Genomic DNA, 144179 nt, shown 5'->3' on the forward strand with positions numbered 1-144179 from the left:
TTATCTATAACTTTTTTAAAAATAAAAATGTAAAACTCACTTTTGAAACTATCAAATTAGGTCCTACATATAACGAGTAAAATGAACCATATGAAGAGACAACAAGAAGAAACACAATAGTCCTACATTTGTTTTACGTAATTATTGTTAATTATGACAGCTGCAAGGCCATTATAAAATACAAGAGAGAGAGAGAGAGAGAGAGAGAGAGAGAGTAAAATAAATGTGTCATTGGATAAAGTAATGTATTATAAAGTATAAGGTCTAATGAAAACTCTAATGTTAAAACTATTTTACACTGTGACATACTATCCAATACTTCTTTATCAATCCAATGCTCCTACACTTACTAACTCACACGCCATTTTGACGGACCAGCACTCATAGTTAGGCCTACTTTTCAACACCAGGCAGAGATAGGATGTAAAAAAGAGCCATAAAAACAAAACTAGAATTTAAATTCCTTGTAAACAAAACTTACCCCTCCTGGCCCGAACAGCCCTATTATCCCTTATAAACAAAGTAAACTCCCTCTTCTACCATCTGTTTTTCACCCCATTTTAAATGCTATTAATTTTCACTAAAACGTTATTAACAAAAGAGAGAATGGGGGGGGGGGAGAAATAAAAATTGTAAAATGCTGATTATCTTAGTGAGGGAGATATTTCTAATTATCCTCTGTGTGTGTGTGTGTGTGCGCGCGCGCGCGCGCGTGTGTGTGTGTGTGTGAATGTCTTATCCATATGTTGAGAAAGAAAATACATCAAGACATAGAGACACGTATGTACTTTGTGTGGCATAATCTTGTGAATAAGAATCACAATGCTTGCAACAATGCTTTGTAAATTTTAACTTTTACCTTCCCCATATATGGCCGCTCCGGTGACCTAGCGGTTAGAGCATCCGCCTCGGATGCGGGAGGTCGTGGGTTCGAACCTCGGTCGAGTTATACCAAAGACTTACAAAAATAGTACTAACAGCTGCCTCACTAGGCTCTTTGCATTAAGAGGCATGATGCCCCAATGTCTGTGGCATGATGCCCCAATGTTAGACATCACTATAAACTGTCTCACTGCAGACATCGTAGCGATATGACTGAAAAATTGTTAAAGCTACGTTAACATTCCTTATCACACACACACACACACACACACACACACACACACACACACAAACACACACACACATTCCCCATATGGACAAACTTAGGCCAATGTCCCGTATCGATCAGATAAGAAAAAATAAAATTTGTTGAATAGGTCAACCTTTCATCATTCTCCAGATTATTAGCAAAAGACCTATCCCCCAACAATGACATTTTTGTCTAATTGAATACTATAAAAAACCCTGTTTGGTATCATTCCAGAAAATGCTACCCTTTACGTTAGAGTTAACCCTAACCATAAGCCTAACCCTATAAGCAACTTCTACGTACATTACTGGGTCTGTTTGGCGGGAACTTTAACACTGTAACACTTTTTTTTCGGCCTCTAATGTCAGTTTATCATTGAGGCCATACTATTTGGTTTCAATTATGGCACTCTGGATCGCTGAATATAGCCCAACATTATTTGACCCACCAACCTGTCTAGAATGCTGTATCCATTTGTCTTGAGTTTCACAAATGTCATGTAACCAAAACAAAATTTTGGCTGAATACTGATTGATAAAAACTTGATTGAATTTACTTCATATAATGGCTATTGAAAGAAAGAAAAAGTACTATATTAATAAAGTAAATTACATTAGCATCAGTGTATCTTGCAAAATTGTTTGAATACAAATGATTTTTGTCTAGAAGCTTTGTATTCTTCGATCGCGCGCTCTAAAATCACGCAAGGACATATTATGATGAAAGGGAACAACTACACTAAATTGTAAATAGGGTCTATTTTGTCAAGCTTCATGACTCTAACTTGAACAGATGCCAAGAAATAAACTTATAAACAAATTTTAACAAAATCGATCGAGTGTGATATATGGGTGAGAAAGATTTATATTGTAAAACAAGTAGAGTACATACCAAAATATAACTCTACGTAGGTTTCACTTTTCTAGGTAAAATAGATCGTATATAGCAGCAAAATGAAAATTCCATGTTATCAAACCAGGAAGGGGTAGATTTATGTGAATAATACCGGGCAACTTGCTATTGTTTCTTTCTTTATCCTCCGCAAAAAAGTGAGTCTAAAAGCAATTTCAAAGCTTAGAGCGGGTTTGCTTATCCAACAATACAAATCCGAATAACAAAACGTAAATGACTTAGAACTCAAGATGACAGAATAAAGATTGACATTTGTTTGCTAAAGTCATGCTGACGTGTTTGTGAGAAAACTGACTCAAGGTCCGATATTGACAAAGACCAAATACTTTGTAGTTTCATTAGTTCATAGGTTTAACAACATCGGCCTCTCTTGGATAAATATCAATTTACCATGGGTATGTTGGGGCCCTGTTACAACAAAGGGAAATTAATATTACGCTGCATTTTAATACCGAGGGACAACGTGAAATGCAATACTAAAAATGTCCATCGGTTTAGTATTATGAGCCTATACAACTTCTGACGGGAATTTAAGAAAGAGGGTATCAGTTTTGGTTTTATGGGTCTCCATGGCCATTAACAATCTACGTAACGTTAAAAATACCACAGGTGAAATATGTGTAGGCTTCTATAGGACACACGGTACTAATGATATGGAAAAAATGGGAACCAGTCTGGAAATGGGTGAACCTAAAATAGAGTATATATCAGTTTAGCTGACCAGGATTGGTTAATAATGTAAGTTATGTTGTAGGAAAAAGAATCTTTTGAGAGCTTATCGTAGTTGTAAGTGAAAACAAATAGAGACATTGTTTTATTGATGGAATTTTAGTCCTTTAATAGCCTTGAGTTTGGAACACTCATTACTAAATTTAGAACCTGACTCTTTGGTGTGTAATTGAAAGCACACGTTTCAAACACATACAGGTCCAGAAAATGCCGCGACTCATATCCTTTCCTCTACGCAGGAGCTGACATCCAGGTTTCATCTATACTGATAAATATAGGTTTGATCATGACCACTCAAAAATGTTAAGTTATTGAATTTTTAATATCATGGTGTTTGTATAGCTTTACTACGGGAACTGAATTAGTACCGTGAGTACTATATGATCAGACGGGAAGTTAATCTTACGCCACCATGTTGAAAAAATGTATAAGGTCAAAAGAAAAATGTAATGTCATAAATGTCATAGGTTCAACGTTTGGTCATCTATATATGCTCCGGTCGGTAGTGCAATATTAAAACTGCAACTAGTACTGAACACTCGAGGATCGACTATCCAAGACCTCGTGTGTTTCTATCCAGCTCTCAGTTATCTACATTCCAACTCTCAGTTATCTAATATTCAACAATCCATTTGGAGTGACCGTGGCCAACTTATTTACTATTCAAACTCACAGTATACTATCAATATACCGCCGTTTGAGTGGCCAGCTACCAGCGATATGGCTTCTAGCATATAGTCATATACTATCCAAGAACCAGTTATCCACTATCCAATACTCCACATATACTGTACAATATGCCATTTAGATTGACCGAAACCCATTCGTATACTGACTATGAGATATATGATGTTAAAGAAGGAGTGTAAAGAAAAATGTAAATCTTTAAGAAATGAAGCAAACTGTCATATTACCCTACAACTACCATATACTTCATTTTATCGGCACAGTAAAATATGTTTGGATATCAATTTAGTCATATTTGAAAATAATCAAGACACATAATATATTTTGGTATATTCTCATAAATAAAAATTACAATAAAATTTTAAAGACACGACAAAATGTCATTTTTCCTTTCTTCCACTGTTGTTGTTGTTGTAGGGTTTAACGCCATTTTTCAGCACACGATAGGCTATACATGGCGGCCAGTATTAATGGTGGAGGAAGAACCCGGGAAATCCCCGGAAAGAACCACCGACCCTCGAGAAGCTACTGGCAAGCTTTCTCACATATCCACATTGGCTGAATCTGAGACTCGAACCCATGCAGACAGAGGTGAGATGGCAGTGATCCGTAACGGAGAGCGCTTTAGACCACTCGGCCACTCGGGGCCCCCTTTCTTCCACTCTAATTTGTTTCATAAATTTCTTTACAAGTATGGGTTGTCTGCTATTTAATCCGATGGATCACTTCATACTCCTTGGTTGAAATGGTTCGTTTTGTGTTTCGTCTTATTCGTCCTCTGCTGTAGACGTTTCATCCTTTTTCTCTTTCGTTCGATTTGCTGGTGCATTCTGTAGATCAACGTGATTTTCCTTGGCAATGGAAACAGGTATCTCTACGTTTGTCACTTTTTGCTCCTGTCTTAGAGGTTCCTTTCCTTTGAAGTTGTGGACAATCTGGGATTCAGTGACTATTCTCTTGACATGAATAACAGGTATCTTCACTTTTATTCTGAGAGGAGTAGTCCGGAGGTTCTCCATAGGTCTTTTGGGGGTGAACCTTCGAATGACTCTCTGTGTCTGGGACGAGGAGTGTGACCTGTTGTGGCTCTTCCACATCTATTTAACCTAAATTAAATTAAAAACAACCTGACGGTTACTGTTGCTGTAGCACACAATTTAGTGACGCAGCTGCCTTTATCAATATCATACTTAAACGAAGACTCCCAAACAATTTCAGCCTGTAGATACGAAAGAGCAACAACAGAGATTTACATTGACTCATTCGAAAGCACACTTCTCACAAGATCTGCGGAGTAACTCGAGACTACTACTCTCGAAATAAAAGTAAAGATACCTCTTATGTAATACAACACAAATGTGTGAAAATCTGAGCTTACCTATTGTAATACTACAAAGCTTAGTAAAACAACCGACTTTAGCTAATGTAGCACAACACAATTTAGTGACACAAAATGACTTCGGTATTGTAAAACAACACAATTCAGCAAACAAACTGACATGTGCTATTGTAACACAACACAATTCAATTCAGTTAGTTTAATGGAAACAAATGACTCAACTATTGTTACACAATACAATTTTACGAAAAACTGACCATAGCTATAGTAATACAACACAGTATAATGATCAAACCTTTAGTATTTAGTATCTCTATGTTAAACTCTATTATGTCTAATAGTCACTAGCAGTGTTCAAGTTCCAAAAGTTCGTTAGTGACCTAAACGCTATAGGGATGAAAATAGTGCAATACATACATCTTATATTACATAGAAAATAGTTTTTCTCTTTGGCCAAGCGGAATTCAAATAATTAGCAGCCGATTTACATTTGAACCCCGACACACAATTTTTCAAGTCCCGATTTCAACCTCAAGATAGATTCCGTTTTGTGTTTCGGTTCCGACACCAGAACACACAATGCTAATCTGAACGAGAATAGCTGACCTTCGATTATATATTATATTCAAAGAATATGCCTCGAGAAAGCAAATTGTCCGTAGTACAAATTTTAGCCGGGAAAAATCTTTTACAACTGCAGTGCAGAGACCCCTTTCCCAAAGAGAATGCACTCATACAATTTCAATCATTAGATATGAGAAGAGTCACAACAGATAACGCTTCTCGTCAGAGATGTACAGAGAGTCGTTCGAAACTCTAGACTACACCTCTCGAATTAAAAGTGACGATACCTGTTATTTCGGTAACCAGAAATATCATTGGACCCCATGATGTCATCAACATCAAAGGAAAGGAATCTCTAAGGCAGGTTGAAAAGAGCGACAAACATAGAGATACCCGTTACCATTGCCAAGACAAAGGACGTTGATCTACAGAGTGCCCCAAAGAGAAAACAGAGAAATGTCAAAAGCAGAGGAGGAAGGAGAACAAGAAGAAATAGGACTCATTACTGCAAAGAATTTTAAAGCAACACCAAGAAAAGAAACAGTAGAAGATTCCACTGAAGAAAAAAGTTTTTAAAAAATCCAGAAATACATTGAAAGAAGAAGAGAATGAAATTTTGCCCTATGTTTCATTTTTTTTAATTCTTATTCATGAGAATATACCAAAATATATTAAGTGTCTCTATGTTTTCCTTTATTTTTTAAATGTGCGTAACATGATATTCGAATAAATTTTACTCTGTCTGTAAATGATGATAGGATAGATATAGGGTGATAAAGAAACTGGTTATATTTATTACTGATTTACATTTTATGCTACATCCCTTCATTTACATCCTATTATGTGTAGTTAGCAGATGAGTGGAATTCGCCATTCCAAATAGCGTATTGAATAGTAAATGTCGAAAATTGGAGAGTAGATAACTGGTTATCGGATATCAGATCACTGGGTGATGGCCACTCCAAAATGTTTGATTGTAGTTGTAGTTTCAGCGTTATATTTCCCTTTTGATCCTATACATTGTCAACATGGTGGCATAAGGTTAAATTCCCGATTGACACTATAACAGCTGATGTAATTTTCATTTAAGCTATGGAATTAATTATGAATGGGGTGAAAGTTTCAAAGCATCTGTTATTTAGAAATGGCATTGACAAAGGCAAGTCTCTTTTAAGGATGATGAATCACCTCTAAATTTCTTTCATTTACTAACAAGTTTGCCTGGTAGATTTAAATAAATCTTTATAGTTCTGTGTCATTGAATGTTTTCAATCTTCTTAAATTCTACAAGATAAATATAATTTATGTGAATTCGACATGTTCTGAACGTGAAATGTTTCGATTCACTAGTCGTACACACACACACACACACACACACACACACACACACACACACACATATATATATATTATTTTTCATCTGAATTGTTTGTTTGTTAGTCATTTTATTTTATTTTCAAATTTCAGTATATGCTATAGATAAACATATTTTCTACCTGACCTGAATTATTGATTTTTCAATTCTGTAAACAATTAATACATAACTGATATTTTCTCTATGAGTATGGATTAATTATTAGGATTGTTATCTTTGCATGAGACAAGGACGTTATGTTTACTATGTTATTTATTATAATTTTAGTAATAAACCTGCTAACTATAACTATTTTATCTTGTAAATATTTGGAACCTTCTAGAATGAAATTTTCTATTAGGATGTGTTTTTTTTTTTTTTTTTTTTTTTTGTTGTTTACAAAATACTAATTGTGATCGAGATCAAGTATAGTAGTATAAAATCGTATTAATTGGAGAAAATATTTATTCGTGCTGTGTTTGATCTCATTTGTATTTTAGATGCGTCCAGTATTTCATTGGGGTGGAATTTATTTAATCAAGTTATTTGATTCAAGTTATTGTTTTCTGTAATTACAAAGTAATCAAAAAATATCAACATTCCCAGCACTGGATTATTTATTTTGAAATATTACTAAAGTTTATTCAGAACATTACATATTAGGACTTGTGCGGAAATTCTATGATTATTTGGGATTTAATTCGCAATAATGTAAATTCTCTTTTACATTTTGTATTGTAAGGAAAAAATTATCTAATAAATTTTACAAAACATATTAGTTTTCGCTATTTTCTATTACCTAATGCCATAGAGTCGATATATATATATATATATATATATATATATATATATATATATATATATATATATATATATAGAGAGAGAGAGAGAGAGAGAGAGAGAGAGAGAGAGAGAGAGATATGTAGGTAGGTAGATAGATATATAGATAGATAAATAAATATATAGATAGATAGATATGTAGGTAGGTAGATAGATATATAGATAGATAGATACATAAATATATAGATAGATAGATATATTGATTTTGTGTGCTAAAACATTTTTTGATAGACACCATATACTATTGGCTGAATAATCAGACAGCTCAAGTAAGTGAATGGAAACAGGGTGATGTGTGAGGGGAAGAAAGGCTTATTATACTAAAATATAACGGAACAGGGACCTAACACCGGATGAATTTCGTTTCGTTGAACTTATCTCCCTTACACACAAACGGTATCGATCGTTTCCAGGAGGCTGGTGCAATTTGCATCCTTGCTGGCGTAGATGTTTGCCAATTTTGCTGGTATGGCGGCGACAAAAGGAGAATTTCGACCAGTAACTGATGCTGATATAGGTAAGAATTTAATCTGAGAAGGAAATAATGTCACATAAGCACGCGGTGAAAGTAGCGACAAGGAATTGTATTATTTGTGCACGATCGTATACTACAGTATATTCACGCTATACTGGTGGAATAGAGCCAAGGTTTGTTGTGTGTGATTGGATTTTTAACGTAGCTTTAACTATTTTTAGTCATATCGCTACGATGTCTGCAGTGTGACAGTTTATGGTGATGTCTAGCACTGGGGCATCATGCAGCAGACATGTAGCATGATGTCACAGCCTGTCACATTATCCTGACACCAGGCCGACCACTCCTAACACTAACCTCTTAATGCTGAGCGCCAAGCAAGGCAGCTTAAGTTCCAAGGTTTTTGATGCTGAGAAATAATTTATTGACGTTTGTAAATCAGTTAATAGCATTTAACTCCATTAGACTTTGCTTATCTCGCATTTTCCTGGTCAATATAGTATTTTACAGCCGTTATATACGCTATGCGTATATTTATAGCGAGTATAGTAGCGCCGGGATAAATTTGTATAAACCGCAGGGGTTTATAATATATATGGTAGATATATAAATCTACAGCAGCTTCGAATTTTTTTTTCTTCTTAACTTTTTGAATATTATTTGTACGAAACGTCACGCCCCAGTTGTGTCAACCATTACTTATTAAAACCATCTAAATTGAAAGTGTTAAGTGTACAGTATTTAGATTATAATAACCTACCAATGATGGGTTTGAAGCGAAAAACAGCAACATCGTCCCCAACAGCAGTCAATGAAATGCGCGCGCGCGCGTGTGTGTGTGTGAAGTCAGCTGGTATAGACAGGGCCGGCGCCAGACTATCTGGCGCCCTAGGCAAGGTTAGATTCTGCCGTCCCCCCCCCCCCCCCCCCGGAAAATATTAATTTCAAAATTTATAAACAATACTTTTTTTAACAAATGCGCCCCCTGAAATCAGCGCCCAAGGCGGCTGCCTAGTTTGCCTATATGGTAGCGCCGGCCCTGGGTATAGATAACCAATGATTTTTTAAAACATAACTTTGACTACTGAAATAAACTTTGTACATTGCAAACTTTCACCAGGTAGAATGCCAGAAATGAAGTATTTTGGGTTTTATGACTTTTGGGTTGATTCTGCCAAGTTTTCACTCTTTTTCATCTATGACAGTTTTCGAAACCATTTAAAATGTTGTGTTCCAAAGTTCTGATCAGTGCTAAATTTTTCCACCTAAAGTCTGTTAATGTGGATTTGTATTCTCTTTTTAAAAACTTATTATCATTCCTTTAAATGACTTCAGTAAAGAAAAATATTCTGAATCGCAATCACAAGATATTTAAAACTTAAATTCCAATCCAAGACCCGAATAACATAGCAAACAAATAACACCTTATTATGTCCTATTTAGCATTAAAGGTCACACAGAGCACGTTACTATTTTCTTTCAGAAAGAGTTTTGATGTCAGTATTATCCTGAGTTTAATTTAAAGCATTAGCTAGATGACCTATAAGTGAAAAGCAAATTTATTAGTTTCTTGGTAAAAACCTTGATCTGAATACCAAGGTAACATAAATGCAGAAAAAATGATACCCATAATATAAACAAGACAGATTAAACACTTTAATTTTTTTAATTTCATGATTTGAATAAAGAACCATTTTTTTAAGAAACAAGAAAAGGTATCAGTGGTTGTAGTTCGTGCATTATATATGTAATTTTTCAAACATTCTTCTATCTCTGGATTAAACTAAATAATAATGATGATATTTCTTAATTTTATTTACTGACAACACATAGATGCTAGGTGACTTAGGTTTGAGACTATTACATTATGTGACAGGCTTTATACTACTACATTATGTGACAGGGTTTAGAGTATTACATTATGTGACAAGCTTTAGACTATTACATTATGTGACAAGCTTTAGACTGTTACATTATGTGACAAGCTTTAGACTATTACATTATGTGACAAGCTTTAGACTATACATTTTTTTATATGCTTTATACTACTACACTATGTGATAGGCTATATCCTACATTATGTGACAGGCTTTATCCTACTACATTATGTGACAGGGTTTAGACTATTACATTATGTGACAGGCTCTATACTACTACATTATGTGACAGGGTTTAGATTATTACATTATGTGACAAGCTTTAGACTATTACATTATGTGACAAGCTTTAGACTATTACATTATGTGACAAGCTTTAGACTTTTACATTATGTGACAAGCTTTAGACTATACATTATTTGATATGCTTTATACTACTGCACTATGTGATAGGCTTTATCCTACTACATTATGTGACAGGCTTTATCCTACTACATTATGTGACAGGGTTTAGACTATTACATTATGTGACAGGCTCTATACTACTACATTATGTGACAGGGTTTAGAGTATTACATTATGTGACAAGCTTTAGACTATTACATTATGTGACAAGCTTTAGACTGTTACATTATGTGACAAGCTTTAGCCTATTACATTATGTGACAAGCTTTAGACTATACATTATTTGATATGCTTTATACTACTACACTATGTGATAGGCTATATCCTACATTATATGACAGGCTTTATCCTACTACATTATGTGACAGGGTTTAGACTATTACATTATGTGACAAGCTCTATACTACTACATTATGTGACAGGGTTTAGATTGTTACATTATGTGACAAGCTTTAGACTGTTACATTATGTGACAAGCTTTAGACTATTACATTATGTGACAAGCTTTAGACTATACATTATTTGATATGCTTTATACTACTGCACTATGTGATAGGCTTTATCCTACTACATTATGTGACAGGGTTTAGACTATTACATTATGTGACAGGCTTTAGACTATAACATGTGACAAGATTTAGACTATTACATTATCTGACAAGAGTTAGACTATTACATTATGTGACTAGAATTAGACTACTACATTATGTGACAGGCTTTATACTATTACATTATGTGACAGTCTTTAGACTATTAAATTATGTGACAAGATTTAGATTTGCATTTTGTGACAGGCTTTATACTATTATGTTATGTGACAGAGGCTTTAGACTAAATTACATTATGTGACATAGGGTTTAGACTATTTCATCATGTCACATAGGCTTTAGACTATTACATTATGTGACTTACGCTTTAGACTATTACATTATATGACATATGTGTTCCGATGATATAATATTGGGTTTATTTTTTTGCAAATTATAAGACAAAAAAAGAAAAGAATATGTCTGTTTCTGGTTGGCCAACCATCCCTGTTTTTCATTGCTGACCCTGGCACTTCCCTCACCCCCACCCCCACCCCCATCCCCTGGTCAATAAAAAAACTACTGAGGTTCATTTGTGTATCTAATTGAGATTGCTTAGCCCAGTACTTGAGACAATTAGTACAAATGATATGTTGGAATAAAATTTTTTTTTAAAGTTCCAGAAATTAACTAATTGAGCTGTTTTAGCCCTGTACTTCAGGTGCTTAGTCGCTTAGTACATTATATATGCTAATCATTATAATATATAATGTTTAAAAGAAAATATGTACCTACCCTAATTTTAAAACCGGTGCAATAGGAAACATATTTTTGGGCCTAAGCATGCTCATAACTGATCATTTATTTAATATTATCAAATAACTGATGTAGCTTTCAGAGATGTACTTCTACTTAACGTGTGGTACAACTGGAAGATGGTGCCATTATGTAGCAATTTTCTGCACAGACAGGAAGAAAGCACATGTATTTGTCTAACTGAACAATATATTTTCAAACTGTATTATAATATTGATGGTTTTAAGAATGGTTACAAGAAATACCTTGTGCAGGAATATATTTAAAGTTCTTCAATATAGATATGTCTTCTGTGTGTGTTTTTACATGTCTTCCGTGTGTGTTGTTATGTGTCTTTTGTGTGTATTGTTATGTATATTTAATTTCTATTGTGTGTTTGACCTTTGTTGATGATTGAGGACAGAGTTTTTGTGTGTACGTGATTTTTTTAACATTTGTAAAATATACATAAATTGCTTACTGATATTTAAGTTCAAGGTCAGGCCTTGTTTACAAACTTAGAATGTTCTGGAAGAAAGCTAGTGACCCACATCCTGATCATTTTATCGTGTCTTAGATTTTTATTTAACGTTGTGGTAAATAAAATTATTATTCCTATTTCAGTTTAAGTGATAAGTCATTTACAGATCTATTTTAGATGAATTATTCACTGGAATTACAAAGTGCTCATTTACTTTTTGGAATATTGTGAATTCATTCAAAGACATTCTGGATAATATCATTATGATTCTTCAAGATTGTTGGTACATCAGCCTGTTAAAATTCATTGGAATTCATTACTATACTTACAGACTTGTGATAGAACTTACAGGATTGTTTTGGATTTAATTCACAATATGTTAAGTTTCTCTTAAATTTTAACTTTGTAACTTAGAGAAATAAATTATTTGTTAATATGACAAAACTTGTTGGTTTGCATCTTTTCTGTTATTTAGTTTAAAACCATAAAATTGTAACTGTATGTGTGCGTGTGTGTGTGTGTCTGTGATAAAAACAGAAAGGGTCAGTGTTTGTGTGTGAGTGTGAGAAAAAGAGAGAGAGAGAGAGAGAAATGTGCAGAAATTAAATAAAAACTTGTATCATTTTTGCTTGTTGGGTGGGGAGGGTTGCATTGGTGAATAATGTTTGTACCTCTAGATAAGCTATGCATTTTAAATAAATTATTGATGGAACAGATTTTCTACTATAACTATTGTACACTTTCCAAATATCTTTTCCTCTTCATCAAAAGTTGGCATGATATGTACCAATCAGCCAATTCAAATATCAAAAGGAAATTATGGACAGAAAAAGGAGACAACTAAATCCTTATAGAAAGTAATGGAGAGAAAAAACACATGTGGATTACATGGATGCAGCCATATTGAAGTATGCACTTTCAGTTTTGTCACTGTATCACCCCATATGCAAGATGCAACTAATTACTAATTTTTCGCTTAAACCAATTCAGTTTTTGTCCAGCGATCTTAATTTTATATAATACACTCATCAAAATAATGTATGATTCATCAATATACCTTGCAGATAGCTATTTTTTAAACTTTTGTAATATTTTGCATTTGTGAGAAAAAAATGCCTCAACCTCAGAATCAAGAATGGAGGAAAGGTATGTTTAGAGTCGTGTCCCTTGTTTCACCAGTTCTTGCTCTCCAATCACAAGTTTTGAGAAGGTTGAAGAGTTTGGGTGTCGATGTATAAATTATACCCTGAAAAATGTTGCCTGGAAATATTTGATACTAAGAGTAGACTCCCCTATTGGGTATTCCTACAGCTGTTGAGTTATTATTTTAAAATTGACTCAATTTAAGCAACTTAGCCTAATACTTAATCTTGAAGTTAAGTCTTGACTTAAGACATTAAATTAGTATTAAGTCCGGTGTTATGTTTTGCAAATCCATGCCAGGATGCCTTTGAAGCTATTACTCTGTAGTAAGAACATGTCAGAACATAAAAAAATGAAGAAAAAAAATACATCTTTGCAGAGTAGTTTTTCATTCTCAGATATTCTGACATTTTAATTCAACAGTGATAGATTCTCAAGGTCTGTCAAGGCTGGAATAGTTTGCAAACTGAACATATGTAGGCTGAAAGATGTGCCATGTATCAAAATTCTATTTTGCTGTGTGAAATTTAGGGTTAATGTTTACTTTTAATATTGCCAATAGTAAATTTTCTTTGAAATATTCAAGTTCCTGAATAACTTTCCTTTTTTTGGTACACTCCATAACTGTAATTGCAAGGAACCATTTTGCCTATTTACAGTATTAAGGACTGACAATTGAATTGGGGGGTGGGTGGGAGGATTTGTTGTTGTTGTCGGCTTTGACACCATTTATCAGCACAAGATAGGATATACATGGCAGCCAGTATAAATGGTGAAGGAAGAATCCTGGAAAACCCTGGGAAGAATCACCGATCCACGAGAAGCTACTGGCAAGCTTTCTTACTAATAACCACATTAGCCGAGCCTCAGACTTGAATACACGTAGAAAGAGGTGAGATGGCAGTGATCCAGAATGGTGAGCGCTTTAGACCACTCAGCCGCCTGGGGCTGGGAGGACTGAGATTTTCAGTTTAGCTAGGATATTATTTTTCTTTAACTCATTATAAAGTTTTTGTTCAACTTGAATGATGAATAGTAGATATTTTCTTTCTGTTAATTAGAGCAGTAGTAGTTTTTCCAAGCTATTTGGTATCCATAAATTTCTTCACAGGCAACCCTACTTAAAATGAAATTGTTGAAGTATTAGACAAATTAGTTGAAAAAAAATTGGTACCCCATGACTTTACACTGAAATCACATGCGAATGTATGTTTTAAATACATGCACATGAACCCATGGTGAGCCTACCCCAGTGTACACTGGTGAAGTTACTACAGAGATACAATAGTCAATCAATGCACTGGCAAACATGCTGGCAAGTTTATCAATATTCACAAGCAAATATCTACTCGATTTTCACTGCCAGTAACTCTGTTACCTGTTTTGGATTGCTAGTGCCCTGGTTTCATACTATGTGGAGACATCAGTGGTTTTCATTTCCACCAGCACCAGTTTGAACTCATCCATGCTAATTATTCTGTCTTCAGAGTTTAGTAATTGTACTGAAAACTACTTTGTACCACTTCAAGAAGTTCTGATTACTGGTAGATACATATATATGAATGTAATCATATCAAACCTATTTTACCAGCACCACTTGAGTCACCAGTATAGTTCTGACAATAATTTTGATTCTTGCATCTATGATGGTTGCTGTGGTCAGAATTTCAGCAATGTCAAGGTCAATGGTTGTTGCTGCAGTGAGTCCACAAATTGCATCAGTGACCATACATATGTGTGTGTTTCACAAGCAGTCAGGTTCTCTTGGTTCTCTTGCAGCTGTTATTCTGCTTCATTTATTTTCTCATGTCGTTTTTTTAATAAGTTTTTGGTGCGACTCAGCTGGGGATCGAACCCACAACCTCCCACATCTGACGTGGACACTCTAACCGCATGTATCTGGTTAACTAATCTGGCAGAACAGATGGCATTCCACTCAAATCATTAACATGTGAGATATATGTAGCACATGTTTTGTCAGATTGTCCCTTCTTTTGATCTAAATAAAAATCTTGTAATACATACAAAATGGCTTACATCTCAAGGTAATTGTTTGAAAAGTTAGTTTCTTTATCTGCCTACCAGAAACTGACCATTTTGAATAAACCGCATACACCCTGAGAGTGTTTAGTATCACCTTGATTAACCATTTACCTCATAGAGCATAGTTACAAAGTGCAGCGTGCTATAAATAGAACACCTGTTACCTATTCAACTCCATACGCATAGGCCTGCCTGTTAACTGTTAAGCAATTTAGTGTATGTTACGTTTAACAGCAATTTTAACCATTTTACATATTTTGGTACACATTTATTATGTGTGGAAAAATTTAAGAGTAAAGTCCGATTTTTATAGCTGTGTAATTATTTTTCACAGAAGAATTATTTTGTGCTTTAAAATCGTGAGAAACTTGATCACTGTCATTCATACCAGTCTGCCTTAGATCTGAGACCAAAAAGTATAAAATCTGGACACAAAATCAGATTCTGACCACGGGCAAATTTGGGTAAAAAAAAAATGAGGTTTTTCTCTCTGTATTTTGTAGTGCAACTGGAACTTCCAGATTATTTGGTATCATTGTAAAGCTACATCTGTCTACCTTTCTATAATGCTGCCCACTTTAGTGTATCATACATGACCTTGACACTACAGAGCTCAACAGTAGGCTACTACCTCCTGCCACAAAAACTCGTCGCCAGGGGTTAATGTGTTAACAAGGATTTTTGAATTCTTTTTCAAATCGTCAAGGAATGGATAAATTTGTAATTTATATGCATTGTTGATGCACAAGTGTTTTGGTGACGGCATCAAAATGCACGCATTAACACATTAACCCCTGGAGGTTTTTGTCGTTTTCGCCTGAATTTCATTTAGGAAACACATTTTGGAAGCTATTCCTGAATACATCCTAATACATCGTCTTGCAGTTGATTTTCCAATAACCTAATGCCTAGTTGTGTTAGAGACATAGTTTTTGTCTGGTTAATTGGCTCATGCATGAGCAGAAGGGTAAATTAGAGTTCTTTTGTTTTTGCTTAACAGATCCATTATTTTCATATCGAGGCCACTTTTTATTCCAAATGTCCATCTTATCCTATTTTTTTGCAAATATTCATCTGTCTGTTTGCAGTTCATATAGGTCTGCTTTAGATCTGAGACCAAAAAGTCTAAAATTCAGACAAAAAATGGGATTTTAACCACAGGCGAATTTTGGGTGGGAAAAAATCGGGTCCAAAAAATGAGGTTTTTCCCTCTGTATTTTGTAGTGCAACTAGATCTTCCAGATTATTTGGTATCATTGTAGAGCTACATCTGTCTACCTTTCTATAATACCACCCACTTCAGTTATTCTTACATGACCTTGACACTACAGAGCTCGGCAGTAGGCTACTACCTCCTGCCACGTAAACTCTTCACCAGGAGTTAATGTGTTAAACAAAACAAATATGTCCAATCGTATTTATCTGAATATTATTAGACATATTCATTTTATTAAAGAAAATGCACAGCTACTTCTAACAACTTTGGCATTGCTTGGCTACATGATAGCATCAAGCAACTGAAGTAGCAGTTTGAGTTTGAAATAAACATTATCATTGTCTGAATTTACTCTGATAAGAAGAAAGGCACCAGTGTAAGTATTGTCCAAGTATTATATGTAACTGCTCTATAGGCTTTGCATCAGTGCCAGTATGGGCGGCCAACAATGTGAGATTAGATGTAAACTTGGGCTCTGTTGATGCTCTCTTAATATAGCTACATAGCAGTGATTATTTTGGCATTTAGGGACTGTCCATTAACTTTTTTGGGAGGAGGGAGAGAAAGTTGTTTTCTTTGGAATACAGCATTCTCTTCTACTGCGAGATAATTCATTTTTTCAGCTAATATAATGGTTCATTTTTTGCAAATAGAGTAAGAATGTTTTTTTTTCAAGCTGTTTAATGGGAGGAATTTTTTTCAAGCTATTTAAGGGGTGGAATTTTTTTCTCCGTAGCTCCCCTTTTATGAACATTAACTGGTTGGTCCCTGAGACATCAACTCTCCCATCATGCACATCAGGGTCAATATCATTCCTTGTAGGACTATAAAATGCATAAGCAGATTTTGATCCAGGTCATTTTGGTCTGGTGATTAAATTGAATGATCAGCATAGAACATTAATGATAGTACATTACACATCATCATTATGATGACTCCAGTTCCTCTTTGTAGTTTCATGCAACAAGCCAGCACTGGATGTGTTTATGGAGATCTTAATTTCGAGTGTACCTTCTTTTGGTAGCAACATTTAAACACTCAGTTCCATTTCAAAACTTGAGAATGTACTGATGGGTAGTTGTATTTTGTGAACATATAACCTGGTTTCAGTTTTCATAATAAAAAAAAAGAAAACAAAAGCAGGAAAAGAACCTTTAAAAACATGTGTTAGAGAAAGATAATATGGTTTTCATTTTTGTGGTTAACACTAGTGAAAAATGTGAAACATTATAGTATTTACTCTTGGCCTGTTGTCTTGTTTATTTACTTTTTATGCCAGGGCTATTTGAGAGGCCCTAACCAGATTATCCCCCTTTCGTTTCTACTTTTACTGTTGACTTTGTTCAGATTTAATAAATACTAGCTTCAACTCTGGCGACCGGTATTTAAATTACACTGGTACAGTGTTGATGCAGGGGGTCATCACTGAAAATCAGGAAAATGTTTAATGAAGCTTGCAAAATTTAATCCATTTGGAAGTGGAATAAAAAGCATTTAGTCGGCTTTACTCATATCCTCTACCATGTCGAAGTAAAAGGCAATCAAAGTATTTTTTTAATGTAAGAAACCTTGCTGATTGTATTTGCAATAGCTATAATTATCTTTATTAACAAATGATAATAATAATAAATAATAATAATAATCATAATAAATAATAATAATAATAATCATAATAAATAATGATAATAATAATCATAATAAATAATAATAATAATAATAATAATAATAATAATAATATGGTAATGATAATGATATCATCTTTAGCCGAGATGTATACATTTAGTTAATTGTAAGTTCTTTTTAATCCATCATATGGTTCATGTTAATTCAGTTTTGCTCAATTTTCTTCAGTTTTGATAACCATCCATGTATACCCCACTTCCAGAATTAATAAAAATTGGCAAAAAGTATATGAAAATAAACCAAAAACTTAACACTTTTAAAAATGCATCCAAAAAATTGAGAGGAAAAGAATGAAAGAAAACTTAATAATTTAGAGTATTACCAGTTAAAAGATACTTTTAATAGCAGAAAATGTTCAGTTTGCAAATTTTTCTTAGTCTGTGATGGATTATAATGAAAGTCATGGTAAACGTAATGGTTTTCACCTTAAGATGTTCAAAACAATCAGCCTCATTTCTCAAGCACTTTTGCTACTGCCGGTTTGTATCATAGCACAGTATTGTTAGCGAGCTAATCCCACAGCTTTTGATGGTTTGGCATGAAACAGTAATATCAGTGGCATCATTTGAAGAAGTTTGTTTCATCAAATCACTTGACTTCCACCATAGTTGTTGGAGTTACTGCCATTTTGTCTATGACAATCTTGGAAACACAACAACCCCCCCCCCCCTTCCAGGATCTTGTCTTGCAGTTAATAATTACAGTTTGCTCTAAACTTAATATTTATTATGGCTATAATTTAAAGATAAACATACTGACAAATCTTTATGTTCTATTAATTTTTTGTAAGAGTTATTGAGCTTTAATGTATGACATAAATTTGTGAATGCAGCGTAACAAGTAACAGTTTTTTTGTCTAGTGCTGTGAAACTAGCTAGAATGTATTATGGACATCAGAAAATATACATGTTGACCTGTGATTGTATTTGTGTATTTGGATTAGAGACTTGTGGGGCAGGGGCAGGGTGTAGGATAGGTGGTGGTATATTTATGTGAGCAAAAGGCTGAAATCCCTCTTGTTAAAATATTTTGAGTGAAAACAGGAGAATCATGACTGGTTTGTACTAAAACTTAAGCAACAAAAAAATTCTGTTGTGGAAAATGTCAGACAAATCTGATGCCAGACCTTGGTTTAACCCTGTTTATTGGCCATTACATGCTTGATATGCCCAATTAAGCTTACATTGTTGTTGTCTGGGTCTGTATGTATTACCCATTATCTCCCAGATGTATTAACAGATAAAATCCATAGTGGCATTGATGCACAGTATTATCATATGTTGTTGCTATGGTAATTTTCTACATATACTGCTGGATTTTGTTGCTGTTTTAACCTTAAGACATTATTTTCCAAAGTTGTCTTGGATCAAAGATTGTCAGTTCACATTTGATCATCCTGCCAGATATTTTGCAAGCTCGCTATTTTTGTTCGTCAGGACGTTAATCTTTCAGCTCGGTCTCATTTAAATGTGGAGAAAGATGGGCCAATTTACCTTATTTCTTGCTCCGGTGGAAAGAAGTAAGTCTTTTATTTGTTATCGTCTCACTTGAAAAGCAAATGTTTGACATGGATACAGGCATGTCACTTTCACAATGATATAAACATTATATGTAACATATGAACATGTTTTCACATGCATCCAGTCATATTTTGAGGTGTTTTTGTTGGTTTAAAAAAAACAGCAAAACACCAATAAAACAATGGCACTTTTAAGACATTATCATCTATATCATGCCAAAGGAAATGAGAGCTAAGTGCCTTTCCAAAGGGAACACAGCTAACCCAGGCCGACATGGATTGGTATTGAATCTATGACCATTGTATTATCAGTTCAACACCCTACCAACTGAGTAAATGTAGCAGCAGAATTTGATTAGACCAACAATTGACCCATTTGTATGGCACAGGCTGCATTTCATGCACTGACCTTTTATATTTTATAAACATTTTTTTTCTGAAAAATGTAATTTAGAATCTTACCACGAAACATTGTTTTCTGCTGTCCTAATTATTTATTTAAAAAATTCAGTTTGCAGTTGTATTCCTCATAACTCTAACAGGATTATTTGGTTGGGTTTGCAGATGAACAACATAAAGAGTACCCTATGGGTTTTAATAAAGGTTAGTTCCATCCTTTTTGTCTGTTCCATTGGTTCTAATTATGGCTTGGACTGCATTTTGTTCTTTTAATGTCGTTAATATACTCCAAACTGCCACACTGCATGGTGTGTCTGGGGCTAATGTTTACATTTAATGTTTCCAATGTCTGGGGCAATCATTTGGTGGTAAGTGTTGGTGATGTGGAACTGGTTTTCCCATCCCACTGTCTTGACCTTTGGGACTGTAGTGTGTTTTAATCATTGGAAAAAATAAAATTAACTGAATAATTCCATGGAGCAATTCTGGGCACGTTATATAAAAAATGTGCCATGCTGGTCATTTTGGCCATTTTCTGGACATGTCCAGCAAAACTGAATGTTTGTTGTTACAGGTACATTTTGAAGTTGTTTTAAAGTATTTCAACATCTTTACCAAGTACCTTTTATCTTATAATACCACATATTTATGTTTATTTGGATATCTATCTTTCCTAGTTGTTATGCATTTTTAATATTATTACAGTTTTTGTTTTAACTTGCAAATAGCACTATAATAGCGATTACTTTGCTGACTTGCATTTAATCCTTTTTAATATGTAATTGCATGCATGTATACATACAAGTTAGAGGTGTGCTGTATTACTGGTGTACTGGTTTACCATGGTGTGTTTTCAGGCCATACTTACCGAGTTACTTTTTCACAGTAGCAGTACTTTGTTAGTTTCCATCAATAAGGAATGTACGGAAACTCCCAAGTAATCATTTTCAGAATTTAATGGTGTTAAAAGTCTGTCATTTTTCATAAAATAATAAGTCCAAAAATTATGAACTTTTTTCTTCTTCACAAAATAGTTATATTTATTGCAAATTAATGTCAGTTGTTACAAAAAAATTATAATTATGAACTTTTATTCCATCCATGACATATTATGTGTACCAACATGGTAGATGAATGGGATGTTTTAAAAGATATTCAGGACAAATGTAACAAATGTAACTTTTGGAATTTCTGATCAAATTTTATTTTAAATGTGATTTTGATTTCTTTACAGGCATATATTAATGTCATAAGTACAATCTAAGACTGATAATCAACCTACAACTTTCAAGAGTGCAGTTGGTTTCTATTCAAATTTTACTTTATTCCTCGAGTCCACTAAATATTGTCTTATTTGTTGAGTCAGTGTGTTTTATGTTTACGTGCCTGCTTCTATAAATATCTTGCCAAGGTGTTGACTAACCATTCAAGGTTTTCCTTCCTCTATCAGTAGTATAGCTAGTAAATTGTTTGCTTCAGTGTCAGTACTTCCAAGTCTGGACCAATTATTTGGAGAATCAGGTGCTCAGGTACCTAAAAGTCGCTCATTTACTGAGCTAGAGAAGGTAATGATTAAGGACTTGGAGGATATGACAGACTTCTTCAAGAAATGGCATCTCCTGCCAAGCGCAACAAAGACAGTCTCCAGCATCTTCCACCTTAATGATGCCAATGTGAACCATGAGCTTTGCATCCTCCTCAATGGGCAGCAAATAAAACACAGCTCAACACCAGCATACCTTGGTGTGACTCTGGATTACACATATTTTGGGTCAACATACATTCATATTCCTGTGGAAGGGTATTTATTTGCATACCCTGACAAATACATATTGCAAAACTCAGCGTTAAAGTACATGGACATTTTTGGATGAAGTCTACCTAAAGATGTAATACGGGACAAATTGGATTCAGTGTTGCATGCTGTGATGTCAACAATACATATGTTGGAGAAAAAAAAATCATAGTTCCCAGTACTGTGAAGATTCAACCCAACATGATCTTTTCTTTACCCAGTTTAGAACCAGTCCACCATTTGTAAAAGTCCATAGTGATCAAAATGTTTCTTGTGGAAGTTTCTTCATGACATTTAAGGTGCATAACATTCAGTTATCAGGATTGAATAATCATTGTTGTTGTGTAGAGTTTAACTCATTCGTCCCCAGAGGTTTTTGTCGTTTTTGCCTGAAATGCGAGTAGGAAAGACATTTTGAGGGCCGTTTCTGAATACATCCACTTTCAACAGATTTTCCATGAGGCTAATGCCTAGTTGTATTAGAAACATTGTTTTCCATTGGTTATTTTGATTGCGCATGAGCAGAAGGGTAAAAGTAGGATATTTTTTCTTTTTTTGCTTAATGGACCCATCATTTTTGTATTGAGACCACTCTTTATTCCAAATGCCCACTTTATCCTGGTTTTTGCAAAGGTTCACCAGTCTGTGTGCAGTTCAGACTGGTCTGCCTTAGATCTGAGGCCAAAAGGTCTAAAGTCCTGACATAAAATTGCATTCCGACCACAAGCGAATTTTGGGTGGAAAAAAAAAATGGGTCAAAAAATTAGGTTTTTCACTCTTTATTTTGTAGTGCAACTAGAACTTCCAGATTTTTTTGGTATCATTGTAGAGCTATATCTGTCTGCTTTTTTGTAATACCACCCACTTTGGTGTATCTTAAATGACCTGATGCTGCAGAACTCAGAAATAGGGTACAGCCTCATCATGCCTACAGGCAGAATAGGGGCCGAAAGCATTAAGCCATTTCTCAGCGCAAGATAGGCTATACATGGAAGTTGGTATAACTGGTTGAGAAAGAACCCAGGAAAATGCCTGTAGGAACCACTGACATACTGGAAGCTAGCTACTGGCAAGTTTTTTCATATACCCATGTTTTACCTGTTATGAGAGACTACCTGTCTTGAGAGACCATTATGTTTTGGCAGAAGGTGTGGTCTTTCAAAAAAGGTTATATTGTGTTAAATTTTTGAACAACCCTTAATATTTAATTTAAGATGAGTAAATGCACATACATCATCATATTGACATACACTATAGATTATGTCTTGGTAGCAGATTTTTTTTGTTTTCCTTGATTAATAATAATAATAATAATGATAATAATAATAATAATAATAATATGAATGTGAATAATGATGTTAATTGTCATACAGATGTTCTTTTTATTATTAATTAACTTATTAAAAGACTGTTATGACTGCGGCTGTAGGCCCATGAGATTATAAAATGAGACAGAAGAAACCTATTGGTATACATTGTATGACTTAACTCTGCTACCTGTACAATGGGAACTATTGCAAGTAATAGGCATGCCATTGATATGTGTGTGTTGTTTGTTTATACTTATTGGAGTTGACACTTGTAATGCATGATCAAATGCAAGCTCTTTGGATTAGCTCATTATTTTATCAAGTCAGCATTCTTTCAGAAAACAAAATCAGTTGGGGGAGGGGGGAGAGGTCAAGAACTTTGAAGCCTGCATCTGTACAGTATGCACATGTATAAACAGACATTTCTTTCTTACTCTTACCTGATTAGAAAACATCATTATCTTTATAATGAAACCAGATTATCATTGATACTCACTTACATGTGGAGTCCAACAGCATAGACCCTGATCTGTCATCATATAAAGCAGCAGAAGATCAGGGTCTGTGTTGTTTGCTACACTGATGGCTTCTAACAAACTGAATAGACCCAGATCTGCCAGTAAATAATGCACTGGCAAGTATGGGTCTGTGCAGTTTGCAGTTGGACTTAACCTACTGGCAGGTATATACATGAATCAGCTTTGTTAATCTGACATGTTGGTGACACTCAAACTATTCTAAATCCTTGATAAAATTAGGTTACATTTTTTTTTTCTTCTGTGTTAAAATGTTTAGTAAACATACTGCTAATCTGTGATCTTCTATCTTAGAGACGGGTCATATTTCACAAATAACTGCATGTGTAATTGTTCTGCTTAGTGCATCAGTTTGATAGAACCATACATTTGCCTGGGTGAATATGAGCAGATGCAGCTGCAATCATTTGAGGGAATGGTTTATGTCAGCTGACATGGCATAGAATCAATGCTCACATACACATTTACAAAATGCGATTGAAGCCTGGTAATTGAGAACATGCAGTTGGATCTTTTTTGCATGAGCTTAATTTTTTATTTGATATGGAGAAAATTGTTTGTAAAACAACGTAAAGTATGCAAATTCAGCAAAATAAAAATCCATAATAACGAAATGCAAAGCAAAGATTGTTTTAGCATTGATCCCTTTACCAAAAGATACCATGTAGGCTAATAGTGCTTAAAGCCTACTTTTACTGATAATAGCAGTGGACGTGGACTCAACCATTATAATTTAAGGGGAAGTATGATATCTCTTTTGGACTCAACCATTTCATTCACAAATGAAGAAATATTTAGTTGATATCTTCATTTGGTTAAAATCTATTTGTATTGTTTTCTTCAGGATGCATGATCATAGATAATGGTGTCAGTGTTTATTGTTGACTCTTCACACAATTATTGACTCCAATGCGTTCTTATTCAATAGCAAGGAGGCTGATTGGCCAGGTCCCCTTCATGGTTCGAAAATACAAACTTGGATGTGCATGTAAATCAGACTTAAGTTGTAAACAAGGAAAACGATTCAGCTATACACATGTAGAATTTTTATATTTAATCAACATAATATAAGTTATGCTTAAAATTAGAGCCCAGAGTGTCCGAGTGGTCCAAAGCTCTCACTGTTTTGGATCACTGCCATCTCACCTCTGTCTGCGTGGTTCAAATCTTAGGCTCGGCCAATGTGGGTACGCGTGAAAGCTACCCAGTAGCTTTCCATGGGTTGTTGGTTCTTTCCGGGGTTTTCCCAGGTTCTTCCTCCACTTGTTATACAGGTCACAATGTATGGCTTATCCAGTGCTGAAAAAATGACATTAAACTCCATGGCAAAAACAACAACACTTCTAATTAAATGGGGAAAATATTGTAGTTGCACCTTTAACTTCCACACTTTTGGATTACAGTTATGGTAATAACAGTAACTGGTAACAATAAAAATCCTGTGCAGGTGGATGGGAATTTGTAGGTTTTTTTCTTCTCAAATAGCCAAAAATGCAGAGAGTACACAATTTGAATTCTACCACAAGTTGAGTGTTAACATAGATGGGGTTCATTGTACTTTTCGTTTAAGCCAACATTATTGAGAAGTCAGACATAGTGGCCATTTTTCTGGCAGCAGTGTTATCACCAATAGTTGGTTAAAATTTTGAGTATAGTTTTTCATTAAATGTGCTTATTGTTCCTAAACCCAATGCTAGTCCCTATGGAAATCTGGTAATGTGCTTTCTGCCTAGGTGGAGTGTTTGACATCAAGCATATACAGAGTTTACTTATCTTTCATATAAAGGGAGATCATCCTTTAAGGCTCTTTTTCAGTGGCTGGTGGTAGACATGGCATAGATGTCATAGTTTGGTGATATGAATACAGTCCAGAACTAATTTTCATGCTATTAAGAACAAAGTAATGTAATTACATGCACATTAATTTAATTTGTAGTTATCATCATTTTTAGCATTTTAAAAATTGTATAATTTTTATGTTCATCTCTGAAAACTGAAACCGCTGAAATTGGCACCCAAAGATTGATAAATGCATTCCTAACAGACTGCTCTGGTGGCCCTGTGGTTAGAGCATCTGTCTTGGATGCAGGAGGTTGTTGGATCGAACCCTGGCCGAGTCATACATTAGGACTCATAAAAATGGTACTAACAGCTGCTTCACTAATCACCCAGCATTAAGAGGTTAGTGTTAGGATTGGTCAGCCAGGTGTCAGGATAATGTGACTGGTTGAGACATCATGCAACATGTCTGTGGCAATTGATGGCCATGTGTGAGACATCACTGTAAACTGCCACACAGCAGACATTGTAGTGTGACATGAAAATTAATATAGCTACACTAAAGTCCAAATCACACACACACACACTCACACATTTAAAATAGGCAGAAAAGGGGGTTACATGAGAATTAATATGGAAGATGTGATCCATACCTGTGTATAATTTTTTCTTTTTATATACTGGTAATTGGTACACATCAAGGTGATGTGTGTGTGTGTAATTTGGATTTTTAATGTAGCTTTAGCAATTTTTCAGTCATATCGCTACGATGTCTGCAATGTGGCAGTTTATAATGATGTTTAGCACTGAGGTATCATGCCACAGACATGTAGCATGATGTCCCACCCAATCATTATCCTGACACCAGGCCAACAAATCTTAACACTAACCTCTTAATTCTGAGTGCCTAACGAGGCAGCTGTTAGTACCATTTTTAAAAGTCTAATTGATATGACTCGGCTGGGGATTGAACCCACAACACCCCACATTGAGGTGCATGCTCTAACCACTAGGCCACCAGAGTGATCCCTGTCACTTAGTAATGCAAAACTTGAATGTCTTTACTTCATCACACTGCAAGTGCTATCACATTGATAAATTGGTAATTCAATACCCAAACCTATATTCATCGATATATGTTCATATGCATACATGCCATGTCTCCTGGATTTTCTGGTAGTCTTTTGATTTTGGCCCTAATCTTTTGATCTACCGATTTGCCAACAAAAACTCCCAGAAATCACAAACCTGCTAAGCGTGGGTATTCCCACCTAAAACATCATCTTCCAGACTGAGTATAGGTATTTCCAGCTAAAACAACATCTGCCAGACTAAGTTCTAAAACAACATTCAGTAGGCTGTTTATGACTGTTTACGACAATCATAATCTATCATTCCAGTTGTGATTAACCTAGCAGCTAATCAAATCGTAACTCATGACATGTGCTGATGCATTTATTGTACATAGCTAAGTTGTTTTACTTGTCATTATTTCAATATTAAGTAATGTGTTGTGTATAACAGTTTGCAGGCCATCTGACAAGTATAAAACGGTTCTTGAACTCTTTGGAAGCATTGTATAATAATTTTGGTACCATGCTGAAACATACACTAATGAATTCAAAAGAAAATATGCCATCAAAAAAAAAAATATGTTTGCAAGTTCAACAGTGCTTGGGTAGGTGAATTTAAATGTGTGAAGCATAGTGAAAATGACATATAAGAAAATGAATAAAGGTTAGTAACTACTATTCATTGTAGAAAATTTACTTTGGTTTGATATGATGTGTACTTTCTTGACTAAATTTATGACTCAAAATGTCATTTATGTTAATCTCCCTGATTTGAACCCAATCTCCAGGATTGTCAACGCTGATCTCCCTCTCAGAAAGTTTGTAATGTATGCATTTGTCGTGATGATTGTGAATTTAAGTGACCATAGAAATCATGAAATGGCATTGATCAAGCCTTGCCATATATTAATTAAAACTGCGACACATTCATAAAAGTCCCAAAGTGAGCATCCATAGGATTCCAACGATTGTCATGTAGGTGTATAAAACTTCAAGTATGTGAAGAAAAAATATTACTGTATTCTACAAAAGACTTCTGTTTCCAAAATTATATTGGTTTGTGCTAACATATAAATGTCCAATTATTGCATTGTGTGTGATTTAGGGATTAATACCATGTGATCATCATGAGCTGTCACCATTGCAGCTCATTAGTACCATCTGCACTCGCTTTTTAATCCAACAAAGATAATGATCTCCTGTAGCATAAGATGCCTGCAGATTCATGTCTGTGTTTGTTTGTTCTGCTGTACTCGTTATAAACTGCACAGACCCAGACCTGCCTGCATATTATGCAACGGCAGATGAGGGTCTGTGTTTGTTCTGCTGTACTCATTACATACTGCACAGACCCAGACCTGCCTGCATATTATGCAACGGCAGATGAGGGTCTGTGTTTGTTCTGCTGTACTCATTACATACTGCACAGACCCAGACCTACCTGCATATTATGCAATGGCAAATGAGGGTCTGTGTTTGTTCTGCTGTACTCGTTACATACTGCAGAGACCCACACCTGCCTGCATATTATGCAACAGCAGATGAGGGTCTGTGCAATTTGCAGTTGGAGTTGTCTTATAAGTGAGTATATACAGTAATGGGATTGGGTTAGTGTGACAGTTACAACATAGGTTATATAAACTTTGTAATAGATAGAGCTCTTAAGTCTACATTAGTTTTTACCAAATCTGTAAACAACAAAATTCATTAGATTCAGATTTGTTCTCTTGCTTACCTAGTACTTACTATAGTACACTTTTCTTAACCTGTTGTACACATATTCAAATAGTGCTCTCACTTTTTTGTTTACCTAGTCATCACTATAAAGTGCACTTTTCAAGTTTCCCCCGTGTATGCTAGGACAGGTTTGGGGGCTGATTTGTTGGACTAAGCAAAGTTAGATAAATCCTATCCTTACTAGAGTTCTTGATAACCCAGCATGTTAATTGACACGTGATAATGATAGAAACTTATGACCTATGTGTTGTTATCATGTGCAGCCAATATCTTCCCAGGCAGTGAATATAAACATGGTGTATTGATATTGCTAGGCAGCTGGTGGGACATCAGGAGTTATTTCCTTCCTGTGATTGACACTAGAGTCTCTAGTGTTGTATAGTGTGAATGTAATTAAAATGGCATCTGCTACGACCTCATCAGGCTTTGGATTTACCAAGTTTAATAATGATTCTATAAGTGAACTTAAAGGTAGATCTTTTTACTATTTATGATCATTTGCATGCTGCTATCATTATAATTGCTTTCTTGTCACTGTCCTCTGTATGATTACTTGTCACTGTCCTCTGTATGATTACTTTTTACTATCCTCTGTATGATTACTTGTCACTGTCCTCTGTATGATTACTTGTCACTGTCCTCTGTATGATTACTTGTCACTGTCCTCTTTATGATTACTAATGTGACTGTCCTTATGATTACTTGTCTCTGTCCTTTATGATTACTTGTTACTGTCCTCTGTATGATTACTTGTCACTGTCCTCTTTATGATTACTTGTCACTGTCCTCTTTATGATTACTTTCACTGTCCTTATGATTACTTGTCACTGTCCTCTGCATGATTACTTGTTACTGTCCTTTATATAATTACTTGTCACTGTCCTCTGTATGATTACTTGTCACTGTCCTCTTTATGGTTACTTGTCACTGTTCTCTGTATGATTACTTGCCACTGTCCTTATGATTACTTGTTACTGTCCTTTATATGATAACTTGTCACTGTCCTCTGTATGATTACTTGTCACTGTCCTCTGTATGATTACTTGTCACTGTTCTCTGTATGATTACTTGTCACTGTCCTTATGATTACTTGTCTCTGTCCTTTATATGATTACTTGTCTCTGTCCTTTATATGATTACTTGTCACTGTCCTTATGATTACTTGTCTCTGTCCTTTATATGATTACTTGTCACTGTCCTCTGTATGATTACTTGTCACTGTCCTCTATATGATTACTTGTCACTGTCCTTATGATTACTTGTCTCTGTCCTTTATATGATTATTTGTCACTGTCCTTATGATTACTTGACACTGTCCACTGTATGATTACTTGTCACTGTCCTCTGCATGATTACTTGTCACTGTCCTCTGTATGATTACTTGTCACTGTCCTCTGTATGATTACTTGGTTGTTGCTGTCACCTTTATCATTACCTGTTTTCACTATGTTAGTGTAAAAATTGGTGTCATCTTCATGATTATTTGCTTGTAGCTATCTTTATGATTACTTCCATGTTCCTGTCATCATTTTGATTATTTTCTTGTTGCAGTCTTTATAATTGGCTTTTCACTTATTGCTATTTTTTTTAATGATTACTTGGTTGTTCCAGTCATTATTATGATTTCTCAGTAATTGTTGTCATCTTTATGATTACTTGCTTGTCACATTCATCTTTATGATTAATTGCTTGTTGGTATCTTTTTTTACAATAACTTGGTTACAGTCATCTTTATAATTTCTTGGTCATTGCTTTCATCTTTATGATTACGTGGTTATTGCTGTCAACTTTATCATTACCTGTTTTCATAATCATTGTAAGAGTAAAAATTTTTGGTGTCGTCTTTATGATTATTTGCTGGTCACTATCTTTATGATTACTTCCTTGTTCCTATCATCATTTTGATTACTTTCTTGTTGCAGTCATCATTTTGATTACTTTCTTGTTACTATCATCATTTTGATTACTTTCTTGTTACTATCACCATTTTGATTACCTTCTTGTTGCAGTCTTTATAATTACTTGTTTGATACCATCTATATGGCTACTTGCTTATTTCTATCTTGTTTATGATTACTTGGTTGTTCCAGTCATCTTTATGATTTCTTGATTGTCACTGTCTTTATGGTGGCTGAGTGGTCTAAAGCGCTCTCCATCACTGATCACTGCCATATATAGATTCTCACCTGTCTGCATGGGTTCGAGTCTCGGGTTCGGCCAATGTGGATATGTGAGAAAGCTTGCTGGTAGCTTCTCGTGTGTCGGTGGTTCTTTCTGGGGTTTTCCTTGGTTCTTCCTCCACCATTAATACTGGCCGCCATGTATAGCCTATCTTGTGCTGAAAAATGGCATTAAATCCTATAATAACAACAACAACAACAACTGTCTTTATGATTACTTCCTTGTTGCGGTCTTCTTGATTACTTGGTTGCTGCAATCTTTATAATTATTTGTTTGTCACTATCTTTTTAATTTTCAAAATAGCAGAAGGAATTTCCAGGTGGGCTAGTGATGGTGGGGGTCATGGCAAACATCAGTCCAGTAAAATTCATTTACTTCTGGTAAATGACATTGTTGTCAGCGATTACACGCTTATTGCAAATGTTTTTAATTTTTTTGTTTCACTGGTCATTAAGAAGGGTATGTTATTTGTTGTCAGTTCACTTATCTGTTATCATCTGAGTTTGTTATTATTACTTCTTCTGAACTCCTTTGAACATTGCCAAGAAATTTAATGCATATATACATATCACAATCTAGTTAGTCCAAAATGAAACTGCTGCCACTTGTAGGTGCAGTATGGTTGTGGCAGTGGCCATGTTAAAAGTCATGTTATTGATACTCCTTTTGAATGGGTGGTCATGTCACTTTAGGGATTTCTCTCAGCAACTTCTTACAATGTTTGATTGATCCCAAATTTAAATAGTGTCTAAATGCTGTTCAGTATGGCTATTGTGATAGCCATTTTGAAAATCTTATTATTGACACTTCTTTTGAAAGGAAAGTTGTTGTTGTTGTTGTAGGGTTAAGCGCCATTTTTCAGCACATGATAGGCTATATGTGGCGGCCAGTATTAATGGTGGAGGAAGAACCTGGGAAAACCCTGGAAAGAACCACCAACCCTTGAGAAGCTAGGAAAGTTGTATTGGCATTGGTTTTATCAGAAGATTTTTGATGTCCAGTTGGACCTAAATAAAAATGGTGTTGATCTGGTCTCCAATATGATTGCCATGGCATCCATGTTTAAAATCTTGTACTTACTACTTTAAAATAGAAGGTCATATCAACATGGAGTTTTCATCTGAAGATTTCTCGGGTACTCTTGAGACTTCAAAAAGTGTGTTTTAAGCGCCCAAGAAGGGTTTGTGTGCATGATTCAGAAAGCCATGTCATCCAACAAAGAATAAACGATCTCTACATATAAACCTATAGAAAATGATTGGAAATTCAAATCTAAAAATAAGAAAATAACGTGTCAGTCTTTTTCAAAGAATTTCATACACTTACAAAGAAAGAAATAGTTGATAGGCTTATTACTGTCAAATATAATCACCATACACATATGCACAAACATTCATATAGTCCCTACCACACTGACATGGAATAAAAACAAGTTTCCATCTTCTAAATCCATTGGATGGCATTTTAAATATATGCTACATTGGATGTAATCTTTGCTATTGGTACTCTCAATAATTGAAAGGAGGATTTGAGTACTGCAAGTGTCACTAATGTTCATCTATGCCTCAGTGCTAGATTCTGGATGGTACTGTTGTTCAAACATCCCTGCTGGATCTGTGAGCAAATCCTGGTTAGAACTGAGTTGTTCTTGATGACCGTAATGTTAGCATTGTCAGAACTGTATTGGATGCAATTTGACCATGAGATATTCTTGTCTCAAGAAAAAATGAGTAACATACTTCCGCATCCAAACAGTCATCATCTTCCTTACATAAATTTTTTCAAGTTTACTGGGGGGCCCCGAGTGGCCGAGTGGTCTAAAGCGCTCTTCGTTACGGATCACTGCCATCTCACCTCTGTCTGCGGCGGTTCGAGTCAAAGATTCAGCCAATGTGGGCATGTGAGAAAGCTTGCCAGTAGCTTCTCGTGGGTCGGTGGTTCTTTCCAGGGTTTTCCGGGTTCTTCCTCCACCATTAATACTGGCCGCCATGTATAGCCTATCGTGCTGAAAAATGGCGTTAAACCCCACAACAACAACAACAACAACAACAACAAGTTTACTGGGGCTAATATAGGCAGTACAGCAGTAATAAATTGTTATGTGTTTAGTCTTAAATAAACAGTAACACAAGAGTGAAAACAAGCTTTGAAAAATATAATCATTTATTTCCCTGGAAAAGTTCTGTAAGAATGAAAAAATATGAACTTATGGTTTTAAAAATCAAATCCAAAAATAATCCAAGAATAATCCATAAATAAAATTTCCTAATAATAAAATGTTCTAATGATTTCAAGTTCAAGTCCCGACAAAGAATCCAAGATGGAAGACGATAATGTATGATGTAAACTCTAGTGTGTTGAAGTATACAGTTCCTTGTAGAAATAAGAAATATCACTCTGGTTTTGGAAATATGAATAAATTTTTTACAAGAGCTGTCTTTGTTCAAGAATTTATGAGCACACATATATTTCCAGGAAAAAAAGAATTAATCCTTTGGAATCCAACTAATTTGAAATAACTCCAAACAACACAACAGTCACTTTCTAGTGTAAGAGTCCAACAGAGAATATTTCTCCAACACAAAGGTTATGTCATATTCTAAAACTCAGTTGCGAAAATCCCCAAGTTGCAAAATTGAAAGGGGGGTCACATGATCATGTCTATATCATATACACCAAACATGACCCTGACAAAACCAATCATTTTACTTTAAGAAATTAAACTAAAAAATTGTTTACATCTTAAACCACGTAGTCCCATCATGACCTCGACAACGACAAATCATTTTAAAATAAACAAATAACTTATTTACGTGGCTGCTACTAATTTTGAATCAAGGTCAAGATCTAGGTCAACATTTGGTGTTCATTAAAATGAACAGTCATGGTCAAACTATTTTCTGGAAAAAGTATGAGTTCCTAGCAAACATTATTTTGACATAATGAAATTTAAAAAAATAAAAAAGATTTTAAAACTTAAAAAAATTAAAACAGATATAATTAAATCATATATACATAACAAAATGTATGCTGAATATGTTACATACATTTTATATGATAAATGCCATACTCTCGAAAATGACTATTGTCAATACATTGTTTTGCAGTATTTGCAGAGCTTAAAACCTAACCCCCTTGCCTATGTGCTTCACACAGTTAAGCTCTGTCACCCTGGAATTGTGAAATTTATTTTTGCTGGCTTCTCTTGCTTTTCTGATAGCTTATTGTTTTTTGAATCACCGTCAGAAATGAATCACACTCGATTGAAATTATCAAATCGTTCATTGCATTTTAAATATGGAGTAAAATCTGACTTTAGAAATGTCACCACTATTCACAAACTTGTCAGTAATCTTTAATATAGATGGCTTAAACATTCACATTCAAGGTTATGAAGTGTAATAACTTTTGTTCTTTTACACCTAGCACCTCTTTCATTTACCTATAACTTAAAATGAATTGGGTTGTACAATTCTGTGAACTTTACCTTAGCAGATTAGCACTGCTGATGTAACCAGCCAGTTAAGTAATACATGGAATAGTGGATGTTTAAACCTGACTTTTTTGCCTTTTAATTGAATCTCTGACAATTTTTTGTATAAGCTGCCCCAAGGATAGTTTTAGATGTTTGCTGTTTGTACATGCTGTATGTTACAGCCATATAACGAAGTGGTGGGGTTTGGGCATTTTTTGTGTGTGAAGACACAGAAAATTGTTTTTTTCCAAACACATTCAATGGGGTTGGGAGTAAAGAATTGTGATGCTTTTGCTTGACACATTGTGCTATACCAGGTATGATAATCCATCCATTCATCTATCCATCCATCCGTCCATCCATCTGTTGTAGCGCCTAATCTGATGTAACTGCACTTAGGGGATTTTGTTCCAAGAGAGGTTTTTTCTTTTCCACATTTAATTTTACCCTATGCTTCCAGTTCTACATATTGACTCCCTGTTCTATGTCTGACCCTATCTTATAAACAATCCTGGTGGACTTTAGATAAAGCATTCCATGAAGACCTTTTCTTGAACTTACGGTCTCGTTTTGTTAGCTTTAGATCCTTTACCTAACACTTCTCAACATGCAGAGTGCACAAAATGTAAATTATTAATTCAGTTAAAGCCATATATTCACTCTACGCACACTCTTTTGTAACCTTTAATGTACAATAGATTTTCCAAAATATTTTATTAAGTGGGAAATACTTGTAAACTTTATCCTTATGAGCTAGTTGATTCCAAATTAAACTGTAACTACCTCTCTATATTAAGCACTTAATATCTACTAGGAGAGCTTCAGATTTCACAATTACTTATTTGTTTGACTGTTAAGAGAAACTTGCTATAATTGATTTATAGTAGATCTACAGATGCAAAATTCCAACACTATAACGACTTCTCTGTTTTCAGTTGCTTCAGCCTGCACTGTAACCTAACACCATTGCCCCGGAGTGACTGCAGATAATACCACATTTAACACATTAACCCCTAGCAACGACTTAATGGGGCAGGAGGTAGTAGCCTACTGCAGAGCTCTGTAGTGTCATGTTCATGCATGATACACTAAAGTGGGTGGTATTATAGAAAGGTAGACTGATGTAGCTCTACAATGATACCAAATAATCTGGAATATCTAGTTGCACTACAAAACCTGATTTTTTGGACCTGACTTTTTTTTACCCAAAATTTGCCCGTGATCGGAATCCGATTTTGTGTCCGGATTTTAGACTTTTTGGTCTCAGATCTAAGTCAAACCGGTATGAACAGCAAACAGACAGATGAGCCTTTGCAAAAAGTAGGATAAGATGGGCATTTGGAATAAAGAGTGGACTGTTATACAAAAATAATGGCTCTGTTTAGAAAAAAATAAAATGAAAAATTCTGCTCATGTGCGAGTCAAATAGCTAGTAAAAAATGATTTTTCTAACACCACTAGGCAGTATGTTATTGACACATTAACTCCTGAAGCTTTTTGTCATTTTTGCCTGAAAATCGAGTAGGAAACACATTTTGAAAGCTATTTCTGAATAGACTCAAAAACACCAAATCCCTGGTCAGCTTTCAATAACATGCTGCCTAGTGGTGTTAGAAACATCATTTTTCGTTGGCTGTTTGACTCACACATGAGCAGAAGGGTAAAAGTTGGTCTTTTTTTTGTTTTTCTTGTCTTTTTTTTTTGTTTTTTTTTTGTTTAACGAAGCCATTATTTTTGTATGGAGACCACTCTTTATTCCAAATGCCCATCTTATCCTACTTTTTGCAAAGGCTCATCTGTCTGTTTGCAGTTCATACTGGTTTGACTTAGATCTGAGACCAAAAAGTCTAAAATCTGGACACAAAATCGGATTCCGACCTGGGGCAAAATTTTATTTTAAAAAATTCGGGTCCAAAAAATGAGGTTTTTCATCTGTATTTTGTAGTGCAACTACATATTCCAGATTATTTGGTATCATTGTAGAGCTACATCAGTCTACCTTTCTATAATACCACCCACTTTAGTGTATCATGCATGAACATGACACTACAGAGCTCTGCAGTAGGTTACTACCTCATGTCCCATTAAGTCGTCACTAGGGGTTAATGTGTCAACAGGAATGACAGTCCCTAAATTTAACAGTAAATAAAGATGTACTCCTCTATCATAGATGTGCAATTATTCAATTTATCAAGAGAGTTTAAAAAATGTATGTACGAATGTATCTTCTCATCTAAGCAATGATAAATACCACACAAAACTAAATTTAACCCTATAATTAATACATACCAAATTGTATTGAAAACATGTAAGTGACTCTTTCAAATCAGATTTAACCTTTTACATCCTAACCACTTTAGATAGAATCATTCATGTGAGACTTTCTTCATCTGCCAAACTGAATAATGTAGTATGAGTATTCATATACCATGGTGATTAATCAAGTTTGCATTTGAGTATGAAGGCAAAGTGTATTTATGAATGCCATAGACAACTATTCTACTATTGTGTGTTAATGGAAATGACATTTACATTAACTTGTACATCTTCCACTCAACTCCACTATCAGTCTTTCTCCTTATGTCATAAACTGCATTGGATACATTATCAGCCCCTAATCTTACCCTGATTAATATCTCCACAAGCTGTGTAATTTGTTTTGCCTGTGGTGACATATCTCTACATTATGTGCAAGAGTCTTGTCTTGATTTCTATCTCCACAAACTATTTTGTCACTGATCATACTTGCTGTTATATATTCGTAAATTGCTGCCATTTCTCTGCAATATTTTCAGAATAACAGATGACATTTGACACAAACATTATATAAGATCTGGCTCAGTTCTCTACAATTTGAGATTTCCATGGCCATTCATTTCCCTTTCTGACCAAAGACAGTAGATCCAATTCTTTTATATCAACAATGACACATTTTCATAAATTCATCAAGAGTGTCAACACACCCTGCACCATGGCATTGTTTTGCCCTCTCAAACAGTAAAACAGGGGTGTAGTTTTATTGTCTCATCTAGGCATATAGATGTATCCCAAATGATGTCATCAGCAGCCATATTTTTGTATGCTGGCAGATTTACCATTGAGTTTATATGGTGTTTTTAAGATGAAATAAATTCATTGAATCGCAAGATACTGTTACAAAACATAAACAGAACACAAATCAGGCTTTCGGTTAGTATCTATATTTATAATTTATAAGCTGATTTTGTCTCAGTTTGCCTAATGGTCAGAATGATCAGTTTTGTTGGCCGCATTTAGTTTATGGTGATGTTCTAGCACTGGGGCATCATGCCGCAAACATCTAATATCATGTCCTACCTAGTCACATTATCCTGACACCAGGCCGACCCATCCTAACATTAACCTTTTAATGCTGAGTGCCTAGCGAGGCAGCTGTTAGTAACATTTTTATAAGTATTTGGTAAGACTTGGCCAGGATTCGAGCCCACGACCTCCCACATCCAAGGCAGATGCTCTAACCACCAGGCCATTGGAGTGGTCCCCCCAGTCTATAGTAACATATCAGTTCATTGGCTAGCAAAGATGCACCTCTGTTGATTGTCCAACAAAGCAACACGATAAGCAGACTAGACATAATTAAGTTCAGTCAGAATTAGGGCATAACCGATTAGCATTTTTCTACTGATTTCCGATTCCAGATTTTGGGCATGAAATTTTTCCGATTCCGGATACGATTCAATTAATCGGAAATGCTAAATTAAAAGGTTTTTCAAATTAACTTTTTAAACCGTGTTACACACGTTTTGCATATCACACCGATGTCACAAGGGGAAGGATATGGCAGGACTATAGCAAAATGCAACGAAGTTCAAAGCCACAAAGAATCCATGAAATTTTTTATTTTTTTGCCAGTTCTGACCCATTCTTTGTTCAACAATTAGTTGATCTTGCCGCCAGGCTTTTATTTTCCCGCCTTAATCATTTATGTCGGCAAGCGGCCAGTTCCATCCTGTACTTTATTCAACAATTAGTTGATCTTGCCGCCATGCTTTAATGTCGCGGTCAAATAAAAATAAAACAGGCTTTTGTTTGGTCCTATAAAGTTGGCCTCTTGCGGAATCATTTTCTTTTAATACCTCATTAGCATGTGTCAATGTTCAATATTATGCCTTCATTATTGAGGATGTTGACATAAACGGGTAGGACTGTATTATATATTTTAATAAATTTAAATCTTTCGGTCTAACTCAAGTATTATCGTTTCACCCCATTGTGTTGACCATATTGGACTTTTCTGACTTCTTATTTAACTTTATTAACGCACTATCGAATGACACGCAGTGTTAGACACGGTGCTATAGAAATTCAACTTTATTATTTTTATTATCCGAATCGGTCGTTCCTGCCTTGTCCGACTCCGATTAATCGGAAGTTCATACTATCCGGTGGAATCCGATTTTCGGATCAAAAGTCGGTTATGCCCTAGTCAGAATACCTGTACTGTTTGTCTGACAAAATAAAATACTACTATAAACTAGACATAAGGACCTTTGAATTTTACTTCTTTCAGGTGTTTATTTGACATTTTCATGGCTAAGCAAATCAAAGACAATTTGATGTAGTGATATTCTGGAATATCCTTAAACTCCTTACTCACAGCATATGCTAGTAGAAACTGTTGAACTGCCAGACATAGTAAATACACGTATTTAAAGAGATGTATGATGTACCAGTTTATCATGGGGGGGAGGGGCACATACCACAATATTTTCCACTGTTCTGGTATTGCATTAGGTTTTAGCAGTAAGGAATGTATGGAAATTCCCAAGATTTTTTGTTGTTGTAGGGTTTGACAACATTTTTGATCACATATATTGATGTTTTAAGTATATGTATCCCTTTATAGGATTGAAAAATCATCCGAGATTTTCAGGAGTCTAGTTGTCATTTTCTGTCACTTTTTTCTCATTGGCTGAGTCAGTGTTTTTATTAGGATCAAGGTTGATACAGCTCATAATTAGGTCATGTGAAATCAGCAAACCAACCTAAACCACCTTGTGATAAAACTGCTGCCATTTCTGCATCACCATTCCCCTTGAGTGCCAAAGAATTTTGGGAACAAAATATTTGTAGCTCTTATCCAACTTTTGATACGTTTTCCTTGAATAATTCAAACCACCTCATGCAATGCACCTGGTACCTATAAAGATTTATTACATTTCTGAAAGTAATAGAGCAGGGGGCGGCAACTTACAAAAACGCGTGCCACAAGATGGCACATGAAGAGTAGCCAAATATCTTGATTTTAACAGTGTTACTCTCTTACTGGTGGCATGTGGTCGTTCATTTTTTAATTAATCTGGACAAAAGTAGCACACATAATGTAAAATAGGTTGCCAACCCCTGTAAGAGAGTATATTCCTCTCATAATAAGTCCAGTGTGAAGGGCAGGCACCATTATGCTTAACTACATGTAAGGCAACAATTTTGGCTTGGACCTGTCAGTTGAAAAGTCTTTATTCAATTTTCTTAGATTTTCTAAAGTTGAGTATGATCTTTACATTAAACATATAAGGGTTATCATAGGGGAAATATATGTACCTACCATATGTACTCATATATAAGTTGGATCAAACTGCATATAATATAGACCCATATCTTTTATTGCATGATGCACAGGCAGATCCAGATCTGTGCATTTTGCTAGGATAAATCATTTTAACAAACAACATAGACCCAGATCTTTTGGTGCATGATGTACTGGCAGATCATGGTCTGTGTTGCTTGAATTTGGATCCAACATATTCAAGTTAAGATGGCAAATTACTCTAAACATGGGTCGGCAACCTACGGCTTGCAATGCCACAAGATGGCATGTCAAGAGGTTTTGTGTGGCATGCGAAGGGCAGCCAAAAACCTTGATTTTAAGTGTTACTCTCTTTTTGTGGCATGCACTCATTCATTTTGTAATTAATAAGGAAGAAAGTAGCACGCTATATAAAATAGGTTACCTGCCCCTGCTCTAAAAAAAAGTTGATTCTGATAAACCACAAATCAGCAGAATTTTATTTGTTGTACTTTCATTTATTGTACACTTGTACAAAGAACTTAAGCATGGCAAATTTTCCGACTGAAATAAAGCTGAAAATTTGAAATTTTGATCTTACTGATAATAATTATTTCATTTACAAGAAGGTAGAAAAAAATTGCAGGCAGTACAGCCAAAAATTGTTTATTAACTGATTCTAATTCATAAGCTTGTTTCTTAAATGTCTGTCAGAATTATTTTTGAATAAGAGAAATGCAAAGTTCCTGCAAGCTTGGGCAGTTTGGGCTGAAGTCTGTTTTTATGTGTTAATCACTTTTATTTAAAAAAAATTCAGTTTTCAAATGTTTTGAAAGAAAAGGTTATCTTATTGCGTCAACAGTACAATTGTGGATACTGGAGCTCTCAAGATTATAAGCCTGTATGAAACAAAATATGAATAATGAATTTAAACTGAGTCAGTATCTTGGCACTAAAAGGGTGATGCTTTTGATTAGTGTATACAGTCCTAGTGTTTGAACCCAGTAATAGCATTTAGGACATAATTATAGTGTAGTAGGGATAACCTGTATTTGTTTTAATACATATACACACATTAGGAAGTTGAAACATAATTTTACAAGAAAATTGGTCATTGAATTTGATGCAGTTTTCATCATGGGTAGAGGAGATAGTAATGGATTTAGGAGGATGGAGCAATTTAACATGGATGAAGGTAAATGGATTTTTGACACTTTTATCACATTGAATTCCCATCTCATATCATTAAGGGTGTACACAAAGCTTCAAGATAGGCTTGCATTTCTGAAGATAAAATTTTAGTTTACTCATTTTGCAACATACAGTATTTAAATTATCAAAAATAACATCTCAAATTTGTATGGTTTTGCTTGTACACTGTGTGAATTGTGTTATTTTACCTCTTTTAGGGGGGCCCCGACTGGCCAAGTGGTCTAAAGCCCTCTCCGTTACAGATCACTGCCATCTCACCTCTGTCTGCGTGGGTTCGAGTCTAGAATTCGGACAGTGTGGTATGTGAGAAAGCTTGCCAGTAGCTTCTTGTGGGTCGGTGGATCTTCCCGGGGATTTCCCAGGTTCTTCCTCCACCATTATTACTGGCCACCATGCATAGCCTATCATGTGCTGAAAAATGGCGTTAAACACCACAACAACAACAACAACAACCTCTTTTAGGTGGCTTGCAACTTAGTTCTTATTGGCTTAATGCTGTTTTTCAGCATATGATCAGCTATACTAGGTGGCCAGTATAGTTGGTGGAGAAAGAACCCGGGAAAATCCCAGGAAGATCCACTGACGCATTGGAAGCTACTGGCAAGCTTTCTAACATACCATGCTGGCCAAGTCCTAGATTCGAACCCTCACAGACAGTGTGAAATGTCAGAAGTCAGCCAAGGCGATCACCTTAGACAATTTGATCACATGAGTCCCCTGCTTGCAAGGTTATATATTGAAGCAAAAATTGTTTTCAAGTTAAGAGTAGTCCATATTATAATATATTAACAGTCATTTCTTTTACACAGAAATCCATGGGGAATTCATATCAATTTTGATTTATTTTTTAGAAATTACATTTTTCAAAAACATACCAGGGCATAAGTATAGTATATCAGGGCTGAACAAGATTTTTCTTAAATTTTTTCCTACAGTTATTCCTCCACCTTCCACTCTTTCATCCTTTTAAGATTCCTTGTTTAATGAGGGAAAAAATATCTTTTGGATGAAAAGTTTGTTGTGATTTATGTTCCTTGCAGACCTACTGTATAGTTTGCTTGGAAGTCATACAGTTTGAACAAAAAAGAAAAAGAGAAAAATTCACTGGAAAAAAATAATTGAAATATGTAGCTAATGTTAATATTCACATGATAGTTTTTTTTGGCTTGTTGCTTAGACATTATTCATTCAGGCTTTGAAAGTTTTATCTTGGGTGGATCTCGTAATGACCCACCAAAAATTGACAGAGACATATCGTGTAGCCCCTATTTGCCCATTTGTCCACGTCAGGAGGCGGTGAAGATGTTCGATCTTCCCAACTCCTGGTGGCTTTTGGTTGTCGTTATCTAGGAGATGATCAATGAATGAGGGTGTTATTGCCTGGAATGAACAAACAAAAAAATAAAATATGAAATTAATGGATGGAATGACAGAGATCTCTGCAGAGATATAGAATAGAAAACATGAGCCCCCATATGTAAAACAAAACTAACCAGTAATATAAACAAAATGAAATCAAACATGACATGTGAATGATTCACTTTTTCTCAGAAATAGAGTTACAAAATTATATGAAATTTAATTAGCTGTTCTGTTAGACATGGAACAAATTTAATCACATGATCAAGTGACAGATTGAACTGACAGATTGCTGGCATGACATTATCATCTGGCGCTTCCGGTCTTTCCTAAATCACTGCTTGTGATCGGTCGATGTTTCTATATTTCTTTAATTCTTTCTCTCATTAGCCTCTTGGGTCATCAACCTCTTGGTTGAAAACTGTGCTCTTTTCCCCACTGTATAATACAGGTGTGTATACGGCTATTTTCTTTCCTTAATTGTGCTCTGTTCAAGATTGGCACTTCCCTGTGCAACTGAATCTCTCTTTCCATGTCCTCAACTTTCTGTCACTCATCCTTAGGATGATTTATTTAAGTAGAAGAGTACTCTCTATTGGTCGTGGAGCCCTTCAGACTCTCCCCCTTGGCAGAATATCTTTGATTAATATGGCAAGGGATATTATTTTAAAACCCTGAATTCCATCTGGAAACATACACACCCTCGTTTAGCTAAGCCAATCAGCATTAGCTAAGCCAATCAGCATTATTACTTTAACTGCTAACATTTTTATCACTCCCATAGAAGTCAGAATAATCCTCTCTAATCTGCCATTATTAATAACTATTCTGGAAAATATCATTTGATGATACCATTTCAAATGGACCACAACTTCCTACAATTTTCCGTGGTTCATATCAACTTTAGACATTTTACCGCTATGAACTCACATTAACATTGAACTCTGTCTGTTCCTAGCAGTTAACTGAGTGAGTCGTAATTAAAATTCAGTTCACGTCCCAAACAGGAGATGTTAATTGTCGCTAGCTGCAAAATTTAATGGTAGGCTAGCCCATATGTTGATCTTAATGTTTAATTGTCACGCTGACCATAAAAGAATATACTGTCAAATACTTTGCAAAATTTTGCACCCTTACATCCGATCACTCTGGTGGCCTAATGGTTAGAACATCCGCCCCAGATGCAGGAAATCATGGGTTTAAACCCCGGTTAAAACATACTAAAGACTTCTAAAAATGGTACTAACAGCTGCCTCACTAGGCACTCAGCATTAAGAGGTTAGTGTTAGGACTGGTCGGCCTCTTTTGAGGATAATGTGACTGGGTGGGACATCATGCTACATGTCTGCAGCATGATGCCCCAGTGCTAGACATGACTTTAAATTGCCACACTGCAGACATCATAGCAATATGACTGGAAAATTGTTAAAGCTACGTTAAAAATCTAAATCACACTCACACACATGCACCCTTACATCCATGATACTTTGGTTAAGTTTTGATTCAGGTTAAGTTTCCCAGACATTGTATGTTCCTGTGCAAATAGCTTTCTGTGTAGCTGTATTTTGTGGAAATGTGATGAGTATCAGCCAAACATAGTTCGTAATGACCGAATTTTCTCAGGTATTGTTTGTCCAGAGACAAGGAGGCTACTATGTATGTTGATGATTCAACAGCCTTGTTAAAATGTGCATATGGGTCAGTTTCTTGGAATTGTTTGCTAAAGAGAAATGCAGCTTTGTTTCATGGTAAATACAATATCACCCAACCAAAATTAGGTCATATTGACCTATATTTTGTGCTTCAGTTACTTGGTTAAATTTTTCATTTAGGTCAGTTTATCAGACATTATAGGTCAGTGAGTTATTTAACTCATTATGTAGATATGTATTGGTTACAACAATATTAACTTTTCAAAAGTAGATCACTCTGACCAACATTACATACTTAATTGATTTAGGACAGGTTTTACATTTAAGTCAATATCGTTGGCACATTGGCAATAGAAGCATGCAACTTTGAGTGTGGATGTCTCTGTGAGTACAATAACACACTTCCAAACATTGGTGAACGTCACCTTATATTCTATGCTGTTTTGATGTCTGTCTCTCAGGCATTATTTGCCAAAGAGTCCTGAAACTTTTTATGCAGATATGCTTTAATGAGTGCAACATTATGTTACCAAAATTAGGTAATTTTAACCTGCATTTCATGGTTTATTGACTCTTCACAGCTGGATGATGTGAGTGAACACTTCACAGCAGAATGAGCATTATTAATGAGTAAATAGGGTTAATTTCCTGCATCATAATTACAAAACTTACATATCAAGTTAGTGGAACTAGTAATATGTACATACCATATGTAACAGAGCAGAAAACAGACCAATCTGGGAGGATCAAACCCAGATCACCTCTTGCACAGAAGTCCAGTACATATACAGTTAGATAAAGTACATGTAGTAGTTTATTCATTTAGTGGTCTTGTTACTGTTATGTATATTTAATTTGTATTGTGTGCTTGACCTTTGTCCATAATTGAAGGTAGGAGTTTGGGCCTACCTGATTAATGTCCTTTTAAAAAAAATGTGTTTATTTGGATTTGAGTTCCAAATTGGTTTTTCCCTTGGAAATTTTATTGTCTACAAGGTCAAGCCTTTGAATTTTCTGGAAGTGAACTGTTGACTGGTCCTTATATTGTGTCTTACAGTTTTATATAAGGTTCTGATTATTAAAATTATTCATTCCTGCTTTAAGTTCAGTCTCTAGAATCATTGGTAGCTGTGTTCAGATATAATTCCAGAAGGGGCCCCGAGTGGCCGAGTGGTCTAACGCGCTCACCGTTACGGATCACTGCCATCTCAACTCTGTCTGAGTGGGTTTGAGTCTCGGGCTCAGCTAATGTGGGTATGTGAGAAAGCTTGCCGGTAGCTTCTCGTGGGTCGGTGGTTCTTTCCAGGGTTTTACTGGGTTCTTCTTCCACCATTAATACTGGCCGCCATATATAGCCTATCTTGTGCTGAAAAATGGTAATTAACCCCATTACAACAACAACAACAACAATATAATTCAAGAAGAATCATTTATTTATTAATCATTGGAATTACAAAGTGTTCATTGATTTTTGGACTAATACTTTATTTAGGAATTATTGCATATTCATTCAAAGACATTCTGGATCATATCATTAGGATACATCAAGAGTTTTGGTAAATCAACCTATTTAAGACTTGGTACATCAGCACATTCAAGACATGGAATTCGTTAGGAATATTCTATACTACTGGACTGGTAATCGAACATTTTGGATTATTTGGGATTTAATTCACAATAATATAAGTTCTTTTTGAATTTTCACTTTGCATTCCAAAGAATTATATCTTGAATTTTATGAAACTTGTTGGTTTTGCTTCTTTTTGTTACTTAAAGACTGTAGAGTCACAACAGTTATCCCTATCATTATGGCAAGGTGATAATTTTCAAATTAAGTTTGAATTTTGTAGAAGATTTATTGAGGCTTTGAATTGAATTTATTTCAGGGAGTCATCAGGCTTCGGATGGTGGCAGTGTGGGTTGCTGTGGTTACATCTTGTGGTTCCTGTCCATGCTGCTGATCATTTTGACTCTGCCCTTCTCTTTGTGCCTTTGTATCAAGGTAAATGGAATGAAGTAATAGGCCTGCTGATAATTTCAGTAATCTTTTTTATATATGCACTTTTGTAGATATATTGCTGGTAATTTTCTTCCATCAATTCATCTGTGTGTTCATGCATATTTATGTTGTCTAGTAATCAGGACTACATATTCAACAACTGAGGGAGACTGGTCATATTTGCTGTCTTATGTTAGGAGTGAGGGAGACTGGTCATATTTGGTACCTTGTGTTGGGAGTGATGAAGACTGGTTATATTTGGTATCATGTGTTGGGAGCAAGGAAGACTGGTTCTATTTGGTATCATGTGTTGGTAGTAAGGGAGATTGGTCTGAGACTTGGTATCATTTTAGTAGTGAGAGAGACTGGTCAGATTTGGTATCATGTGTTGGGAGTTAGGAAGACTGGTTATATTTGGTATCATGTGTTGGTAGTGAGAGACTTGGTATCATGTGTTAGGAGTGAGAGAGACTTGTCAGATTTGGTATTGTGTGTCAGGGGTAATAAAGACTGGTCAGATTTCAAAATAGAGGTTTCAGATCCAGGATTTGGCCACTGAGGAAGTGGAGTTGTTGACAGTCAAGGGTCACAATTTCATGGGTAATATGGACTCTACTCTGTGACTTGAACTGACTGAAGTCAGGTGATCATTGTTGTCATGATGAATCAGAAAAACTGACAAAAATGAAGGATTTAAATTTGAATGCTACCCAGCAGGAGAGGTGGGGTTGGTGTGGTGGTGGGCAAAAATAAAAACATTAAGTGTGGATATTTGTGATGGTTTCCATCTCCAATCACATATTGCATGTAAAAGATTTCATTTCTTTCCATAAACAATGCATTATCAATGCTAGCTGAATTTCAAATCTCAGATAAATGTCTTCATTTTTTTACATAATTCATAAAGATGGTTCTTGCTTTCTGTTTTTGTAAGGACACCCAGTTATAATTTATAATAAAACTTTAGCTTAGTTCCAGATTTATTGCATGCTAGGGAGGATAGCATTAAGCAAAATAAAAATAAAAATATCAGTTGGTACTTTCTTGCTGCTGAATATCTCTTCTGCTCATGGGTCTCTTGATTTTCCAGGTAGTTCAGGAGTATGAGAGGGCAGTCATCTTTCGCCTGGGCAGACTGGTGTCAGGAGGGGCAAAAGGGCCAGGTATTCTTCTGCTTTATCTATTAAAATACTAATTATCTTGACCATATGACAATATTTGCCCGACACAAATCTGTCATTAAGATAATCAGTTTAATCATCTTGCCTGCATATATATATGACCCACTGGGCTCCTGACAGACTGCATATATATGACCCACTGGGCTCCTGACAGACTGCATATATATGATCACTGGGCTCTTGACAGACTGCATATATATGACCCACTGGACTCCTGACAGACTGTTTGGCTGACTTGCATTTAAAGGAATAATGTTAAGTAGCTATGTGTTGTGTGATCAGTTTATCAGAATGCTATCAGAATTTCTTGGTTATGTGCTAGTTGATTGACAATAACCTTGCTAGGCTAACGATTTTTCAAATTTTGCTCAAATGATGCTTGGTCAGCCATCAGACGTAGCTGCCACTACTAAAATTCAAACAGCTTTTGAATAACTATCTTTTGAAAAAGAACTCGATAAAAGAACTCTGCATAGTTCAGTGAAAATTTGATAGAAAGTGCTCAGTGGTAAATGTTTTACAGAATTTTAAGATCACTACCCTTTTTTTTTTTACCATATGTTTATTTGAAAAGCCTTATCTTCCTAATGTTTCTTTTCTTCCAATTTATTTTTAGAAATTACTTTTAAATAGTCACCATATGTTAAGTATTACTGGTATGTTCATTTGTCATTAAACCTTTTACCAGTATATCTATATATCTATATCTATATATATATATATATATATATATATATATATATATATATATATATATATATATATATAAACCAGCATATAATTACATTACAAAATTAAACCAATTCTTGCTTATAGAAGACCCAAGAATTCGCAAGATTTTTTTATTAGAACTAATCAGACAGAAAATAAAAGAAGACACTTTTTGTCATCTAAATGTAACAGACACCGGTGCTCTCGATGTGCAAACATAAGAGAAAGTACTTCTTTCAGTAGTGCTAATACAGAAGAGGTATTTTCTCTATGTGATAACACTAACTGCATATCAACTGATGTAATTTATTTGATAACCTGTAAAAAATGTAGCATGCAATATGTTGGACAAACACTTCAACAAGTTTCTAAGAGAATGAATAATCATCGCTTTCATATAACAAAAATTAGAGAGATCCTCAGCTGGAAAAATCCGAGATCTTGGGAAGTCAAAAGCATTTGTGGTGAGCCAGCTACCAGTGTCTTTCTCATCCAGTTGGTACTTTAACAACTCAGATACCTACCATGTAGGGGTCCTGAGCTTATACATGGTATTTTCTCTATGTGATAACACTAACTGCATATCAGTTGATGTGATTTATTTGATAACCTGTTGAAAATAATAGCATGCAGTATGTTGGACGAACACTTCAACAAGTTTATAAAGAATGAATGATCATTGCTTTCATATAAAAAATTATAGAGATGCTCAGTTTTCTTTTTTAACACACTTTAACACCATTGATTACTTTCTACTCGATTTTTCTTTCATGCCAATAGATATTGTGCATGGTGACATGAATATACTCATAAAAGAAACTTATTGGATTCATAAGTCAGATACTTTGTAACCTAATGGACTTAATGCCAATGCACTATATAAAATTATATAATTGAAATTGATAAATTGTATATCCTTTATAACAATATAATTATATGTATGACTGTTTGTCCCTATTTTATTTTATATATATATATATATATATATATATATATATATATATATATATATATATATATATATATATATATATATATATATATATATACTTTAAAAAATGTACAAATGTCCCTCTCATTAAATATTGCCACTTGCTAAAATAAGAAAATCTTATTTAACTTTTCCTAAAATCCACTGAACAGAATTTGACCAAATTTGATTGAGAACATCCTGGCATGAATGGCTTTCAAATGTATACAAATGTTCTCCGTCTGCTATCAAATATGGCCACAATTATGAAAAATAGAAAACAATTTAACAACTTCTTCACAAAAATCACTGAAATGAATATGACCAAATTTAGCACGAAGCCTCAATGCATGAGGAGGTTTCAAATTACTATAACAATAGTCATATGCCATCATAATCAAATATGACGATGGTTATTCAAAATATCAAACATTACAATGACCTTTTCTCAAAAATTACTTTACAAACTTTGTCAACATTTGACATAAAGGAATATAAAATTTATTTAGGTGAATCCACCCTCAGATTTGACTGCCATTATTAAAGATATAAAAACATTTCAGCAACTTTTTCTGAACAAGCAGCTTAAAATAATTTGACCAACCTTGATATAAATCATTGTGGCATAAAGGCTTTTCAACATTAGACAAAATGATGTTAATTTGCAATCAGATATGGATGAAGATGCAATAAATAGAGAAACCTTGAAACTAACAAACATAATCAATGGCATTAGAATAAATCTACTTCAGCATATCATCATACTGACCTTGATTTCTTGGCCAACTGCTCTTGGATTTCGTTATTAGGCAGATGTCAGCCATGTGAGTAATTGCAGGCTCTCTTGGATCTTCTGTTGAATTTTTTGCCCAGACCTTCTCAGTATGATTAGCAAAAAGCCATATGAGGTAGATCAGTAAAATTTGGTCAACATATTATGTAGATTTTCAGGCAGTAGCAATTTTTTTACAAATCTTTTGATCTTTTTGGGATTTAACTTTTCGGACCAAACCATCATAGAAGGCATAGAATGCATGAAACCTGTTTATTGATACAATATATACTCATTGCAGGCAGTTCATGGATCAAAATATAATTTAACCTGTTGTATAAAATTGGTATCTAATAAAGATCAATCTAGATTTTAAGGTAATCTATATTTCTTACAGGTCTTTTCTTCATTATTCCTTGTATTGATTCCTACACGAAGGTGGACTTGAGAACTATATCGTTTGATGTACCCCCACAGGAGGTGAGAAAAAAGAACTGAGACACAATATGTAGTTATCAAAACACTAAAATTTCATTTTGCAATTCACACACACACACAGACACATTGCTATATTCTAGTTTTAATATGAAAGATCCATAAAAGTGGGAAGTTTTATTTGAATATTTTTCTTAAAATCTTAAAGAATTTTTTTTTAAAAAACATGATAAAATTCTGTCTGTCTGCATGCATGTGTGTTGTTGATAACAAGTCATTGAAATTCTATTCTGATGGGAAGATGAGACTTTGAGAAAAGAAATTGTAATTGCACCTTTGTTGAACTTGAATTTTATTTTGCAGCAAATCTTTGATTTGTGACTGTATTTTGCAAGAAAGTATTGTTCAGAAAATGACAATATCCTTGAACCTATTAGTAAAATTTGTAATGCTTATTTGTTTTCACAGCATTTTGCAATTCAAGAGAGAGTTAATGCTAAATATAATGAAGCCCAAAGACTGAAAAGTCATACTTTCATATTCAAATTTTAGGAGGTAAAATATTATATAAAATACCTAAAGAAATTCTGTAGTTTGCTTTGTAGTATCTTATATTTTTTAGGCAAGCATTGATGTTTTCCTTCATTATTTATTGATGCAATTTATTTAAAAAAATTAACAAAAATAATTTACTAATGTAATAGGTTCTTTCCAAAGATTCAGTGACAGTTGCAGTGGATGCTGTCGTTTACTACAGGGTTCACAATGCTACAACATCCATCATTAATGTGGAGGATGCCAATCGCTCAACCAGACTACTTGCTGCAACAACACTGCGTAATGTTTTGGGGACTAAAAACCTTAGTGAAATTTTGTCAGAACGTGAAAACATTAGTCATTTGATGCAGGTGAGCTATAAAAGAATAGCAATTAACCCGAAACATTTTATTAGCATTTTTGCTGTTTTCATCAATCTGAAAATTTCTTAAATGCCTTTAAAAGGCAGACTGATTTAAATTTATCTTCTTTTCTAAACGGGACTGCAATGTCAACATCTCTGATTTCAGCAGAGTTTCTCCAGATTTTTTTAACCAAAAATTTGCATTTCAGATTGTGATCTCTATTTTCTTGCCAAGTCATTTACTTCCAGGGTAGGACAGTATTCTGTCTATTACTAACAGTCTAAGAGAAGTTGAAGTAGTTGCAGTTGTTATGATTTAACACTATTTCTCAGCACAAGATAGGCTATCCATGATGGCCAGTATAACTTGATGAGGAAGAACCTGGGAAAACTCCAGTAAGAACCACCAGCCCATGTGAAGTTACTGGCAAACCTTCTGACGTAATCATATTGGCTGAGTCTGAGACTTGAGCCCATGGGGACAGGTGAATCAGCAGTCAGATGCTTTAGACCACTCAACCACCTTGAGCCTGTAACTAAAGTAGCAGTAGTAGTAGTTTCTTTGTGTTATTGGTTCTACTGATCATCGACCTGAAGGAGAAATTATGAGATAGCCTATTGTCTATGTTACAAGTCTATGCTCTTAAAATAAGTAACAGAAAAGATTGAAGACAACAAGATTTGTTAAATTTAACAAATAATTTATTTCCCTAGAGAAAAAAGATCTTACAGTATTGCGAATTAAATCCAAATTATAATCCAAGAATTAAAAACACAAGTCCTATCAATGAAAAGTTCTCAGTGAATCTCAGTTCAAATTCCTATGAAATTCAAGATGGAAGGCAATGACATCTGTAATTAATAACCTACAAAGTGTAGATGTGTCAACAGTCACTTGTTGAATCACAGAAAATATTATTCCAGTTTTGAATTCTGTATAAATTCCAGTGAATGTCTTTGTCGAAAAATTATATCAGAACACTTTGGTATTTCCAGGGAAAATAATTACTTGAATTCAGTAATTTGAAGAAAATAAAAATTCAGCCCAAACTGGTCACAACATAACACAACTTAAAGTGCTAGGTGTTAAAGCACAACTGATTAAACCTTTATAAAAGCATAAGTTATATGACTAATTAAGATGCAAAACAGATACCCAGATGAGGGTCAAAAGTTCATTCTTCTGGAAAAATTAGAAGTTTGTTACCAGTTGACATATGCTTAAAATCACATTGTCCAGGTATGACCTTGACTCAACATAATGATTCTTACTCTGAGAAAGATTTTAAAAAATATATATAAAAAAGTTGTTTACCTAAACTGTCACAGATTTTGGAACAAGGTCAGCAACTAGATACAGTGTTTCATTTACTCAGTTCTGGACAAAGTTAAGTCCAGTAAGCAATGTTACATTACAAGTAACAACAGCATGTAATGGAATATAATAAAAGTGTAAAACTAACAGACAAACAATTAATTTAAATATACATAACACCTATCTGTCCATTAGCACAGGTTTGTTATCACTACTCCTGAAATGGCTAGAAGATTGCTGCATTCACCCTATGGTCTAGTTGGTTCTAAATTAAATTGGTGCAGTTCAGGTATCCAATATGGCTGCCACAGGTTCTAGCTTAAGAATCGTATTAATGCCACTCCTACTGTGAGTAGATAGTCATATAAAAAAAAAGTTTTCACTAAAAGTTTCTTATGTCTGTTTTGGCCCTTAATGATAATGATACCAATCTGATGTCCAGTGTGACCACCATGGCAACCATCTTGAAGATTTTGTCATTGCTACTCTTCCATAATGGAAAGCTATTTCACCTTGGGTTTTTCCAAGAAGACTTGTTATGATGACGAGGTGATCCTAAATAATAATGGTGCTGGTTGGACATCCAATATGCCTGCCACAGTGGCCATCTTGAAAATCTTGTTATTGCTACTTCTCCTTAATTGAAAGTCATGACAACATGTGATTGCTGGTAAAATAATTCTTTTGATATGTTGTTTGTCCTAAATTAATATGGCATTAATCTGGTGTCCAAGAGTACCACCATGGCAGCCATCTTGCAAATTGTGTTATATATTCACTTACTGAATGGAGGGCCATATTGACATGTACTTTTCACCAGAAGACTTCTTATGTCGTAAGTTGATCCCAAAGAAAATGGTGCCAATATAACCTCCAATATGGCTGTCAAAGTGACCATCTTGAAACTCTTGTTATCACTGTTCCTAGATGGATGATCATACAGACATTGGGTTTTCATTAAAAGACTTCTTATAATATCTAGATGGTCCTGCATGAAATGATGCCATGCTTAAAACCAGCATAGCCACCATAGTGGCCATCTTGAAAATCTTGCTATCACTACTCCTTCTAAATGTATGGTCATATTCCCATTGAGTTTTCACCGAAACATTTAAACTGATGTCTAGTTGGTCCCAAATGAAAATGGTACAGATCATACAGAGGCTAATATGAAAATCTTTTTAGAAAAATACCAAATGGTTTCAGCATACAGCAGTTATTAAGAAGTGGTCTTATCATGAATTCCTTAAGTTATTTTTTTGTCAGTAGAGCATCAGGTCCTTTCTATGACACTTGTCTTTTTTCTGTGTTGTTGCAGCTCTTGTTTTTGTTCATTACATTTTACACTGTTAGCTGGGGCCCCGAGTAACCGAGTGGTCTAAAGCGCTCTCCGTTACGGATCACTGCCATCTCACCTCTGTCTGCGTAGGTTCAAGTCTCAGATTCAGCCAATGTGGGTATGTGAGAAAGCTTGCCAGTAGCTTTTTGAGGGTCGGTGGTTCTTTCCGGGGATTTCCCGGGTTCTTCCTCCACCATTAATACTGGCCGCCATGTATAGCCTATTGTGTGTTGAAAAATGGCATTAAACCCTACAACAACAACAACACTGTTAGCCATGTTCCATGTAAAATAGTTGCAGACTACCCAAGTTGTCAGTCCTTCAGAATATGATGTAAAATATTGGTGGTATATATTTTATAAAAATCTTTAACAAAATGACAAAATGTATGAATCTCCATACCAAATAACCAATTAAGGATGCACATGCAGTTTGAAAATGAGAGCCTATGACAGTGTCAAGACAAACAAAATTATATTTCATGGAAGGATACATTTTATTTAGGCTATTCAGCCTACATGAAAAGTTAATGCAGAAAAATTTAACTATGACTGCTATAATTATAAACGCCAGAAAATCTAATCGAAGAGGAAAAGGACCAAATGACACATAACTAGAAGCTAGCTAGAGAAAGACAGAGATGAGAAAATACCCAACACTTCTGAAAATTATGAATGACATACATGGTATATTTCTAGGTTTTCATCTACAACTATAACAAAATTCAGATATTGGTCAAACTATAATTTCAGTAATTTATTGATGCTGTTATTATTGTTTATGTTCATACTGGCTTAGTGGAGACTCAGTACTAGGATTATATTGGCATTCATGCTGTGTCTGATTCCATTGGTATCATACATTAATTTCAGTGTTCTGATTATTTTTTTACTCAGCTATGTAAAAGAGGTAGGCTCTGCAAGTATGGAATTTCTTATTGTCTGTAGTCTTTATTAGTGTGTGCTGAGTTGCATAGAATTAGAATATAGATAATACACTGACTCCGGAGAAATATTCTTGACCTTAATGATAATGACAAGCATCATCATCACCATCATCATCATCATCATCAACATCATCATCATTATCATTGTAACACAAGAAAAAGAAATGGAATTATGATAGGACAAGGATGACAGGAATACTGATGATATCTGAAACTTCCCGATTCATCATAAAATAATGATTGTGGTCCAACTTTTTGAAAATAACTGTTCTGCTTTGTTGTATGAAAAAAGACCATGAAAATTGGTCAGCATAAGACACAGTACAAAAATTGAACAAGATAAATCTCATGTAAGTTTATATTCTGATGTAAGTTGTAGCTTTTCGCACTCTTTTAAATGGAATATTAACATTCTGAAATGACTATTTTATTTGATTATTATTTTAAAACATGTAGATATTCAAGCTAATACTACAGCTTCAATAATAACTAGATATTATCTACATTAATAACAACATGTTACATTGCATGTACTGTTCAAAATGTAACTGATAGTTAGTATCTAGCTGACAAAACAAGTTAAACATAACGATGTAAGCTTAGTTATTATTTTCTTATCTTATTTTGACCCTTTTGTTTCAGATATTTGTTCTCTCTTGGCTGATAAAGTGCAAAGAAATTAACAAAATTTCTCTACAGATAGTCACTGTACATGTATAACTTTATTGAGACATACTCAGGTCTAGTCACTGTAATTAATAACTTTGTTGAGACAAACTGAGTTCACAATGTTAGATATAAATTTTATTTGAACTTTTATTAAAGATTATACATTGCTTTTAAATTTATATCTGGACAATGTACTACTTCCTGTCCCAGGCATATGAAACTTCCTTCAAGGTGTGTGCTGGATAACAATTTTGAAATGTCCCCATAAACTGTAAATGTCACTGGATAAAATCAGGTCATGGGCTGGATGCAGTTGTGGACTAAATTAGGTTGCACATGCTGATCTAATCTCAACATGAGATGCCAAGCATTCCTAACCTAGACGACAGTAAAACATGATAATTGTATATTTGTGCTGCTAATTTATATATTTCAAACTTGTTGCTACTAATATATGTTTCATGTGCTTTTCTCCTAGTGAAGATCATGTATAGTAAATTATATTTCTCTTTCCACCAATCACTATGCTACATAATGTTGAACCAAAAGATGACTGGCACACATTTCCAGGGGAGGTAAATCTGGTTGGATCTTAAACCTGTGTTCTGTGTTTCAGACATCATTAGATGAGGCCACTGACCCATGGGGAGTCAAAGTGGAAAGAGTTGAAGTGTAGGTATTCATATCCCAAATCAGAAAATCTGCTTGTTTTTTTTAATACTTTGTTTTCAGGTAAGATTACGACATTCAGACCTTTTTGAACAAGGTTTACAATCTGCATGGTAAATGTCATACAAATTTTGTTAAGTTTTGTTTAGGGTGTACACATAATAATATAAAGTAAAAATATTGCTTTAAGGTGTTAAGCTCATTTTTCATATTTATGTACAAATGCTAACAAATCCCAATAAGTCAGTGAAGTTCTCAGCACAAAGTGTTAGAGGAACAATTATGTTTTGTATGGCTTCATTGTGTGTGAAAAATGGATGTATGAAAATTGTTGAGAATATAGTATGCTTAGAAGCATAATGTTAGAAAACCTATTTGAAAGTGATATATATTTTTTTTAAATGGCACACATTTGGAAATAAAGCAACTATCTGTCATCTCCTCAATGTAAAGGAAATTTTTTCGTATGCAAAACAAATAATGTTATAACTGTTTTAGATATAGAACTACCTTGTGACAAAAAGCATTGCATTGTATACATTTTGAGTTATGACAGACTGCGTTTCTTCAAATATTTGAAATTATTTCAACCTTATATGCTTCTTGTCATTGTTTGCCAATTTATCATCTGGACAGAACCAAAACTCCTTTACATGCTGTTTAAATGCTGAGAAGGGATTTTTCATTTACAAATTTTAGGAGTAAACGACAGGGATGTTATGTTAGTTAATGTTAGTGACAATACTGAAAAAGGTTGTCAGAAATGTTCTAACTAACTAATACAGAAACAGACCATACAGTCAAATAAATAATGTACTTTAGAAGTAATTTTAGTCTGATGTAAGAGAAGTAGTTGCTGACTTTTCATTATTTTTCTATTTTTCTGATGGTGCTAATAGCATCAGCAATTTTGTGGGGGTGGGGTGGAGTAATCACAACAGTCTAGCTAATCAGAGGAGATCAAATTTAATCAACTTAATGTGGGATCCAGGTAATAAATAAATCCAGTGATACATAGCCACTGAAATTGACCATACAAAATTTACCCAGTACAATTTTGAACAGAGAAATTTCTTCTCAGACAACTTACAACTGATTTGAATGCTTTCAGGAGTTTACATAATTAATAGTAAATGGTAAGGTAAGGTATAGAACAAATATTAACAGTGGAAAATTCAGTTCAAGATAGAAAGCATTTCAGCTGAATTTGTTTAATAAATAAGTACTGTTGAACACTTGTGGAAGTTATAGCTGTTCATTCTCTTGTGCAGTTAAATCAGCATGACTAGCCAGTTAATCCTAATCATTTACATTACAAACTGAGACCTGCAAAAAGAAAAGAACCAAGTGATACTGATATAATTTTAATACTCAGTGGAAACATGAGAATTTCCGAGGAGAAATTGTATTGTCACCTGCATGACAATTTTCTAAACAAATTAGAATGTTTCAGTCCTGTGAATGGGAAAATATTTTTACTGTTGTGAATATCCGTGAAAGACGAAGCATATACCTTTACCTTCAGTTGATAAAGGCAGTGTGGCTCTGATTTAGGCTAGGAGAATCGGTATGCTGAGAGGAAAGAATGATTCACTCTTTTGACCACTTACATTCTAAATATCACAAGAATTGTTGATACATCGATTTGAAGGAGTCAAGTTTTTGGTACAAAGAAAACCTGGTGTACAGTCAGAAGAGCAAAGTAACATGAAATTATGTGCAAGGTCACTGAACCATCAGGAAGCAATGAACATACATATGGCATAAACTGACTGAATATTTACCTCACAGACTGCATTTAACTCAGCCCTTATGTCTAACAGATTCTGCCACTTAATTTTAAGCTTTTTCCCCTTTCTTAACTGAACCTAAAATTTTCAAGATATCTGAATAACATTGATACATTTCTTATTATTGCCCAAGTGTGAGATATGAAACTCTGATGTCAGCTTCACAGTGGGGTCTTGAAGGTAGAAACTTAGTCAGAGTGCTAAAACTTAAATTCTCTCACCTGAAGTATAGCCTGCAGTATGCCATTTGTATCACTATTTGCAAGACCTTTCCACTGCTGGCATTCACCATTCATAACAGTATGTTTAGGTATGATTTCGCTGAATTATACTCCTGTTGAAATAGACAACTTAGCCAGGCAAATGATGCTTCTAAGAATAATGTGATACTATAGCTGATACTAGATGGAAAGCAAAATACAGTTTTTGAAAAGTTATTTATTCCCAGTAATCAGTAATCTAAGGTTGCCTCATGTCACATTATACCTCTTCATTAAAGTTTTTAAAAAATATTTTGTTTTTCTTGGTTAATTTATAGTATAGTTGGCTGTTAATGCTGGCCAGATGAGTACTCTTTGACTCGCTTTGGTCTCTTGCATTTTTGGAACACATCTAGAATTCCTCTATCCGTTGTTGCCAATCTAATCATATCTTTTGTACACCAAAACCAATATATGCTTTACCTTTGGCAGATTTCTGTTCAGTTCATTATATATCTTGTACAGTAAAACTTCTTAAAATCTGAGCTTTGAAAAGCACTTATACTTCTAATGTTTTTATTAAATGTTGTTTCTGAATAATATTTTGGTATTTTAATATTTTTAATATTAATATACCAGGTATGATCACAATGAGATCTTCAGAATTCTGAATAATCCTAATATAGAAGAGGTATGATCACAATGAGATCTTCAAAATTCAGAATAATCCTAATATAGAAGACTTAGAGATCAGTGTTTTTGTCCACTATAAATAATGTCCTTGCAACACATGTAAAAGTTACAGAGGATTTCATTTATCCATAGATTAGCTAGAGTATTACTCACTTGTACATATGGACCAACTGCAAGCAGCATTGAAGCTGATCTGTCAGAATATTATGAGCCTGTAGATTAGGGTTTGTGTTGTTTGTTTTACTAATTGCAGTATATATTCACTAATAAGACTGCTCCAGTGGCCTAGTAGTTTGAGCATCTGCCTCATATGCGGGAGCTCACGGGTTCAAATCATGACTGAGTCATACCAAAGACTTAAAAATGGTATTAACAACCACCTCGGGGGCCCCGAGTGGCCGAGTGGTCTAAAGCGCTCTTCGTTACGGATCACTGCCATCTCACCTCTGTCTGCGGCGGTTCGAGTCTAAGATTCAGCCATTGTGGCATGTGAGAAAGCTTGCCAGTAGCTTCTCGTGGGTCGGTGGTTCTTTCCGGGGTTTTCCGGGTTCTTCCTCCACCATTAATACTGGCCGCCATGTATAGCCTATCGTGCTGAAAAATGGCGTTAAACCCCACAACAACAACAACAACAACCACCTCGCTAGGTACTTAGCATTAAGAGGTTAATTTTAGGATAGCTTGGCCTAGTGTCAGGATAATGTGAGTGGATGGGACATTGTACTGTAGCAGGGGTCGGCAACCTACAGCATGCATGCCATAAGGAGGCAGTCAAAAGATATTGCATGGCACACAAAGGGCAGCCAAAAATCTTGATTTTAACAGTGTTACTCTCTTACTGGTTGCATGCGCTCATTCATTTTGTAATTAATCCAGAAAAAAGTGACAGACTACGTAAAATAGGTTGCTGACCCCTGTGCAATATTTTTTACTGCATGATGCCCCAGTGCTAGACATCACCATAAACTGGCACACTGCAGACATCATAGCAATATGGCTGAAAAATTGTTAAAGCTTCATTAAAAATCCAAATCACATACACACAAACACTTATAAGTCAAGTCCAACTGCAAACTGCACAGACCCAGATCTGTCATAGCATAATGTGCTGGCAGATCTAGGTCTGTTCCGTTTGATAGGAGTAATTAATAGAACAAACAACTTAGACCCTGATCTTCAAGTACATCATGCTATGGCAATCAAGATTTTCGCTGTTTGCATTTGGACTTGACTTATAAGCAAATATATATGGTACTCCTAACAAGCTCCATAGACTCAGATCTGACATCACATTATTCAACAGGAGATCTGAATCTTTGCAGGTTGCAGTTTGACTATATAAGTATGTATATATGTATATATATGGTGCATGTTCTCATTCAGCACTCTTTCTATCATGCTGAAGCTTAATTCGAGCAAAAGAGTCTCCAAGGTTTTTTTTTGACGACAAATTCAGATCATTTTGTTCTTCTGACATGCCTACTCTTTCATTACATTGGTTATGGCTGTTTACGATTTACATTTACAAACCACATTGGTAAAATAGCATGTGTACCAGTTTTCTTGTCAGATAAAATAATCGTTACGAAAACAGACTGAACCTATGTTATTACTGTTTGCTACCCCAGATGATGCTTATTAGGTCACTTTAATATTCAGATTTCAATATACATTATTAAAGGTTCATATAAAAATGAAAAAATGGAATAAGTATCGATTTTATGAAATTTAAGAAATGATAATTTCATTCTCAGTGGACTATTCGTCTTCACTAACCATGATTCTGATATGATAAACCTATCTACACCTTGGTGGCTCATACAGATATATTGGTGCTTTGTCCTAGCAACATCTGTTGGATTTCATGAGTTGCCTTCCTTAGTATGTTATACCAACTGTCCAATAGCATGGTGCATTACACATTGGCCGAAAATGGTGTAGGCAATTGACCTAAAAAGGATACTTTGTAAGTTTAACATTGAAAGTATGACTGTACCGGAGGGAAGCCATTACAGGTGTATTTGAGTGAAAGGTATTTGTGCAGACATGGACCACCTCTGGAAGATTACTTAAGTTATAAGTCCATTCTAGTTGTGTGATCCCCTTGTCTCAATCACTAGGAACAGTGTTCAAATTTGAACAACTTAATTTTGATTGGATGTGGATAGACCCTAAGCACAGAAATATCTGCTCAGTACACCAGGGTGTAGATAGGGTTATCACATTGGAACCTTGGCTAGTAAAGATGTGGACTGGTTTTCATTCCATGACCATCACATAAGTATAGTGATAGTCTATCTTCATACAGTTCATTTTAAAAACAATACTGCTAATTGCACAGTTTTCTTCCGAATGAAATATTTTTCTTTGCATTATAAAGATAAAATAGTTTTAAGGTTAAAAAGGAATTCTGAAAAAGCAAATGTCCTTCCATTTTATTAGCACTGTCCAACTGGACATTAAAGACCATGTGTGGTACTGATCCCTAATTTTCTGGACTTAGTTTCTTTTCAGCATCAATGAAGACACATTTGATAATTAATATTAATTTTACTGAACTTTCCATGGGCAAGATAAAAATCATCAGTATTCAGATAAATGTTTCAGTTTTAAAAAATCAGATTTTAAGAAATAGCAGAAATGTGTGTGTGTGTGTGTGTGTGATTTGGATTTTTAACGTAGCTTTAACAATATTTCAGTCATATCGCTACGATGTCTGCAGTGTGGCAGTTTACAGTGATGTCTAACACTGAGGCATCATGCCGCAGACATGTAGCATGATGTCCCACCCAGTCACATTATCCTGACACCAGGCCGACCAGTCCTAACACTAACCTCTTAATGCTGAGTGCTAAGCGAGGTAGCTGTTAGTACCATTTTTTTAAGTCTCTGGTATGACACAGTCGGGAATCGAACCCACGACCTCCCGCATTCGAGGCGGATGCTCTAACCACTAGGCCACTGGAGCGGTCAGCAGAAATGTGAAATTATACAGGGAAAAAAAAATATTTCTACAAAATTCAGTTTTTTTAATTAAAATGTTTACAGGTTTAACTGTAATGATCAAGTTTACATATTTTATATAAAGCAATTGTGTTTTTAAGGAAAGATGTGCGGTTACCTGTACAGTTGCAGAGAGCTATGGCTGCAGAGGCTGAAGCAGCAAGGGAGGCCAGAGCCAAGGTAATTTTGATTGATTGATTGACTGATTGATTGATTGATTGAAGCATTTACAGATACTAATTACTTGCAGGGTTTCTGATTCTTTTCTACAAAAAAAAAGGGCATACATATTTATACAAGACAAGCTGTAGAAGAAATTTATATATGGTTAGAGTTGCATTGTTTCTAATTAAGATATTGACCTGTTATTAATTATTATTTACTTGATGATATGTAATTTCTATAATCAGTCTTCTTTGAAAATAAAGAATCAAGATCAAATTTGAAAATAGTCATATCATGAAATATTTTATGATCAGTACTTGAATCTTTTAGAAAGTGTGTACAGTTCTCTTCGAACACTATTTATTGGAGCAGTAGAGTGTACCAACCTTGGAACTGGAATCATGTTATAATACAGGGTCTTGTAACAGGAACCATGTTATAATGAAGGGCCTTATAACAGGAAGTATGTTATAATATGAACCATGTTATAATGAAAGGCCTTTTAACAGGAACAATGTTATAATGAAGGGTCTGATAACAGGAACCATGTTATAATGAAGGGCCTTATAACATCAACCACGTTATAATGAAGGGCCTTATAATAGCAACAATCTAATAATGAAGGATCTTATAATGACAACCATGTAATAATGAAGGGCCTTATAACAGGAACCATGTAATGATGAAGGGCCTTATAACAGCAACAATCTAATAATGAAGGGTCTTATAATGACAACCATGTAATAATGAAGGGCCTTATAACAGGAACCATGTAATGATGAAGGGCCTTATAACAGCAACAATCTAATAATGAAGGATCTTATAATGACAACCATGTAATAATGAAGGGCCTTATAACAGGAACCATGTAATGATGAAGGGCCTTATAACAGCAACAATCTAATAATGAAGGGTCTTATAAAGACAGCCATGTAATATTGAAGGGCCTTATAACAGGAACCATGTAATAATGAAGGGCCTTATAACAGGAACCATGTAATAATGAAGGGTCTTATGACAACAACCATGTAAAAATTAAGGGCCTTATGACTGGGACCATGTTATAGTGAATGTCCATATAGTGAGGGGTGTACTGTAATTTCATAAGTAAGCATATTTACCAAATTGTAAGAATGAAGCACATGATGCATATAATTTAAATGGGATCCATGCAAATGCCTGTCTTATTACAGGAACTGTGTTATAACGAAGGGCCTTATAACAGTTACTGTGTTATAATGAATGGTCTTATAATGAGGTGGTGATGTAATGCCGTCACCAATTTCAGAAATAAACATATGCACATGTCCAAAATTTACACCTTACTCATACTGTGGACTAGAGAGTTGCAGATCCACCATGTTGAAATGTTTTTAGGGTCTTTTGTTCTGCTTTATTTAACATCTAAGGACAAAACAGACATTCCTTTTTGCTACCATATATCACATGCATTACTTCTTCAAGTAAATACCTTTGTACATAATGATCAAACTTGAATATATCTCAGGTTTTAGCTCATTATGCTGTGAAGGGCCATTTGAGCTTCTGGTATCGTCCTTTATCCATAATACATTGTCTGTCTTGTGTCCTTTCATAGGTGTTTGCAGCTTTTTGTAAACAATTGCTTGACCAATATTCAAATTTGTTCACTGGATGCCAATTCATTTTCCAATATGGGAACTGTTACAGAAGGTAAACAACTTTAAAACCACACATTAAAAAACACTCAAAAGATTTGACCAAATTTGATAGAAAGCATTCTCGTATGAGGGTCTTTCAGATTTGTTAAAATGATGCCAATTTGCCATCAGAATTGTTTCCCTTTACCCTCATTTGTGCTTCAGGGACCCTACTAAATTTTTTAAATTTGACCCCCAGTTTTGATACCAATGTTTGTTTTTTACTCAGTCTGACCCCCCAGTTTTGACACGAGGGAGATTTTTGATTCTCAGTCTTGCACCCCTAGGGGATACACTGCTTCAGATACGGCCACCATTACTAAAATGAGAAAACTTTTGAGCAGTTTCACAAAAGCTGCTCAATAGATATAGACCAAATTTGACACAAAGCAGCCATGCTTGAAGTTCTTTCACATTGCTGAGTGTGCTATCAATTATGGCCATCATTATTAAAAACTTGAAAAATATATAACTTCTTCACAAAAACTGTTCAAAAGAATTCGACCAAGTTTAATGCTGAGCTGCTTTTATATGTGGCCACCATTACTGAAAATAGATGAACCTTCAAAATGACTTCTGAACAGAGTTTGGTGAAATTTGAAAGATACATATGGTGCTAATCCACCACCAGCAGTGGCCACCATTGCCAAAAATATAATAAAAAATAAAAGTAGAAATTTATTAAAATGACTTCTCAAAATCACTCGACAGATTTCGACAAAATTTTGCAGAAGCAGCTTGAATTGGAGGGCTTTTAAGTTTGTACAAATGGTGACCATCTGTCATCAAATATGGCTGTTGCTTCAAAATTAGATAAACTTTTAACATTAAATTTATTTATTCAAAACCACTCAACAGAGTAGCAGTAAATTTTAAAAAAAATAATAGCTTGAAGGCCTCACATATTTACAGAAATGATGCCAATCCGCTATTACATATGGCTGCTGTTACCAAAAACAGAAGAAAAGAAAACGTTTTCACATATCTACAGACCTGCCAACCCTGATGAGTCCATCTCAGTATTTTTTTTCCTGTAAGGTGTAACAAAATATCAATAACTGCTATTGTAAAGCTGGAAAATGTAATTACAAGTTCAACGCATCAACGATAAACATTATGTTCAACTAAAAAGTTTGTAAAGTATGTGTAGACTTTATTTACTGCTAGTGCAGTTGCACAAACTCAAGTTCCAAACCCTATGCAGCTCAATGGCTTTTTGCTATCTCTCATCTTGACATAATTCTTGGAAATTCTTTCCCATTTCACATGACGATGGCAATCATATCTCCCGCCACGAGTTATACTCAAATTGGCACGTGATGTCCAATAAACGTAATTGTGTCCTTTCCAGCTTTTATTCACAAGAATCTGAAAACTCCTTTTTATTCTCTGTGTTGATTATTAACACTTTTCTAGAAGCTTATTTTCCATATCGTCTTAAACATGCATTGCTTTCTGGATGCCATTTTTAAAATTTCTATAATCAACAGTTTGATCATGCTGATGCTTTGCATGATCAGATAGGTGCATATTAAAGCATCTAGTGTGCTGCTGTAAAGTTAGTCTGGTTCCCTGACTAATTTCACTAATTCTAAGATGAAAACTGGATCCAAATAAAACACGGATGAACCAGTTATCCGTATTTTGCAACGATAATTTTTCCACAATTTTTGCTTGCATGTCGTAAGTCCATATTTTAAGAGTAATTTTCATAAGACTTATGGCAAAATCGTAAGAGTTGGCAGGTCTGAATCATTTATAAAGGAAAAAAACTGCTTAACAAAATTTGAGCAACTTTGACAGCATCCTTGTGCAAGAGAGTCTTTCAGAAATGGGCAAATGGAACTGATGTGCTATCAAATATGAATGTATGAATAAAATCTTGTTAAACTGTGAAACTACTACTTATATAACATAAGTATTTAACAGTTCTGGAAGAAATGTCTGCAGAAAGCATCCCATTGACCCAGATTTGTTAGCCATTCGCTCTTGCTTTTAGGCAGATGTCAGCCAGATGAGCAATCTAACGCACACTTGAGCCTCTTGTTCAAGAGACATTACTTAGATAAGCCTATGAATTGCTGAGACAGGCATCATTTTTCACAAATTGTGATAAATAATGAAAGAATTGGTCATACATTTTTTTTTTAGCCATGCAGCTTTTAAATAAGTAACTGTATTCAGCTGCAGCTTTGGGACATTATTATATTATGACTGTGTGCCGAGTATTCTAGGATTTATGTCTTGTCTGCTTAATATTATTCAGAGGATGTAACTTGTGTTACACAGATACCATTTTACTATATTGTAGAATGTGGCTGTTTGCAAAAGAAAGCTAATAATTTTTGCATACCTGACATATTCCCAGACAGTGTTGACTCTATTTTTTGGAGACTCAAAAAGTGTGTTGTGAGGTCCCAAAGGTGGCCAGTGCAAATAAAGAATCGAACAATGTCCAACTGAGAATGAGCTTATCTTTTTGTATCAAAATAAAAATGCCTGGAGTCACATTTACTCTGACATGTTAAACACTACTGGATGCATTTTTTTGTGTAGATTGATTTATGCTAATTGTTTTTGTTTCTTGTATGACATGTTACATTTTAACAAAATTAAAATCTGGTTATATGAAAACTTAGGACACATCACTTGTTCTCAAATGCAACTGGATTTACAAAAAAAGTTATGAGCAGTATGTGATCTCATTTCTTTGTCTGTTTATAAATTGTCTTTACTTATATGTTTATTATTTATCTTGCTTATTGCTATGATTGTTGTTTTTGATTGGATATTTTATTATTTAAGGTGATTGCTGCTGAGGGTGAGCAAAAAGCTTCTCGTGCCCTTAAGGAAGCTGCTGATATCATTGCGGAGGCCCCTGCAGCACTCCAGTTACGTTACCTGCAGACTCTAAATACGATTTCTGCTGAGAAAAATTCTACAATTATCTTCCCCCTGCCCATAGATCTGCTACAGTCATTTGTGAGTGGAGCAAGATCTGGTCCTCGGCAGAGTACCAATTTCTGATAGCAGTGTCAAGAGAAGGATTTGATTTGTACAGTGGGTTAAACTAGCCTTATTGTTTTTTGCTCATAGAAGCGTAATATGTATATTCAGTGACAGCATTCTTGGATTATAGTGTAGTACATTCAATGAACTTGTAATAAGTTGGGGGGTTTCTCAAAAGAAGAAATGCTGTAAATCAGTAATTGGATGAATGTCAAAGAATTATCCTATTATTATGTAAATTTGTATGAATTATTGTTAGCAATAGTTTTCTTTTCTATATTAAGGTAAATACAAGTTATTCTAGTATATGCTACCTGAAAGTTATTCTGTTTTATTCTAGATACAAGTTAATTTAGTCTATTCTTGATACAAGTTATTCTAGTCTATTCTAGATACAAATTATTCTAGTCTGTTCTAGATACAAGTTACTCTAGTCTATTCTACAAGATATTCTGGTATGTGCTACATACAAGTTACTTTAGTCTGTGTTACATAAAAATTATTCTAGTCTATTCTACATTCAAGTTATTCTAGTCTATTCTATATACAAGTTATTCTAGTATATTCTAGATACAAGTTATTCTAGTCTATTTTACAAGTTATTCTACCTACATGGTTCCCACACTACCGGGAAGTCAGGAAAAAGTTGAAAGAAATTATAATTTTTTCCCGACCATGAAAAGTCCTTGAATTTTGCAAATATTGATGAAAGTTGGGAAAGGCCTGGGAATTTGACTTGACATCTGAAACAGTTATGTAATTGAGTCATAACTGAACTGATCGTGAGTTAAATTTATCGAGTTCTAACCAGAATATTAGGAGGTTGCATTATGAATCATTTGGGTGCTTGCCATAAATAAATTTGTTGAGACAATCCAAATGGTCAGTGGATTAGATTCTTCTGGTAGACTTTTTGTTTTACAGACAGTTCGATACCTGTATATTTTTTTACATGGAAGGTATGAAAACCAGTCTAGCATCACAAGAGATCAACATGGTGGCATTAAAGCATAGCCGCTTACTGGATGGGCTAGCAAACTTAAACATTGTTAAATCTAGTTATACCTGCATGAAATCGATACGAAAATTATTTATTTTCTCAGAAATTGCGAGTATTAAAGTCATTATATCTTTAATTTGCTGAAAGACGATAAAACTAATGCGTTGATGAAATTTGAGCTGGTACTAGCTAGTCGCACGAGCGCACAGAATCTCACAACCATCATTTTCAGATGTTGTAGAAATTTTTTTAGATCAAAGTTGTATACTGGTTGTAATAAAAATACAAAAACAAAAGAGCACAAAATTCTCTATATTTATTCTGAGACCAACTTCCGGAGTTTTGTTGTATCACGTGACTACCATGTTCACATGCTCTCTCACGCAGGGAGCATATGAAGCAGAGAACCAGACTACTCTGCTTTATGAATCAAACTGGCCATGTTTCTTGTAGTTGTTCTTGAAATAAATATGTTGAGAATTATATATTCTTTCTGACTTTTACAAAAAGTTTCAGTCTTTCATTTAATATAATTGAAATTTTGTACAGCGACATTAAAAAAGAAGTCTGTTGTTGCTATCGTGACTATTGGACTTCCAATGTCATTGTTTGAGAGTTGTGAAATCATGTGACTATTAACACAAATGGCGAGTACCGGGTCAGGTTTCATCTATGCAGAGTTTCGTCTAGTCTGTCAGCGGATTAAAGACATAATGATTATAATACAGTACTTGCCATTTTTGAGAAAATAAATAATTTTCCATTAGATTTCATGCAGGTATAGGTTGATATAACATTGTTTAAATTTGCTAGGCCCACTGGTAAGACATCTTATGGTGGTGGCAGATTCCAATTTTTTTTATATGTAATTGCTCTGAACCCACACTACGGCCTAAATGTCCCAGTGTGAAAAATGATGGGGTTGGAATATTTGGAGGAAATCCGGATAAGAAAAAGTTTGAATCCTTGAGCTGAACTTTTCTGACATGTATGTTTTGGAGAGTCTTGGAAGAGAAACATCTTCAGATTCAGAAAATGCATGTTTTATAATCTAAACTGTTCTTTAATTCCATTCAGTGATGGTCATATGTTAACCTTGAAAAAATTAATTTCATTCTGGAAAAAACCTGGAAAAGATCTGGAAATTTATATTTAGAAAAGCATGGGAACCGTGTACCTATAAGTTACTTTAGTCTGTGCTACATACTAGTTATTCTAGTCTATTTTCATACAAGTTATTCTAGTCTTTTCTACCTACAAGTTAGTCTAGTCATAGGATTGAAAGAAACTCTTGTACATCCATATGAGATTAGTTTTAAAAATATTCTTGATGAGTATAATTCTATGATTTATGTGCTGAATTTGATATAAAATGTGAAGGAAAAGATTACATTTTTGTGGATTTTTTTAAAATAATCAATGTAAAAAAGGTGAAAGCTATAATATATGATTGATAAATCTAATGGTCCAAATAATACACTTCTCCCTCAATAACTCTGTACAACAGGGACCAAAAACTTTGACCATGTACAATGGGGTTCAGAAACATGGACCATGTACAACAGGGTCCAAAAACTTTGACCATGTACAACAGGGTCCAAAAATGTAGACCATGTACAACAGGGTCCAAAAACATGGACCATGTACAACAGGGTCCAAAAACATAGACCATGTACAACAGGGTCCAAAAACTTAGACCATGTACAACAGGGTCCAAAAACTTTGACCATGTACAACAGGGTCCAAAAACATAGACCATGTACAACAGGGTTGAAAAACATAAACCGCACTATAAGCAAGGGTGCGAATTACAGAGGGAACTCTGAAAAGTGAAGAAGGTTGTCATCCCGACAAGACATCAAGAAAACCATGGGGGGGGGGGGGTAGCAATGCTAGTCAATGGCTGAATACTCATTTATAATTGTGATAGGAATAATTGAATAATTGTCAAAGATAAACTTTTTCTGATGAAATATTCTGCATTTCTGTATAAATTACCTCTATTTTCAAGATAACCAGTTTATGAAAGATCATGATAAATGTAACTTGGAGAGGTTTCAATGAATTATATACATGTTTATATCATTATGTACTTACAAAACATTGTGTATTCTGTCACTGCTTTTTGCACATCAAAAGAAGATTCCTTTTGTTAAAAAAAAGCAGACATTTGTTATGTGAAATTTATTTATTTTTTAAATTGTTTTATTAGTGAAATTTTGTATGCCTTTTAACTTTTATTTTTTTTCATCCCCATTATTTGAATTGATACAAAAACATAAATAATGTGACAATACAAAGCAGGTCTGCTTTTAATTGAGTGTAACAATACAACAATTTTGTCCATAAATCTGAGATCAAAACACAGTCTGCAGTGCACTAGGTTCTCACAGAAATGACCAATGGACATAGCTGTAACAGTACAATGATCATTTTTACATTTTAATACCAGAGGGCTTATGGCATTTATGATGATCAATGCTCAAAGAAACTTTTTTTCTGACACAGGCCCAGGGCTGGTGACTTTAAAAATTAAAACAAGCCCTGGCTCAAATTCCACAAAATCCTGATTCCAATTCCATAATGAGATTGTCTTGTAACGAAGCATAAACAGTACCCCCTCATTATAATGTTGTCAGTGGGAGTCATGGAGTATACTGCTTAGCAGTGAAACTGTCTTGTAATGAAGTAAATGCATACAGTACCCCTCATTATAATGTTGTCAATGGGAGTCATAGAGTATACTGCTTAGCAGTGAAACTGCCTCGTAATGAAGTAAATGCATACTGTACCCCTCATTATAATGTTGTCAATGGGAGTCATAGAGTATACTGCTTAACTGTGAAACTGCCTTGTAATGAAGCAAATGCATACCATACCCCTCATTATAATGTTGTCAATGGGAGTCATAGAGTACACTGCTTAGCAGTGGAACTGCCTTGTAATGAGGTAAGTGCACACAGTGCTTCCTCATTATAATGTTGTCAGCTTGAATCATAGTTCATAATGCTTAATACTTAGAATGTGTTTTAATGAAATGCATGCATTATTCCATTGTTATGTTGTCAGTGTGAGACACCAGGTATCCTGCTTAATAGTGAGATTGCCTTAAGTTATCATGAAATACATATAGTACTCCCTCATTACAATGTTGTTAGTATGAGTCATAGAATATACTGCTTAACAATCAGACTGCCTTATAATGAAATACATATAGTAAACCATCATTATAATGTTGTGAATGTGAGCCATAGAATATACTGCTGAACACTGAGAGTTCCTTATAATGAAGTACATATAGTACTCCATCATTAAAATGTTGTGAGTGTGTGCCATAGAATATACTGCTGAACACTGAGAGTTCCTTATAATGAAGTACATATAGTACTCCATCATTATAATGTTGTGAGTGTGAGCCATAGAATATACTGCTTAACAGTGAGAGTGCTTTATAATGAAGTACATATAGCACTCCCTTATTATAATGTTAGTGTGAGTCATAGAATATACTGCTTAACAGTGAGACTGCCTTATAATGAAGTACATGATGTATATGATTTTACTACCAGTTAATGTAATGGGATTCATGACTGTACTCACCTTATAACATAAACCGTGTTATAACGAAGGGCCTTATAGTGAGAGAGTGCTGTACATTGCATTCTATTATGAAAGTATTTCTATTATTGAAAGTTTCTGAAGCTTAGGAACATATTATAATTTTGTGTACAAAACACTGTTGGACAAATATAGCATGTTCAAACTTGCAGTTATCTCGTATTTTGAAGCACCGGTTTAAAAACCACTAGATGTGGCTAATAATAGCCAATAACATTGGTGTTAATTGTATATGGTAATATGTAAAGTAAAGGGTGTTGTTAAAGAGCATTTGTTTACCATCAGAAGAAATTTGATCTATTAGGGCACAGGATATCCTTTGTAACAATGTTAAGGTGAGGCATATTGTTTAATGAAGGTAGGTTTACTTGCCATAATTAACAAGCCCACTGATTTAACAAAGTTTGTGGAAATTTCTTATAAATTATCAAGAAATGGCTAATTTTGTAATTCATGTGCAGAATTGATGCATAAGTGATCAAATACGCAAGGAATATTCAGATATGGCGATGTCATCAAAATTCACCCATTAAACAGACCTTCCCATATTATTTTTACCTATGTTGATGCAATTTTTTACAGTGATTATGAAACTATTTATCTCACAGATAGCAGTGCCAATCCTGCCACAACATTCCTTAATGTAAAACAACAATGTATATAATGAAAAGTAAATCTTCAATTTCATTTTGGAAATCAGGTACCAGATTATACAGACGTTAGAAGAGAAATGATGATACTTATGTATTCATTAATTGATGTCACTCATTGCTAAGGAATAGTCTCTCGGTCCTCCCACTCATGTTGACTCTTTGATGGCAAAGGTTACTAGAGAAACATCAACAGTCTGCAATCACACTTCCCAATGTTTTTTCTTTTTATTGTACTTGTCAAATTTGAAACAGTACAGCACTTTTAAAGCACCTCTCTAGGCAGTAATCCAGAAGTTGTACGATGAAATTCATTCTTTATGTCTTCCCATTACAGCTGTAAATGTAAATGTTTAGTCATAGATATTTTAAAAAAATCATATATATATATATATATATATACACACCATTCTTTCAACAAATCGTGTGCAGATAACTCAGAAACCCACTGTGTTGTCAGGCACATATCCCATTTGTTTATATAGAAAATATCCACAAAATTGACCTATATTTGCTGAACGTGAAGAAAATTGTGATCAAAATTGGTAGATGAAACCTTGATGTATTGAACATTTTATCATCAAAAACGGTGGTTAGTACCCAGAATTTTTTTCAACATGAGGAAATTCTCAGCTTTTAATAAGATGTCATATATTTTGCTAAATCTTTCCAAACCACATTCTTAGTACACTGTTAAAACAACATTCACTGAAATTTCGATCAATGCAAATTTCAGCGATGTCTACTGGTGGCAACACTTTATAAAATAAATACCAACTGAACAAGTTTTGTCCTCTAAAATTTATGTTTTTGTTCTATTTTTAAAAAATTCAGTTTCAGTGTAATCATCATTAATGCAATGATGCTCTCTTGTATTCAAAAATGCGAAAAATGTTGATCTATTATCACAGGTATGTCCATGAGGTTTTCCATGAGAACCTAGTTAAGTGCCTACATTATTTTGATCACCAATTTGTGGAAGCATTTGTTGCACTGTTACACTCTATTAAAAACAGACTTCCTTTGTATTATCTCATTAATTATGTCTTCTGTATCAAATCAAATAAAGGGGGGTGGGTGGACAAATAACAGAAAAGTTAAATTAGCACTGCTACATAATATGAAAAAAATACCAAATTCTAATAAACTTTAGTGAATTGTAGCCTTTATAACAACACAATTTTCTTTCAAACATTTGGGTATACATAGATAATCAAATTGCTTGCAATGAAATCATGTCATTGATATTTTACTAATAAATTGAGTTTTGACATTGACGATTGTTTCGCAAAACAAATCTTTCTAGGTTTTGAGAAAAGGAATCTTGTTTTGTATTAAATCAACAACAAAATAAAGCAGTGATTTAGTACACAATGTTTTTCTTAAATATGTATAATGTTGGTGAAAACTGCTTGGAGCCATGTTGTTAATTTTTCAGAGGCTGGGTATTTTGAATAAAAAAGTAATTTATGCAGAAACCAAGAAAGTTCATTAGAAGAAAAAAAAACTATCAACATGATTATTCACAGCACAATTATAAAATGAGTATTCAGCTATTAAATAGCCTTGTTACCCTCCCCACCCCAGTTTTCTCAATGGCAAGCGGGAATGCATCCCTGTTTAATGTTTTTGGCAATATTAACCCTCGCTTATAGTGCAGTCTATGGTTCTTTTTACATCATGTTATCAAGGGATTGGTGTGTGTGTGTGTGTGTCTGTGTGTGTGTAACAATAATCACAAAACACAGCATAATATTAATGGTAAACCACGGACATCACACAGGATTTGGTAATAAATCTGCTACTTAAGTCTCTATTACAGACTACACACTGTACATCTTGCTATCCAGTATGTTTAAGCATAAAATAAAAAGAAAATTTGTTTTCTATCAAGAGAATAATAGATATATTTCTAGACACTGAGTGTTTCACCCACTAAATGAACTATTTCCATTATTCACTCATCGTAAGCAAATATCCTCTATATAATCGTAACCTGTACCACAACAACATTATGAATAACAGATACAGTATATACTGTATATACTTCAAAGTAATAGCAAGAATACCTACCACCATCACAACCACTGATAATAATAATACAACTGAACTGTAGTTATTACTATAACAATAACGAGAGATAATTATTATCACCACAATCATTGTCATAATCAGTATCACCAAAAATCATCATCATAATCATTACTGTTGAGACAGCAACAATAACCATAATACTTGCCAACATAAATTAGTGTTCTTGTATATTTGATCCAGGCTATAATGTTTTAAAAAATGCCATCAGTTTTTTTTAATCTTTGATCCCTTCACATAATTTCATTTTTCAGATTTCTCTTTAATTGTTCATGCTGAGATTTAAAGTGACAATTTTCCTCCAATGTTTTAATTTTCTCAATGTCAGTCTCCAAGGGAACAATCTTATTATTTACCTTCGGCTTAATCATTGATAAACGTTATTGAATATTAATAGGTAAACCATGTATTCACTGCTTGAACATGTCTCTTAGCTGTGAACAATGCCAAGATATGTAGTGTGTGATCTCATAATATATTTTCTTACAATGGCCATGGGGAGAAACAATGCCTCACCTAGAGACACACAGTGGCAACCAACCTGCCCTGGTCTATGCAGATTTTGAACCTGCATAATTCTCATGGGAAGTGCAAGTAAGCCAATCCTCTGAGCTTTCTTGACTACTACCATCAGCAAATCAAATTTTCCATAGGTCAAACTTAACTAATTACATAATCTTCATAATATTATATTTTCCCATAATTCTTTGCCCATGTTTGATGATAAGCTCATTCCGAATGGTTAATGAAATTTTGGCAATTTTTTATCAAAGAAATACTTGTATTCAATAATATGGCATTTATGTATCTCTTTCTGCTACATCCCCCCCACATCATATTTACAAGTTTGGGCTTATCATGTGAGAAATACTGTAAATGGGAAAAACACCATTGCATTCTATAATGGCTCTTGTTTGGAAGGTATTTTTTAAAATAAAATTACTCATGTTTCTTGCTAATCAATGTTGTTCTGTTTTGCATTTTGTATAATTTGTGCAATAATCATGCCTTAATATTTATGTATTTACATGATGTTATATATGTACAGTGTACTTGGTATATTGTATATATTTGTTACAAAATATATTTGATGATATTAATATGATATTGGTTGTCTAATATACAGTTTTCATTTCTGACAATAAAGTATTTAAAACTCAGAAAGTATATAGTTAAATAACTAATTCACTGAATGTTAAGCTGTTATATTTCTTGTGTATAATGTATACTCTGCTGCAATCACTGGAGACCCAGGCCATAAGGTTGAACAAATTCTTAGACAACAAAACACTCTGACATCGTATTGGTCAGTATACAGTAACTGACCAGTCAACCTTCAGAATTCTTGTAAGGTCTTGAGTTTGATCGATATTAAAATTGTATGATTTAGGTGTTAGGCTGTGTATTCCTCAAACTCCTCAGCTTCAGCACTCAAGCTCAGTAGTGAAGAAACTAATATGCATATATTTAATGAGTTCAATAATGTTGTTAAATATGGAGAAGAAAAAAAGAAAAATAAAGTGGGTTTGATTGTATAGAAGAATTCAAAATTGTATTTGAGGTGCACTCAGGCTGAGGAGTTTGCTGAATATGGGCCCACAAAGGTTGAAGCGTTTGTTGAATACATAGCTCCATCTACTGTATCACATTCTGCAGTGGATCAAGTTTAAAGGATGTTTGTCATACTTTTGTTTTCAAGCTAACATCATTGTGAATGTGTCAGTTCATTGGGTAAAATGACTGTTCTATACACAGCTGATCATGTATAATACAGATATAAATGTTATAACTTGTTTATAACTTTGGTTGGACCTTTTCATGCAATAATAATAATAATATCAGGGCCTTTTGTACTGTTAAAATCTGGGGCACCTATTACAGATCTAATTAACGAAAATTTACAATCAAATATTTTTCCTGATAGTCTAAAGGACTCTTACGTAGTACTGATTATCAAAAAGAATAATTCTCATGATTATAGTAACTATAGACCTGTCAGCATTTTGCCTGTCATATCCAAACTGTTTGAGAAATCAACTGTGGCCCAGTTAGAATCATTTTTTGAGAACATTTGTAACAAACATTTGGGTATTTTCGTAATGAGCATGGATGCCAGACCACTCTGTTACATCTGCTTGAATACTGGAGGAAGGTTCTTGATGAAAACCAATATGTAGCTGCAGTCCTGATGGATTTATCCAAAGCTTTTGACTGTCTCACTGATTATATTTTTATTTGCAAGCCAAGGGCTTATGGTACGTAACAACTCAGTAGGACTAACGGAGCTCTGTGAATGTGTGTGTGTGTGTGTGTGTGTCTGTGTGTGATTTGGATTTTTAACATAGCTTTAACAGTTTTTGAGTCGTATTGCTACGATGTCTGCAGCGTGTCAGTTTATTGTGATGTCTATCATGCCGCAGACATGTACCATGATGTCCCCCCCCCCCCGTCACATTATCCTGACACAAGGCCGACCAGTCATAACACCAACCTCTTAATGCTGAGCGTCAAGCGAGGCAGATGCTAGTACCATTTTTATGTTTTTGTTTGTCTCGGCCGGGGTTCGTTCCAGCGACCTCCCGCATCCAAGGCGTACGCTTGGTTTGGTTCTTAATGGCACGGCAGCACAAGTAGGTTATTTAGTACCGAGGTGATTGGAGTAAAGTGCCTTGCTAAAGGACAAACCACAGTAGATGGCTCAGGTCGCTAACCACTGAGTCACTGTAGCTTCTCAGTTAATCAGGTAAGATGTAATATATGAAAAAGGATTTTATATGTATAGGGTTATTAAGTTATGATCGCGTGATTGTACATCTAATGTAAATCATTTGATAAAATTGTTAGATGTTCACAAATAAGAAAACAGAATGTAGCTCATTCGATTTTTCCTATGCCAAATATATCTTGATGGATGTGAGCTAAAGAAGCACTACTTCATACTATGAATAAATACAAATTACAAAAATCTTTAGGGAATTGTAACCCTTGTAAAAAAACAAAAACATTTACTGACCCATAAAGTACTGTCAGACATTTGGGTATATATATAGATAATCGAAGTCAAACTGGTATACGTAGATAATCGAAGTCAAACTATCGGATTTTGTAAAGCATTGGTGACGTTTTGAGTTTATAAATAGCGAACAGGAATATTGTATTCATATTTGAAAAACTTCGGCTGTTATCTTAGAAGCTGATGATACTAAGAAAACATTATAGAGACGAATACGTGCTTCTCAGAAGAAGAAATGTGTTTTGTGGACAAACCATCTGTGTAGATGGGATTAGTTTCACAAAGGAGACGGAGAAAAAATGAATTGCAGAATATACTACAGATACAACAGAGCTACAAGCCTCCAACCTATGGAAAATGACTTGAAGTTAATTGAGAAAGAAGGACGCCGCAAAACGATTAACGAGAATGTATCAAACTTATGCGTCTCATCCTTATTGATCCTTCCACCAATGTGCTCAGTGAACATTCCTTCGGTGTTCTGAGATGCCTGAAATCCTGGTTAAGAGCAACAATCAGCCAACCGATTCTTAATCACTGCATGATAATGCATATCCACAAGGAACATGTCGACCAGTTAGATGTGAATTTTGTGTTAAATGAATTCACTAACGTGGTTCCGCAAAGGACTGTTTACTCATCTGTTATCAAGTTCCATTTGTTGGATTTGTTTTCTTTTGTTTTTTTTAGGAACGGCTTAGGTAGCACATTTTAATAAAGGAAGCAGTAGCGTAAACGTGAAAACGCCAATGAAAAATACAGCTTTGAATTTAGTAAACAAGTTTACCTTGATATTCTTGAAGAGAAACATATTTGCAGAAAAGGTTGGTACTGAGAAGTGCGAAAGCGATTTATGACTTTATATTCACGGTTGGACCCACCAATGTTTAAGAACTTCCCACATCCATGTCTAGTATCATGTCCAAAGTGTTACCTCCGTGCTACCCGTGATATACATCTTTCTTTTATAAAGATACTGCAATACATCTTTTGTTTATAAAGATAGCGCAAGTTAAGAGCTAAAACTGCCTCAATGATAATAAGGTAGCTGCTTAAAAAATACACGTGGTACCACAGCTTCAAAATTTTGGCTATGCACAAAATAGCTTGTTTCTACAAATAGTTTATCATAGTTATCATATCATGAAAGGAGAAGCAATTATTTTTAAAGATAGATCAGTAAGATCCACATTTTGTCAATCATGAGAAATGAACGGTGTTTCTATATATAGTTTTGCGAAACAAAACAGATAAAGACTGAGTTTTAATACAATTTCTATCTTTATGTTGCTATTTGTTTCTATCTTAAACCCGAATGTGGGCAACCAATACTATTAGAACAACAAAAAAGTCCCTGTTCCCAGCAAAAAGACACCCCCCACCATCAAATGGGAACAAAGACAAACTAGAGCAAAATCACCGAGCATAATTTATTGACATGTTATCATGATAAAGGAACGATGTCTTGACTAAATTTAAGAAAAAGATAATATATGATTGGTAAAATTTAATCAAAATATGTAAAAATACTAATCATAGTCTGTCTCGATTTGCAGTTTAATAATTTAATTACCATACACATACAATAAAATAAATCTAAAATTACACTAATTACGAATACAATTACTGAGTTAATATTACGCAGGTAGCATGAGAAAGATACCATATCAAAACACCAATTAAATAAATAAAAACATTTATGTTGTCCTCACTAGTAATCAATTGATTTCAATGAATACATTTTTAAAAATGAAATTCTTTTGTGATTTAAAGTATAAAACACCATAAGTTATAACACTAACTTCAATAAAAAGTAGCGATTGAAACAAATAATCATTTTGTAGTGGGTATAAAAATAAAATTAAAAATAGCTTTCAGATCAATACTTCCTACTTATATTCAATATCAAATCTTCATAATTTCTGTCTGATCTGCTAAATCTGCAACAATAGTCTACCGTGTCCTGAATTCGTAAAAACCTTTTACTGTCATCACTTTCTGCCATGTCTTTAAATCAAAGAGCCCCCATGCCATGCAGTTTTTCCAAAGGTACCTGGACGTTTCGCCCCATGGACGTTTCGGCCCAAGATATTTCGCCCCACTTCAATGGACATTTCGCCCAACATGGTACATGGACGTTTCGCCCCATGGACGTTTCGGTCCAGGACATTTCGCCCCACAATAATGGAAATATCGGACATTTATAGAAATTCATCAGCATCACACCACGTTCTTCATTTTACTTTAAAATGATCAAAAATATCATTAAGTGTCCCTTGTGATCTGAATTCTTTGGCATTATTCTAAATAGTTAAAGAGACGGCCTGCTCCAGTCGGAAGAAGTACAATTAAATAAAGTATGGACCCTCACTCGAGTACAGCCTGTCTCAGTATAATGGTAATGCGAGAAACGACACACATCATCAATCATACAAAACAATATGGTTTATTTGTCGTTTAAATATAATACACCATTTATTCGCCCAAATTCCAAATTAAATTTAAAATAAAAATCCCAAATTAAATTTAAAATAATAAAACAATGACAAATTATCATTGGATGGATTGTATCCAATAAGAAAATATAATAATAAAACATGGATAATTTGATTTAGTGGCTGTCCCTTCCTCTAGCCAAGGTCAACTTGAAATTATGGGGAGGGATTTCGAGTAAGGTGACAAAAAACCGGACTAGGATGAACAACCCTATAGATTACACTAGGGAAATACATAAATACCCCGACAAAATTTTGAAAAATTTTGTTCAAAAATCTTTTATAAAGTAAACAAACGACATACCTTTGGGGAAAATATACACATATAAAACAACTTTATTTTTTTTATAAGTAGGGGTGCGTCTGTCTGCTGCCATAAAGAAAAAAAATGTTCTGGTGTTCACTATTGCTCCCATCAAGTGTTAATAGGACTTAATTACAGCCAGGTAACTTCTTTGATCTTCATATTTAAATAATCTACTAAATGTGGTATCAAGGTAATTAAGCTGCAGCCAGGGTTTTGAGTAAGTCGTGTAAGCTTTTATGAAAAGGAAGTTACAATTTAGCACAGATGTTATGGCGTTCACTAATAACAAAAACAATGACATATAAATAAACAACGTTTGATCTTAGTATATCAAAATCTGAGTTTTAGGATAAAAATTATGATTCTTCAAGTGCATTGTCCGACATATCGTTTGGCGTAGAAGCTCGTGCACGTGTTTGCATGGAAATTTATCAGTGGCTCTATAAATTGCAGTCTTTCCTTTTCTTGGTACTAGTTGTTTTAATATCACGTAAATCAATAGATCGAACAATGGATTCAGGATTGCTCGTCGTGGAGAACAGATGTGTTTTGTGTGTGCTCTGACCTACATTAGCTATCGTGGCACGTATCGAAATGATGCGAGCAAGGCAAACTGTCTAGTGAGAAGGCAAGTTTTTTTTTTTTTTTTTTTGTATTATTATATATTTTTTCTGTAAATTCACTAAATGTGGTTTTGTTGTGCACGTTTCCAGTTGGGAAACTTTGCACTATTGTATTGTTAGTTTTGCCATTTGTGTTTATTTTGTTCATATTAACTTTGTTGGACGGTCAGCCAAAGGTAGGTTTGAGAAGTACTCAACTCAACTCAAGGGGATTAGTGCTACTCTATTTCAAGAGACTTACTATAACACGACCGCCCTAGTATTGAAATTACAATAACTGTATATAAATTGAATCTTTATACAGTGGTGTGTACCCGTTATTTCAAGGAATTATGTTATATGAACTTTAATGAAGAGATTTAGCCTTTGTCTTACTACAATGGAAATCATGAAGGAAAGAAATGTAATGACAAGATCTAAACTGAACCAGTACTTCAGAACTAGTGCAGAAGATAGACGACTACTTGTACACCATCCACCAGGATGTCAGACTTTGGATTTTGAAGGAGCCGCACAAGCACCAAGTCAAGCGGAAATGCTGCTGGCATTGCATGTCATGGGTGTGGAGATCGGGAAGATAGATGCGCTTCAAAATGGATGACTGAACAAATATGTGATATACACAAAAGATCGAACTCCGTTATTAGAAATGACGGAAATAGAAATAAAAGGGATGAGAGCAGTGGTAAAGGAGACAGAACCCTTTACAAGGAATATCGAGCCAAAGTTAACAGAGATTCATATAGTGGGACTTCCATTCGAAGTGGATACAGATCAACTTGTTCTAAAGTTGAAAAGAAATTCGGAGCGAAGGTCGTAACCCACAAGATGGCAACAATTTGGGGTTTTGCGCCGATCAAATCCGGAAACAGAATTATTTATGTGCAAAAAGATGATGCAAAGAAAATACCCCTTTTTTCTATGTCATGGGGTTCAAACTCAGAAGTTGGTATAGAGGAGCTGAGCAAGATCGGAGATGCCACAGATGTTTTCAAACGGGACATGAACCACGTGATTGCCCAGGCGTAGAACAAACAGCGCAAGGCACAACCAACAGGGATACGTACGCAAGTAGGGTGGCAGCTGCACCACTAAATCGTAACAGGCAAGAACCCGATCCGATACTAAAACTCATAAAAAAAAGTCAGAACTGAAAAAAGAGCAAAATAAGGAAGTAACGGCAAGCTCACTCACGGATATGGACTTAACAGAAATAAGGGGAGAAGAAAAATCGACACTGGAGTGGCAAAAAGTACTTAGCCCAAACAAATCGGGACCTTAAAAACCCCAAATAACAAAGAGGGACTAACGTTGAGAAATAGGTACGGATGCTTATCAGAGGAAGAGGAACAGGATAACCATAATGGGAATGACTTAATAGGAATTCAGCCTCTAACATCCACGCCCATACCAAAGTTGAGAATAAAAAGAAAAGCAGCCACAGGATCGGAATCACCCCAGGAGGGCGAAACAGGAAGAAATGAAGATTATATAATAGAAGAAAGGAAAAATGTGTCAAAGAGGAAGGAAACCATAACCAAAAAGAAAAGGGAGGAAACAATCGAAGAAGAAACAATGGAAACAGAAACAGAAAATGAAATTAGATTTGAACAGGAAAATGACAAAGAAACTGGAAATGATGATGATTATGAAACAGGACGTGAATACGAGAGTGAGACGGATGAAACGCAAAGAAAAGAAATGGAAGACAATACGACAGAGAACAAGACTGAACAAGCAAGCAAAGGAAATACAAATTCAACAGAAGAAACCCCACCCACCCTTTTGACCGGGGGGGGGGGGAGGACTCTGAAGCCAGTGCCCCCGTTGAATAAAAATCTAAATAATTATTATGAATAAAAATCAAAATAAAATCAAGTGGCAACCATAAATGCGGCAACCTGGAGGCAACCAGAAATTGAAGGAACGAACTTCCAAGTATACTCAATAAATGTAAATGGAATAAATATAGAAAAACTTGCCAAATTCAATAAAGGCCTAAATTTTGATATTCTTTTTTTTTTTACAAGAAACCCATAATGGTTTTAAAAATGATGTGATATCTTTCTGTGAAAGTCACTTAAATGGAATTCAGTTGAAAAATGACTTTGAGGGGAATGATGTGAAAGGGTGTTTGGCAACAATAATTAAAAATAAACCAGGAATCCAATGGGAGAGAATAGAAGAGGGTAAAGATTTTAAAGGGAGACTACTACATGTCAAAATTGGGAAAATACATTTTATTAACCTCTATATGCCGTCCAACAAATATCCAAGACAGGAATTTATTAGAAATCTATCAAAATATCTAGAAAGATATACAATGGAAGACGTAATATTAGGAGGGGACTATAACTGGGTAGGGGATAATATAGATAGGGAGGGGGAACTAACAACCAATGATATAAGATTTAAGATAGAAATGGAAAACTTCATAAATAGGCATACATTTAAAGATGTATACCGACAGTTAAATATACTTAGGAAACAATATACATATGAATATAAAATAAACAAAGGGCGTAGAATAGATAAATTCTTGTGTACAAACTTTAACGAAGAGGCTGGAATTATTGATTTTAAGATCTCTGATCACAAACTTATATACATGACAGTAAATTTTAAAGCTAACAATAACTGGGGAAAAGGGGGCTGGAAATTTAACAAGAAGTTATTGGAGGATCCCAATTTTATAAACGAAATGAAAAATGAATTAAAAAGGTTTATTGAAAGAGGAAACATGGATATTATTAGAGAACGGGATAAATTTAAATTAAAAATAGAAAGTAGAGCTATTGAAACTTCAAATATCAGAAGTAAAAAACTTAAAATGGAGAAAGAGGAAATTGAACGGCAGTTAAAGAGGGAAAACACAGCATATATGGAAAAAATCCTAAACGATAGATTAAACAAAATAATAGAAGAAAACGTCAGGGGTAAAGACATGAGAGCGGGAAAATTCACACATATACACAGAAAAGCGGAAGGGCTGTATAAGCGAGAAGAGATTAGGAGTGGGGGGGGGGGAGAAAAAAATATGGAGACCTTGAAAATTAATGGGGAAAAAACTACTGATAAAAATAAAATACTCAAATACATTGAGGAATACTACACCCAAATATATACATGTCAAAATATTGAAGACTACAAAATTGATGACTTTTTAAAAATATTCAGTGCGAGAGGATATCATCAGCAAATAAAGACTTATGTGATGAGTTCATCTCGCAAAAAGAAATAGTGGAAGGTATTCGAAGCCTCACCAAAGGAAAATCCCCAGGTGGAGATGGACTCACCACGGACTTCTATGCGAAATTCTGTGGTGAGTTGTCGCTCATCTTAGAATGGTTGTATAATAATATTTTACTTAGAAATGATGTCATGACAGAGAGTATGAGGGAAGGGATAATAACACTACTGTATAAAGAATAGGGGGATAGGGAAGATCTTAAAAATTGGAGGCCTATCTCCCTCCTAAATACGGACTATAAAATACTAAGTAAAATTTTAGCGAATAGGATAAAAAAGGAAATGGGGAAAATAATAAATATAAATCAAACATGTGGTCCCAAAGGCAGAGACATACAAAATAATATATTAAGTATAAAAACAATTATTGAACATATAAATGATAGTGGACAAAAAGCTGCTGTGGTACTTTTTGACGAAGAAAAAGCCTTTGATAGATTAGAACACAAGTATATACAAAAAGTCTTAGAGAAATTTGGCTTTGGAAACAGATTTCAAATATGGACCAAAATCCTGTATAAAAAAATAACTTCAAGAGTGCAGGTGAATGGAGCAAAGACGGGTAAATTTGATATTAAAAGATCGGTGAGGCAAGGCTGCACACTATCTATGCTATTATGTGTAATAGCGATTGAAATACTAAGCATGAGCATTAAACTAAATATATTGAAGGTATTAAAATACCGAATATAAAAGAAGTCAAAATGTTACAACACGCCGACGATTGTACAAACTTTATAAAGGATCATAACTTCTTTAAACACCTGATCCAAGAATTTGACAGATTTAGCAAAGCATCAGGATCACAGATTAATCACGACAAAACGGAAATACTCAAAATAGGAAACTGGAGAGGTAACCACCCAGGTTTACCCCACATTTAATCAAGAAAAGGGTCAAAGTTTTGGGAGTAAATTTTGGAGAAAATGAAGAGAAGGAAAACTGCAGACAAATAAGAGAAGCAATCGAACAGAATGTGAAAATCTGGGCACTAACGCCACTATGCCTAATGGAGAGAGTACAAGTAGCGAAAACATACATGTACGCCCATATTAATTATATCTTAAAATCTATAGATATTAGTAACAAAGCATTAAGCACAATAGATAATAATATAATAGACTACATTTGGGATTTTAAATTTCATTATATTAATAAAGAAACACTATATAAAGCTAAAAAAAGAGAAGGGGTAGGACTCCCCAGCCCTACACTACTTAAAGCCGGCAATATTTTAAATAGATTTAAGAAGCTAAGAGTAGAACCAAAGAGTCCATGGGAAGGTATTTACATATACCGCTATGGATTCTCCATAAGAAATAGGGACGATATTTACAAAAATAATAAGTTAATAAAACAATTAGAAATTCCAAGAAAATTCAAAAACATTAAAGATTTACTAATAAAATATAGAAATAAAAAAGAACCATGGAATAAAGAAGAAACTTTAACATATAACTGGATAAGGGAGGACGTAACAAAAAATATTAAAAGCACGGCAGAAAAAGAAAATTTATACGTTAACTGGGACAGAACATGGGGGCACTGGATGAAACTAGGCTCCCTTAAAATTCAAAGCCTCTGCTTTAAATACATGCACAATGCATGGTTGACAGGAGAGGCTGCAGTGAGACGGCGCATGGTCAGAGTACCGCCAAAATGTCCACTGTGTAAAAGAGGCCCGTTTTCTAAATTCCATGTGATAATAAAATGTAAAAAAACCAAAAATAAATAGGGACAAGGTAATAGCTGAAATAAACAAAACAGATAAATATAAACAATAAAGCATTTTATATCTTGATGGGAATTTTACTAAAAATACGCTATATAAAATTATTGACTATATCCTTACAACAATGATGGCCTGTGGCCAAATAATAGTCATAGGAAAATAAACTAGAGTGAGAGGCATATATAATGATAACTACCAACGGTAGTTACCCCAATGGGACATTACTCCTGCCTACTCTTGATAAATAATAGTAGAATGTATACCTCTCCATTTCTACTTAAGCAAATGTATATTGAATACTAATACCTTTCTTTTATCTTTGAGAATTATAGGACAGAGACCTACACTCACATGGAGCTAGGAAGGAAGGAACAGACATGCGACATGGAAAAGTAGACATACAACACACTAGAAACCAATCTATACTAACACCTATACTGTCACTCAACTGTATAGGAAATAAAAATTTTGGCAACCCTTTTCGGAAACATAATAAATAAATAAAGGTAGCCAAGTTCGAGAGAGTGAAGTAAAAAAAATAAAGTAAATATGGAGCTCTCTCGAACACAGCTGACCTCAGCAGAATATAGATTTGCGAAGAACGACACACACATAGCACACACTAAAACAATAGTTGTTTTTTTCCCCTAAAAGTATTATTACACCGTTACTTCGCCCAAAATTCAAAATTCTTATTCTACAAACTTGGAAATATAAATATGTACAAAATCTAGAAGATCCATGTTATAAGGATCGCAGGACAACTGGGGAAGAATTCGATATAGACGGCTGTCCCAACACGAACACAACTATAGCACGAACAAACATATAGCACATTCACACATAGCAAACACGGGACGTAGGCGACCTTTAGCCAAGGTAACAAAGATACTAGGAGAGGGACTCCGAGTCAGGTGATCGAAACCGACTCGGAAGAACAATCCTAATGAATACACTAGGAAATAAATACCCCGTCAAAAATTCATTTAAAATTTTTGATCGAAATTCTGTTTAAATTAAAAAACAAAGCAACATATCTGGGGGACTCATTGAAATATAAAAACACTTTTATTCTTTGGCTAGGTGGGGAGGGCATCTGTCTGGTGCCCAAAAAAAAAAAAAGAACAATGTCTTCGAGTACAATGCTGCCTAAGCAAGCAAGTGAAGGAGTTATTTTTTGAGAAGTGCAGTTTCTTTTGCTAGAGAAGTCTTACAAGGAAAGATTGTTTGGTGAGAGTCTTTATATGCTAACACCTTTTGTATTTTTCTATTAGTATACCTTGTCTTATATTTAATTACATTTAATTACGTCTTTTTGTCCTTATTTACTGCTTACAATTATCCCGGCTGGGATTAGCAAGCAGTGAAAGTGTTGTGAGTTATACTCAGCACTACCTAAACCCACGATATTTTGAGAGTTTAACACTCTAAAAACCTTTTTTTGTATCTTGAAAAGAAAATTTATTTATTCAGGATCTTGTTAAATAGATCTCTTGTTTCAACTTTAGGTACTTTTACCGCCTAAATCTTCAAATTTTTCAAATTTTGTTAGTGTTAAAATAGACATACTGGTGTGAGACCTGCAAGTGGTGATAACACTTCACCAACCTACAATTAGAATGGAAGAAGAAACCATGGCGGTGAGATCCATATCAAGAGGGTCAAAATTGAAGCAATATTTTAACACATTTGTGGAGGACAGAAGGCTTATAGTCTGTCACCCTGAAGGCTGCCAAACTTTGGACTTTGGCGACACACCCGCCATGCCTCGACAAGCTGAAGTCCTAATGGCTCTGAACACCATGGGTGTAGAGATAGGAAAGATTGATACGCTGCAAAGTGGTGGGATAAATAAATTCGTAATTTATCCTAAACAGCAGACCCCCCTGATAGAGGCAAAATTCATTCAAATAAAAGGGATTCAAGTAAGAGTAATGAAGACACCGCTATTCATCAGGGAAATTGAACCCAGGGCTACTGAAATACATGTGATAGGACTACCCATGGAAGTAGAAAACGCTGAACTGATCCAGAAAATTGAAAATAAATTTGGGGCAAAAGTGATAACACACAAAATGGCAACTGTGTGGGGGTTTGCCCCCATAAAGTCGGGGACTAGACTGATATACACCAACAGAGAAGATGCGAAAAAGATTGGGCTTCAAATTAAAGACATAGTACAAAGGATGTGAGAATGACAGAATATGTCCTCTTTGCCATCAAAAGGGACATGGCCCCAGGGATTGTCAAGAAACAAAAAGACCGGAATTGAACACTTATGCAGGCAAAGTCGCCGCCCAGTCCCAGCAACAGCAGCAACAACAGCATCAACAACAACAACAACAACAACAGCAGCAGCCAGCAGAACAAATACTAAAGCTGATTAGACAAATAAACGAGGAAAAGCAAACAGAAGATAAATCAATCCAAACCCTGCCGGAAATAGATTTAACAAATATAGAGGAAGGACCAAAAACCCCAGAATGGGAACAGATACTTAGCCCCAATAAAATCGGGAAGATCTTGACACCAGCAAAAGGGGGAGTGCAGACAAGAAATGGATTCGAAGCCTTAGAAATAGAGCCAATCCATTAAGAAGAAAAAGAGGAAACATCTGTACATCCGCTAACCTCGACGCCGTTATCGAGAAGAAACAGGTATAAAAGAAAGGCGGATTCGGTGTCTCCACAGGAGAAAACAACATCTCCCAGGAAAGAACCAATTCAACAACGAAAAGGCAAACCCAAGAAAATAAGAGAAGATGAAACAGATGACGAAGGCGAGTCGGGAAATTAGAATGCTGAAGATGAAGTGGAATCAGAAATGGAATCAGAAATCGGAACGGAAACGGAATATACGAGTCAAGAAGAAACAAGAGAAACAATAAAGACTGAAACCATACAAGAATCAAACACTACATTGCAAGATACAAACACCACAATAATGTCAGAAATCGAAACTACACCCAACTCTTCTGAGGGGGGTGGGGAGACCAGTATCCCCATCCAATAAAATTAAACAAAACTAAACAAACTAAACAAATCTTATAATCAAAAATGGTCGCCGCCAAAAAAATTTCCAGGTGAGGCGGAGGAGGGAACAAACACGTATTGGTCAGGCATTCAGTTTTATGGATGCAAGCCAAAACATCTTTAGAAGTGAAAAGGGGGAGTGGGGGTGGGGTGGGGGATTGTAAGTTCCCCCTCCTCCGCGCCCCTATTTTGTGGGCGCTCATGCAACATGGAAATAGTGTTTACCATACACACACACATATCTGGGTTCATCCTATTATTGTTTTACTGAGAGAGAGAGAGAGAGAGAGAGAGAGAGATTGAGATGTGATGACGTAAACTTTCAATCTGTAACATTTTGAGATGACCTCTCACTATCCAACTACACGAAAAATGTACTTGCTTATCCACTGCTCTAAAACTGCTTTAGTTCCTGGAGAATACGTTATTACAGTGTGTTTAAACTCTTTCATCCCATGTGCTACAGCAGTAGATACTCTTTTATATACACAAAAATTAATGTGGAAGCATAAACATTCACTTTGCCATTTATGCGCGTTAAATTACCGGTTTGATTTGTCACATGACCATATTACATATCGACAAGCTCTATTTTTAGATGAGGCTAGCCCTAATGCGGATTGAGTAGATTATCTTAGTGCCTAGCGCCTTAGATTGCCAGTTTGATTTGTCATACGCACAGGGATGTCGTTTGATTGCTTATAATTCAACAACCAGCCATACATATAGAGTAAAATTGTTTAAAGTAACGTGTGACTGGCAGTTAATCTGTAAGCAACGACCATATTACATTTATCGATAAGCTCAATTTGTCGAGGAGGACAGCCCTACGTACGTTGGATCTTGCCCGTCATTAAAGGCGATTTTCAGCCATTTTAGATCGACACAATATTAACGTCAACATTTGTTTACATTTTGATTCTAAAAGAAAATACCAAAGCAAAGTAAAAACTTTGAAAATTATTGCGTTAGTGGCCCTTTAAGGACCCTATAAGGCCAGAAATATGTACTTCATATTGCATTGGTTTTAAAATTAGGGTAGATGTTTTTTTTCAACAATATATATATATATATATATATATATATATATATATATATATATATATATATATATATATATATATATATATATGTGGTAATGATTAATATATACAATGTACATGAGTAGTGAATGGGGCCACTATAGGGTCTATGGGAATTAGCATTAAAAACACCCCTGGGCCACTATAGGGTCTATATAAATTTAACATGGACAAAACTTCTGGGCCACTATAGGGTCTATGGGAATTAACATGGACAAAAATCTTGAACTGGTATAGGGTCTATGTAAATTTAACATTAACCACCCTGGGACACTCTAGCGTCTATGTAAATTTAACATGGACGAAAAACCCTGGGACAATATAGCGTCAAGGGAATTTAACATGGGAATAAATCGTGGGACTGTCTAGCGTCAAGGGGAATTTAACATATGGAAATTGAACATGGTGGGTCTGTATAGCGTCAAGGGGAATTGAACATGGTGGGATTGTCTAGGGACAATGATGGTAGAGGGTCAAACACAACAGAGACAGAGACATACATACACTAGTACAAGCGTGAGATTTATATATTAAGCATTACCAAGACCTGAAATCTTGCTGGGGTGTTCAAAAATTTGCATAATTGTAATGATGTTATAAATAGCTATAATCAAGGAAATGCTCAACGACAAAATGGATGTGACTAAAAGTAATGCTAAAATGACGAAATTGTCAAAGAATTTAAAGGAAAATAAACATATCCCCGAAAATTAAGTTACAATGGTTTAGACTAAAATGGATAAAATTAGTAACTACTTACAATATCAACTTGTGTGACGATCGTGGATAAACACCCATGTATCTATTTATAGCTATAATCAGCATCCCACTATCTATTTATACTACAACTTGTGGGTTATTCCTTTGGAAAACCTCACTATCTTTTTATAGCCTCAGCTTGAGTGACGTTCCTGTTTATGAACTCTAGTACATATGTATAGCTACAACCTGTGGAAAGCCCCAAGTCCATATTTATAGTATCAAAATTTCCAGCGTCAGTGACGTCACTGTACTGGAAACTAGGGGATAAATGGCAACAGTGTTGCAAGTGGCTGACCTGAATACGCGCTACTGTAGGTAGGTAGGTAGAATGTATTTGATAGGGATAAAGGGAGTTTTATAGGGACAAACAGAGACCAATACACACACACACACACACACACACACACACACACACACACACACACACACACACCATAGAGGGAAGAAGAAAAAACAAACCTAAAATATATTATTCACACAGTGAAGAGGAAAAACCCAACAAATATACTATCCAGACGTTCTTACACTAACACACACACACACACACACACACACAACAGATCGAAGAATAAGACCAAAATTAAAATATAGTATCCATACAAACGTACGTTAGCGCATACAAACCCCAAATATACTATCCACACAACGTCGCTAACGCACACAAACCCCAAATATACTATCCACACAACGTCGCTAACGCGTACAAACCCCAAATATACCATCCACACAAACGTACGCGAACACATACAAACCCCAAATATACTATCCACACAACGTCGCTAACGCATACAAACCCCAAATATACTATCCACACAACGTTGCTAACGCGTACAAACCCCAAATATACTATCCATACAAACGTACGCGAACGCATACAAACCCCAAATATACTATCCACACAACGTCGCTAACTCGTACAAACCCCAAATATACTATCCACACAAACGAACACGTAGGCATACAAACCTCAAATATACTATCCACACTCGGGAGGAAGAAGAAAAAAACAACCAAATATGCGATCTACACAACGTACGGACACACACACACACACACACACACACACACACACACACACACCACAGAGGGAAGAAGAAAACCATTATACACTATCCACACGGAGTGAAGAAATAACCCTTTATATATACTATCAACAGAGAGTGAAGAAAATAACCCATTATATTCCATCAACACAGAGTGAAGAAGAAAAAAGTTTTTTGAAAGCAACTAAGCCCTCACCTGCAATGACCAACTCTGCCAAACACCTACACCCCACACCCCACTCCCAACACTACAAAACCCATTTAACCCGTTATTTTATGGCATCAGTGTGTGATTTAGGAAACATCAAGACACAAAATGATGGATGAATAGACTGACTCTTGTTTACCGACTTGCATGCCTAAAGAGCGTGCGTGAAGGAAAACATCCTTCCATTTCAATTCTAACTAAAACATGATCCAGAGGGATAGAGAGAGGTGAAAGAGCACAATTTCATAAAGTGTGAGTAAAAACAAAATACGCCATCCTTATTATACAATGTCAAGACCAAGAGACACTTACGTTTTCTTTCTGGTCTATTCTCTTTTAGAAGGTAGTATGAAATTTCACATCAGGGCCAACGCATCGGCTCACATTGTCAATTTTCCCATTTCCATGTCTTTACTGGAACAAGTTCTTCATCATCTTCAATTTCTTCTTCTTCTGAATCCCTCTTCTCTGCTTCGTCTTGTTTCTGTTTCTTCTCTTTTCTCGTAGGGCACTCTGAATTCCAGTGTCCTTTCTCCTGACAACGATATTAGGTATCTTGACTTTTGTCTCTCTTTCTTAGACGAAGCAGGTATTCTGGAGACAAATACCCATTTACCTTTGCAGATATAGCAAACTTCATTAGCACTTACACACTTTCGTATGACTCATCAAATCAACGACCAAAAGAGTAAGTTTTGTTGCCACTTTCGCATGTGAATTATGCTTTCTTATGACTTTTAGCAAATATTTGACCAGCAGGTCGATCTATGCTGACTCTTCCATCTTCTTGGTCGTTTGAGAGTGGAATGAATACTCTGACGCTAAGACACTGTACCTATATACAGGGACCTGCTGCGTATGAAACCATGTCAAATGTAATTTTGCAATAAGATGAAACGATTTCATTGAGAAAGTAAAAGGCAATGATGTACCGTATCGCCTCACACAAAACCTGAAGTGTTAGTTCAAATCCGTGTCAGCGATTTCGAAGACGACATAACTGAGCTTTAATCAATGCTCTCCAATTATGCCACAAAACCACGAGTCCTGATTCACGCCAAAAGAAATTTCGTTCGGTCCATAAAAAATAGTATCACATCTGAGAAACGCAAAAACGAACTTCCAGAAAACTGAGAACGACGGCTTACACCTACAACGTGAAATGTATGAGTTCAAGTAGTGCGTAAAACTTAGTCAAATTAAATTTTTATAGTCAAGACGAAACGATCTCTTTTCGAAGAAGAAAGCAGACACCAAGCGACAAAGGCAATCCGTGTCACACAACACTTTTCAAAATGTATATTATCAGAGGTTTGTTCTAGCGATCTGCACGGTTAAATTAAATGTTGATGTATTTTGCAATAAGACGGACACAATTTCCATGGGATCGCCCATGGTACGATTGTTGGTGCATTAGTTTAATTTTTTAAAATATTCTTTTATATAAATCGCCTATAGGATAGACCCAGTAAAGCATGGCCATTCTCGTCACTGTGTGAATAGCTACTCAAGTCAATTCGAAGCCAACGCGGTAAGAAAATAAGTATAGCCAATGAAATGGCTTACAACGGGTGATGCATTGTTTTGTTCTAGGACTGTGTGGCATAATAATCCCTATGTTCTTGCGTTGTTACCATTACAGTGCAGACAGACTGAAATGTGAACTTACAAGCCCTCTTTGTGTGTGTTGTACCATTTCTTCTTACCACATCAAAATACTGAGCGTCACAGTATTGGTTCGCGTTTTCAAGCTGGCCATTTTTTTATATCTCACTTAAACATTTTAACATAAACACTCACACTCACATCGGTAGAGTCAGAACAGACGTGTTACAGTATTGAGGGGCATGCTATCTTTTTTTTTTCAAACTAATAAATTTGGGGTTTGTATGAAGTAAAGAACCGAAAGTACAGTGAAACTCAAGGATGATGACCCAATCTGTCTGTCTATTGATGCGTGTATTTACTTAAGAAGAAATATGACCTCTAAAACACGAAGAGATACGGCAAGCATGATTAGATTAAACACAACGATGTTTTCCTTCACGCCCGTGTAATTTAGAGTTTCAATCGTCTTTGAAGACAAACTTGGTCTCCTTTTGTAGGGCTTGAAATAATAAAAAAACTGAAAAATCTTAAGCACTTTGCTATAGATAATTTCATCAACAGACTAAACAACATAAATACCGTTACAACAATAGAAAGCCTTAAATCTTCTATCAAAAAGAAATGCATCAAAAAATTTAAAGATTAATGATAACTAACCAATGAAACCGAATTTAACAAAGGCAATGACATGTGAAGAAATGCCTCTCACTTTGGAAAGGTAGGCGAATGTACTCTGTCATGCACCATCAACTTGAAAAAAAATTATAAACAGAGAGAAACCTGAATTCAAAATTCAGTTGTTTTTTCTTCAAAATTGTTTCGTTTCTTTTTTCTTTTTTTTTGTGGAACAAATCTAAGCACTAATATAGAGTGGAAAAGGGAAAATGCACATACAAGCTTTGATATTTCTGAAAAGTTGAGGGGGTATTCCTAACGTTCATTACCACCTATATATGCTTGGACTTGTCTGTGACTTATCCACAAAACAAGATGTACATATTTCTGGTCAAGCTGCAAGTGTGTGCGTGTTTTTGAAAATGGTAAAAATTGGATATACAATTTTCTCGTGACACTTATAAAGTGAAGAGTCTGTGCAAGTGTCAAAAGCCAAAGTCATATAAGTTTTGTATTTTGTACGGCTTGTAAAGATTTCCACTTTAGAAAATGTGAAGTATCACAAGTTTTTATCACAAACAGAAGTGGAACATAGGGGCTTGCAAGAAAGAAAATAACCCAGACAGTTGGTGTCTAGAGACGGTACCCGAACTTGCTTGCTTGCTTACTTGAATTAAAGTGATTTTCGCTCTAATGGAGCATGTATCACTGGTTTAATAACGCACCGCGTGATTTTTAATTATTCCTGGGGAAGGAAAGAGAGCCTCATCCCCCAGGCTTTTATGTACTCACAGACTATTTTTAAATTTAGCCACTCAGGTGTAGGACTAACTAGTCCTTAACAACCTGACTGAAAGGCTTTAAACATGAGTGGGAATTGTCTCACCACACACTCATTTTTCTGTCCGAGCGTGGTAAAGGAGGAAAAAGGTGCTCAGCAAGACAGCCATGGATGTTAAGTACTCAACAAAACGCTAGCCCGTACTTATTTCAAATCAAGTCCCGTTTTTGCTAATGGACAATAAAAGGTACCAATAATGTGTTAACCACCTGTGCAATTAGTTCAAATCTAACGAGTCTGTTAAATTTCCTACTTCCTAACATATCTGTCTAATATTAGTACTTAGTGTATATAAAAATAGCCATACTGATCTTATTTAAATTATTATGTCTAAGCGACATATACCAGTTTGGTCACTGTTAGGTTTAAAAAGTTAAGTGTGTTGCGGTGTTCCAATGGGTCAAGTTTGTTTTGAGAATAGTTTAGTCAAGGAGGGATACCAAGCCAAATATGGTTCCCTAGTTAATAAAAAGGAATCTTTTTGAGCCCTAAAAAATGCTGTTTTTTCTGTTTGAAGGTAACACGTCTCTCTTTTGCTTTCACGTTCTTTCCCGCACTCCTAGTCTCATGATTCTTGATATCAGGAAATGCGTAGCCATGATGGGCGGTAATGTAACCAGCGGCTTCTACCAGTTAACTGAGGGGGTATCCAGTGTAGGCTTGTCTGTAGAATTGGGGAAGAACTCTGACCCCTAATCCCCATTGAGAAGGTCTTGGTTTAAAGGTGTCTAGAGATTTGTAGGCAACGTATTGTATGGCTCTAATAAACTGCCCTGCTTTGTTGACGTCATACAATGCTTGATCTAGCCCCATTTCGGTGTACTTCTCAACGAGGGTCAGCGTCCCCCTCCTCCTCCTCAACCGCCTCAATTTCCTCTTCTGGTTCTGATACTAATTCTTTAGTTGAGGTAGATAGTTTCAAATCCGCTGCTATGGTGTCTGTCGCTGTTATTGTTGTTGTGGTTGTTCTTTCAGCTGAGATTGCCTGTAGTATCGGAGTGAGAAAAGAACGTAGTGCCTCCGATAGTTACATTTGAGTTTGCTATACCGTTTGTCTAACATAATTGGCCCTTTGTTTTGCCACCCTCTTTCCGGGGCGGGTTATTTGTTAGGTATAGTCGGCTGTTGACTAGATGTTATTTGTGTTCTCGAGGTGGGTGGAGTGCTAACTGGCTAGGTCTGCATTTCTTGCTCCCGCTGCTGTTGCGTATATTTCTTCCCTCCACACCGAGCTCTGGGCCTAATTCTTTTAATTTCGTTGTACCCGAACTACATTATCCATATTATCACCAACAAAAAAAAACCGCACAGACCTAAAAGAAACACTCACTCACTTTTTACAGAACATTACTATTTTTAAAATTTTGATAAGCGACGGAAACGAACAACTTAGAGTCACACTTTCTAACCAAGATAAAGAAATCATGTGCTGATAGACTCACTTCTGTATTTTTTCTTCTAACTGACTAACATATCATAGGCAATGGAATGTTATTTCTTTTCGAGAGTATGGGGTAGCCCTGAAATTTTTTTTTTTGTTTTGGGAACTTGAAGCTATGGCGATCGCTTAGGTTATAAGATGGCGGCCTCCTCTGACGACAGGCTTTCTCACAGGATAAGGTCTGCTTCTTCGGAAAGAGAAGAAGAACTCTTTGGTGTCGATACCACTGAATACAAAGCCTCTGTCAGGTTCATGCTGCTGCTGCTGTTGCTGCTCTCTCTCTGCTGTTTATGAAGTCTGTACTTCTCCGTCCATTCTTCTTTCTCCTTCTTGAATTCCTCTTTGAAGAGCTCTTCTTTCAGGTCTTCAGTGACTTTCAACATTATGATATTGTCTATCTCTTCAGGTCTCGGTATCAGACTTGTCATGACCCTATGCAAATTCACATAGGCTTCGTTCAACTTGGCTAATCTTGAGCACATCTTCGTAGGAAGATGAGTCGACAATGGATGGGCAGACTGGAGTCTGCCCCGTTTTTAGTTTCAAAGCGCGGACGTGAAGGAAATCATTACTACACGGTTTTCGAGTCGAACCGTTCAAATAGTGTTATGGGAGGGATAGAGAGAAGTCAAAGAGCATGAATCAGGATACCTATATTAAACAAACCACAAAGGCATTTTGTTCTTCAAAACACAACATTTTTATTCAAAATTACTTAACACTAACAAACAACTCTAACATTTTTTAACAATAATCCAACAATATAACATCAAACATTTTTTTTCTAATCACAAACATTTTTTTCAAATCACACATTATTTTGGACAGGGCTGACAACGTTGTGAATGAAATTGTGATTTCCACTGTTGTAAGTCATTAGGCTATTGATGGACACAACGTTTCCTAGTTAGAGACAAAAGATAAGCATACTGGTCACAAAACCATCGATGTACTTTCTCATCGTTTCTAGAAGAATGACGATCAAAATAAGTCACTAAATGTTCTAAAGAATAGCCCAGACTACGATGACGCAGAAAATACACACAATATTGTCCACACACCAAGGAATATGTGCCTTGTTATTTCACATTATTGAATCGTGTGGTCTGAGCATTTCTTCTCATAAAGTCGATGATATCATCTTCCAAAGGGGGCAATCCATACGAATCGAAATATTCCACACATCCTTCTTGAGGAAAGTAGACGGCGACCCAGTGGGTTCCTGGGAGATGACTGTCGTCCGCGTTGATCACATAAGCTTGATGGTTTTGAGGTGTGCAATGAGGGAGTTCATCTTTAGCACAGACGACAGGATTCCAAGAAGCAGTGTACGAACTGTGGTTCAAAAGGTAATAAAGTTCCCAGGTATCCCTGTTTTGTGTGGGTTTTTTCTTCACAGGTAATGATAAGTGATCAATTCGATCCTGACTTTTTGCTTGAAAATGTCTGACAAGTAACCGTTTCTTCGCCTTGTCTCCCAACCCTGATCCAAGAGAGCTTCGATGCGATGGATCTCTTGAGTTGTTAATGGAGGACAATAATGTTCACGCAAGCCTTTATATCACTGTTGTAACACGTCTTCTTCCGAGATGAGATCCAAGCTTCGTCCAGATATTCGTCCAATTTTTCTTCTTGACTCAGCATCAGGCATTTATCGTGTTGAATTTGACTGGGATGATCGTTATGACATCCATAGCAATCTTTCTTGATCAATTCCTTAATTTTTTTCTGTCAAGACTATAGCATAACAGGAAACTAAATGTGATTATTGTTCTGGCCATCTAGACTTCATCATGATGACTTCTTCGTCTTTGTCTTGGGGTTCTCCTTCCTCAGGATCTTCACATTCCATGTCCAAAGAATCCCTACTATATAAACATTGATAAAAGTCTTCCATGACTTCTAATAGTGTAGAATGACTTCTCTCAAACTGTTGGTTTATATCGTATTGTCAAATTCAGCATACAGGATGACGTTCACCGTATTATCTGCGCGTAGATTTTCTGCAAACTGAAATTCCACACGCATCTGGCCGGATTTTATAGAGTGGAAATGTCCCTCGTCGCTGTCTTGACTTACAATTCGTTATAGAACCGTTTTCGAAAGTGGAGTTTCACTGTAACTTTCCCTTTGGAGAATGGAATATTTTTTCCCAGATCTCCTTTTATAGCAATGTTGACAGTGTCTAAATACGACTTACTGACGGGCAAATAGTGAGGATGTACAAATTCATGGTGTACGTGATAGGTGTTTGCACCTTCCTGGTCATTGTTTGTGGTACTATCCACTTTGAAAGGAATGACACGCAGTAACGGCACAGAGGTGTGTCCCACCACGTTGTACTCCACCACATCGGAATTCACAAAGATCAAATTAAGTCCTTGGTTCAGTTCTACCGGGTTTCCAAAAGCTCTGTAAAAATCCATATTACTGTTGATCTTGGGGCTCAAATTGTTTGCGACCATTTCTGCATGTCCACCCAAAATTTCAAACAAACTACCATTGAACCTGAGGGACAATGTGTCCGTATCTTGAAATTTGATCATAAGGCGATGAGCCACTTTATGGTACTCAGTCTTCACACTTTTTTTGGCTCTGTTCAGTGCTTTGCCAAAGGCTAAGTTGAACCTGTCCGCAATAGTGTCCACCAAATGTTCACCACTAAAATAATAACCTGAAGGAATTTTCAAGGTGTAGATAATGAAGGCTGGATTGCTGGCTGGTCTTGTGTCCCCTAAAAACCCGATTTTATTGATTTCTTCCTCCAATTGGGCATTCAGGATTTCCACCTGGAAAGTGTTTTGCTTTTCGGTAATGTTTTTGATTTGTGTTGGGTGAATGATTTCCACTAAAGCCACTTCCCAATGGGCTTCGTGATCTAACTGGATGGTCTGAGGTAATTTGACCGAGTAACAGCACAACGTGTTCTTGGGAAACACCTCCATGGAACTGTCACTGGGTAAGGTTAAGTAAAATTGGTTGTTATTGCTCATAATTCCAGAGTTTTGTGGCTCTCCGAGGTGTTACTGGAAGTCAGAGGAGTGTCTCCGCTCAAAATGGGGTTGTTGGAGTGGTGACTGGCACTAACACTGGACACAAGGTTCCCGTTGTTTCCGTTCGAGGAGAATTTCAGGGAGGGATTAGGAAGCAGGTAACCGATGCAGCTGCTCAATACAATGGTCCACAATTGTTTGTCTCCTTGTTGCAAACTCAAATTGGCAAGGGCTGCACTGATGGCACAATACACCACGAAGGTTTGGCAGAAAAAGACGATTTGCGTTTTAGGCACACGTTCTCCATACCACACCCACAAGGGTTGTTTTTGTAAATCTTGCAGAGAAGAATTGGGTGAAGGAGTGATCTCAGTAGCTGAATCTGTGTGAAAGGGAATAATGGTCACTTCTTTGTATAGTCGATGACGTGCGAAGCGTCGATCCAAGAATGGAAACTGGGCGGATATCCTTTCCAACGTACTTTGATTTCTTTGACACGTCGTTTGCCCACTTTACGGTTTCTGCGTTTGACAATGCCTTTGATGTCGTACACGTCGTCTTTTTTAGTGATACGACTTGATTTGAAATAAGTACGGGCTAGCGTTTTGGTGAGTACTTAACATCCATGGCTGTCTTGCTGAGCACCTTTTTCCTCCTTTACCACGCTCGGACAGAAAAATGAGTGTGTGGTGAGACAATTCCCACTCATGTTTAAAGCCTTTCAGTCAGGTTGTTAAGGACTAGTTAGTCCTACACCTGAGTGGCTAAATTTAAAAATAGTCTGTGAGTACATAAAAGCCTGGGGGATGAGGCTCTCTTTCCTTCCCCAGGAGTAATTAAAAATCACGCGGTGCGTTATTAAACCAGTGATACATGCTCCATTAGAGCGAAAATCACTTTAATTCAAGTAAGCAAGCAAGCAAGTTCGGGTACCGTCTCTAGACACCAACTGTCTGGGTTATTTTCTTTCTTGCAAGCCCCTATGTTCCACTTCTGTTTGTGATAATAACTTGTGATACTTCACATTTTCTAAAGTGGAAATCTTTACAAGCCGTACAAAATACAAAACTTATATGACTTTGGCCTTTGACACTTGCACAGACTCTTCACTTTATAAGTGTCACGAGAAAATTGTATATCCAATTTTTACCATTTTCAAAAACACGCACACACTTGCAGCTTGACCAGAAATATGTACATCTTGTTTTGTGGATAAGTCACAGACAAGTCCAAGCATATATAGGTGGTAATGAACGTTAGGAATACCCCCTCAACTTTTCAGAAATATCAAAGCTTGTATGTGCATTTTCCCTTTTCCACTCTATATTAGTGCTTAGATTTGTTCCACAAAAAAAAAGAAAAAAGAAACGAAACAATTTTGAAGAAAAAACAACTGAAGTTTGAATTCAGGTTTCTCTCTGTTTATAATTTTTTTTTCAAGTTGATGGTGCATGACAGAGTACATTCGCCTACCTTTCCAAAGTGAGAGGCATTTCTTCACATGTCATTGCCTTTGTTAAATTCGGTTTCATTGGTTAGTTATCGTTAATCTTTAATTTTTTTGATGCATTTCTTTTTGATAGAAGATTTAAGGCTTTCTATTGTTGTAACGGTATTTATGTTGTTTAGTCTGTTGATGAAATTATCTATAGCAAAGTGCTTAAGATTTTTCAGTTTTTTTATTATTTCAAGCCCTACAAAAGGAGACCAAGTTTGTCTTCAAAGACGATTGAAACTCTAAATTACACGGGCGTGAAGGAAAACATCGTTGTGTTTAATCTAATCATGCTTGCCGTATCTCTTCGTGTTTTAGAGGTCATATTTCTTCTTAAGTAAATACACGCATCAATAGACAGACAGATTGGGTCATCATCCTTGAGTTTCACTGTACTTTCGGTTCTTTACTTCATACAAACCCCAAATTTATTAGTTTGAAAAAAAAAGATAACATGCCCCTCAATACTGTAACACGTCTGTTCTGACTCTACCGATGTGAGTGTGAGTGTTTATGTTAAAATGTTTAAGTGAGATATAAAAAAAATAGCCAGCTTGAAAACGCGAACCAATACTGTGACGCTCAGTATTTTGATGTGGTAAGAAGAAATGGTACAACACACACAAAGAGGGCTTGTAAGTTCACATTTCAGTCTGTCTGCACTGTAATGGTAACAACGCAAGAACATAGGGATTATTATGCCACACAGTCCTAGAACAAAACAATGCATCACCCGTTGTAAGCCATTTCATTGGCTATACTTATTTTCTTACCGCGTTGGCTTCGAATTGACTTGAGTAGCTATTCACACAGTGACGAGAATGGCCATGCTTTACTGGGTCTATCCTATAGGCGATTTATATAAAAGAATATTTTAAAAAATTAAACTAATGCACCAACAATCGTACCATGGGCGATCCCATGGAAATTGTGTCCGTCTTATTGCAAAATACATCAACATTTAATTTAACCGTGCAGATCGCTAGAACAAACCTCTGATAATATACATTTTGAAAAGTGTTGTGTGACACGGATTGCCTTTGTCGCTTGGTGTCTGCTTTCTTCTTCGAAAAGAGATCGTTTCGTCTTGACTATAAAAATTTAATTTGACTAAGTTTTACGCACTACTTGAACTCATACATTTCACGTTGTAGGTGTAAGCCGTCGTTCTCAGTTTTCTGGAAGTTCGTTTTTGCGTTTCTCAGATGTGATACTATTTTTTATGGACCGAACGAAATTTCTTTTGGCGTGAATCAGGACTCGTGGTTTTGTGGCATAATTGGAGAGCATTGATTAAAGCTCAGTTATGTCGTCTTCGAAATCGCTGACACGGATTTGAACTAACACTTCAGGTTTTGTGTGAGGCGATACGGTACATCATTGCCTTTTACTTTCTCAATGAAATCGTTTCATCTTATTGCAAAATTACATTTGACATGGTTTCATACGCAGCAGGTCCCTGTATATAGGTACAGTGTCTTAGCGTCAGAGTATTCATTCCACTCTCAAACGATCAAGAAGATGGAAGAGTCAGCATAGATCGACCTGCTGGTCAAATATTTGCTAAAAGTCATAAGAAAGCATAATTCACATGCGAAAGTGGCAACAAAACTTACTCTTTTGGTCGTTGATTTGATGAGTCATACGAAAGTGTGTAAGTGCTAATGAAGTTTGCTATATCTGCAAAGGTAAATGGGTATTTGTCTCCAGAATACCTGCTTCGTCTAAGAAAGAGAGACAAAAGTCAAGATACCTAATATCGTTGTCAGGAGAAAGGACACTGGAATTCAGAGTGCCCTACGAGAAAAGAGAAGAAACAGAAACAAGACGAAGCAGAGAAGAGGGATTCAGAAGAAGAAGAAATTGAAGATGATGAAGAACTTGTGCCAGTAAAGACATGGAAATGGGAAAATTGACAATGTGAGCCGATGCGTTGGCCCTGATGTGAAATTTCATACTACCTTCTAAAAGAGAATAGACCAGAAAGAAAACGTAAGTGTCTCTTGGTCTTGACATTGTATAATAAGGATGGCGTATTTTGTTTTTACTCACACTTTATGAAATTGTGCTCTTTCACCTCTCTCTATCCCTCTGGATCATGTTTTAGTTAGAATTGAAATGGAAGGATGTTTTCCTTCACGCACGCTCTTTAGGCATGCAAGTCGGTAAACAAGAGTCAGTCTATTCATCCATCATTTTGTGTCTTGATGTTTCCTAAATCACACACTGATGCCATAAAATAACGGGTTAAATGGGTTTTGTAGTGTTGGGAGTGGGGTGTGGGGTGTAGGTGTTTGGCAGAGTTGGTCATTGCAGGTGAGGGCTTAGTTGCTTTCAAAAAACTTTTTTCTTCTTCACTCTGTGTTGATGGAATATAATGGGTTATTTTCTTCACTCTCTGTTGATAGTATATATAAAGGGTTATTTCTTCACTCCGTGTGGATAGTGTATAATGGTTTTCTTCTTCCCTCTGTGGTGTGTGTGTGTGTGTGTGTGTGTGTGCGTACGTTGTGTAGATCGCATATTTGGTTGTTTTTTCTTCTTCCTCCCGAGTGTGGATAGTATATTTGAGGTTTGTATGCGTTAGCGACATTGTGTGGATAGTATATTTGGGGTTTGTATGCGTACGTGTTCGTTTGTGTGGATAGTATATTTGGGGTTTGTACGAGTTAGCGACGTTGTGTGGATAGTATATTTGGGGTTTGTATGCGTTCGCGTACGTTTGTATGGATAGTATATTTGGGGTTTGTACGCGTTAGCAACGTTGTGTGGATAGTATATTTGGGGTTTGTATGCGTTAGCGACGTTGTGTGGATAGTATATTTGGGGTTTGTATGTGTTCGCGTACGTTTGTGTGGATGGTATATTTGGGGTTTGTACGCGTTAGCGACGTTGTGTGGATAGTATATTTGGGGTTTGTGTGCGTTAGCGACGTTGTGTGGATAGTATATTTGGGGTTTGTATGCGCTAACGTACGTTTGTATGGATACTATATTTTAATTTTGGTCTTATTCTTCGATCTGTTGTGTGTGTGTGTGTGTGTGTGTGTGTTAGTGTAAGAACGTCTGGATAGTATATTTGTTGGGTTTTTCCTCTTCACTGTGTGAATAATATATTTTAGGTTTGTTTTTTCTTCTTCCCTCTATGGTGTGTGTGTGTGTGTGTGTGTGTGTGTGTGTGTGTGTGTATTGGTCTCTGTTTGTCCCTATAAAACTCCCTTTATCCCTATCAAATACATTCTACCTACCTACCTACAGTAGCGCGTATTCAGGTCAGCCACTTGCAACACTGTTGCCATTTATCCCCTAGTTTCCAGTACAGTGACGTCACTGACGCTGGAAATTTTGATACTATAAATATGGACTTGGGGCTTTCCACAGGTTGTAGCTATACATATGTACTAGAGTTCATAAACAGGAACGTCACTCAAGCTGAGGCTATAAAAAGATAGTGAGGTTTTCCAAAGGAATAACCCACAAGTTGTAGTATAAATAGATAGTGGGATTTCATATGAGTTTTAGCTGATTATAGCTATAAATAGATATATGGGTGTTTATCCACGATCGTCACACAAGTTGATATTGTAAGTAGTTACTAATTTTATCCATTTTAGTCTAAACCATTGTAACTTAATTTTCGGGGATATGTTTATTTTCCTTTATATTCTGGGACAATTTCGTCATTTTAGCGTTACTTTTAGTCACATCCATTTTGTCGTTGAGCATTTCCTTTATTATAGCTATTTATAACATCATTACAATTATGCAAATTTTTGAACACCCCAGCAAGATTTCAGGTCTTGGTAATGCTTAACATATAAATCTCACGCTTGTACTAGTGTATGTATGTCTCTGTCTCTGTTGTGTTTGACCCTCTACCAGCATTGTCCCTAGACAATCCCACCATGTTCAGTTCCCCTTGACGCTATACAGACCCACCATGTTCAATTTCCATATGTTAAATTCCCCTTGACGCTAGACAGTCCCACGATTTATTCCCATGTTAAATTCCCTTGACGCTATATTGTCCCAGGGTTTTTCGTCCATGTTAAATTTATATAGACGCTAGAGTGTCCCAGGGTGGTTAATGTTAAATTTACATAGACCCTATACCAGTTCAAGATTTTTGTCCATGTTAATTCCCATAGACCCTATAGTGGCCCAGAGGTTTTGTCCATGTTAAATTTACATAGACCCTATAGTGGCCCAGGGGTGCTTTTAATGCTAATTCCCATAGACCCTATAGTGGCCCCATTCACTACTTACATGTACTAAACGCTTCGAGTACTGGGCAAACCTGTTGAATTATATGCTGAAATCAATTTCGGAAATTTAAAAAAAAAATCTATTGTTTGATTTTTTAATATTTTTTTTTAACCCGGGGGAAAATGGTGCCAGGATTGGCAACGTAAAACGGTTGGCCGACTGGAAACTTTTTCTTTACCCTAGTAGTCAACGTACTCTGATCCTCAATGAATTTTTTTCCCAATCTTTCCCTAACTTTTGGGCTATTAACATTTATCTACTCTTTCAAATCCGAATTCGATTTAAATACTAAATTAAAGTCACTACATAATGTATTAATAGGGTATTTATCCTGGATTTAATGCATCAGAGAGAGAGAGAGAGAGAGAGAGAGAGAGGTGAGTCGGTGGGGGTGCACTTATTGGGTTGGCAAAGTACTTTAAACATCACCATTTCCAGCTAGACGGTAAAAAAGCGAGAGAGATAGGATAGTTGGGTGGGGGTGGTAGACTTAGTGGGTTTATCCACAATATTACTGCATGGGGAGGTGGGCGTGTATGACACTGAATAAGTTAATATTGTATCACTATAAAAATAATATAGCATATTATAGCAGTATATCTGGTGGAGTAAGAACCTAGGAAATCCCCGAGAAGAACCACCGATTCATGGGAAACGTCTGGCAAGCTTTCTCAATACCCAGGTTGGCCGAGCCCGAGACTCGAACCCACGCGGACAGAGGTGAGATGTAAATGATCTGTAACGGCGAGCGCCTTAGACCACTCGGTCACCTGATGCAAAGTTCATCAATCTTCGTATCGATATCGTCAGAGGCGGCGTCAGAGTACGCGGGAAGTAGGGCCGACCATGACCGCGCGGGACCAGAGTATCGGTATCTCGATTGGTATGCTACTGAAAACACTGATTATGTCTAGACAAGATCAACTTTCGCGATTTGGCGCTGAAATTTAGTTTTTTCATTATACATAAAAAATTCCTGTTTGTGGACAACGGTTTTTTAAAACTCATAAGGACGACCTTAGGCCTGAAGCGCGGGTCCCCCTCAAGAGCGGGACCTGGAGCGGTCGCCCCACTTGCCACCCCCAAACGCCGTTCATGGATATAGTCAATTCCATAAAAATGATTCTGTCTTTGCCAGAGCAGTCCTTTGTGTTGGCGTGTATTCGTCCACTGAATGACCAGGGTACCTCCACTGTTGCCCGCATAATTATTTTCGGTGGGCGAAAGACAAACATATAATTGTCAGATATTACGTTTTACGGATGTAGGCCAAAACATGTTTAGAGATGAAATCCTTGGGTGTGGAGGTGGACTGACCCCCCCCCCGCCCCAATGTGGAGGCGCCCAGGGATACCTCCACTTCTTCATGTTCCCATAGCTTTGTCAACAAGTATTCAGTGATTTTTATTTTGTTTATTCCTGTCCTTCATCTTCTTATTTGTCATCGCTGCATCCCTTGCTAATATGTATTTGAATTTAAAGACGATGCGATTGGGTCTTTCTTAATTTTATCCCTTCTTAGAACGCTATGTGCAGCCGCAGTCGCTATAATTTTACTTGTCTTGCCTTGAATTCGGTTTGTAATTGCTAATTTAATTCTTGCACAATACTTTATTTCAGCTCATTTAGGGGCCTTTGCCACAAACTCTTGAAGCTTGTTTCCCAGTTGTAGTTTTTTTTCTTTCTCTAATTCCTTCTTCTTGTTTTAAATTTGCTCCCTAGCTGCAACTTTCCATAACATTTTTTTTAGTTCAATAAATTTCTCTAAGATGGATTTTACCTCAGTCCTTGCTATTTGATGATTGGCTCATTGACCACTGTATAGGCCTTACTAGATGGTGTGCACTATGATAACGGTGTGTACACGTGCATATACACTTTTACGTTGAGCCAAGAGGTCATTGTCTTAAAAATGTTTCAGCTTTCCCCTAACTACTGTGTCACGGAATCTCACTACTAACTTCGACATTATATAGCAAATGTGTCCCTAAATCTTTAAGCACTTATCAATTAACTTCATATTTCTCTTCAGCGACAGCTCGAAGTTAGAAGCCACGACCTGATGAAAACAAATATCTAAGTTATACATTTGTAAGTCACGGCAATCAGATCGTTAGCCCAACTTTGTCGCGCAATATGACAATGAACATTATGAATTCTCCTGTGTCAGAGAAGGGTAGTGCATGAGACCCTTAACCTTGTATCGACTGAAGGAGTGTCAGTCGGATTAAAATCACATCCTCAACTTTGCATAGCGGAGTGCAACGCAGGGAGCATACTAAGCAGGGAACCAGACTAAAGATCTGACAGTAGCCTCTTAGGGATAACCAATGCTATTATCATAATCACTAATTTTATCAGTCAATCAGATCTTATCTTTTCGCGTTTGGAGACTGAGCAGCGTTGATGAAGAGCATGAATGTGTATCGGACATTTGATTCATTTTCAGATTTTTGAAAGCTACATGCGGTCGTTGTTAAATGTTCGTGTAGGACAGCAGAGATCTGATTCACAGGTGCTCGACGCGAGCTTTATGCTAAGAAAAAAACATAATAATCTAAAGGAAAAATATCATACAGTGTGACAAAAATACCTTAGATTACCCCCATGACCCGTAGCAGCAGAGAGGGTGAACAGACCATAGAATTCCGACAAAATAAATAAAACAAACAAATAAATCATCTCGTAGAAAGGTCCAGATTTTACAAATGAACTTTCCTTGAGATGTTTATTTTTGCAATGACCGATTGTGCTAATAAAACCTCAGTTCGAAATAGTAGCTGAAAAAATAAAGTACTCTACGTGTTTATTTATTTCTTGTTTATTTTTTTGACGACCAACGTTGGTAGGTACCCTCTCTGCTGCTCCTCTTCTGCTGATATTAATTAAATTATTATGTTATAATAAAATGGTACATCCAGAATCTCATACTGCAAGAACAGCACGAGAACGATTAGAAACAATTAAAAAATTTCTTCCTGTCAGAGACTCATTTAGAAAAAATCTACAAGCGCAGCAAGAAGCAAAAGTTGAGTACGAAGAAGACACTAAAAAACTGTTTAAGCCCGTCACTGCAGCTACTGAACAAGTTACAACTGTCATCAAAGAAGATCTTCTTCCGGTATCAAAACAAACTGCGGTACAGGCTGAAAAAATAGCAAGAAGAACTAAACAGACAAAGAAGATTTTACGAGACCTTCCAACTGACATAGCTGCGGCTCAGCCTCCACCTGTTGATGAGGAAATACTTGAAGGTATTGAAGAACTTCGTACTGAAGTCGCCGATGTGAGAAAAAAACTTGCATCTAAATCCAAACCAGCAGGAGAAAACGTAGAATTAATTGCAAAATTTAAAGAAGGAGTTGTTGAGGAAATTAGAAAAACTGAAAGAGAGAGATTACCTGAAGCAATATTAAATAGTATATCTAATAAATCTAGTATTTTAAAACCCCGTTATGAAAAAACAAATGATGATAATTTCATTAAATGGATATATCGCGTATATTACAACAAAAAACAAGCTAGAGGTCCAGAATTTGAAGGACTTAAAGAAGAAGTAAAAAGACTTTATAGAGAGAGACGGGAACAACCAAAACAAGGAGAGTCCTCCCAGTATCAGCTTCCTCCACCTCTGCAACAAATAGAACAACAGCAATCTTCTTTGCAACAGCAAAGGTTGAAGTCGGAAATTAAAAAGACTAGAGAACTAATTAAATCACTATTCCATAAGAAAATTCCTTCACCTTCACATAAAATTTCTGCACCGGATGTAACATTTACACCGACAGGTTCACCATCTGGATCACCCCCGGCCACCACTGAAGTACTTACTTCGGTAATGCAACCACCAGTATTTAAAACATCTCAAGATGAACCTAAAACAGGATCTGGTTTATGTCCTGATAATATCATCAATGACGTGTCACGGTTAGAAGTTCTCATAGGAGGAAAACGTGCCGGAAATAATTCACCAGAAATAACCAATGAAGCAGCTGATATTTGTCGGCGACTATTTCAAGGTGGTATCATGGATATCGGCGTTTACCGAGAACTTATTGATGAACTCGTTGATGACTAGTTGTTAGATAAATGGTAAATAAAATAAGATGATTGTGCATGATAATCATCGTAAACCCACACAGGTTAGAGCGGTAAACTCACGATTACCAATCTATGAAGCAATTTACGGAAATGGACTTGGTGATGTCATTCGAGGATTATTCACGAGGATAGCTCCAAAAGTAGCACCTGTTGCAAAACAATTATCGATGAAGGCTATTGATATTGTTCGTGATAAAGCTCCTGGTGCAATTGTCAATGTTGCTGGTAAGGCGTTCTCGGCGATCAAAGAAAGATTATCACGATTATTGCGACGAAAACAACAATCACCGGTGAAACTGGCAAGTACTGAGGTGATGCCCGCAGATGTTAGTAAAATAATAAATCAAGCTGCAAATCAAAAACTAGCGGCGATATCTGAAGAAGCAGAAAAAAATATAACAGCAAATTTAATAGCAGGAAGCGGTCTTCTCGACGATGATCATCATTTGGAAAAATGGTAACTATAATAAAAATGTTCAGGCGCGAATCGGACCCAGCATTTGATATGGAGGCACCTGTCCTTAAGTACGAGTCAGTACGTGATAATCAATTTTATTCCTATGACGCAAGACTACCAAATCAGCGGGGGAGAATCGAATTACAGGTTCATGATACAAGTAGATATTTCTTGCCCGCTGAAGCGTTTATTGAAGTAGAAGGTAAACTTGTAACGAATGTTGTAGCTAATACGCCATATGCTGCTAATTTGCGTGTTGGTTTTGTCAACAACGGAATTATGGCACTGTTTGATAGCGCCACATACATGATTGATGGAAAAAATATTGAATCAATTCAGAAGGATGTTGATGTTGCTACAACAATAATTGGTCTGGCGAGATATTCTGACGACTTTACAAGATCAGCTGGTCCAACAATGATGTTCGCTAAAGATATCACCGACAACGCTAACCATAATCAGTATACCAAGGTATTCACTCCAAGGGCTACTGCAGTTGATCCACAGGCAGAAGCTGCCAACCCCGATCGTGAAGCTAGACCAGCTGCTGAATTTGAAATCATAAAAGATATTGCCCCGACTTACAACTTAGGGTTTGCAGCACGCCGATCAGCGCTGTCAGGAGATGATAGAAATTTTTCATGTGCAATTCCATTATCTCACATCTTTGGATTTTGCAGAAATGTTAGAAAAGTCATCTTTGGAGCTAAACACACAATTGTGCTCGTAAGAAAAGGTGATGATAATGATGCAATTTGGCGAGGTGCTGGTGTTGCTGATGCTGGTAAAGTAAATATATCAAAACTTTCATTGTGGATGCCAGTAATGACTCCATCTATTACTGAGGAACAAAAATTACTATCTTTTATGGATCAAGGCGGTAAATCATTGCTATCATGGTTAACAGTAACCACAGATGCTGCTCAAAGCAATATTAATGGTTTATTTACATGGCATATAGCATCACAACAGGGTGTTTCTGCACCACGACATATTTTTATTGCACTACAAAATAATGCTAGGATAAATAATCAACAACAATCACATATGATATTTGATAACCTTGGAGTTAATGAAGTTTCTTTACGGATAAATGGACATCAAGAACCAGCCGAGGATATACAACTAAATTATGCACAAAATCATGTAGCGCGCGCATATCATCGTTTAATGTCATTCATGGGACGTGATCAAAATATAGATACTGGTTTGCAAATATCACAACTAGATTTTACAGGTCTATATCCGATTTATTATTTTTCACTAGAACATCTTGATTTATCCAAACAATCTGTTGTTGATATACACTTTCGAGCTCATGTTACTAACCCACCAGCTGGTGGTGCCTTTTACAGAGCGATCGCGGTCATACTTAGCGACAAGGCCATGCTACTTGAAGGTGGCAGTGGTCGAATGAGGGTCGTTGATGCACCGGTGGAAAATCTTTAATCGTGTTATTTAGAAAAATATATTTTATATAAAAATGTCGTATAGTCATGTTAATGTTACTCTGACCCCGGGTCAGGTAAAAAAGCTTCAATCAAAAACCGCCAACAAATGCGGAACTAAAATATCACTAAAACGAGATCAGATTAGTGGTGGTCCAAACAAATTATCGTTGACAAATAATCAGATTAAACATTTCAATAAAGCCCTGGAATCAAAAACTGGAGTTCAATTCCATCTCTCCCCGAGCGCCATCAAAGACATGGTTAAAACGGGTGGTATATTCCCATTTCTTGCGGCCATTCCGGCATTACTAGCTGCGGCTGCTCCAGCCTTAGCAAAAGCGGCCGCGTTAGGTGTTGCTGGAGGTGTTGCTGGAGCGGCGGGTAAAAAAATTTTCGAAAAAGCTACTGGTGGACGATATAACAAAAAAAAGGGACGCGGTCTAAGATTACCGGGATCTCGTTGGGGGAGAGGCCTAAGGCTTCCAGGGTCATTTCGTTAAACGTTCCATCATCAAATTTTGATTTACTTGATGCTGCTAAAAAATTAAAAATATCTGCCTTTAGAGGTGTTTTTATGCGAGATCAATTACCGAAACAACCAAACAAACTAGAAACAGGTATTATTAATCTTGACAAACGTTCCGGACCTGGTACTCATTGGGTATCATACGCGGTTGACCCGCGTGGAATTGTTTATTTTGACTCGTACGGGTTAACTCCACCTGTTGAATTTATCAAGTATGTCGCACCACTCCACGCAACAACTAGCGGTTATAAAGTTTGGTATTCAACGCTACCCACACAAACAATGACAGATCCGCCAATATGCGGCCGTGAAGTAATTAATGTACTCGACGCAATATCAAAATCATCCAAGCCGCCACATAAAGTCGTGCACGATTATACAAGCAACCGATATGTTGCGCGTAAAGCATTTTAAACAACGGATCTTATTATAATGGTTGACATTTACGGAAGATCTTCTACTGGTAAGAAAATAAAATCCGACGTTGATCTGTCAAAGTATGCGACTAAAGATGACCTCGCTGATATCATGAACCTTGCTGGAGTTGACCCAGATGAAGTTGTTATTTTTCAAGATCGATATGGTAAACTAAAAACCAGCAATATCAGATGGAATGATATAGTCCGGCGAGTACTCGGTGCAGTTACGGATAATATTCCCGTGTTTACTGATAGCGGCAAAATCAGAGATTCAAGTATGTCACTTAAAACCATCAGAGATGAAATTGTAAAAAGTGTTGCTAATCGCGTGAGAAACACCGGTGACACAATGATGGGTGAACTCAGCATGAACGGAAACAAAATAGTAGTTTTAAAAGATCCAACATCTGACGAAGACGCAGCAACAAAAAAATACGTCGATGTCAACTATGGCACCGTAGACAGTAAATTATCCACGCTACGGGCCGAGTATGACGTTCACACGGGCGCGTTTACAAGGCTTCGAAGAAATTTTCAAAAAACCGATGATGCCATAAATAAGTTCTTTGGAAATCCTTCCGTCATTGACATGAAACTTTCTGATATCAAAAGTAACCTAGACACGATCAAACGAACACAACTAGACATCGTAGCGGGAATTCCTGAGATTATCAATAAAACCAATCTGATTAAAATTCCAGCTGAAATAACTCCCGGGCATATCACAAACATCGTATGCACGGTATCATCGGGATTTGCAACATGGTCGCAGCAAAATAAAAATATCAAATATACCGCAACAGTCACTGGCGTGTACAGGCTATCTGTGTTTAGTGCTGCAAAATTTGAAATATTTACAACGTTTCCATGGCGTCATTCCACAGACAGGTTTTCCGGGGTTGTATCTGTTATATTAAATAGCGGAACCGAAGAAATATTTATTCTGGAAGCAGATGATAAGATATTAACCGCAACATCCTTCTGGTGGTGTTTGGAATTTGTAGCTGAAACACCTCAATTGTTTACTGGTGATGTTTGGAATTTGTAGCTGAAGCACATCAATTGTTTACTGTATAAAAATATATATGGACGGTGCACAATACAGATACAATCAAGCGCGTGAATGGCAGGCGGCGCTAAAAGATCAAGTCGATCAATATACAGTAAAAGTAAAAAGATATCGACGACGATTGGTTATCGTTGATGTGATTGTTTATTCAGTATCCGCTGTTGTTGCTGGAACCGGTGTAATATTATCAGCGTTGACAACGATGGCACCAGTAGCTGTAACTGTTTGTATTTCAGCAGCAACAACTATTGCAGGTGTGCTTGGTATCATCACAAAAAAAATATGTACTTGTACGAACGAAAAGTTATCCGATTACAAAATAAAATTACATACAGCGACGGTAGCATACTCGAAATTATCCTCGTTGTTATCAGCGAGTCTCAGTGATGGAATTATATCTGATTTCGAATTTTCAATGATGACCAAAATATACGATGAAGGTATTAAAGATACAAGTATTAATAATGACAGAATTACTCCAGCAGATCGTGACCAACACAACTCCGCCAAAGATAACGATGATCTCGGTAAGTTCAACTAATCCTGAATTTAGTGTTAATTTTCCTACTGCAATTCCAGTAAAAGAAATAGCACTAGCACAATTACGGGTATATTACAGCTGGCCCAATATCAGATCAAAATCGTTTCATGGTACACCAGCAAATAATTCGCTTGTATTTACTAACAAGAACAAATCCGATGGAACACCTGACTGGGTTGTTGTTGGAATACCAACTGGCAGTTACCAGATTGAAGAGATCAGTGAGGAATTTGCGCGTAGAATAAAATCAATAACGGGAAAAGAATCAAAAATATCAATTAATGTTCATGAGCCGACGTTGTCCTCGACGGTTGAAATAAACTCACCTGATTATGCCGTTGATATTTATCAATCTTCAATCAGATCCGTGCTAGGATGGCCTGAAATTCCCCCGGTGCATAAAGGACCACCAGAACCAACTCGGGATGATTTTACGTCAAAGACCAGTCTTCGTCATGATATTAAAATGAATTCAGAATGGCTAGATTACATAGAAGTAAAACCAGGATGGAGGGGGGGAACACCTGTATATGATCCTAGAGCTCTTTTGTATAATCTTAATGAACGTGTTATTGCTTTGAATATTGATTCTATATTTGCTTCAATAAACTTAGACCATGAAATACAGGTAAATAATTTACGTGATAGTTTTCAAGAGTATTTATTTGATTCAACATCCGCGCGCGATAATATTATTAGGTACATAGAAGTTTTAAATTATATAGTTAATTCTTCTGAAGTTATCTATAACAGAATTAGAGATATGGTTCTTAAGTCATCAAGCGATTATAAAAAATCCTTCGCAGCCAAGTACAAAATACCCGAAGCTGACATTGTAACGTTTAAGTTTCCTGATTATAATCCGGATAAATTAAGAAAATCTGTCAGTGATGTCATTGATGAGTTTTTTCCTAAAATACTCGATGCGTGGAAAAAACTAGCACCATTAGCAGTTGTTCTCAGATATGATAATGATCCACACGGCGGCGGAAGACACGTATCCCCGCGGATCGTTAATATAACATCGACGGTCGCGGTCAATCTGGTTTGTGACGTAATCGATGGCAGCTATCAAATAGATCTCGGAAGATCAAATCAAGCTCAACAAGGATACATCCTGTACACGTTCACACCACAAGTTCCCCCTGGAAATTTAATCGTGCAAGAACCAACTAATCCCGTGTATTTGCGGTGTCACAATAATATGTTAACACGAATCAATTTTAAACTCACAGACCACCTTAATCGCTTAATTGACATACGTGGAGAAGAACTTGTAATAAATCTGTATGTAAAGTCCTAGGACTTTTGTCGTAAAGACTTTATCGTAGATCTTCATGTGGAGGAAGGTTTTTACACACGAGGATTTCTTAACAGTTAGAAGAACATTTGTAACAGAGATCAGAATCAAATTCGATCAACTTAAAAAAAATAATATTTATTAATTTTACTGAAATTGTACAAATTACTTGATTTTGACTACCAACTACCCCCTCAGAAACATAAAAATGCACGAATTACTTGATTTTGACTACCAACTACCCCGTCAGAAACATAAAAATGCACGAATTACTTGATTTTGACTACCAACTACCCCGTCAAAATCAAGAAAGTTCTAACCTTGTCAAATTGTTCCTAACACATTTTATTTATTAATAATATTATTTTTACTGAGATTTTTATTTTTTTTTTACTAAAATACAACGAAATTGCTCAATTTTCCTGATTTTGACTACCAACTACCCCGTCAGAAATCAAGTAGTTCGTGCATTTTTCTTTGATTTTGACTACCAACTACCCCGTCAGAATCAAGTAATTTGTGCATTTTTCTTGATTTTAGTAAAAAAAAATAAATCTTCAGTAAAAATAAAATTTATAATAAATAAAATTTATTAGGAACAAATTTGACAAGGTTAGAACTACTTGATTTTGACTACCAATACACGTGGTCAGCGTTGACATGGACCCCAGTTACCAAAACTTTCATTTTCATTATCATCAGTAACGAAGTTACCCTGGATCGTTTCATCAGTAACGAGGTTACCCTGGATCGTTTCATCAGTAACGAGGTTACTCTGGATCGTTTCATCAGTAACGAGGTTACTCTGGATCGTTTCATCAGTAACGAGGTTACTCTGGATCGTTTCACCAGTAACGAAGTTACTCGCTGACATTATTTTTCTTAATAGTCTTATGCGAGTACTAATCGTTTTCTTCGCCTCATACTCGTGGGATAATAACGACTTAATTCTTTCTACGGCGGTAGAAAGAGGAACGAACTCCTTCACATGATCATCTTCTACGGTAGCTAGCGACTGAAACATTGCCGATTGAATCCGTTTCATGAGACTGTATTCAGATGATAGTGTGTGTGTCCCCATGGTTTTACGTTCTTGTAAAATCTCAAAGTCAGAAACTATTTTTTCAGGATTAAGTTCATCAGATATATTAATTCCATCTTTTTTTAATTTTTTAATAGCGACAATTACATCATTGATATTTTCATGGTTCATTATATAATATATAAATCTTTAAAATAAAAAAAATATCCCTAGAACACCTATCGAGTGTTTAGCGAGTTCGTCGGGATGTTTCAGGGACAGCACAGCCAAGAACTCGTAGCTTGCCACCGCAATCTACCAAGTTCATTAGGCAAATATTCCCTCTACGAGAGCCCCTAACCCGCCAAACAACGGTCTAGAGGCCCAAGAGGGGAGGACAGCACAACCCTCATAAACTCGTAGCTTGCCACCGCAATCTACAAAGTTTAGAGGTATACACATAACATATAACTAACTAAGGACAGCACAGTCCTCATTAAACTCGTAGCTTGCCACCGCAATCTACCAAGCTTAGAGGATATACATATAACATATATACAATGAATGAAGAGCCCCTATCGAGTGTATTAGCGAGCTCAGATTATGAATACGGCACTAACTAAGGACAGCACAAGGACAGCACAGTCCTCATTAAACTCGTAGCTTGCCACCGCAATCTACCAAGTTTAGAGGATATACATATATACAATGAAATGGTTATATACAATGAATGAAGAGCCCCTATCGAGTGTATTAGCGAGCTCAGATTATGAATGAAACGGTACTAACTAAGGACAGTACAAACATATACGCTCAGCAAAATCACACCCACAATAATTAATCCAGTGGGTGATACGAAAATATGTATCAACCACAAGTCAATATTGTGGTTTGTGAATTTGCTGAGCGGAGGGGTTCTTGCGGTTCCCCCCACTATTATAAAAATCGCAATTATGCGCACCACCGACAAATTGTCAGCCATGGGGATTCGATCCTGGACCGCGAGCGTCACAGTCCAATACCATACTGATCGAGCTATCAAACATTGTTACGAACATATGTTTCGGAAGTTAATATATAGCTAGCTATATAGCTAAGGAACCAATATTTACAGTAAACAGCGGTTTCTGAATAATAACGGTTTCTGTATTTAACAGTTTCTGTATTTGTAGCGGTTTCTGTATTTATAACAGTTTCTGAATAATAACAGTTTCTGTATTTAACAGTTTCTGTATTTATAACAGTTTCTGTATTTATAACAGTTTCTGAATAATAGTTTCTGTATTTGTAGCTAGTTTCCTAAGCAGACCGAAAATCAATAATAACAGTAGCATTAATGCACCAGTCAAAGAACTTTCCAGAATTGTAAGTTCAGTGAACACACAACTGCAGGTCAATTACAATGAGTAACGGTTTCTGTTTCACACACAACTTCCTACGGATCAATAATATTATCATGTGTTGTATGATGGGAAAATATTTAAAAACCATAAATAATACTTATGAGTCTGTTCGTCGGCACTATACGATGTAATTAGTTAAACTGACTAATTACGATCATAAAAAACCAACCATCTACGAAGAAAACTATATATTACAAAGTAATCTCCCCTTAAATCAAAAATTCAGTAGTGTATGGAGGACCTACTGTGACATAAATTAAAAAAATTAATTCAATGTGGTGATGATAGTTAATAATGTGGTGATGATAGTTATTGATACTGAAAGATGATTTTCTGCTTATATTTTTTCGAGAGAGCAGATCTGGTTATATTATCTGCTACATTTTGTACTGAACGCGAGTTAATATCAAAATATGTCGCAGCCGCGTTCATAGACTGAAACATAATTACTTTACCGGTTTCTATGTTTGTAGAAATTACCCCCCTCTTTCCGATTGTCTTATATCTTCCTGTATTACCACATGCAGAGTTCACGCTTCGAGTGACAACACGAAGGTTGGATAAATTATTGTTTTGAGGATTTCCATCAATATGATCAATAACAAGACCGTCATTGATCAAACCCTTGTGACACTCGTATGTAAATCTATGACATATATATCTTCTCTTTCCAACTGTAAATCTAAGATAGCCAGTATTAGAAACATTACCAACTTGTCTCTTCAACTTGCGGTGTCTGATGATACCATTAATATTTGATTCATAGTTTGTTATGACAGGATGTGGGACAAATATATTTTGCTCCATTATAATAATATTATATGTTTAAATCATTGTTTGTCTGAAATCTTGATATATAATCCTCCACGGATTTTATAGCGTTTTCACCGCTATTATTTTTTTTGTCATAATATCTTTTAAGTTCTCTGAACCGTTTCCCGCCGCACTTCCCACATAATTCTGTCTTTCCACGTACTCCAATACCACACCGTAGACATGGCATTGGTCCTAGACTTCCTCGTCGTATGTTTTGTGAGTGCATCCAACAAAATTCCTTTCTACAGGATTTGTTGCATCGATTTACTGAGCCGATCATCAACCATCTACATTGGGACATTGTATATATATATATAATTTTCTTTATTTAAATATTTGTTTTAATTATATGAACGAGTTTGAGAGATTATCCCAAACTAGGCCTGTTAAGTATAAATTCAACCTTGACAGATTATCTTCTGACTTGCCAGTACGAGATCTGGTTGATCCGAAAAATAAAAGTTTAATCTCGAAAATTCATGACGCTAAGAAAGAATTTTACACGGATGGTGCATCTCATACATGGTCAACGTTCAAGATTATACGAAACACTGACTTTGTCACGGACGCCACAATGAATGACAAGCGAGCGGCAACTATCATTAACTACATCGCTGAGTACGAGGGCAATCAAAAATATTTCTTCAGAGTAAAATTTATTGTATTAACAGAAACAGGTAGTTGGATTATCCGTGACAAATATGATCCTGTCCTTGGTAATAATAAAACTATCATATTAAGTAAAAATTCCAGACCGGGTCTATTGACTGGTATTGATAAACCGTATTATGAGCGAGCGTATCCTGTAACAGCAGTTATTTATGGAATTTATGAGATAAATAAAAAACCCAACGTTGATAAACTAGCGCCGATGAAATTATCATCCTTGACCTTGTCAAGGCTAAATTGTGTAGCTGAACGAGTAATAGAACACTTTACAAACGCGATGCGTGGAAATGGATTAACCGATTTAAGGCGTGAAAAAATAAACTCGTGGGCTGATTCAGTTAGGGATACTGGTGCTACAATAAAAGATGTTGCTGAGTTAGGAAAAATATTAAAATTTCCAATAACCGTAGCAACAATAACGGGAGAAGTACTGTACCAGTCGAAATATAAATCGAAGGGAGCTCCAATAAATATTATCGATCATAACGCGCACGCATGGACTAACGCAGTAACAATATTTCCACGTGATCGAACTGTTAGATTTTACTCCCCAGATAATTCTGGGGCAGATAATTCTGTGGCAGATATGAGTATGTTTGATTTTATCAACGAAATAAGTAAAACCGATCCTGTATCGGTATGGTTATTCAAAAGTAATGAGGAGGGTGAATTTGATCAGTTTGTCAAACCGAACGGTGAAATATATCGCACAGAATCCCTCCATGACGAGATGAAAAATCTTGCGACGTTTTTACAGTGCAAGCACGCGGAAAATACTGACAAATTACTAACTAATTGTTTTACCGTTCCATCTGTTGCGGCTCATTTCGCCAGAGAACGAAATTCATGGAAACCAACACGATTTGATTTACTCGAGGACGTACGCGTAAGTTGCGTCGAATATGGACATGGCGGATTATGGAATACCAAATACAATTACAATGATGTTATTTCGGTTGATATGGTTGCATGTTATCCAGGAAGTTTTCTGGGATACGGAGATTGTTCTACGTACTTTGAAAGATTTGGTCACCCTACAAACGAGATGACGCGAGTGGCAATTAATGGACCATTACCTGATTTTGATCTGACTGGATTCGCCTGTATTGAGTCGTTCGAGTTTAACGAAAATCTTCACAAGATTTGTTATGTTTGGTTTGGCAGACATTTTTGTGAAAAACGTTGGGCACCTATAGTTTTGTTGCGATATATGCTAGATTGTATGATACTGACATCGTTGGTGGTCAGTGAGGCAATTATATCATATCATGCACAGACCAAAGTTTGGTTGCCCATGTCAGATTCTGAAGTTATTAGCGAGTTTAAGGATGATATTCCTAATAAACTCAAAACCGCAAAAGATCTCGGTAGAAAAATTATAGGTAAATTTACTCAAGGTGGTGCATATGATTATAAAAGACATCACGCACGATTAATTTTAGATGATGCCGAGTACGATTTTATAATCGCTGATACAACAGCGAAAAATACATTTGTAAATCGAGAGAGTGTTTATTTATCCGACGGAACAAAATTAGGTACGATCGTTAGTTACATAAATGACGTATCCCCGCAATATACTCATCTAAGATCTTCCATGTTGGCTTATGTTTCTATAAATTTATTATCGATGATTAATAGATTTCCTGAGACCGCAGTCAGAGTCGCAACAGATTCATTTTATATTTCAAGTAAATATTTAGAATCTGTTATGAAATTTACAAGTAATGATGAACGATGGGGTTCGTGGAGAATAAAAAAGGAACTATTACACAATTACACAGAATCAGCAGATGTTCCAGTGAGAGATGTTTATCGTGAGGGTAATAAAATATCAGAAATGTCGAAGGCACCATCGTTGAGTGATCCAATAACTAGATATAAGACAGTATATCTCAATGGACCTGGTGGATGCGGCAAAACAACTCGAACGATTAATGTTTTTAGAAATTCAGATATAATCGTGCTGACACCCACACATAGACTCGCACGTGAGATGAAACAGCGGCAAGTACAATCGTGTACGTATCATAGTTTCTTCCGATGGCGCGGGGATACATGGACTCCTCAACGGATGGGGGAAAAATATATACCTAAAATAATTATTTGGGATGAGATATGCACGGTGTCATTGGATACATTAAAAATATTTCTTGATTGGTTGTTGACGAAAAATACCGCTATAATAATGTGTGGCGATCATGGTCAACCTCCGCCCTTTGTTGGACCATCTCCACATGATTGGTTAAAAAATTTCGTTGATTATTACGAAGAAATAGATGATGATCATAGAGCTCTTGATGCAAATTTGAAGGAGTTTAAAAAATTAATCAGATTACAATCAAACAAAATTCAGTGTGAAATAATACGTGGAGTGATCTCAGAGACATCAATGAGTGATTTTTTGAACTCATGGAGACCCAACGATTTGATCGTAGCAAGTAGAAAAATAATCAGAGACGCTTTACAACAACAGTTATTTCAGCTACATAAAGAACAATATTCAGAACTACCCGTTCCGTTATGTTATAGACCATCAGATACACGAAAACAGAATATTAATGTTGATATTCCAGGACAGACTGAGAAGCAAAATCTCGTATTAAATGATATTGTCGCCGTTGATATCAGTGTGGTCGAAGATGCATTACACGCTGACAAATCTCCATGGGTGTTGGGATACGCTATGACGATCCACTCGTCTCAGGGATTAACTATTTCTGATACACGAGTCTGGATTATAGACGATCATATCGAGTGGTCAAATTTAGTTTATTTAGCGGTATCGAGGGTCAGAAATATATCTCAATTACGTAGAATTATAATTCCTGAAATCGTTGATAAATTTAACATCATCGATGATGATATAATAAGAAAAAAATTAATCGGATACAAACAATCTGACAAAAAAAATAAACGTGACTTTGATCTTGATGTTGAATTTATTATTGAGTTAAAACAGCAGCAGAACAATCATTGCATCAGTTGTAATTGTATAATGTTATGGCGGTATTCGAGTAATGATTCAAGACAATTTACCGTAGATAGAAAAGATAATAGTCGCGGTCATACACGAGAAAATACCATGTTAACCTGTCTCGAATGTAATCGACGTAGAGGCGCTAGTTAAGTGATCGAAATCACCGAAGTGATCGCGGCGGTAGTTGTGTATCCGCGGGAATTATTTGTAGTTGTTCACGTGTAAATCCACGTTGAGGAGCAGCAGAATCTAATCTGTAGATTGCAGGTCTGGAAACGCCTACGTTTCTCCCGGTGGATCTTGTCACGGTAGATATTTTGTGTGTGGTAACACTCCAAATAGGATCAGTTGCTCTCGCGCTACCACCTTCAAGTTCACCAGGCTCATATAAATATCTGACTGTGACATCACCTAATATTTTTTGTTTTCCAGCATCTTTCCGTTGTGTTGGTATATTTTTTTTTGTGACCGCGCTAATGGGTTTCATGTTGGTTGTTCGTGTGATTTCATTATTTAATGCAGCTATCACGATTGGTAATCTTGCAACCCATTCACGAGATCTCTTATCCTGAATAAATTCCCTCGCGTATTGATATCCAAATAACCGTTCAGCAAGTGTTCGATTAAATCGCTCAACAATTGCTTGATCACGGTGAATTGCAGTATGACCTCGTCGTATTTTGGTATTATGTTGTTTCATCAACGATGATACTGGACCAAGAAATTCCCTACCAGGATCAACCTGTAGTAGCTGTGGCCATCGTAGACCACCTTGTGGTCCAAGTCCACGTTGATAAATTCGTTCAAACGAATCAGCTACTTCAGATGATGTTTTCGCCGATAGCGGCTCTGCTTCTTTATATCTACTTGCAACATCAACTACGGTTAGCGCGTATTTGTACGTTTTTCCACGTACAGTATCATGCGGTAAAAACAGAATATCAGCTTGATGAACTTCATTAGGAACACTGACATCGAAATACGAGTACTGAATGTGTTTAGGACGTGGTAGATAAATTTGCCATATTGCTTGTTTAGATAACCACGTTTTAGCAGTAGAATGTTTAACCGATGCTGCATCAGCGAGTTTACCAATTGCTGCTTTGCCTCTCCAGTATCCTCTCGGTGAATAATAAATTGATTCCATTATTAATTACCAGCCCCAATCGCTAATTTACCTTTCATCGAGGATCTTACTAACCAATTAGCTAATGATTCTCTAATATTTTTATTTTTTATAGAATTTAATGAATGAATTAATTTTACATCTGCAATATGCCTATCTTGTAGATTTTGACTTTTATAAGCTACATCATGAACATGACAAGCTCGATCAATAGCATTTATTGGTTCCTCGCCTGGTTTTGGTTGATCTTGATTATCGAGTCTGATATCGAGTCGAGTACCAGGACCGCAATAATTATATCCTGGTAGATGTTTTTCTCCGCTGTATTTAGCCCATGGAGCACCTGGAAACTTTGACATCAAATTAGCAATATCACCACCGCGCTTATTAGGTAAAAACGAAAATTTCTTTCTACAGCATACAGAACATTTTCCACCGTACGCTATTTTTTTATTTTTTGTTGTAACCGTAGCTAAATCAATAGTTGGAGTTTTAACTTTACAGCGTAAACAATATAAATTCATGTTATAATATATATGGATATAATTGATTTCTCAGCAACTCGGCAGCGAGAGCCTGTTAAGCATCATCCTGCGCTACCGAACTCCATCAGAATGATTATCATAGGACCATCTGGATCGGGTAAGACGCAATTATTACTTAATCTGATAATGAGATGGTTGAAATGGGATAAGTTGTATTTAGTAGCACCATCCGTTGATGATCAACGATGTTATGATGTACTTAAAGATTTCAATGAAAACGCACGATTACTGGATGAAGATAATGATGTTATAGAGTTTATAACCGATATTGATGAAGCACCATCCGTAGATTCCATAGACGGATTTATTAATAATTTAGTTGTATACGACGATGTGATGCTAGATAAACAATCAAATCCAGCCAGAATATTTTCCCGAGGTAGACATAAAAATACAGACGTGATCTATGTTACTCAACGATATACACAAATTCCGAAGGTGATCAGAGACAACTGCAACATTTTAGTTGTGTTTAATGGCGTAGACACACACACGTTGCGAAATATTCATCAAACCTGGTGTGGTGGTGACATGGATATAATTAAATTCAAAAATTTCTTCTCACGAGCGCAAGCTACCCCGCATGGATTTATAACAATAAATTTACATGATCCAAGAACAAGATATCGTGTGGGTATTGATAAAATATTTGGGTAACAGGGGGAGCAGCAGAGAGGGTACCTACCAACGTTGGTCGTCAAAAAAATAAACAAGAAATAAATAAACACGTAGAGTACTTTATTTTTTCAGCTACTATTTCGAACTGAGGTTTTATTAGCACAATCGGTCATTGCAAAAATAAACATCTCAAGGAAAGTTCATTTGTAAAATCTGGACCTTTCTACGAGATGATTTATTTGTTTGTTTTATTTATTTTGTCGGAATTCTATGGTCTGTTCACCCTCTCTGCTGCTCCCGTTCTGACAAAGGACCCTCTCTATCATAATATATAAGAGAGAAGGTACGGAACTTCCAAATACTTCGCTCCACCCATGACCCTCGATTTCCTTCTGCTATTTCCGTCTTTAAAGGCACGCGACCATACTATATGGCTTGTTTTACGTCTGAGATATTTTTCTATCCATCAAGCCATCATTGACTTTTCTGTGTTGCTCAATGTTCACCTGTGGCACAGTGGTTAGTGCGCAGGACTCGTGATACAAGTATAGCAGATTCAAATCTTACCATTAGATCAACTTCGATCGGCTACCATGGTATGTCCTTGGGTAAGGCACTTTACTCCATTTACCTGGCGCATAATGTGCCGTAAAACACCGAACTAACATAACTATGAACAACACTGGCTGCGAGGTGGTTGTACATGTGACTTCGAGGTCTCGCCATTGGAATACAATAAAAGGTTAATGCATGTTTAGTAAAGTTTGCCTTGTTGAATGCCCGCATAATTGATATGATGAAAAATTATTCAATTAAAGTTTAATGAAATTATATATATATATATATATATATATATATATATATATATATATATATATATATATATATATATATATAAAATTCGTCACGAAAACCTTATGCTGACCGACATTTTCTTTCTTTATATGGAACTTTATGCCCTCGACAAGTTTCAACAGGTAATTTAACAGGCGCAACGAAAAATCATAACAGAAAACCGCGGACATGTAATCAAAGTTAATTTTCTTCAGTTGTTTCAAGATCGGACAAAATCAGCAAATACAGAATTGGCCAATACATAATTTCCAACAGCGTTGTTAGCAACTTAGAATAATAATAATAATAATAGTAATAAAGCATTCGCCCTGTACAAATGGTTGGAATTGAAAACAGTTGTATCAGTAACATTTAGAAGGACCTATATTGTTCTGTGTGAATAAGGGGACATCCATTTAGTACGTACGCAAAAATTTGGCAAAGTCTGACCCCTCCCCCCTGTACACATGCGTACTGTTTTACACCCCCAGCCAACCTGCGTACGTACGCTGGACGCACCCCCCCCCCACCCACCCACACACAATTATATAGAACGGCCTGTATTTAATCTACACAGAAACCATAATGGATTAATAATATTAACGTGTTTAATTAAATAGATAGTTCACCGACGTTGAATGTCTGGCTGCATCAAAGAAATAAGCTGCGTAACTTCAAACGCCGACTGAACCCAGTCCAACAGGTTACGTATTAGACAAATTAGTATCGAGGATTCACCCCACCCACCCGTTTCCTATGAATACGTACATTATCAGTAGACCCCACCCCCGCACGATACGTATGCGTATGCATTTGGGTTACGCCGTCCCCCCAAATATGGATTTAAAACCAAAAGTTGTTGTGGGTTTAAAGTCATTTTTTAGTGCAAGATAGGCGTTACATGTCGACCGGTATAACGGGCTGGAGGAAGAACTGGTGAAAACCAAAGGGAGCACCACCGACCCACGGAAAGCTACTGGAAACCTTTGTGACATATTTATTTTGTCCGAGCCCAAGACACGAACCCACGCGGACAGAGGTGAGATTAAAGGACCCCCAGCCAGAAAAGTAAACCACACTATTTGAGAGATAGAGAAATGATGGTTTTGGAGATTGGGTGCTGGTGCATCATCAGCTATGTTGTTTGAAGCAAGCTTATGGCTTCTATCCTGATCGCTATCTGATTAAAATCAGATCTCCGCTGTTCTACATGAACATCTGACGACGACCGCTTAGGGGTCATGTTTTGGTGACCTTTGAATTAGCCAACTGAAATGCGGCTTTCAAAAACCTGAAAGTCAATCAAATCGTTCGGTACACATTCATGCTCTTCATCCACACTGCTCAGTCACCAAACTCAAAGCTATAAGACTTCATATGATTGGATGATAAAATTAGCGGTTATGGTAATAACATAGGTTACCATAACATGACCTCTAAGCGGTCGCTTTCAGAGTTTCATTTATAACAGTGGAGATCTGATTTTGATTAGATTGATCCTTATCTCTACGGTGCAAAAAGATCACAGTGTACTGTGGTCAGTATAAAAAATGTATCAGTATAAAAAAATGTATCTGTTGATACACTTGTGTAAAAATGTGCTCAAGTCGTAAAAGTTCAGACTAAAATACTAAATTCATATACATTTTCCCCCTGAGTTATGTGGTTCAACTGTCAGAGAATTTCGCATGATCGCATAACACAACTGTAAACACATGCCTTACAGTGACACTGCCTAAGTGCGTAAGGCAGAAGCCATTATTGTGTAACACTGTAGCACTTTAATTAAATCATTTGATTTTCTGAGAAAATTATCTTCAAGATCCTTTTAATGTATAAATTTCTCCATTGTTCAAATCAACTAAAGTTTCAGAGGATGAAACAAGGTAGGCAGCATAGACAACGCCCAATGCTTCATACTGTATGGAACGCCTAAAACTTCATAATGTATAACAGATCTTTGAACTTAATAGCTCTTTCGTTTTGACGAAGTAGACAGTTCAGTTTGATATCAGACGCTTTGAACAGATACTAATTAAGTATATTTGGGCATTTAGATTACAAACTTAAACGTTATTTAATTAATGTCGATTACAAAATGCGTTTCATCATCTTATCCTAGGTGATCTCAACGACTCAGATTTTGTTGTGATGACACTATTATCCTAGAAACTTTGTTGAAGAAAAGAGAAACTCAAGCTTAAGCTCAAAACTCGAATTCATATAGCATACTGAAAGAGCAAGATTCTAAGAAAATTAAATTTAGCACGTCATTAGAGAATCAAAGTGAAGCATATTATTAAGTTTTCTTGATCGTATTTTTTTTTTCTTCGAGTTGGATATGAACTTGAGTTTCTTCCTTAAATAATTAAGAGACTACATGACATGATTTTTATTGTGGAGGAAGATGTAAAACTGCGAGGAAGCCATCGGTATTTGGTTGGCTACCACAAATCCGAGACTATGTCGAAACCAGTGAATAGAACTAACAACTGCAGGGGTGCATGATGAGTGTGTTGCCCCCGCGCCATATGGCCCTTACTGAAATAAGAAATCCAAAAGCAGTAAAGATTGATATGTCTATTTAATATGAAAAATACTACATCGATATATGAAATCCTTCAAGAAATGTAAACAATAAACTCTTTTTAGGAAGTTTCTTGCTAAAAAGTCAAAACCAGCAGCAAAAGTGATTGCAAATCAGAGTCTACACAGGTAAAATAACACTCGGCTTTCACTTATTTAATAACTTATGTTTCGTGTATGTTAAGAAAATGGGTAACAAATGATGACAAATACATGAAATGACAAAATATAAACATTTTTTCTTTTGTCTTTTTCGCCCGGGTCGGGTGGGTGGGTGGGTGGGGAATAGCATCATTAAAAATATTCAAAATGGGAAATGCTAACCAAGAAAGGCACATCTGGACAACGTAGATAACATGATTACCCGAATAAAAACTGTCTAAATATGCTCGGCACAAAGTCACATTATGTTGGTACTAGCTCTTCCATTTCTAATAGTCATTGACTAGAACTACCACCATCTTAAAAGGTCTCATCATAGTAGAATGTAAACTTACGTCTCTTTAGATAATAATTTTGTACATGTTGACATATTTGGACAAGTCCATGCCCATGCCCAATGCCTATATACTTTTGAATAAATAATTACAAATTACCCATAACTGGGATTCACACTCTTCCTACAGATATATTATTTGGTCTTTACCCATTTGGGCTGTCTAGGGAACTAATTTCCAATTTTGCTTTGATCACTCCACTTCACCCTACGATTACTTCAGCTCACCCTATGACCTCTCCAAGCTCACCCTACGATTACTCCAGCTCACCAAGCGATTACTCCAGCTGACTCTACGGTTACTTCCGCTCACCTTACGATTACTCCATCTCATCCTACGATTAATTCAGCTCACCTGCGATCCTTCCAAGCTCACCCTACGATTACTCCAGGCCACTCTATGATTGTTTTTAGCTAACCGTACGATCGCCACAGCTCATCCATTCTGAACGATATTGCGTGCTTAAGTTCTCAACCATCCATAAGGAAGAGAGCTTACAGGTGCACTTGTTCATCGTACATGTTTATGTATGTATGTATGTATGTATGTATGTTTAAGGTTGACACCTATCCAACTAATTATCGATTACTTCTACTTCTCCGATCCAGCTTAATTAATCGAGCACACCATATCATTCTGACCCTCTCATCTCGTCCCTTTTGCTCTCGATTATTCCATTTCTTCTCCATCTCACCTAACAATCGTTCTGTCGCTCGTTACGATCTCTCCAACTCTCCAACAACTCTCAAGCTCGCTCCACGATATCTCCAGCTTGCCCCCACCATCTCTCCGACTAGTCCTCTGATCTCACCAGTTCACCCTGCGATCTTTCCAGCTCGTCACCTCCCAACACGCTCTCCGTTTATGTCACTCTATCTCGATTACATTTTCTTATCCATTTTGAACGAATTAGCGTTCCGTAAGCAACAGTATTTACAAGTGTCCTTAAACACCAATCTGGTTACAATCAGGTCTCCACTTATCACATATGAGAAGTGGAGGTCTGATTTTAATCAGATTGCTTTAAACTACTAATACAAAGTTAAAGCTATACGCGTGAAGATTGGGTCATTGATAGTTCTATGGGTGTATTTAATTGCGCCAACACTTTTTAAAGTTTAATCTCTCCCTTCGCTTAGGTTCATATTATAGGAACACGATAATATTATATACCAGAATTTATCTTTACAATTGTTTAACAGTATTAGAAAAACAAAATCACACGTTTGGTATTTTATTTCCACTTTCGCCACCACAGGCTTAATCATGTAAAAAATGTGTATGGAATATGTCAGCTGACGATTCTACTGTATTAAATTTATGCACTTACCTACGGGATGCAAGATGCGTTTTAATAATGGAGGATATACAGATTTACTTTCTTAGATAATATCTAATAAGTTTGTTTTCTACTCAGGACGTATTATCTCCTAGTGTGTTTACCACTCCTAGATGCTTTGGTGCTTAATAACAAGTTCTTACTCTTTTCGACGTCTCCCCCCCCCCCCCCCAAGGTACCTTAGGAGTGGCAAACAAAGATGACATTACCTATATTACAGGTGTACAACATATACAACCTGAGACCAGTATACAGGTATTATTTACTGTCCTCTGTAGATACACACCTCAGGAAGTGTTTAAAATCTCCATGTCATAAGTTAATCAATACACATAATTGTCAGGCGATAGATATGGATCAGTGAAAGGCACGCATATTCACGTGGCAACAATAAACTTAATGGTGTCCAAATGAAATGATAGCATTCAAGTATCCGAGCAAATTTTCAAAGTAACTTCAAAGATATGTTTATGTCTCCCATCTTGTCAAGTTCACTTTAGTGGAAGTTCGACATAGGTACTGCTTCTCAACAACAAATTTGCCTTTCACGTGGATTTAACAAGCGACAAGCGGTTTAATTTATGTTCATGTGTGCAAAGGGATATAATTTCAAATTCTCAACGTTATGGTAATTTACAGAATTACCCGGCAGTTACCGAATAAGATGAAGTACGTCATTATGTTGTCTGAAGCAAGTAAAGTAGCCCATAGTGTACGTAATATGGCGCCATGTAAGTATGGAAAGTCTGTTAAGCATGAAAGGTGCATGGGACGCCAGTATTAGTTCCATTCTGGTCACAGTCAGGTTATAAATTATAAATCAGTGATTAAATTGACTTAGTTCTGTGCACTTTATATCACATTAAACGTTTTCTTTATTGAAATCGGTAGAGGGTACAAACAAACGGGCATGTATAGTCAGACTATAATAGAAATCGTTAACTCTTTGTTCATGTTATTAGTAACATTTATTAGTCCCCTCATGTACATATAATAATCATGTCAATTTGTGTCTGTGAACTAGCCTTCCTGATTGCCACGAAACTTGGTAAATATTAAGGTCATCACCTGAAGATGCGCATATCACGAAATCGGTGTTGATCACACAATTTTGTCTCCTTCGTTTCAGCTACAAAACAAGCTAATTTTCAAGGGAACACAGTCATCATTGAACCAAGACGATATTCACCTTGCCCCAACTAAAATCACCATACTAGAAGTCGCTGACGAAGCATCCTACTTGGTGACAAACCAGTTTGATCCGGATGAAAGTCTGTTCCAAAGCAAGCAATACAGTAAGTAGAAATATTCGTTTCAATATTTGCCCACAATCCTTCCAAACCATTTTGATTTTGTTGTTTAGACAAAGTGATCAATCCAGGCAATGACTACTGTCTAAAAGAGGGAAACATATGCCTGATATTGTTCTGTAAGTTATTTTACCTCACAGAAGACCAAATGTAGAACAAGTGTTAAATTTTATACTTTTTTGCTTGCGCTTAATGATGACGATATTTTAAGTGTAAAACCATTATTTACGTATAAATGAATTTACTAAAAGACGAATTCAAACAAAGTTAGTATAATCTCACATATACGTATCCTTTCATATAAGAGTTTTCATGTCTTAAAGCTCGAGTATCTTAGAGGTAACGAGAACACCGCCCTGCTGCTGAAGTTTATAATACAATATATTTCCTTATTGAGTGTACATTTTCTGCTACATATTTGGATAGTGCACTTATCATGCTACACACTTGGACGGTGTACATATTATGGTACACACTCTGACGGTGTACATAATATGCTACACACTGGGACAGTGTACATATGTTATACACTGGGATAGTGTACATATTATGATGTACACTGGGATTGTGTACATTTGCTATACACTTGGTCAGTGTACAAATTATGCTGTACACAGGGATGGTGTACATATTATGCTAAACAATGTGATGGTGTACATATGCTATATGCTGGGACCGCGTACATATTATACTACACACTGAGGTGTACATATTATGCTATACAGTGCGACGGTGTACATGTTATGTTATATGCTGGGACGGTGTACATTTTATTCTATCGCCGGGACTTTGTACGTTTTATGCTACACACTGGGACGGTGAACAAGTGCTATGTACTTAAACGGTCGCTTTAGTATTCTCTGTAGTATTTGTGCTAATTTTAAGCGCCATAATTCATTGTAAAAATGTATATGGAATATGTCAGATGAACATTCTGATATTATTTTAAATTTATACTCTTATCTGCAGAATGCAAAATGGATTTTAATAAAGGATGATATAAATATGTTTTGTCGTATCTCTAGGTTGCTTTCTTAGGAAATACTCCCTCCTAGTGTGTTTGTCCCTTTTTTATACATTAATAAAATGTTATTTCCGACGTGCTTCCCCCCCCCCCCCCGGCATGAAGCGCTCTGGTACCTTAGAATTGGCATAAAAAGATGAAAGAACCTATTTTACACGTGTACAATAACAATACACTCATCATGAGACTGTTATGCAGGTGTTATTTACTGTCCTCGGCAAAATGCACCGGCTAGGCAACAGACGTATATGAGTGTCGATAAAATATGGATCAACGAAAAGTACGGATACTCATGAGGCAGCTATGAACATCTGTGGGTGTATAGACAAAATCACAGATTTTAAGTATTTAATCAAATTTCCCAAGTTACTTTATTTTTTTAAATAGTTTCCATATTTGTGAAGTGCTCTTTGGCGGAAGCTAGACAGAGACACAATTTCTCGTGGTCATTCTGTTGGTCTGTACGCACTTGCTTCCACGCCTAAGATGTTTTGAAGTGTCACAGATTTTACTTAACTGTTATTTTGATCTCATGATATCTCACCCTTGTGTGATTTGGAAGATCGAGCTCGACATGTAAACGCAAGTCATCCATGCACATCGTGCTGATTAATTGGGTATTTCGGGACAGTGACGCATATATCTTAACTAAAGGTAAATACTGTTAGTGCTGTAGCGGCTGTTAGATTTCCTTACAGGTGTGTGTGTGTGTGTGTGTGAGAGAGAGAGAGAGAGAGAGAGAGAGAGCTAGCCATTGATACTTGAGTAATAACAAGCGAACAATTATGACACATTTCTAAAAATAAAAATCTTCGTCTGACATGAATCTGTTATTTACTATCCCGCTACAAAGTACATTTTACTCTCCTCTTATCGATTGGGAAACAGGATTGGCTAACTCAGGACGCCAATTGCCTAATATGGAAATACATGTTTCGTAAGTTGTAAAGGTAATTTTTAGATCACTGGCAGAAAGGTGTATATACTTTCTTGATATATGAGTGTTGATAATTGTGTATGGGCTAAAATCATGTCATTGCAGTTGCATACTACGTTAGCTGGTTATGCCAAAAATAATATTTACGTAAATAACCTGTTTAGATTTAGGCAGTGTGGTGGACATGTTGAAGAAATCTTCAATGCTACATATATTATATTAAACCTTTTTATGTGCAAGATATGAAAAACAAACCTTGTATATTAAATTACTAAGTATCAGATCAAGTTAAACCTATTGATAAAGTACACTCAAAGCACGATACAACAATTGATTAGGAATGGATAGTTGTAAGTAATAGATATGCTAAATGATCATAATATAAAAATGATGGAACTCAAGTGTCCTTAATCATCAAGTGTCCTTTTTATGCTTCCACAGAAGGCCAATTAATTTTTTGTTTGTGTTAAGAAGGTGCTGTATCACTGACTTTTATCGTTAGTGACACAACTGGATGTCATTCTCTGTTATCTTAATGACACAATATATTATTGATTTGAACGGTAAATTTCTACAACTGTGTACATGATAAATCTGAATTAAATACATAAATCCTCTGCGTGTGATTTCAGTTAAAGTTTTGTACTCTTTTAGTTCTAAAAGTGGAAGTTTACTCTCTCTCTCTCTCTCTCACTCTCTGTCTCTCTCTGTCTCTCTCTCTCTCTCCAGTGATGTACGTTGGAAATCGTATACAAATTTGAAACATTGTATATTGAATGTGGCCTCCTCGATGCCGGACAAAGTTGAAGTCGACGAAAATGACATTAGCCTGGTAACTTTGAGAACATCAAACATGATGATTTTGTTATAAATTAAATTATATTTTAAAAATATTTATTTATATCATTTGATTATTAGGATTTGGAACAAAAACTGGTTAAATTTGTAAATCCTCTGATGACAGACTAGTATTGTACCCAATTACCAGTCGATCCAGTACAAAGAAAAGGGTTTATCGACATTGATTTCATTATATAAATTGACCAAGCACAAAATAAACAGAGATACCCTAGTTTTATTAAAATATCTTAACCATAAATATATTGAAATATAGGTATTAATTTGATTTGATTGATATTACTTTCAGTAGGAGGTGACAATTGCTAGGTTCATTTTTTTGTTGTCCTAACCATTATTTAATCTGACCAGAAACGTGGTATATCTGTTGTCTAACAGAGTGATTTGTATACCAACTTGACACTTAAAGTAGAAAACATCTTTATCGTCGCAAGCCACGGACAAAAATCATCAACGCCCTCTTTTTATTCTCGTTTTTTCCCCACGAATATGCAAAAAACGAAACAAATACTTCATCCAAATTAAAAAAACATAATCAATGGATAAGATAAAATCTGATTAGCTCAATCAGTAAGCATGAAACTTCATATTAGCTAAACTTTCTAACAACATTTTACTGGGTTCGCAATGATCGTTTAGCAGGTTTAGCATATTCACCAGAAATGAGGAAATCTTATCTTAGGCAGCCGTCGGGTTAACAGAGAGCGCAACGAAATTTCGCATGTGGCTTGAGACACAATGAAGGATCTGAATTGGCTTTTCAAATAAAGCTTGGGAAATTCATTGCGTGATTTTTTGCTACAGTTATGTTAAAATGTATGCTTGAGAGCACGAGTAGTAAGCCGATGGAGTAACAGAAACTTTAATCCGTTGCTCATGCTATTAAGAAAATGTATTATGCCCTACTCTACATATGAATCCTGGTGTCGATTTCTTTGTCTGTACAACATCCTTCCTGTTTGCCGTGGAACTTCGTAAATAGTAAGAGTGTTTATTAACAAATCGCTCTTGATCACACAATTTTTGTACAAGTTCTTACTTACTTTGATTTCCAGGTGAATGCGTTGTATGACAAAATCTTGTGAATGTAATATGTCACAGGGTTCTCAATGAATCACCTTGAAAATTGGGGTGTGATATTGTTATTAGCTGAAGATGCCCATATCGACAAACCAATATGCTTCTGCGATTTTGCTTAGAGTTATTGCCCTTTTAATTGAACCTGAAATCAACTAGTCTTCACCATTTTGAAACAATCAGCATGAAACCCTGTAGATGTTATGGTCATCATTTGCGGATGCGTATAATGACAAATTACCATCCTCCCACATTTTTGTTTGAGTTGTTGCCCTTTCTGTTTTTCAGTTGAATGTATTATAAAACAGAATATTGTGAATGCATCCTGTCTTCCAGTATTTGATTGATTAATGTGATTCTTGGTGCATATTGTGGTCATGTCATAATGTGATGCATATGTTGGCACATTTTTATGCTCCCGTGATATTTCTTTGAGTTATTGTCCTTTCTGACTCAACAGCTAGATGCAATATATTACATAGTCCTCTCTGTGTGATTTAACAATTGAAGCTTTACAACCACAATCCTATAAAAACTTAGAATCCATTAAACAGAAAATAAATGGTCAAATTTTGAAAATAGACTAGAAGCTGGAGGTCATGGAAGAATGAATTCTCACTACACAGAGTTCTGTGAATTACTGTTGTCAGTGTACCTACTTCTGCAGTTTTCCGTGGATTTTTGTGAAACTTCGTATGTTATGGCCATCGTTAGAATATATGCACGTCGACCATTCATTGTACTCGATATATTTTTGGAATAGTTATGCATTTTTTAAAATTATATTTTCATCTACATCATAGGAGTGGGATGCAGGACTGACGGGACTATATTTAGATGAGCAAATTGCTCAATATTCGTCTATTTAATGTGTTTAGGAATATGAGCTTTACCCGATGCAGATACAAGTATTGACCTCCCATTTTTCTATACTTTGATGTTTGACATTTTTGGCCAACGCGTTACTTTTAATTACTGAGAAATTAAAACATTTGAACACAAAAATGATTCATAAGCAGTGTATCAAAATGAGAAGAAGAAAAAGACCGCAAGTGCTCCAATTTGTACATTTTGGACTGAAATAGTTTGTTACCATATCTAATGGTAACAATGTATCAGATGCACCGGTAGAAATGATAACTTGAATTATTGGCAAGAATGTATTTTTAAGTGTTCGGATATTTACAGGTTTTACTGTACATTTATATACATATATGTTGGTATCAAAAAGAAACGAGTTACTATATACGCACATAGTTTTCTGTCAGATAGTTCATATATATATATATATATATATATATATATATATATATATATATATATATATATATATATATATATATATCCATTGCTGTCAAAATGTACATTTACACCTTGACATGTTTTTCATTTGCTGCTTGTTACAAGCATCAATATTTGGAACAAAAGTATTAACTATTTACGTTTTGACGACTGTTTCCTTCCCGAACTTTCATTCAATAATTTGTCAAGTGACTCCTTCGGTTGATTTCATATAATTGCTGCTTTTGTGATAGTTATAAGGGAACAATTGTGGGATGGAGCAGCAGTGGAGAGCTTGTTTATAACCCACTGCTGTACATGGGTTACATTGCTTGGCATTATTTACATTGCGAGGTATATTATAATATGATATTTGACAGAAGAATATATTTTGATATATTTTTTATTCAAGGAAATTAGGTCAGTATTTTTAAAGTGCTGGACTTTATTACGTGTTTGTAAGTGTGCAAAATATTGTGTATATTTTGTAGGACATTTTGTTGGGGTCCGCGTGACACATACCCATTAAGTTTGATGTATTAGCTAGGTACGCCATAGCTTGGATACTTGTAATAATTAATCTGCTCAGTTTGGGGCATGAATTGAGTGTTAATTAGGATCCACTTGCTGACAGTTAGAACAGGCAAGGGAGAGGGGTGATGTTATTGTGAGGTTACAGCGGTAAAATATCCAAAGTGACATGTACCAGGAGAGAGTATTTTGATTAAGTTGCTGTCCATTTGAAACAGGTGTCATAAAATGATACTTTCCAGAGTAGTTATTAATAAAGGAGGACTATATGATTTTCTGACTTCGATGGAAGTGATAAAGATTTTTGGCGTGTAAAGTAGTAATCCTGATTGTCAAAGCTAAACGAGGGGGTGTCCTCCCAGACAGAATTCAGTTGTTTTAGAATAGCTTCCCTCGTGGAACTAATCAGTCCAAGTTTTTCTGTAGAAGGGGAAGTCTTGACTCCGGGGTGCAGGAAGTGTTCTCCCGTTATAGATAGTCCACGGGAAAAGGGATCTAGAAAATTGTGAGCCCATTATTAAGAGAAAGACGAAAGGAATTATCTGTTGATAGCGAGCAAGAGCTCAGAAACGCACAAAGGAAAAATGAAATAGTTCCACACATGGCTGTACAGTGGGAAAGTTAGCGAAGTTCGAACGAAGATTTGATAATCGGAAGACGCGAGAGAGAGAGAGAGAGAGGTGGGATCACCAGCTGTGATTGTGAAAGACCGTGAACACTAGGTGATGCTGTCGGACCAAGCAATTTGAGTTCGATGATATGATGACATTTGTTCTATCAGCAACAGAACGGTTAAATGAATTTAGCATAATTTTGTAATTCAGTTTCTGAGAGAAAGTGAATCACTCATATGTCATTTGTTGTTTATATAGTTGGTTAAATTGGTGTATTTTACATACGGGGGATCGTGTTATTCTGTTCTATATGTCTGTTCAGTTCCTTGTTATTCCATCCATTAAATTTCATATTTTATGTCATTAATTACTCGATCTGAACAATGACACCGTGGTCGATCATTTAAATAAACGATAACCCAAACAACGCACGGAGTGGGGAAGATCTCTCACATCATCCATCACCAGCCAATTACAGTGTGTGATAGTAATCAGTTTTGCGTTTTGGTTTTAGTTTGATGTTGTTCCGCCGGTTAACAGTATACTTACCAAGTTTCTTTATTTGGAAATTTCTATGTTTTACTTCTTGTTAGAAAATATTTTCTTAGTGCATTGCAATTAGATATAAATAATAGAAAATCAATTCGGTTAAACAGCCGGCCAGAAATGTTCATGCGATGTTCAAATTTTCATAAAAGAACAAGAGCTTATTATCTAAACAATTAATCGTATTAAATGACATGCAATTAAAAAAATATTTAGTTTTTACGATCCATCTGTTTTTTTTATTTCGTTGATTTACGCACACAATTTGGTTAATATAAATGATAAAATATGATTTCTGTATAATTTATGAAATACTAAAACACTAATGCACTAATTTCATAATCTTCAGTGTCATCTTTTTGAAAGAATATTCACTGCCAAAAATGATAATTACACATCAAAAATACTGAATGTATTCTATTGCATAATAGTCTAAAGGTAATTATTTCTACAATGGATCACGCGACGTTATCTTCTCTTCCATTACATTCCCCCCCCCCACCACCACATATACATTCATACGTAACATATAACTATGAGCCTGACAATATAAATCTTTCATCAATGTGTATCATTTACATATTTGTACTATTTTTATTGGATTCATGCTCTTTTCTGGATGATGTCTTGACAATTGACTGTAATGGTTCTCTTTAAATGAGTAAGTAAAGATATATACACACAGCAGACTTGTGAGTAGCGGCGTTGGCGTCCGCACATATTAAATCATATACATATGTACACCCACTCCCACACTGAATTTGGACCATTCCTTCTTCCTATGTCATATGCGTCATCTTGGAGTGGTTAGTTTCATAGCTTATATCCCCCCCCCCTCCCGGGACGGGGAGGCTAACTTAACGTCTCACTGGATAATTTCGTATTTTGACACCTCCCTAATTTTAAGGTAGAAGGCATGAACCTAATTATCATAAGCCTAGCATTAATGAATTCACACAGAGGCTGAATCTGTAATGTGGTTTAGATTTACTTTGAGTTAGGCTTGAAAATGGGCTGGCTTGTATGGTGGCTGCCTGTCGCAGTTAGACTAGCACTGGAGATCAAATGCGTAACTTGGGCTGCAAATGGACAGCCGACTTGGATTACGTATTAACATACGTCTGCTAGAGGTAAATATCTAAAAATTCAGTATAAAAGCCACCAGTTGTACGAGAAATTATCCTGATTGCCACAGTCAAAATCTCACATGCATGCATTCTATAAAAATCATTAGTTTGTTTTTATTTGTATCTTCAGTGGAAAATTATTCTCATTTTTCTGCAATAAGTCATTGTCGGATGAAAATTCACCAGATAAACTGTCCAGTGATACCTAACATTGTAGATCCATGTAGAGTGGTTATACTATCTTGGTTAAATGTTGCGTTTAGTAGAGATTTTTGTATAAACCCACCATAATGAGGAACGTATTATACTATGTTTTCCGTCTGTCCGTCCTTCTGTTAACATTTTGGTTTCTACACAATAACTTCATTGTCCATGATCTATAGTAACCAAACATTGTGGTTGACTTGTATTTGGTGTAAAGATTTAGGTCACTTCAACTGAAAGAAGGTAAACAGTTTATGCACAATAACTCGAGTTCTCCTTCAATACAGTTTTTAAACTCTGTGAATAAAGAGCAAATAAAATCATACACATATGTACACCCACGCTGAATTTCAGCCATGTTTTCTTACTATGTTTTATGCGCCATTTTGTGAGTGGGTTTCATAGAACTTTACCCCCAGGGACGGGATTGAGGAGGCTAACTTTGTAGATACATGTACAGTGGTTGTATATTCTTGGTTATGTTTTACGTTTAGGACACATTTTTATACCCCGCCATAAGGCAGAACTTATTACGTATACTATGTCCCTTCCTCCTGTCCTTCTATTACCAATTTCGTTTCCACATAATAACTTTGTTGTCAACAATCTATAGTTGCCAAACTATGTGGATGGCTTGTATTTAGGGTAAGGATTTAGGTCACTGTGACTGACGGGTGGTAAAAGTTTTCTATACAATAACGCAGAGTTCTCTGTACAGTTTCTAAACTCTGTAAGTTCAGTGTACAAGGGGTACGTAAAAATCAAATTGATATTAGAGTCAAAATTTCAGTGGTCAAGGTCGTTGTGAATGAAATCATAAAATAATGGTTCCACAAAATATTGTTGGTTCTACATGACGTATCTCAACCAAAAGGTGGGGATGGTTTACGCTTTGGGCGGGGAAGAAGCGTTTTTACTTCGCGGTTATAAAGGAGGAAATCATGATCATATTGACTGAAATAAGAAATAGTTGCTGCGCAAACATTTCAGTTATTTCCTTAGAAGGATATAGTGTGCTGTTCACGGTTGCCTTGTTTTCACACTGCATAAATATTGTGATATCCTTGATTCACTGACTTTGGCTACATTTTGTCTTCAGGTATATTTCTCAAGCTCTGAGTCTTCAAGAATCATCGAACTAGATGACTGTATCGATCTCTTGTACCCATTATAGAAACTGTAACACTGTTATTCATGAACTTGGTGAGCGGATGATCTTGATTAGTGCCACACTATTATATCTAAAGTTGGTGTAGCGGTTCCTACTGGTGGTGTGGTATTATGAGGTTGTACCTTTTTACAAGGTTTCCGCTTTATGTGGCTATCGTTATCTAGAGGGTGATCTCCCTCAGTATTGTTGTTGCCTGTATAGAGTAAATATTAAAATAAAGTGTGAAATTATAGATGGAATAAATAGATCAGAGCAGATATATAGAACAGAATGACACGAGCCCCCGTACTTGGAAAAAACAACAACAACAATTTAATGAATTACATAAACAACTGTGATAATACATTAAATTAGGAAGAGACACTTTTCTTTGAAATAAGGCATTCAGCGTATTTGAAACCCAAATATGTTTATATAAATAGCCGATATGTTTTAAATGCTAGAATTAGTTCATCATATAATCGAGTGAGCGATCGAAGTCATTGCCTTGTACAACTTCATAGCTTGCTTATTCCGGTCCACCCCACCTGCACTATAGTGGTTCCTCTAGGACCTTTCGCTTTTTCCCTTTTCCCGACCTCCCTACTGTCTCGCATCTTTTCGGTCCTCAAACTTTGAGTGGGTAGATGGATACGTAAGTAGATACTTCGATAAGTAGAAACGTGAATACGTCAGTGGATACTTCCGTGGATACGTCCGTGGAGCTATTTCCTCTTACAAAATAAACAGAGACAACCTAAATATTCTGTCCCTTGTCCTTCTGGGAATAGATCATTACCACCCTCACGTAATGTCAGATATCGTTTTATCGGAATTCAAACAGACCAAAGGCAATCTGGTCAAGCTAAACATGGCAGACCATAAACAAACTATGTTCCACAAGATTCATGTACTTCCTAATGGCCATTAACATTTCTCGAGACATAATAATTCTGTTCTCGTCTCAATTACACAAATGAATGGATGAAATTGATTACATAAATTAACTACGTTATTTTCAGCGAATACACACATTCACGTCTTTATCATAAGTGAAATCTTCTAAGATTGTTGAATTCAAACGGATTCTTGTAACTCATATCAACTAAAGTAATGCATGAAATTCTTAGATTCTTATAGCAATCAAGACAACAAATTCAAGCAATTCGTCAAACTTATATAAAGAAAATCATTGTACGGATTCAGATAGATTAACTCAAACACAATTAAGAAAACTGAAATTCAGATTTAAACAGACAAATTCATGCAAATATAAACAATTAAATTCAAGCGAATCATTATATTGGTATCAAAGAACTACATGAAATTGACGCTAATACCTTGTGCTTTCAATCTTTGTTCGCTTCTACCGCCAAAATTGTGTCCGTTGACTTCCCAGACATCCGGTCCATTTAACCAATGTTTTTCGAGAGAATTTCTTACCTTAAATTTTCACTCTTGCAGGAAAATTACAGACTGACTAGATTTTTTTCGATGAGGGCAATTTAAACCCAAGGAATTTTCGTGTGGGAACCACGCCTTTTATTTAGCGTAACCAATCAGGATTAAATATATTTACCGCCTTTTATAACTAGGCGACTAAATTGTGGTCAGCATGACTTATAGAATTCCAAACAACAGATCTGGAAAATTTCAAATCTGACAGATCCGATATAAAATCGGAGGTATCCTTCATTTCTCTAGTCGTCTAACGGTTAAGTAAACAAAGGCTTAATTAAGAATCACTTCCTCTCCCGACACAGACTGTAACGGTGCCCCCCCCCCCCCAACTTTGTGAAGGGTGTGGGGTGATTGGCGGATTGTACCTTCATTCAAGGTGTCCGCTTTGTTCGGTTCTCGTTATCTAGGAGATAATATCCCTCGGTGTTTTTGCCCGGATCGAGTAAACTTATAGGTAGAATAAATAGAGATATGAACAGATATATAGAACAGAATGACTCCAGCCACCGTACATAAAAATTCAAAATTTAATCAGGTACATAAACAATGGTGATAATACAATACATTAGGAAGATACACTTCTTTTTCGAATAAATCTTTCACCGAATTTCAAAAACACAAATATATTTATAAAAATAGCATATCTGTTTTACTGATAGAATTAGTTCATCATACGATCGAGTGAACAATCGAAGTCACTGCCTTGTAGAATTGCATAACCTGCTTAGATCTGGTTCCCTCCAATTTCACTGTAGCTGTTCTCTGTCCTTCCGTCTTTTCCCTTTCTTTTTCTTTTCCTCTCCAACCTTCCTACTATTTCGCCTCCCTTCCTTTGTGTGGGTAGTTGGATATGTAAGCATGTAGATACACAAATATTTGGATACGTCAGTGCGTAGGTACATATGAGGATGTGTCTGAAGAGCTATTTTCCCCTTTTAAAATAAACAGAGAACAACCTAAATTTTTCTGTCGGCTATTCTATTGGGAATAGATCATTACTCCCCTCTCGTTATCAGATCTTACTATCGGCATTGAAACAGATACCAAAGCGATTAGTCGGCCCAAGCATGGCAGACCAAAACAAACCTAGTTTCACAAGATTAATGTGCTTCCCAATGGCTAATTCATCACTTGCATTAAAATCACTTGCATTAACACACCCGGGACTTAACAGTCCAGCTCTCGTCTCAATTACACAAATGAATGAATGAAATTCACTATATAGATTCACTACCTTATGTTCAGCGAATACACACATTCAAGTCTTTAGCATACATGAAACCACATTTCATGGCTTGACAGTTCCACTATGAAATCGAAGTTTAACCGTGTCCCTAATAGTCCGTCTCGCGGTTAAGTAAACGAATGCTTAATTTAAAAATCTCTACCTCTACCGACCACACATTAGAAATCATTGCAGTATAGCGATTTAACAAGCGCCTCTCCCCATAAATCTAATTAAATGTTCTCTGGCCCAAACTAATGTGCTTCTCGTAGATCGACATCAATTTTCCCCTTCACACAGACATTAGAAAGCATTCCATTATAACTATTTAACAAAGCACTTGTCCCCATAAATCTAATTAATTGTTCTCTGGCCCCAAGTTAATGTGTACTTCATAGATCGACATAAATTTGCATCCAATTGAGAGGTCATTTCTGACAAGTGCAGTTGGAAGTCAGAGTAAAGATGTCGAATCATTGCTAAGTTTTCCTATTAAGGACTATTCATTGCATATTATATGACTGTTGTACACTTAAATGAATATAGGAACTCGATGATGGATGCCTTTCACCTTGTAAATTCTGGCTTTTAGGGGTGGACAAAGCGAATATAATATCAGACACATTTTAAGAAGAATCTTTGAAACAAATAATAATAATAAACAACATTAAAATATGGATATGCTCCAATCATTAAAAACTAAACTAGGAAATACTATAATAAATTGTTCTTTGATTGTTTAATGCCTTTGAAAACGAGTAATAGTTCCATAGGTACGTATAAAGGTTGATGGGTGATTGGAAGGCATGTAGTTCTTTTGGTGTTTTTTTTTACAGAATGTCAGCACAATACTGATTATATAGTGCCAATTAAAATTTAAAGTTTAAAGTTTGAAAGGAAAGATCAAATGTAAAAATAAATGTTTACAAGTAACTCTTAGTTACAAAAGGGACCAAGATCACTTTATACTGAATTTATTTTCTGCAGAACACTATTTAAAATGGCTACTGAAGACTATATTTTATGTAGAGTCCAGTTATCTAATCGCTGATTTCACTCTGGTTTACGTTTAGCGCAATACAGTAACTGTTTTCGGGTGTTTAATGTTTAATTTTTGTGTTAGATCAGATATGTTAGGTACGCAGCTATTCATTTGAGGGTTCTTTGATCTCAGGTATTAAAGCAGTTCCAGGAACTCCGTGTTCGAATCAGTATGTACATGTGATGCCAAAATATGGACCAGTATGTGATATAAAACTATATAAGCATGGAAATGTCAGATATCGGTTTAGAAATTGCATGGATAGCAATTTCTGTGTAATAGGCACATTTTACACTTGTTGCTTATTATGTACGTGTGCGTGTGTGTATGTGTGTGTGTGTCAACGTTCCGTCTAAGCTGCGTGTGCGCGCTCCACACTGCTCAGACATCTCCGTTCAGCTGAATTGTTCTCTGCTCAAGTCACCGTAATGCTTGCACAATGCAGCGCGTATAACGCGCACCTCTACCATTCGCATAGAGAGAACGTTGGTGTGTGTGTGTGTGTGTGTGTGTGTGTGTGTGATTTAGATTTTTAGCGTAGCTTTAACAATTGTATTAATGTCGCTACAATGTCTGCAGCGTGGCAGTTTATAGTGATGTCTGTCACTGGGGCATCATGCTGTAGACGTGTTGCATCATGTCCCATGCAGTCACATTATCCTGTCGCAGGCCGACCAGTCCTAACACTAAACGCTAACCCTTTAAAGATGAGCTCCAAGAGAGGCAGCTGCCAGTACCATTTTTTTTATCCTACCTGCCGTGTTTCGTCAGCTGTGTAGAATTTGATGAAAAACGAAACTATTTACTGTAAAATAAGATAATGTTATTGTTTCGTTTTTCCCAGAGTATTAATTTTGTTTCACTACCTTATTTCTATTCAGATGAAGAAGCCATTCATTTTATAAAATATAATTAGTATTGTGTTGCACATCTTTTTTCTTAAATTCACAATGAAATCACAAATTAGTTACCAGGGTGAATGAAAATAAATAAACTGGTATATTCCTCAATACTACTCCTCTTTATCTTACGTTTTTGACAATCCCATTGAACACGTGATCTTGTTTACATGGATAACTTGACAAGAGAGCATCGCGTATGCTCGTACTAA

The 144179-nt window shown here is 35.8% G+C and overlaps 1 protein-coding gene across 4 annotated transcripts; it reads left to right on the forward strand.

The window, feature by feature from the left end:
• Positions 1-7945: 7945 nt before the first annotated feature.
• On the forward strand, positions 7946-74743 carry LOC149778545 (band 7 protein AGAP004871-like). 4 transcript variants are annotated; one of them, XM_089939445.1, is made up of 8 exons: positions 7946-8074; positions 45661-45776; positions 46864-46936; positions 49805-49887; positions 50547-50750; positions 55629-55684; positions 61469-61547; positions 66017-74743. In XM_089939445.1, the coding sequence occupies exons 1-8, from the start codon at positions 8005-8007 to the stop codon at positions 66236-66238; spliced, it is 903 nt and encodes a 300-aa protein (XP_089795571.1). In that variant the 5' UTR covers positions 7946-8004; the 3' UTR covers positions 66239-74743. The 4 variants fall into 4 exon arrangements, with proteins under 4 accessions (XP_089795571.1, XP_089795573.1, XP_089795570.1 ...); XM_089939447.1 differs by lacking the exon at positions 7946-8074 and adding an exon at positions 19585-19721; XM_089939444.1 differs by lacking the exon at positions 7946-8074 and adding an exon at positions 28641-28821.
• The last annotated feature ends 69436 nt before the right edge of the window (positions 74744-144179 follow it).

The sequence above is a fragment of the Sinohyriopsis cumingii genome, chromosome 17 (genome assembly GCF_028554795.1).
Source record: "Sinohyriopsis cumingii isolate HCF-2022 chromosome 17, ASM2855479v2, whole genome shotgun sequence".
NCBI lineage: Eukaryota > Metazoa > Mollusca > Bivalvia > Unionida > Unionidae > Sinohyriopsis > Sinohyriopsis cumingii.

Excerpts from the sequence above, each read along its gene's own strand:
- LOC149778545 (XM_089939444.1), top strand. The coding sequence starts at position 28,749 with ATGGCATCTGCTACGACCTCATCAGGCTTTGGATTTACCAAGTTTAAT. Across the intron at positions 49,888-50,546 it reads TTGATGTACCCCCACAGGAG|GTTCTTTCCAAAGATTCAGT; the intron begins GTGAGAAAAAAG and ends CTAATGTAATAG. Across the intron at positions 61,548-66,016 it reads CAAGGGAGGCCAGAGCCAAG|GTGATTGCTGCTGAGGGTGA; the intron begins GTAATTTTGATT and ends TTATTATTTAAG.